Raw genomic sequence first — 144,179 nt, forward strand, 5'->3', positions numbered from 1 at the left:
GGCAGAGATTGAAAAAGAGGGGGAAGACAGACCGGGGGGAGGTTCAGAAAAGGGAGGATGGGTTGTGGTACAGGGGAGAAAAGGTTTATGTCCCAAAAAGCTTGAGAAAAGAGATGTTGCAATTCTGTCATTCCAACAAACTGGCTGGGCATTTCGGGTATGTAAAAATGCTCCATTTGATCAGCAGACAATTCTTGTAGCCATCCCTAAAAAAGGATGTGTCGGAATTCGTCTCCTCTTGCCCGATCTGCATCATGGCAAAGCAAAGGGGGGGAAACCTCCCGGACTCCTCAAACCTATAGAAACTGCCACCAGGCCTTGGTCAGTAGTCTCCATGGACTTCATAGTAGAATTACCGCCATCTCGCGGCAAAACAGTAATACTAGTGGTAGTAGACACTTTTTCAAAACAAGCCCACTTTATCCCCTGTGCACAACTCCCCACCGCCAAGAAATTAGCGTATTTATTCTTTAACCACATGGTTAAACTACACTCCTTCCTGGATAAAGTAATTAGTGACTGGGGCCCACAGTTCATTGCCAACTTTTGGCGGGAGTTTTGCAAATTACTAGAAATGGAGCAGGGGTTGAGTTCCACGTACCACCCACAGACGGACGGTCAGATGGAACGTGTGAACGGCTTATTAGACCAATATCTGAGGTGTTATATCAATCACCAACAATCAAATTGGGTTGATCTCCTTCCGTTTGCTGAGTACGGATACAATAACAGCGTACACAGCTCTACCAAAGCCTCTCCCTTCCAGACTGTGAGTGGCTATGAAGGCAAGCCGATCCCCATGTTGCCAGGGGGAGACCCTGCCAAACCACCCAGCTCATTTGAACAATGGTGGGACACTCTGAGCAGAAATTGGAAAGAGATCCAGGATAACTTAGAGGCCGCCAACGAGACCTATAAAAAACAATATGATAAGTCTCATGTCCCCGCCTGGGACTTTAAGGTGGGGGATTCTGTATTCATATCAACAAAAAACCTACCTATTAACCAACCCTCTAAGAAACTGGCATACCACTATCTGGGTCCTTTTAAGATCAAAAGGGTAATAAACCGGGTCATTGTGGAACTGGAACAGCTTAAGATGTTTAGTAAAGTGCACCCTGTCTTTCATTGCAGCCTGCTCCGTCAGGACCCCGGCCAGGCTGTTTGGCATCTCGAACGATAGCGCCACAACCTATTTAGATTGGGAATCAGAGCCATCACGAAGTTCAGGAGATCCTGGACTCTAAAATTAAACATGGGAAGTTAAATTATCTAATTAAGTGGAAACATTTCCCTGCCAGTGAAAATGAATGGGTTGCAGAAAAAGATGTATCAGCTTCTGATCTAATTAATAAATTTCACAAAAAACACCCCCTGCGACCGAGGGGTCGAGCATAGGGGGGGCAGTATATCAAGATAGTCTGATTCTGTTCAAAGACTGATGGGTCCTGCCTGTCAAGAACAGGCCTGCTTAAAATCACGATGGGCCAGATGCTGCTAGGTTATTTTCCTTTAGTGACCCCTCCTTTCCTTTATGGCTGGTAATTGCTGTGAAAGAAGTAAATTGGACCTTCCCAGACAGAGGTGCAAGGGAGTATGAGCGTACATGTAAGCAAGGCCAAACGGTGTGATAGCAGCCTGGGAATGTATCTTTTGTAGTTATGTGTGAACGCTCTTGTATTACCCTCCCTGTAGGAATTCTTTTGAAGTGTATCTTATAATGCTCGTATCAATGTATTGGTTTCATTCTACTCAAGTGTCCGGCTTGAGACACAGTAACGGTCAATCAATAAATGAAGTCTTTGTTTTATCTCTGGCTCCTTGTTAAATCCGTCTACTTGACAAAAACAATACCTCAACTCACTTATGGAATCATGTTGGGTCCAACCTTATCAAACTTCGACCCTCTTGAGAAAATTCAGTCCAAATTCTTGAGAGCCATTTTCCATTTTCCAACCTGTGTTTCCACTGCAGTACTACGCTTGGAAACCGGCTTGCTAAGGATAGAGGCTAGGGTGAGCCTACTTTCAATCACCACTTGGCTTAATCTCAGCCATTGCCTCACAGATATCACATCACTAATTTTAAAGGATAGATATTGTTCCTCTTGGGTTAGAGCCATTCATCAGAAATTGTCTCTGCTTGGCTTTTCACTTGAATCTCTCCAGATAATGGCCCTGGACCAAGCCAGGGACGTAGTCAAACAGAGATTACAAGACATTGAGAGACAAAATGATATTGCCAAGGTCTCAGATTATTTAGCTCCCCCCCAAAGGAGATATGTGCTAGCTCCAGCCTCCTATCTCTCAAATCTAACAATACCATCCCACAGAAGGGCCTTTTCCATGGCCCGTTGCAATATCTTTCCTTCAGCAGTCGTCGAGGGCCGCTTTAAAAAGGTGCCTATGGCTGAGCGGGTCTGCCTGTCAGAACTTGTGACTTTTACTTTGCGTGCATTGACCAAACTGACTCCATGCTGTAATTTAGAGTGCCTGACACCGGTCATTAACCCTGGCCCCTCTGTTATGCCAAATATTTAGGGCAGTAGGGCAGGCGGCAGATAGTCTCTGCTTAGCATCCACAGGTGCCCTTTGAAGGCAGACCGTTTGGCCTTCACAACAGGGGAGCATCCTCCCTTCTGATAATGAAAGCTGGGAAGACAAGACAACTGTTTGAGACAGTGTGAATAATTGTTTTATTGTGCTTTGCTGCTAGCATAAAATGTAACCAACTGCCAAGAATCGCCATTACTGTTATTTCGTTACTCTAGCACTGCAGTTCTTCAATAAAGATCCTAACTTGTAACAAGTATTGGACTCGACTGAAGTTCATCCAAGTTCTGACATTATAACAGTAATCCTTTATTTTGGACTTATCTGTACTGGCAACCTGGCCTGATGGCGGCAAAGGCTCCAGACAACGGAGAGCCCAACATCCCACCTGACGAGGAACCCCTCGACCCGAAGGTAACCGGAGCGAGGAGGAAGCTTAAGGTCCCCGCGCCTTTTTCCGTCGACGCCTTCCCCTCCCGGACCTGGAGCCCGAGGAAGTCTACGGCTGCTATGGAGGCCGCGGAGCAACGCTACCGAATCCTCGCTACAGGCGGCAGAGAGGACGAAGGGGACGAGCCCAGAGATGAGGGGCTCGGCACCTACGGCGGAGGGGAACCGATCCGAACACTACGCAACGAGTTGTTCGACTAGGTGAAGGAGATCCACGACGAGGTCCACGCATCTCGAACCTTGATGGCCGAAGAGATGCAGCAGAACCTGGGGGCGATTCGCGACCAGATACGAGCGCTCCAGGGAGAGATACCCGCGTGCCAGATTCCGGGCGGAGGAGGCCCCGCAGGCCCCCCAGCAGGCCCCCCGGCCGGTCCTCCGGCCAGCCCCCCAGCCGGACCTCCCGCTGGTCCTCCAGCAGGCCCCCCCGCGGGCCCTCCGGCCGGTCCTCCGGCAGGTCCGCCCGCAGGACCACCTGCCGGCCCCCCAGTGGGCCCCCAGCCCCGCCGCCAGGCGGACTGGTTGCTCCGGTGGTACCGGCCCCTGCCGCCCCGGCCAGGGGCGACGGGGGGGGGACCCGGGAACTGAAAATCACGTTCGACGGGGACGGAGACGAGGTGGAGTACTTCACGATCCAGTGCAACACGTTTTTTACGCACTGGGGAGCGGGCTACCCTACAGAGGCGAGCCGAGTCAACCACATCGCCTCCAAGCTACGAGGGCCGGCTCGGAAATGGTACGTGGGGCTCTACACGGGAAGAAAGCCCGAGCTAGCCACGGTGGCCGATTTCCTGCAGGCGATGCTCCGGCAGTATGGAGATCCCTTACGAGAAGAAAAAGCCATCGCGGCCCTGCAAAGGATAGAACAGGGCAACCGCACCACCCGCGAGTACGCTACTGAATTCATGGGCCTCTGCGCGGCAGCCAGGGGTTGGAACGAAGTGATGAAATACACCGCGTTCAAGAACGGCCTGAACGCGAACATCCTAGATCGGTGCTACCACCAGGGGAGACCGGACACCCTGGTGGGCTGGATCGAGTTGGCGGGAGAGGTGGAAACAGACCTCCAGGATGTCGGGATGCGACGCCAGCAACAAGGCAAGAAAGGGGGGAAGCCGAGCCCCTCCCCGAGCAAAGCGGAGGGGAAGCAAGGCCCCGCGACTTCGACCCCCTTGGCCGCGGCTCGGAAGTGCTTCAGGTGTGGGGACCCCAACCACTTGGCCGCCAACTGCCCGGTGAAACCAACGCCGACACCGACACCGCCCAAACCGGCATCCACCGCACAGAAGAAGAAAGGCAGCCGCTCGAAGGAGCCCAGTCGGGGCGCCATCGCCACCTCCCTGGCGATTGACGAGGATGTTACCACCGTAGAAGAGTCCAGCGAGGAGTCCTGGGAGCAGGAGTCAGCGGGAAACGACAACGACCTGCTTTAATCGGTGCCGCAAAGCAGGTCAAGAAAACGCCGGCACTACTAACGGTGAGAGTTACCGGGGGATTATTGTTTATGGCAGTCACCCTCCTGAACCCCAACCTTAAAAGATTTATGCACACCCGGGCGCTGATCGATTCCGGGTGCACCCGAGACATTATCACCCCACGCCTAGTGGAAGCGCTGGGGCTAGCCACATCCCCCCTTCCCCACCCCATCCAATTCGAACAGATGGACAGGTCGATTATGAGAGGGGAACCTTGTACCCTAGAGACCCAGGCTACCCCTATGGGGATGGAGGAACACTGGGGAATAGAAACTTTTGTTATAGCCCCATCCTCCTCGTTCGACGTAGTGGTGGGGGCAGGGTGGCTGGCTAAACACCAACCGGACATTCGATGGGCCGAACAAATTGTGCGATTCCCGGACTGGAGGTGTGAGCACCACCACTGGAGGACCGAGTGGGGCCCGAGAGCGCCTCCCCAGAACGAGAGACTCTGCCTCACCCTTGAGGAAGTAGGGTCAATCCCCAAAGAGTACAGGGACTTGAGGAAAGCCTTTAGCGAACGGGAGGCAGACGAGCTCCCCCCGCACCGCCCTACGGACTGTGCTATCGAACTGATCCCAGGGCAAACTCTACCGAAGGCAAAGCTGTACTCAATGGGGTGGGCAGAGAAAGCGGAACTGAGAAAATTCATTGACAAAAATTTGACAAAAATTTCTCGGGTTCGCAAATTTTTACCGCGGGTTCATTAAGGGGTTCGCACGGGTGATGCTTCCCCTTACGGAGCTTCTTAAGACGAAGGGAAAAGGGGAAGAAGCAAAAAAGCCCGGCGCGCGCCTAACGTGGACGCCGGAGTGCCACCAAGCTTTCCAAGAGCTCAAACGACTCTTCACCTCTGAACCAATATTGGCTCACCCCAATGAATTGAAACCCTTCGTGGTGCAATGCGACGCCTCCGATGTCGCCGTAGGAGCCATATTGATGCAGAGGAACGAAGAGGGGGAACTACGCCCCTGCGCATATATCTCTCACAAATTTTCAAACGAGCAAAGAAACTGGTCGGTGTGGGACAAGGAGGCGTTTGCAGTAATGTTTGCTCTAAAGACATGGAGATCCTGGTTGGAGGGAGCCCGAGTCCCCTTCGAGATCTGGACCGATCACAAAAATCTGGAGGCCCTCACTGGCCGCCGCAAAATGACTGCCAAGCAGATCCGATGGGCGGGGTTCTTTGCTAAATTTGACTTCGTGCTAAAATATATCCCCGGCACCAAGAACTTTTTGGCCGATGCACTATCACGCCTACCTCAGCACGAAAGTCAGAGGGAGGAGGTGGTCGATTCTCTCATTCCCCCCTCGGCCGTCGCGGGGGGGGGTCACCACCCGTTCAGGGAAACAAACCGGGGCCCCTAAGTTACCACAAAAGGAGCGCTTCGCCACAGAGGCAGAATTGGAGGGAAGCGAACGCCCTGAAGGGCTAGAGAGGGGTGAGGGGGGAATCTGGCTCCACAAGGGGAAAATCTACGTGCCTAAGTCCCTGCGGAGAGAGGTCTTGGAACAGAGCCACTCCAACCGCCTAGCGGGTCACTTCGGGTATGTGAAAACCCTCAATTTAATCATCAGACAATTCTGGTGGCCCAGACTAAAGAAGGACGTTTCTGAATTCGTGCTCGCATGCCCCACTTGCATCATGTCCAAACGGCGGGGAGGGAAGCCCCCGGGTCATCTCGTTCCCCTCCCCACAGCCAACCGCCCATGGGCAGTGGTGTCAATGGACTTTATAGTAGAACTCCCTCCCTCCCAAGGGAAGACAGTGATACTGGTAGTGGTTGACACTTTTTCCAAACAAGCCCATTTCATCCCCTGCAAAAAACTCCCCACAGCCAAAAAGTTGGCCCAATTATTCTTTAATCACGTGGTCCGGCTACACTCGTTCCCGGAGAAGGTCATTAGCGACCGCGGACCTCAGTTCGTTGCCAACTTCTGGCGGGAGTTTTGCAAACTAGCAGGCATCGAGCAGGGGCTGAGCTCCGCGTACCACCCGCAAACGGACGGACAGACTGAGAGGGTGAACGGGCTTCTCGAGCAATATTTAAGGTGCTATATCAACTACCAACAAACAAATTGGGTGGAGCTCCTCCCTTTCGCAGAATATGGGTACAATAACAGTCTCCATAGCTCCACCAAAACCTCCCCGTTCCAAATAGTCAATGGGTACGAAGGGAAACCCTTCCCCAACATCCCCCTACCATCCGGATCCCAGGAACCCACTTCGTGCCAACAATGGTGGGAGGGACTGAGGGAAGGGTGGAAAGTGATTCAAGAAAATCTGGAGGAGGCGAAGAAGGAATACAAAAGGCACTTTGACAAAAAGCATGCCCTCCAGTGGGAATTGAAAGAGGGAGAGACAGTGTTCCTGTCCACCAAAAATCTGCCTCTTCCGCAGGGGTGCCGCAAACTTGCGCTAAAATACCTGGGTCCGTTCAAAATAAAAAAGGTTATCAACAAGGTGACTGTGGAATTAGAGTTGCCCAAATCCTTAAGTAAGATCCACCCTGTTTTTCATTGCAGCCTTCTTCGCAAGGATCCTGGAGCTACGCAATTTCATCCTCGCCCCCCGGAACCGCCTCCGACCCTAGTGAAGGGTCAGAGCCACCATGAGGTGCTGGAAATCCTGGACTCTAAAGTCCAAAGGGGGGTGTTGTACTACCTTATCAGGTGGAAATACTTTCCCCCTAGCTGTGACGAATGGGTAAAAGCTAGCGATGTATCTGCCCCGCAACTGCTTAAAAAGTTTCACCTACTGTACCCACACAAGCCCAAGGCGAAGAGCTAAGGGGGAGCAGTATGTCAGAACTTGTGACTTTTACTTTGCGTGCATTGACCAAACTGACTCCATGCTGTAATTTAGAGTGCCTGACACCGGTCATTAACCCTGGCCCCTCTGCTATGCCAAATATTTAGGGCAGTAGGGCAGGCGGCAGATAGTCTCTGCTTAGCATCCACAGGTGCCCTTTGAAGGCAGACCGTTTGGCCTTCACAACAGGGGAGCATCCTCCCTTCTGATAACGAAAGCTGGGAAGACAAGACAACTGTTTGAGACCGTGTGAATAATTGTTTTATTGTGCTTTGCTGCTAGCATAAAATGTAACCAACTGCCAAGAATCGCCATTACTGTTATTTCGTTACTCTAGCACTGTAGTTCTTCAATAAAGATCCTAACTTGTAACAAGTATTGGACTCGACTGAAGTTCATCCAAGTTCTGACACTGCCCTTGTGGTGCAGATAAAGTGGAAACGATTGACCATGTGTTGCTTGGGTGTGGCCTTTACCTAGGCATACGCGCCAGGTACATCTATTCTTTGTTTGAGGGATGCCTGGAGTTCTCTGATTATAAAATCAGAAATATGCTGTTATCAGATTCTAACCCCCAATTTACATCTAATTGTGCCAAATTCTTGGTGGCAGCTAGGAGAATTCATGAGGATTATGTAACGAAGGGGTCTTGAAACTGTCTGTTTTTAAATTATTTTTTAATATTTCCAAGCTTGTATTTTACTTTACCTTAATCCCTGAGTACTCTGTATACTACCATAAATGCTATTGAAACTGAAACAAATGTTAATCAGTGTATTTTAGTTAATATTTTACTGGAGCTGTATAATCTTTTAATTTTTTATCTGTATTTTTTTTTATCATATCTTTTACCTTTTTAGGTCCCTCTAGATTTTTACAATTTTTCTGGAGGTGTTGTTGGTCTGCATTGTACTGTGTATTTGGTCATGTACTGTAATAAAGCAAATTGAATTGGACACCTCCCATCCGCCCCAAAATGCTCATCTGTTATCTGATTAAGATATTGTGTTATGTAAAGTTTCATTGGCTGCCCTCAGAAAGGCCTCACAGAGTTGCCAGAGACAACTTGTGATTCAAGGCCATTTGGTTTCCTTTTCATAATGCCCAGGCTGGCAACACACACACACACCATTAATTGGACCCAGCTCGTGTGAGGTCCTCTAGGAATGGCCCAGAAAGAGTCCAAAGGAAGGTTAATTCTTAAATCCTCTCCAATGTGAACCAGAAGTGTTTGCAGGGAGGGGGATAAGAAGTGTCTCTGCCAGAAATCTATCAAATAGCACCGATTTAAGGAGAGAGGCATCCAGGTGTGTGTGTGTGTGGAGTCACTCTACACCCACCGTAATAGCATTGCCTGGAGGAAGCTTCAAGTTCCAGGAGTCAGAAGTGCCGCCCAGAGATGCTAACTCTCATTAACTGAAAGACAACAGGTCTCGGCAAAGCTGGAAGCCATTATCTGAATAGTCCCGTGAAAGTTAATTATTAAAATTAAGCTTCTGTGGTTAGTTAAAGAATAAATTGCTCTTTCAACTACAAATAGCATTCCGTAAGTAAGGCAGTTATGATGGATGAGTCACAACCTGAACAAACCCCTGTCTAGGGAAGGATGGCTCGGCTCAGCTCAGCCTTGGGCTTCCTGGGAAGAGATTCTTCCTCCCAAGGTGGACAGATGACCATTTGATCTGCTGAATCTTCTCACAGTATGAAGTGCTATTGACCACATGGCTGCCTTCTAGGCACCAGGCCCAAATATTTCTGTTTGCCCGGGCTTTTAATTAAGGGCTTGATCTTTTAACTCAGGTTTAGCTGGAAACTTATTTATCATGGTCACTGTTTTTGTGCTGGGCTTGGTTTTTAATGCTGGATTTAATTAATTTTTTTTTGTTTTGCCTTTATTATTGTTATTTTGCAAGCTGACATGAGCAGGTTCCTAGAGAGGTGACATAAAAAGTTTCTGAACAAATAGTCTACAGAAGAGGTACAACTGCAGTGGCTATTTGCAAAACTGGAAGACAGACTTCCCATACCTGCATGCCTCCAATTACCTAAACATACCAAACAATCTATTGTATACAGCCAGCCTCTACACTGCAGCCACATTTGCACCAATCCTACAGAAAGAGATTCTCACCTGTGGGATCTCCAACAAACCTTTTTGGAACAAAAGTATCCACCTGATGAAGTCAGGAAACAGAACAATAAAGCCAGAATGATACCCAGAGAAAACCTGTTGTAAGACATGCCTCCAAAAGACAATAATAGAACACCACTGGTGGCCACCTACAACTCTCAACTCAAAACACTTCAATGCATCATCAATGACTTGCAGTTACAACCCCTACTAGATAATGAAGAGGAAGAAGAGATTGGATTTATACTCCTCTCCCCTTCACAACTCAAAGGAGTCTCAGAGCAGAATCCAATCTCCTTTCTCTTTCTATCCCCACAACAGACACCCTGGGGCTGAAAGTGCTCTTTCAAGAATTGCTCTTGAGAGAACACCTCTGAGAGAGCTATGATTGACCCAAGGTCACTCCAGCAGTTCCATGTGGAGGAGTGGGGAATCAAACCCGGTTCTCCCAGATAAGAGTCTGCACACTTAACCACTACATCAAACTGGCTCTCAATGTCAAGATCGACTAATAATGGTATAAGACTGGGGGAATCTGGCCTAAGAAATAGGCCTGGTTAAAATCATAATGGATCCACTGCTGCTAATGTTTTACCTTAGTTACTTCCCTTCCCCCCTTTTCTTATTTTGACTTGTAACTGGTGTGAAGGAACTAGTCGGCGTCTTCTCAGGGCCTGAGGTGGGAGGAAGCCTTGCATAACAATCCAAGGACACTGGACAGCTATCGCCTGAGAAAGTATCTAGTAGTGATGTGTGAATGTCTCCTCCTGTAACCCCCCCCCCCCCGTAGGAATGTTTTTGAAGTGTATCTTAAAACCCATGTATCAATGTATTGGTTTCATTCTTAGCAAGCTAGAGGCTTGTGCCAGAGTACCAGTTATCAATAAATGTAGTCTTACTATCAACTTTGACCCAGCAGGCGCCCCCCCCTCCGGCCCCTCGCGACGGAGGGAGAAGAAGGGAGCTTGATGCTACCTTCGACGGGGACCCGGACAAGGTGGAATACTTCACAATCCAGGCGAACAGCTATATACACTATTGGGGCATACCTTCCCGGTTGAGTTTAGCTGAGTGAATTAGCTGGGGTCGAAGCTGAAGGGGGCAGCCAAAAGGTGGTACATGAGCCTGTACGAAGCCATGAGCCCGGAACTCGACTATGTAGCAACGTTCCTACAGGCTCTGTTGGGCCAGTATGAGGACCCCCTCCAGGAGGCCCGGGCTTTGGCGGCTCTGTGCGACATGCAACAGGGGCAGAAATCAATCTGGGAGTATGCTGTGGACTTCCGAGCCAACGCAGCCAAGGTGCGAGGGTGGAGTGAGCTGGTGAAGATCGAGCACTTCACCAGGGGGCTGAATGTGGGCATATTGGATCGGGCCCTCACCCAAGCCCGACCTACCATGTTGGTAGGTTGGATCCAGTTAGCGGGTGAGGTTGAGACCAACATGAAACGCGTCGCCATGCAATGCCAGCAACAGAGCGGAAAAGGGGGACGGGACCCAAAAGCAACCCTGGAAGCAGAGGTGAAGAAACCGGCAGGGGGTTCCAGTGGGGGCAAGTCAGCCGGGACCCACAAGTGCTTTCAGTGTGGAGACCCAGGGCACCTAGCGAGCAGCTGCCCAAACCTGCCGCGAGCACCACCAAGTGCCCCAAAGCAGAGCACTCCAGTCCCGAAGAAGGTTCCTGGCCGCCCTAAGGAAGCGGCGAAAAGCAACGTGGCGGCTATTGAGGAGGTGGAAGAGGAACTGTTCCTGAGCGATGAGCTGAGCGAGCTGGTCTGGATGGAGGAGCCATCGGGAAACGAGAACAACCTGCTCTGAAGGGTGCCCACCAGCCGGTCGCAGAAGAGCCGGCACCAGTGAGGGTGAGAGTGACTGGATCACTATACTTTGTACCAGTGAGGCTGTTGAACCCCAAACTCAAGAGATTCATGCAAGTGAGGGCTTTAATTGACTTGGGGTGCAACTGGGAATTAATAACACCCAAAATAGTAGAGGCCTGACTAGCACCCCCCCTCCCCTGCCCCATGCAGTTCGAACATATGGATGGGTCAGTGATGCGGGGGGAACCCTGTGCTTCAGAGACTCAATTTCTGCCAATGGGGATCGAGGAACATTGGGAGCAGGAGTCTTTTGTAATCACCCCCTCCTGCTCTTACCCAGTAGTGTTGGGGGTGGGATGGCTGGCCAGGCATGAACCGGACATTCGGTGGGGGAGGCAAACCATAAGATTCATAGACCCACTGTGCAAAGATCACCTATGGAACTTAGAGTGGGGGCCTCGCTTTCCGCCCTCCACCAAGGGTGTGCCTGACACTGGAAGAAGTCCCAATAATTCCCTAGGCCTACCAGGACTTGATGGGGGTGTTCAGCGAGCAGGGCGCCAACGAGTTGCCGCCCCATAGGGACACAGACTGTGCTATCGAGTTAATACCGGGGAAATTGCTCCCCAAAGCCTGGCGGTCTTGGTTAGAGGGGGCGAAAGTGCCGTTTGCCTGTACCTGATGGGATGGGCGGAAAAGGCGGAGCTGCGCAAATTTCTGGACAAGAACTTAAAATGGGGATTTATTAGGCCAGCCACGCCCCCCCCCCCCCCGCAGCCCCGGTTCTGTTCCGGAAAAAGGACGGCTCGCTTAGACTTTGCACAGATTTTCGCGGAATAAACACGATCTCGACCTCCAACGCCTACCCCATCCCCCTCATTAAAGACTTATTGAGTACTGTGTCAGAGGGGAAAATCTTTACAAAGTTGGACTTGAGAGATGCATATTTCCGGGTGCGCATTAAGGAGGGGGATGAGTGGAAAATGGCGTTCAACACACCACGGGGACAGTTCGAATACTTGGTGATGCTGTTCGGGCTGCAGGGGCCCCCCGGGGTGTTCATGAGTTTTATAAACAATGTATTAAGAAAGTTTCTGTTTAAGGGGGGGTGGTACCTGGATGACATCATTATTTACTCGGAAGATGAATGGTCTCATGTGAAATTGGTGCGTGAGGTGCTAAGCACCCTGTTGAGTCATAAATTGTATGCTAAGCTATCCAAATGTGAATTTCACAAAACAGAGCTGGACTACTTGGGTTTCTGAGTGTCCGCTAGGGGGCTGGCAATGGACCCGGCAAAAGTGCAAGCCGTGTTAGATTGGGCTCCCCCGAGGACACGTGGACAACTCCAATCATTCCTCGGGTTCACAAAATTTTATAGGACGTTCATACCAGGGTTCGCACAAATCATGCTCCCCTTAACTGAGTTATTAAAAACAAAGGGGAAAGGCCCGGAAGCCAAGTGATCAGGAGCCCGGTTAAATTGGACATCAAACTGCCAGTCGGCGTTTGATAAATTGAAGTGGCTGTTCACAAGTGAGCCGGTCCTGAGCCACCCCAATGAGGTCAAACCCTTTGTGGTGCAATGAGATGCCTCCGATGTGGCCGTCGGGGCCATTCTCATGCAGAAGGATGAGGAAGGGAAATGGAGGCCGTGTGCTTACATCTCGAAAAAATTTGCAGCAGAGCAAAGAAATTGGTCAGTGTGGGACAAGGAGGCATTTGCAGTAATGTTTGCCTTAAAAACCTGGCGGTCTTGGTTAGAGGGGGCGAAAGTGCCGTTCGAAATATGGACCAATCACAAAATCCTCGAGGCTCTCACAGGGAAGAGGAAATTGAGTGAAAAACAAATTAGGTGGGCTGGTTTCTTCTCTAAATTCAATTTTGTGCTAAAGCACATCCCAGGCACGAAGAACTTTCTAGCGGACGCCTTGTCTAGCCTGCCCCAGCACAAAAGTCAAAGGGAGGAAATAGTAGACTCTTTAGTTCCGCCCACCCAAGTAGCCGCTGTTGTAACTACACGGTCACAAAAGAAATGCCAACTGCAGGGGTGGGGAGTGGAAAGAATGGCAGCAGAGATCAAAAAGGAGGGGGACGAGCGGCCAGGGGAAATCCAGAAACGAGAGGATGGGCTATGGTACAAGGGAGAGAAACTATACGTTCCTAAGACCCTGAGATTAGAAGTATTACAGTTCTGTCATTCCAATAAACTGGCTGGGCATTTTGGGTACATCAAGACCTTGCATCTAGTCAACAGGCAGTTTTGGTGGCCCTCCATGAAAAAGGATATATCTGAGTTTGTGTCTACATGCCCTATTTGCATAATGGCTAAAAGAAGGCAAGCCCCCTGGGCTACTCAAACCCCTGGAGACCGCCTTTAGACTCTGCTCGATAGTCTCCATGGATTTCATTGTAGAGCTGCCACCATCTCATGGCAAAACAGTGATATTGGTGGTGGTAGATACTTTTTCCAAACAAGCCCACTTTATTCCCTGTGCCCAACTCCCTACTGCAAAGAAGCTGGTGTATTTATTCTTCAACCATGTGGCCAAACTACACTCAATCCCAGACAAGGTGATTAGTGACCGCGGGCCGCAGTTCGTTGCCAACTTCTGGCGGGAGTTCTGTAAACTGATGGGTATGGAGCAGGGGTTGAGTTCCGCCTACCACCTCCAGACGGACGGACAGACTGAATGTGTGAACGGGCTTTTAGAGCAGTATTTAAGATGCTATATAAACCATCAACAATCCATTTGGGTAGACCTGCTGCCCTTTGCAGAATACTGCTATAATAATAGTGTCCACAGCTCCACCAAGGCCTCACCATTTCAAACGGTGAGTGGGTATGAGGTAAAGCCCCTCCCTTTACTACCAGGGGGGAAAGTAAAGAAAGAGCCAGGTCCTTTTGATCAGTGGTGGGGCACACTGACTAAGAGTTGGAAGGAAATACAGGAGAACCTGGAAGTAGCCAAGGAAGCTTACAAAAAGCAATATGACAACAGCCATGTACCCGCATGGGATTTCAAAGTAGGAGACTCGGTGTTTGTGTCCACAAAGAACTTCCCGCTCACTCAACCATCCAAAAAATTGGCCTACAAATTCCTGGGTCCTTTTAAGATCAAAAAGGTGATAAATAAAGTTACTGTAGAGCTGGAGTTACCAAAGATGTTTAGTAAAGTACACCCTGTCTTTCATTGCAGTCTTCTTTGGAAAGACCCTGGTGGTTCCCCTTGGCATCCTCGGCCGAAAGCACCTCAACCTATCCAGATGGGGAGCCAGAGTCACCATGAGATCCAGAAAATCATGGACTCAAAGCATGGGAAGCTGTATTACCTGATTAGATGGAAACATTTCCCTTCTAGTGAAAATGAGTGGGTAGCAGAAAAAGATGTATCAGCCCCTGACCTTATCAAGAAATTTCTATCTAAACACCCCCAAAGGCCGAGAGGGTAGGCTTAAGGGGGGCAGTATGTCAAGATCGACTAATAATGGTTTAAGACTGGGGGAATCTAGCCTAAGAAATAGGCCTGGTTAAAATCATAATGGATCCACTGCTGCTAATGTTTTACCTTAGTTACTTCCGTTCCCCCCTTTTCTTATTTTGATTTGTAACTGGTGTGAAGGAACTAGTTGGCGCCTTCTCAGGGCCTGAGGTGGGAGGAAGCCTTGCATAACAATCCAAGGACACTGGCCAGCTATCACCTGAGAAAGTATTTAGTAGTGATGTGCGAATGTCTCCTCCTGTAACCCCCCCCCCCGTAGGAATGTTTTTGAAGTGTATCTTAAAACCCATGTATCAATGTATTGGTTTCATTCTTAGCAAGCTAGAGGCTTGTGCCAGAGTACCAGTTATCAATAAATGGGAACTTAGTATCAACTTTGACTCATTCTTGAATCCGTCGACTTGACACTCAACAGCGCTCTTTCATAAGTTCTCTTTCACAAGTACTAGGGGCCAAAGCTTTTCTTACACACACATGCCCCCCCGCCCCATCTCAAACAACTCCTCACCCACAACTATGCAACATGTCCTTTGAACACAGACACTGGTGGTACCAGAGCAACCTGCCATGTGCCTCTAACACTCAGATCCCCACCCTGCTCAGCCAGACCTCCCTCACAGGGTTGGACCTTAATTGACTTCGAACTGTCATTGTAGTAAAAAGCCACCCTGTTTTTTTGCTGTGCTCAGATACTTATGGATTACAGAATAAAGCCTAACTTTGCAACAACTCAAGGTCTGGTTGATTCTGAGGTCCCATCGTCTGACAGGTGGGATGATAAAATGGAGGGCAGGAGAACAATGCAGCTCTGGGTCTCTACGGGAGACAAAGACTGGATATGGCATACATTTAATTTTAATGATATTAAAAATATTCTATCATTTATCTTGTACCAAAGTATCCTTTACAAAGGGCAGTTAGATCTTCCACCTGTCAAGTCTGTGCATAACTCTGTCTCAGGCAGAGCATTCTGGGAAAGAACCAAAGTATATTCAAGTGCTGCTAGCTTAAACTCTGACCGACCCCCTCCCTTTTGTTATGTAGTATTGCTTTCGGAAATGGGTGAGTGTGAAGCGATAATCGGTGCCTTCTCAGGGTAGAGGCAATGTAGGAGTCAGGAGTCTGCCTTGTTCAAGGCCAACGAGCCTGGGAATGAAATTGTAACATCTATGTGTGAATGTGCCCTGCATAGTGCCCCCCCTCAGGAATCCTTTTGATGTATCCCTTATAGCTTGATGTATCCCTACTGTATGGACTTCAGTCTTTCAATACTGGCATTGCCACAAGTACCAGACTAATAAACTAGTTACTTTTATCAACAAGGACTCGTTATTGAATCTGCAGACTTGACACCACCAATACAATAATATCGATAATGGCTCAGTGCTTGAACTGGGAGTTCTAGCTTCTGTTCCACACATATAGCCACTAAAACTACTGATGTTCCATTATCATGCATGCAAAGCATGCAGGAACACGGAACCATCCTTTTACTACTTGGTTAGATCATGGGCAAAATATTAACTCTTCCCCATTCATAATATTAACAAAGGTTTGCTATTGTCAGACTCCAAACAGAATAAGGATGTGGAGGACTTGAGACCAAAAACTGAAAATAGGAGGGAGGGGGGTAGACAGACACACACACACACAAATTAGGTGGATGATAAATGTGTGGAAAAGAGGGAGAGGGATTAAGGAAACAAGAGGAAAAGGTGGTCTTACCTTGCTTAGCTGCTACATTGGAAGATCTGGCTGAGCTGAGCATAAGGAAGGGAGGAGAGAAAGGCTAGGCTGTTGCAGGCTCCAGCCTGCCAATTCTTGTAACAGCCATCAGTGTGCTGCCTTGTCTTGCACCAGTGCTGGCTTGGTTGATGATCATGTTTGGAAAATTTGCTTCAGTTTTGGAGAAAGGCAAGTCTAGCAGATAGCAGGGAGCCTTTTACTGTGCTCAGAGGTTTCCTTGTGCCCCTAGTGGCTGCAGCCAGAACTACATTAAAATAAATGGAAAGACATGCGGCTGGATATAGCATGTGGTTGGCTTCAAGAGCCCTCCAGCTGATTTTGTCCCCACCCCCCTTCTGTCAGTGACCTGGGCTGGCTCTCTAAGCATGCCCCCCCCAGCCTACAAAATGCTGCAGGGTGGGGATCCACAACTGCCTTCCACTTCCCCCTTGTATCGCGGGCATTGCCTTGATGGTACAGGCCCCAACAGGTAAGACTAGCATTGTTTGCCCAAGAGGATAACCTGAGACAGGTCTGCTTGCAGTCGTCCCTGTGTCATGCAAGGGGGTTTACTCCTGGGCATGTGTACCCAGCTGTGCTCCCTGCCTGGCTAGTCTGCCTCACTCACTGGCATACTGTGAGAGGGAGGGCTTGCCCCTTCTCCCCATGGCATCCCAGAACATCTTTCCAAAGCTCAGGGTCGTACCAGACAGACAAAGCTTGTGACCCATACAACTGGCTCTCACTACTTTGTCCCTGCTGCTGTTGTGAAATGCAACTGGGTATCAAACTCACAGAGCACTATCCATTTGTGGTTGTCCATGTGGGAAGCAACAACACAGCCATGAACACCATCGGAAGCATTAAGGTTGACTATGAAGTTCTTGGGCAGAAGCTGAAAGGAATGGGGGCACAGATGGTATTCTCTTAGATCCAGGGCTTTTTTTGGTAGCAGGAGCTCCTTTGCATATTAGGCCACACACACCCTGATGTAGCCAGTCCTCCAAAAGCTTACATGGCTCTTAGTACAGGGCCTACTGTAAGCTTTTGAAGGATTGGCTACATCAGGGGTGTATGGCCTAATATGCAAAGGAGCTCCTGCTACCAAAAAAAGCCCTGCTTAGATCCTTCCTGTTGGGCAAGGGGAATACAACAGGAGCAGACAATAATGGAGCTGCATTGGTGGTGCTGGCAGGAGCTATTTGGATTCTAGGATCATGGGCTACATTTTCTGGACAATAATCTACTAGCACAAGAAGGAATTCACTTGTCAAAGTTCGGGAAGAAGGTGCTTGGCAGAAACTTGGGGAGATTCATCAAGAGGGCTTTAAATTGACACCATGCGGGAAAGGAGAAGACCAACAAAGTGATTTAAAGCAAGGAGACCAAGCAATGGATGTCTACCTGGGAGGGCCAGTCTAATGCAGCCAAAGGTGCGAGGCTTCAGGTCTCTATGTACCAATGCCCAAAGCTTGGGCAATAGAAGGAAGAGACTGAGCTTCTAATGCAGACAGAGGGATATGATTACAGAGACTTGGGATGATTCCCAAGTACGCTGATGACACCCAGCTCTATCTACTGATGGACGACCGGTTGGGCTGCATCCCAGAAAATCTGAACCTGGCATTGCAAGCTGTGGCTGGGTGGCTCTGGCTGAGTCAACTGAAGCTGAATCCGTTGAAAACAGAGGTCCTTTGCCTGGGTCGTGGTGGTCCAGGTAGGGGAATTCCATTACCAGCTTTTGATGGTGTGCCTCTTACAATGGTGCCCAGGGTCAAGAGCTTGGGAGTGCTACTGGAACCTTCTCTGACAATGGAGGCCCAGATAGCAGCCACTGCCAGATTCGCCTTTTTTCATCTTAGGCGGGTAAGGCAGTTGGTTCCCTTCCTCAAGTGTGGTGACCTGGCAATGGTGATCCACGCAACAATCACCTCAAAGCTGGACTACTGCAATAAGCTCTACATGGGGCTGCCCCTATCACAAATCCGGAAACTACAGCTGGTGCAGAACACGGCAGCCAGGCTGCTATTGGGACTCTCTATGCGGGAGCACATACAGCCGGGGCTACAGGAACTGCACTGGATGCCAATAGTGTACCGGATTCACTTTAAGATGCTGGTTATTACCTACAAAGTTCTATATGGCGAAGGATCTGCTTTCCTTAGGGACCGTCTTTCCCCACATGTTCCCCAGAGAGTACTTAGATCTGGATCACAAAACCTGTTATCGATCCCCGGGCCAAGGGAGGCAAGACTAAAATCTACCAGGGAGAGAGGGCCTTCTCGATTGCGGCCCCCTGCTGGTGGAACCAACTGCCAGAAGAGATTAAAGCCTTGTGGGACCTCGTCCAGTTCCGCAAGGTGTGTAAGACAGCCCTGTTCTGGCTAACTTCAACTAAAGGATACCTGGAACACTGAACAGAATCAGACATTAACAACATTAGCACCAAACTGTTTTAATTGTTATTTATTGAATATTGGATGTTGTATATTTAATTTTATTTTAATTGTATCCTGATTGTTTTACTATTATTTTATTCCTTGTGAGCCGCCCTGAGCCTGCTTCGGCGGAGAGGGCGGCATATAAATATAATAAATAGTAATAATAATTCCCATGATTGGAATGTAGCAGTGGATGGATATGAGTTGTTCAAGAAAAGCCAAAAGTGCTGAAGAGGTGGAGTGGTGTTGTATGTGAGGAGAGGTTTGGTTTGCCAGGACATACTGGAGGAGGAGGAGGGCGACAGTCCAGTGGAAAGTGCCTGGGTGAGGATAAAAGAAGGAAGGACAAAGCAGGCTTGTGGTTGGAGTCTGCTCCAGGGCGAGGAGGTGGATGTTGCCCTCCTTGGACAGGGCATCTATGGGTGGCTTCAGCTTCCCTGACGTGTGCTGGGAGACAAACTCTGCAAAGCGTCCACAGTCAGGCACATTCCTTTCCTGTCTGGCCAACAACTTCCTCCATCAAATGGTAAAGGAAGCTGTGAGGGGCTCAGCCATATTCGACTTAATATTGACCCACAGGCAGGAGATGGTAGATGGGGCGGAGGAGGTGGGGATCTTCGGGAGAAGTGACCATGTCCTGTGGGGCCTGTAAGACAGATCTGTTCCACCAGGCCTTCAGCTGAGGCAGTGGACATCACGGAACACCATCAGCATGGCCTCCCTACCACATGCAGGCCCATTTGTGTACTTAGAGCAGGGATGGATCCTGTCTCCTGCCATTTGTCTTTTGTCAGCCAGGTTCTAGGTTTTTGACTTGGCTGTCATCTGAAAATGTTAACTTGTAATTGATTGGTTGTTTTTAGCTAGCTGTTTTAAAGCTATGTAATTGTTTTATCAGGAGCCCCGTGGAGCAGAGTGGTCAGCTGCAGAACTGCAGTCCAAGGTCTGCTCACGACGTGAGTTCAATCCTGGTGGAAGTTGGGTTCAAGTAGCTGGCTCAAGGTTGACTCAGCCTTCCATCCTTCTGAGGTCAGTAAAATGAGTACCCAGCTTGCTGGGGGGAAAGCATAGATGACTGGGGAAGGCCATGGCAAACCACCTCGTAAGAAGTCTGCCATGAAAACATTGCGAAAGCAACATCACCCAGAGTTGGAAATGACTGATGCTTGAACAGGAGACCAGGGGTCCCCAACCACCAGTCTGTAGACCAGTACTGGCCCATGGCCAGCTAGCAACTGGGCCACAGAACAAGGCAGAGCAGCTCCACCCGGGCAAATGAAAGCAAGGCCACACCGCCTTTTTTGTCTGTGTCCTGTGGCCAGCAAAAGTGGCAGCACTGCTGTGACCTTAGCCTACTCCTTATTTATAGACCCCCGGCAATTAGCTGATTGCAGGGGTCTTTAAATGGGAAGAGGGAGGCAGATTGGCCTGGCCACCTAGCAGGGAAGTAGCAGAAACAACCCCCATTTAAGACTCCCATGGGGGGCAGGGATGGGGCATGGGTGGGGGGCAGCCTGGGGTGGCAAAAACCCCAGCATCCCCCTCCCTACTGGTCTGTTGTCTTCCACAAAACTGGTCCCTGATGCCAAAAAAGGTTGGGAGCCACTGCAGGGGACTGCCTTTACCTAGTTGTTTTACCAATGTGACCTGCCCTGAGCCCATTTCAGGAAGGGCTGGATAGAAATATGAATGAATAAATGAATGAATGAATGAATGAATTCAGTAGGACAAACACTCAGAGGCATGAGGAGAATCATTCCAAGGGCAAGACTGCTCGAAGGGAAAGGAGCAAGAGAGGGGTGAGCTTGCCTGAAACAAGAGCTCTTGCAAGCTCAGGCTATCACTATTCCAACTAGAAGGAAACATGATTATTCCTCACCCCTGGATCAAATTCATGTTGCTGTATCTTTTAGGCCTGATGGTGTGCATTTGTTGGCCAGTGGGCCTGCCATGTTTTTAGCTGATTAGCAGGGTGGTCTTTGTGATCTATTGGCACACTGTGGGTGAGTGGGGAGTTAAGCTAAGGCTGCTCCCCGCCCCCTTGTTGCAGGAAAAGCACAGGTTAAGGGAGGTTCAGTTTGGGACGCAACCCGAGATGGGGGTTTTATCAAATTCGGCACCTATTGGCTTTGCCGTCTGGGTGGCTCAGTGAGGGCCTCCTTGGGGGTGGGGGGCACACGACAAGCCTTAAGGCTGAGCAGCCATGGGCAGACACTCTCCCCCTTCATCCCCATGATTCATTCAAGTGTGGGGTGGGAAGAAAAGAGTTTGTGGGCATTGTGTGACTCTGAGTCAGGGTGATGCTGCACATTTTAGGAGGTTTGCTTTGCAAACCAGTTGCAACGTGTGTTTTAAGAGTTAATAAGTTGTAGGTTAGTTAGTTCCAATAAAGTTCTTAGTTAACGCATAAACCTGTGTCGGGTTTTCATTCAAGGGTGGGTGGTCAAGAAGTAAAAGCGGTTCATACCTTGGCTCTGTATGACCATGTAAGGCCAAATCTGCCCTCCTGCTTCTGTGTGTTTTGAATCAAATCCCATTTGATTCAATGAGACTTTCTTACAAAGCGATCCTCTGCCCACTTAGCTGGGCATGAGCCTTGTTCAACAGAGACTTCCACTTCTGAGCAGACGTGCATTCTGACAAGGGTGGAAAAGGGATGCATTAATTCCTGATGTTATTATTTCAAATTAAATTTTAAACAACCAAAGAATAAAAAGATGTGGTAGCCTCTAAAGTTCAACAAGATCTGTTTGCTGTATCTATAACTGTTATAGCTCATGAAGCTATAACCTGCAATCAAATAGTTCTTAACATTCACATAAAAAACTGAATAACTTATGTAAGTGCAATAAATATTTCAACAAAGCCACATTAATAGAAGTGTTAAGTAAATTTTTGCTTGGATAACGAACTTACGTAACAATTATAAAACAGACCAACTTGCAGTTAAAATACTTGAATTTTAGCACCAGTATATTAATTTTATTGATTTTAGAGTTTTAGTAAAATTTTAATTAAAGTGTTAATTAGTTTGTTTAAATATTTTGTAAAACTAATGTATTGATCTGTGTTGTTAGCCACCCTGAGCCTGCTTCGGCGGGGAGGGCGGGATATAAATAAAATTGATATGATATATATGAATGTAATGGCCTCCAGTCAGTCCAAAATTCATGTGACAATAAACCAATGGGTTGCCATTTGAACTTGAACTTGTGAATTTGAACTTGTGGGTTGCTGCGCTGAAAAGGCTGGGAACCAGTGCTGTGCAGAATAGCCCCCAAGGCAAGTGACCAGGCGAGTCCTCCATAGAATTGTTCCTTTCCTAAGCCATTGAAGTCAGTGGGTTTAAAAGAATATAGATCAGCTTACTGACAGCACACTGCCAGACTACTGCATTGTTGTTGTTTTGCTTACCACAACCAGGCTGCCCAGTTGCTAAAAGTATTGTTGGCATCCCTTAGGGCCTTGCCCCGGGGGAGGGGGGGGGAAATGTGCAGACTGCCTCCCTTTGCAGGACTTGCTGGGTTGTATGAAGCAAAGGATGAGAAACTATCCAACATGCCCGCAGCCCTTGGGGAGGACAGTGACTACGTTCATGCTGCCACACATCACTCATCCCAGGAAGGCAAAGAAGACAGAGGTTGTGCATCCCAAGGCCAGGTGTGATTTCAGAGGAAAAGCAAAGTTGGGAGGGGAAGGAGAAGGAGAAGAACCAGAATTAGGGCTGGTCTCGCAGGCGAGGATTCTCCTTGGTCTACCTGCAGTGTAAGGTTCACCTGGCAGCTGCAGAAATGATTTGTTACAGGTTCACCACATTTGCCTGCCAGGTAGGTAAATAAAATGCACCTGTTGTTCCATTCATGTAGACAATCAAAGGCTGTGACCTAATTTCTTTTTTTGGCAACAATATTTTGCTTGCCGTGATAGCACTCCTGGGAAGCATAGCCTTCATTTTCACACAGAGACATGCACAGTCCCAGAAATACACCCTGGACAAATTTATCTCACTGGCTTCCACTATCAGATAACACTTAGAAAGGGCTCCTTTAGAATTTCAGACTCATTGAATAGAGCCTGGCACATGTGGAAATACTTGCGACTCTCCCAGAAGTCTGGTTTCCCTGGTTTTGCAAGAGACCTATTTTAGTCTGACCACCTCCTGCAAACCTCACTTGCTCCCTCCTGGATAAGAGTGTGGGCACACTGCAAGAAGGTCCTGGACAGATGCAAGAAAGCCTGGAAGAGCACATTCATGTGATCATGACCCCATTAATAAAGACAAGCTAGCCGAGTTGCTGGTGGGGCAGGGTGGGAGGTGTGACAGAAAGAAAATTCCACCTCCCCATCATTTCTCATGCAATGGCTCTGTGCAAAAAGCAATCTTTTTGGAAAACTATATTACATCATAAAAAGGAATAGAAATTAATATACCTTGTTCTACTGTAACAACGTTATTTACTATGTGTCAGTGTTCCTTAAACATTTATAAGTAATTGCTTTTAATTTAATCCAAGTGTCAGGAGGACTTTTCAAAAAAAAAAAAAGGTGGAACAAACAGATGAACTTTGTGGGACTGGCCTGACTTAAGAGAAGTTTCCAGGTTATATGAAGTTTCACCTATCAAAGGCCAATGAAGATGTATATAGTTTGGAATGTTATGGCCGCCTGTGTCACAATGTACAAAAGCCACCTCTGCAGACAGAGGTTGACACGGAAGAGTGCCTTAAACCCTCTTGTCATGACATGCTGGTCTTCATGTTTTTATTCCTAACATTTTTTATTCTACTGTGTTCATTCTTAATGAAATGCATGACACAAATGCCTTTTGTTTGTCGAATGTTGGAGGTGGCAGGGAGAGGTCCACAGAACGCTTTGGCCTGTGTGCCCGGGGGGGGGGGTGTTTCTCAGCAGTCCCCCCACACCCATGACACTGCTTGATCACAACAAGCCTGCTTCCTTTCAGGTCTGCTATGGTTGGCAGTCTCTGCCCCTTCCTTGGAAGTGTCCTGGTGGCAGGCCTGAGATGAGAGTGGGCATGGATGTGATATCTGCTGATGGCCCAAAGAGCTGGCAGCCCCCCAAAGCAGGAGAGGGTGGGGCCACTCTGTCTGTGCAGTCCTGGAGCCAGCAAGGGAGGGGGGGCTTTGGGCTGCTGCTCTCCCCAGGAGAGAGAGCTCAGTCATGCCCACCCCCTTCTTCCCATTGCACTCTTCTTTGCCATGCTGGCTCAGGGGCTCAGGAGCAGGAGGCAGGGAGGTGGCATGGCTGATCAGCTACAGGAAACAGGGAAGGCAGTTTTAGTCCTCACAAAGGAAGAGTGGATCAGGCCCTTCAGTGCATGCACGTGACTCTTGTGTCAAAAGGAACTTACAGGCCCTGAAGAATCACAAAGTGGGAGCTAAGCCCCCCTGGACAAAGCCTGCAGGAAGTAGGCCGGGGCCAGCAAGTTCATGTTTCAGAAGTCACGGGAAGGCTTACAGATACTGCTATTGGGGATGTGCTTTCCTCAATGTAATAATCTACAGCTTTCAGGAAAGTTTCTTTTTCATTTATTTCCTTACTGGCAAAGCAGGTGCCTCCAAAGCCATTCTGGACTAATAGACAAGCCCAGAGCCCAACTTGATAATGAGACTTCCTTCAATGCTCTGATCTTCCCTCGTTTCTTCTTTGTGGTGAGTTCTGCTCTGAAGTCCTTGGGATTCTCCTATATCTTGAGGGCTGCATTATCATCTCCTTGCCAGCAATTCTCAGCACATCCTGTTCCCCCCCACTCCGCCCCACAAACTGTCTGCATAGTGAGCAGTGGGAGACCTGGCTAAGTTCATCTCTCCCTGTCCCCACAGCAGCACTGCCAGAGATCAGATGGGAGAGGGAAGAGCAAGGAGCTCTGGTCCTTCCAAGAGCACCAGTCAGGATCAGCCTGCCATGTTTTCTAACAAAGATGAACTTGGGTAACATTGCATATTCTGAACTCTGAATTCTTTAACTTTTGTTTCCTATAGTTGCTTGAAGACACATCTATCTAACCACTAACATATAGTATGTGCGGGAGGTAGGGGGAGGAAGTATGCTTTGTAGTTGATTGCATTCCAGACATTAGGAGCAGGAGGCCTTAGCCATTGACCTTGATACTCTAAATAACTCTAGGTACCACCTTTCATGGGAACAAGTGCTTAGCTGGTGGGAGAAGCTTTGCACATGCTTTTTTGACTATAATTTTGTGTAACCATATTGCTTTTGTCATTCCTGGCTTTGGCTGTCTATAGCACAAGGCAATGCTCTGTGTATGACTGCAATAAACCTTTTACTCTTTTACTATGAGAATTGGTTGTTTGGGTCAATAACTGGCAGAACCTTACAGCACCAGCTCCCCTTTTCCTTTGTCAAACCAGGGGGAGAAGGAGTCATCCCACAACAGTGGCCCTTAAAGAATCTTTTTGCTGATGCAGTATTCACCATAAGAATACTAGGATTGCCATCATCAGAGTTCCATGACCAGGTATTAAATAATAACAACAACCATCATAATTGGGGCTGTACTCTCAGTTCAGTTAGGGTTTGCACTACAGGGACAGAAGGGGAAAGCAACCCAAGAGCCTGGGTATTTCCCTCTGTGCTTCCCTCTGTAGAGTGCTCAGCCTATGTTTCCTTCTTTGTAGAGATATTCAACTTACTCTGAAGACTATAGAAAAAAACTTTTTATAGGAGCCAGTGACAGCACTGGGAAGAAACACTCCCCCCTCTAGAGAGAGCAAAGTTAGAATCCAGTAGCACCTTTAAGACCAAAAAGTACAAGCTCACACCATAAAAAAAAGTTTCTTGGTCTTAAAGGTTCCACTGGACCCTATTGCTTCAGATCGACAAGGCTACCCACCTTGATCTAAGGGCAGCATGTAGTCTTCTTTTTCTTCCTCCTGACTCAAAACCCCATATGTTGGTGAGAAGTGGCAAGATGGGTGTTCTTCACTGACCTTGACTGATGAATCAACAGATAGGCAGGAATGCAATTTGAATTGCAGAGAGAACAACCATGACATTCCTTCCAGCCTATTCCCCTGTCAGCAGTGTGTTTCTTATAGTTGATTATCTACAGCTTTGATTTGTCATTTTGCTATTTGTGCAGCATGTGTCTTTTTCTTTTTGTCTGAAAACATAAAGCCTACCATCCATATTCATTAATCATGCATTACTATGAGAGCCCACAGTGACTCCATTTCAAAAGTGAAGTAATTCATGTTGGAAATTAGAGAAATAAGGTTGGACTTTGGCTGACACAAGCAGAACATTCTGGTGCCTAAAAGAATATTTGCTTAGTATATCTCTGGACTCCAGCTACTTGTACCCAATCTGTATCCTTGTGACTGAGAGTATCATGGAAGGGGGTGAGTTGAGTTGGGCAAGTAGGTCCTAGAGTTACCAAACAGTGTAGTCTCAACCACTCTGAAAGAGATGGATTGTAAGACCCCTCCAGAATGAGGCTTCCTTGGATCCCAGTGGCCTCAATAACTACTTCCCAGAAGTCAGCAGCCTGCTCTTGGGCCAGGTGCTTGAGCATGAGGTAACTATTCCAGATTCAGGTCTGGGTTTGGAATGGGATTGTCGTAGCCACCCTGAATGATGTTCTGTACCAGCAACAAGGGGAGTATCTCCCTGTAGATTCTCCTGGACCGCCTGGTGGCTTGCAATTCTACCAACCATCATATCCTTCTAGAGAAGCTGACTGGACTGTGTATGGTGGCCCTGTTCTTACTTGATTGGTGTCATGAGTGAACCTGAGACAAGCATTGCTGAGACAAGCAATGCAGGGGACTCTTCAAGAGGAGGGGACTCCTCAGCTGCAGAGGAGCTTTATGGAGTCACCCTGAACTAACTGCAGAGGAGCTGCAGGCTAATCAAGGCTTACAACCAGCATCTGGCCCAGAGCCACCAGCAGCATGGCTTGATGCAGTAGGTGAGACCTAATTAAGTGAGATAAGTCTCTCCTCTACCATTTGAATGCTGGGCAGGGCTTTTTTTGTAGCAGGAATTCCTTTGCATATTTGGCTACACCCCCCTGATGTAGCCAATCCTCCAAGAGCTTACAGTGCTCTTCTTACAGGGCCTACTGTAAGCGCTTGGAGGATTGGCTACATCAGGGGGTGTAGCCTAATTTGCAAAGCAGTTCCTGCTACAAAAAAAGCTCTGCTGGAGACAGCGGTCAAGAAAGGAGCTGCAAGCAAGGAGGCAGAGTGCATATCTTCTGGCCTGCTGCCAGCTGCTTGCTGATGATAGCCTGGAGTAGCTGCAGTGGTACTCCCAAGCAGCTAGCACTTGTTAGTTAGTGTTTATAAAACCCAGTGCTGTGAGCTGTGGATCAGCTCTTGACTCTAGCATCTTTCTCCCTGCTTTGAATTGTCCTCTGTTGTTTGAGAATTGGCTAATTCTGGAAGATGGTGCTTGAGGGACTGCTGCTCCATGCCATGGCAAACATCTTGTCTCCTGTTATTTAACATATACATGAAGCCACTGGAAGAAATCATCCAGGAATATGGAATAAGGTGCTGCCAATAGGAAGAAGATTACTCAGGAGCCTCTGAAGAGGAATTTTGTGAAACAATGGTGATGTCAGAGGATGTGGCTTAATATGCAAATGAGTTTTAAAAAAAAGCTCTGGCTTTGCCCAGTGAGAGGTGACTTGGCTGCCTGTAGCTGTGGGCCTGCTGCCTTTCACTTCAGGGGATGGGGTGTTCCTTTTGGCCCTGAGGAAAATTTCCCATAGTTCCAAGGCCTGGGGCATTCCAGGCTCCAACATGTGATCAGGGGTGTTGGGGTCAGGCTGGCAGTATCAGCAGAAGCTGCTCTAAGACCACCAGTCCAACCCCCACCTCTCCTAGTCTGCCTTGGGGCCAAAAGAAGTTAAACTTCAGACTACCCGCGCACGGGCCTTTTTTACCATGGCCCCATACCTTTGGAATCAGCTCCCAGAGGAGGTGTGGGCCCTGCAGAACCTTGATCAGTTCCGCAGGGCCTGCAAGACCGCCCTCTTCAAACTGGCGTTTATGAACGGCTGAACAATAAGTGTACAATAAAGGAAAATGCCAGAATGGTCCGGTCCAGGGATCTGTTATCATTATACCAACTGACAGGTATAGCGTCAAACAACAATGTTACTGTCAGATTTAGTAATGTTTTAAGTATTGATTGGTTTTAATGTTAATTTAATGTTTTTATTACTGTGTTGTTTATTCTCGGATGCTGTTAGCCGCCCTGAGCCTGCTTGGCGGGGGAGGGCGGGATACAAATAAAATTTTACTTACTTACTTACAGCCAGGGCCTGCTGGAAGCAGGATGGCCAACTGCTGCTGCTGGGTTATGTCCCCGAACAGTTGGGCTTGGTGTTCAACCAGCCATTGGAGTCCATGACATCAGTGGTCTGATCTGCCTCACCCTGCTTCAATCCTTTGAACATGCTGGGTAAGGTCCCACCCATCTCTGAGTCCCCAGACATGCCTAGGAAGGTGAGCACCAGTGGTCGTAGCAATGTTGGCTTGGTGTCCACCTGGCTGGAGTGGGAAGGCAGGGTGTTGGTTCCCCTAGGGTGAGGTGAATGCCCACGTTCTCAACCACACTGTCAAGTTTGGGATGCTTCCCCGGGGGTATGCTGCCCTCTGCCATGATTAGGGTGGACCTAGAGCATTGCTGGAGGCCTCAGAATGAAACGAGTGAAGGTTTACTCCACCTCAGTCTGCCTCTCTCTCGTTGGAAAACTCTCTCTATCTGGTGCTATTCTCCTCAGCTTCTGTGTGTGATTCCATTTTTATCCTTCCCCACCCTGACTCCTCTTCCCCCATTCCCCAGAGGGATTGGCTGCCTGTTCTATTTCTCCAGGACAGGGACTTCTCCTTTGCTGCCTGAGCTTTCTCCTGGCCTCCAGACTCAGCCTCCTTTAATCTTCCCAGGTTGAGGCTGGATCATGTGGGAGAGGAACTGCCCGTCTTCCTTGCCTGAGCGCTGAGCCCTGCCCACCCTCACCCCTCGATGGCACTTCATCCAGCCATGGTCCTGTCTCTGGGCTCACCCCGGGGGTTCTGGGTGCTGCCAGGAGTCACAGAGCAGGGCTGCATGGAAGACAAGGCTGGGGAGAAGTGGAATAAAGAAACAAGAATCTGTGGCAGTCTCAGATGCTCTGAAGGGCAGGGGCTTAGGAAGCCCCCCATTCTGAGGCTTCTCAAGCCCAACAGGGTGTAGTGTATGGTGCCCACTGAAGGCAACCAGTTCATAAAGACCACGATAGCAGAATAACACCCATCCACCCCAGCCGCGGAGGCAACTGAGTAACACCCAAGTGCCTCCGCGCTGGGCGCGCCAATCCGCCAATCACAGCGTGTGGCGGGAAATTCGGACAGTCAACATTGGACCGGCCAGAAGGTTGAATAGTCCGGCAACTGTATATATGCGGGAGCCGGCCCGCGTGTTCGCTGTCTCCATCTTGTATCGTACCATAGAATAAACCCATGTTGCCCTACTCTCGTCTCCACGTGTGGTACTTTACAGTGGCGACGAAGGTGGGATTCTAGCCTCATCGGCTACGACGGAGATCTGGGCAACGAACGACCGCCGCCGCCATCATGGCCAACCAGGGCGGAATCACCGGCTACCTCGAGCCCTTCGACCCTGCCAATCCCGAGGGCTGGGAGTCCTACTCGGAACGGGTCGAGTTCTATCTCCGGGCCAACAAGATCACCGACGCCGGGGCGAAGCGGGATGTGCTCCTAAGCGTCTGCGGGCCTGCCACGTTCGAGATCGCTAAGGGTCTCTCGGCGCCCGCCCGCCTGGCGGAGAAGTCCTACGACGAGATCATCCGACTCCTCACGGGCCACTTCTCACCACAGCCCTCACGGGTGGCTCGCAGATTCCTGTTCCACAAACGGGACCAGACCGCGGGTGAGTCCGCCGCCGACTACCTGGCGGCCCTCCGAAAACTCGCCGGGAACTGCAACTTTCCCCAGCTGGAAGAAACCCTGGCCGACAGATTCACGTGGGGCCTCCGCAACGAAAGGCTCCAGCAAAAGCTCTTCGCCAAAGAAGAGCTCACCCTCCAGGGAGCCTTCAGCGAGGCAGTGGCGAGCGAAAGGACCGCCCGGACGTTTCCCCGGGCAAAGACCGAGACCGCCCACCACGAGGAGCTGGACCCCGAGCACCAGGACGAGGGAGAAGCTTTCCAGACGCGACGCGCCCCAGGATCCGTCGCCCGAGCTTCACAGCGACCCCGAGCCAACGAACGACTGAGCCAGCGCACCAACGAAAGGGCCAAGTGTGCCAGCTGCGGCGACCCCCACGATCGGCGGGACTGCCAGTACCGGACCTGGGACTGCCGGAGCTGCGGAAAGACCGGCCACATAGCACGGGCTTGCCGCACCAAGCCCAACCGCCAGCGACCGACCGCCCACCACGAGACCGCAGAGTCCCACTCCACCGCCTCCACCTCACTTCAGGTACTGAATTTGCCCCTCACCACCCCCAACAAGATAACGATGGCGGTCCTCATAGACGGGGCCCCCTGCACCATGGAAGTGGACTCAGGCTCCTCCATCTCCATAATTGCGGAGGAGACCCTGAGAAGGCTACGGCCCGGCCAGGGGTTGCCGCTGCGACCAGCAAATTTCATATTGCGGGACTTCCAGCAAAACCCGGTCCAAATAGCGGGGTGGGCACGGGTGCAGGTGGAGCGGGGGTCCTTCAGAGGCCCCCTGGACATCCTGGTGGTCAAGCGGCCACTTACCACCCTGTTGGGGCTAGCATGGTTTGGCCCCCTGGGAATCAGAGTAGAGGTGGCGCGCACAGCCACGACTGGGGGGTTCGGGGGGGTGTGCGGAGAATTCCCCGACGTTTTTGATGGGTCGCTAGGGAGCTACAAGGGCCCGGCCATCTCCCTACCGCTCGACCCGACGGTCAGACCGATCCGGCTCAAAGCAAGGCGGGTTCCCTTCGCCTTGAAGCCCAAGATCGAGGCAGAATTGGACCGCCTCGTAGCCCAAGGGGTCCTGGAGCCGGTCGACTACGCCCCGTGGGAAACCCCCATAGTGACCCCGGTCAAACCTAACGGGGACGTGCGAATATGTGCAGATTACAAGTGCACAATTAACAAAGCGCTCCAAGACAACCCATACCCGGTGCCAGTGGTCAGCCACGTGCTGGCAGCCCTTGCGGGGTCCAAGATTTTCGGGAAGCTGGACCTGGCCCAAGCCTACCAGCAGCTCCCGGTGGACGCCAAAACAGCGGAGGCACAAACGATAGTCACCCACAGGGGGGCGTTCAGGGTGAACAGGTTACAGTTCGGGGTTAGCGTGGCTCCGGGGATCTTCCAGAGTATAATGGATGCTCTCCTTAAAGGGATCCCCGGAGTCCAGCCGTTTTTCGACGATGTTTTAATCGCCGCCCCGGACCCGGAGGAATTCCGCAACCGCCTCCGGGAGGTGCTCCGCCGTTTCCAAGCCGCTGGACTGAAAGTTAAGAGGGAGAAGTGCATGTTGGGGGTGCCCCGGGTGGAGTTCCTGGGATTCGCAGTGGACGCAGAGGGAATCCACCCGACCGAAGAAAAGACCAGGGCCATTGTGCAAGCCCCTGCCCCCACGTGTAAAGCGGAACTCCAGAGTTTCCTGGGGGTCCTCAATTTTTACCACACGTTCATACCCCACAAGGCGGCCCTTGCCGAACCCCTACACCGTCTACTGGACAAAAAAGCTCCATGGGTGTGGGGGAAGAGGCAAGCCGCCGCCTTCCAGGCAGTTAAGGACGTCCTCATCTCCAACGCGGTGCTGCATCACTTCGACGAGCGCCTCCCGGTCATCCTGGCTTGCGATGCATCGCCGTACGGGGTGGGCGCTGTCCTGGGGCACCAGTTACCGGATGGCCGGGAGGTCCCGGTCGCATACTACTCGCGCACCCTGACTTCGGCGGAACGGAACTACACGCAAATCGACAAGGAGGCCCTGGCCATAGTGGCGGGGGTCCATAAATTCAACGATTATTTATATGGGCGCCGGTTCACAATAGCGACGGACCATAAGCCGCTTTTGGGTCTGCTGGCCCGAGACCGACAAACTCCCCAAATCCTGTCCCAGAGGGTGTTGAGATGGAATCAATTCCTTAACTCGTACACCTACACGCTGGTTCACAGGGCGGGCAAGGCAATGGGCCACGCGGACGCTCTCAGCCGGTTGCCGCTTCCGGACACAGGCCCCGATCCAGCCCCAGCTCACCAGGTCATGTCAATCGAGTCACTGCCGGAGCAACCCCTCCACGCGGCAGAGGTGGCTAAAACCACCAGAAAAGACAAAACCCTAGCGCGGGTGCTCGACTGGGTGGTGAGGGGGTGGCCAGAGGGGAACATGGGGGAAGAGTTCAAACCCTACAAAATGCGGAGGGAGGAACTCGCAGCACACAAAGGGTGCCTGTTATGGGGAAGCAGGGTAGTGGTCCCCCCCCCTCTGCAGAAACGGGTCCTGGAATCACTCCACGAAACACACCCAGGCATCGTGAGAATGAAAGCCCTGGCCAGAAGTTACGTATGGTGGCCGGGGATGGACAGTGAGATAGAGGACTGGGTCCGGAGATGCGGCACATGCCAAGAGTCGCGGCCGGACCCACCCAGTGCCCCAGCTACACGATGGGAGACCACCAGGAAACCGTGGTCCAGGCTACACATTGATTTTGCTGGGCCGTTCCAGGGACAGATCTTCCTAATCATCGTGGATGCATACACAAAATGGTTAGAGGTCATCCCCGTAGGGTCTACCTCATCAGCTGCAGCCATTAGGGCATTACGTAAGGTCCTGTGCACCCACGGTATTCCGGACACCATAGTCTCGGACAACGGGGCAGCATTCACCTCGGGGGACTTCCAGGGGTTCCTCCAGAGGTACCTCATTAGGCACATCCGGTCAGCGCCCTTCCACCCGGCCACCAACGGCCAGGCCGAGCGGATGGTCCGAACAACAAAAGAGGCCCTGGGCAGAATAGTGCAGGGCGATTGGGACCACCGGCTAGCCGCGTTCCTCTTTGACAACCGGGTCATTCCCAACCCAGTCACAGGGGTTAGCCCAGCCGAGCTCCTCATGGGACGCAAACTCACCACGAGGCTAGATCAGCTAAACCCCGACCGAGCCCCAGACGTGCGCGGGTCCCCAGAGGTCAGAGACGCGACTAGGGGGTTCTTCGCGGGAGACCCGGTGTTCGCCCGCAACTACGCGGCAGGCCCAGAATGGGTCGCCGGGCGGGTATTACGGGTAATGGGCTCCCGCCACTACGAGGTCTCCACCGAGGGGGGCCAGATTCTACACCGGCACATCGATCAGTTACGCCGCCGGACCCTCCCGGAGGTACCCCTGGAAATGAGGGAGGGGGCCAGGCCCGCGGAGAGCCCAACGACACCCGCACCGACGCCACGGACACACACACCGGCGGAGGCGGACCCACCATCGGACCCCGAACCACAACCCACCAACGCTCAGACCCCCGGGGAAACCCCAGAGGCGGAAGCAACCCCGGCACCACAAGCAACACCGAGGCGTTCTGCACGGGAGCGTCGACCCCCCGCCTACCTCCAGGACTATATTACTAACTAAGGGGGGAGGAGTGTAGTGTATGGCGCCCACTGAAGGCAACCAGTTCATAAAGACCACGATAGCAGAATAACACCCATCCACCCCAGCCGCGGAGGCAACTGAGTAACACCCAAGTGCCTCCGCGCTGGGCGCGCCAATCCGCCAATCACAGCGTGTGGCGGGAAATTCGGACGGTCAACATTGGACCGGCCAGAAGGTTGAATAGTCCGGCAACTGTATATATGCGGGAGCCGGCCCGCGTGTTCGCTGTCTCCATCTTGTATCGTACCATAGAATAAACCCATGTTGCCCTACTCTCGTCTCCACGTGTGGTACTTTACACAGGGCATTCAGTTGGATGCTGGTGCTGACCTGTCAGAATGGGAGTGAAATTTGAACCTCACATCTCCCTGGCAGCTAAAGATTTCTTGCGATCACTAAAAGCTGCTTGGGGAAAGTGCAACATCACCCTCCGGGTGGTCTGGCTCTTAATTGCAGGGTTAATATGATGTTACTATCAGAAGAAGTTTCTTAACCTGATTATGAGCAGGAAGCAGCTGTAGCTTGGAAAATGCAGTAATTGCAGAGTGGAGCAATCTAATTATAAGGCTCCAGTGCTTGCTCAGGGCCAGCTCGAAGCCTCTTCAGAACAGCAGTTGCAGCAGCAGGATCAGGGCAGCTCAGGTCCCAAGGGGCGGGGGAGGAGGCAAGACAGGCTGAGAGGTCACCTGCTCTTAGCTGCTTGGGTGGACCAGCCAAGGTAAGGAGGGATCCAGAAACTGCCTATTGACATTCAGTTGGGAACCTGGCAGAAAAGCAGCCAGTCTCTGGTCTCTTTAGATCTTGGGAACTAAGCAGAGGCAGCTGGATGGGAGACCACCCAGGAAGAGGCAAGCAGTGACAATTGTCTCTGGACATCTCTTGCATTGAAAACCCCCTGAGGGGTCCCCATTAGTCAGTTGCAACTTGATGGCAAAAAAAGATGGAAAAGTGGATACTGGTTTCATCTCCTGGCCCAGAAACCTCACCCCATGAACCGGAATCATCCATATGCAAACCACAAATGCTCAAGTAAATGCTTTTTAGAAAACTAATCCCTTTGGATTGCATAAAATGGCAAAATGTCAGATGGAAGGGAGGGAAAGGTGAAGAGGAGCACCCTGGGTGTCTGGTGGGGGGGCATAAGAGGGAGGAGGCTTATCATAAAATCATAGAGTTGGAAGGGACTCTAGTCCAGGGTCTTCTAGTCCACCCCCCAAACACAATGAAGGACATTCACAAGTACCTTCCCCTTAATAGATTATGTCCCTGTGCAAGTGGTGCCATCTAAACAGTATCCCACATGCTATTAGGATGCTGTCACCACATCAATGTACAGCATAGCATTTTATCACCAGTTCTTGGTAGTATTTTAGACCTACCCGACTCACACAAATTGCTCCCCCCCCCCAGTGACTCCTGCTCCAAGACCAGAAGATGGGGTGAGGGAGGTTCTGGGTTGGAACCCCCCAGGATATTTGGGGCAGAGACAGGGGCAGGCAGTGTTTGAGGAGGTATAAATTCAATGGGGGATGTGAACAATACCTCACAGTCCACCTCCAAAGTTGCCATTCTCTCCAGGGGAGCTGATCTTTGTAGTCTGGAGGTTAGTTGTAATTCCTGGGCAATTCCAGGTCCAGCATTTGGGACAGGCACTTCTAGCAAGAGGTGACCTGCTGCCTCTTCAGGCTTCAGGCTCAAACTCAAACTCTACCGTAAGCCAAGCTGTGCTTTAAAAAACAGGCGCAAAGAGTCAACCAGCTGATCCTCCATAGCAATTTCCTTTTTTGGCATTATAAAACTGTTAGTATAGAAAAGGGTAGGATAAAAGAAAATGCAGGAATAAAACAAACACATGTATAAAAAGCATATTCCATCTTTCAGTTCCATTTTTAAAAGTTATGAATTAAATTATTATAAAATAGCTTAGTTTACCATAGTACTACGTATAAGTAAAGCTGCCTGGAGGAACTTTGCCACCGTTTCAATAACATCATCAGCAGTATTGTTTAGCAAAAAAAAGCAATTTGTGTGAGTCGGGTAGGTCTAAAATACTACCAAGAACTGGTGATAAAATGCTATGCTGTACATTGATGTGGTGACAGCATCCTAATAGCATGTGGGATACTGTTTCGATGGCACCACTTGCACAGGGACATAATCTATTAAGGAAAGGTGTGCCATTTACTCTGCCTGTTAGGATCGCTGTGGGGAGGACATGAAAGGGCTCTACAGAGTGTTGAATTCTGAAGCTGGTAAAGGTAGCTGGGAAGATGACCCAAAATAGGGAATATCCTGTGGTTGAGGGGAGAGCAAGTCTTATTGGCTGTGCTGTGCAAGTCCACTAGTTCTGCCTCTAACAGTCTATCCGTTATTATTCGCAGCGCCTCTGTTTCTGAAAGAGGAAGGAGAGATTCAAGGGAAATACTCAGTGTCTCCAGTTTCTTTCCAGCTGATACTCCATTTCTGGGTCAATGGACCTTGGGGCATTTTTTTATTCCATTTGTCTTTGCAGAGTTTATGGAGCACATGTGCAACTGCTAACCTCCAGGGTTAACGCTGCTTTTTGCTGCCTGCCTGGAACTGCAAAAGCAGAGGCATATGCATGAGGAGGGCTTAAATGCCAGTCAGTGTAGGGAACCCAGTCTTGGAAAATATCTTTCACTGCAGGGGCAGCAGATGGAGGCAGAGGGCAACAAGCCCCTTCCCCACCTGCATCAGATTCCCCCATCCAAGCCCAGACTGGCTTCCCCCCAGACTTCTTGGAGTATCTCTGTCCGGAGCTTCTGGCACACAGCAAAGACTGCTTCTCAGGCTGTGAAGCTGTGCAGCCTTTTCAAGAGCCTGATCCTTAATTATGCGGCATGAATGGTTTTGTAATGCAATGAATGGAATGATTGGAACAGAGAAGCTTCAGCAGAACCTTTAACCCACTCAGGTGGGCAGGGTCTGCAATCCCTTTCCCCTCCTCCTCCCCTCCCTCATTCATGCTGGGGAGGGCAACTGTGGATTGCTCCACAGCAGCAGCAACAGAACAGCTCTAGTTGTAAAGATGCTTGTTTCCACTTTTTCATGGCCTAGTTTCAAAGACATCTACTATTCCACAGCCCTACATAGGGGGCTACCTTATCTGATGGTTTTTCCTCCTGCCTGTAGGAAATAGGGTTGTCCTCTCTAAAGCAGGCAGCTAGGCAATACTCTAAAGCAGCAAGTACAGAGCAGAAGCTGACCCCATTTGCCGGGGCTCTTGCAATACGAGACCCTACAATTTTAGGCAACAGTGGAACATCTGCAGTCAGGAAACACAGAAGATGCCATAAGAGAGGCCTTGTCTTATCCCACTATCAGTTCAGCCAAACAGGGCTGACAGGCAGGGCTGGATTAACAGTTAGGCTAAGTAGGCACTGGCTTATGGGCCCCCAACCCTTTAGGGGCCCAGGCTGGTATTTCCCATTCCTCCCAGCCTGCACACACAGCCAGCAACTGAGCTGCTCTTTGTCTGACTTGCCAGGTGCAACTGCTGTTGGCCTCATTGCCAAGTTTGCCTCTCTCTGCTTCTCCCCCGCAGCTTTGTCAAAGGGGCTTTTGAGAAGGTGCCTGCAGGCTGCAGTGGGGGCCACGGGTGGTGGAGCGGGTGCTCAGACTCTGAGATAATTTGTGAGGGGCCCAAGATTCCAACTGCCTAGGGGCCTCCACAGGATTTAATTGGCTGCATAAGTTGTTGGTGAGGGACAACATGGGCCACACATGAGGCTGCACACCACACTTGCCAGGAGTACCACCTCCCACTCACTAAAAATCTACTGAAGGAAAGAAGAAGAAGACTGCAGATTTATACCCTGCCCTTCTCTCCAAATCAGAGGCTCAGAGCGGCTTACAATCTCCTTTATCTTCTCCCCCCACAACAGACATCCTGTGAGGTGGGTGAGGCTGAGAGGGCTCTCACAACAGCTGCCCTTTCAAGGGAGAGTTTGTGGCTCAGTGGTAGAGTATCTGCTTGGCATGCAGAAGGTCCCAGATTCGATCCTCAGCAGCATCTCTAGTTGGGGAGGGACAGTGGCTCAGTGATAGAGCACCTGCTTGGGAAGCAGAAGGTCCCAGGTTCAATTCCTGGCATCTTCAACTAAAAAGGGTCCAGGCAAATAGGCGTTAAAAACCTCAGCTTGAGACCCTGGAGAGCCTCTGCCAGTCTGAGTAGACAATACTGACTTTGATGGACTGAGGGTCTGATTCAGTATAAGGCAGCTTCATAAGTTCTTAGGCGTTAAAGGAATTAGGTAGAAGGTGATGCAGAGGCAGGCATTGGCAAACCACCTCTGGATATCTCTTGCTTGCTAGGAGTTGGCTGCAACTTGACAGCATTTTTCACCACCATGTCCAGACCCCAGCCAGAAACCGGACTCGCCAATCCCCCTGGCAGCTCCAGGAAGGGTTGGCAAGGGGCCACTGCAGAGCTCCATGCAAGGGAGGGAAGGCTAGATCTTCCCTTTACTAGATCGACCCCACCTGGAAAGACTATCACAAAACTCACAGCTTAGAGGGAGTATTGATCATGTGCTCATGTTTATCTTCATTCCTGATGATGGCATTCTCAAATGACAGCCTTGGTATCTTGGCCAACTGCCAGGGAGCAACAGGAAAAGTCTGGGTCCAGTGGCACCTTTAAGACCAACACATTTTTGTTCAAGGTACAGGCTTTCATGTGTAAGCACTCCCATGTGTCAGAAATCACTCTGTTTGGATTCACCGCATGTCCTGCATTTAGAAATGGATACAACCCAGGTGAAATCTTCATCCATAAGTCTGGACAAAGGTTTACTGGAAGGCAGACTTCACAGAGATGCAGACAGCTGGCAGCTTTTGGCTGGAATTGGCAGAGCCATCTCCGTATCACAGCCCAGACTGGAAAGGGTTTAGAGTAGGTGAGTTATCCCCAAAGACCTGGAGTTGGTCTGTTATTGGTCTCTCAATTTCTTTTCAAAGGGAACTGCAGTACAATCATATGCATTTTTACTCAGAAGTCAGTCCTACTAGGTCTACTGGGGCTTACTCCAGCAATAGGAATGCAGTCTTGAACATACAAGGATGCTCACTATCAAACGCCCTGAAAGAAGAAGAAGAAGATTGCAGGTTTATACCCCGCCCCTCTCTCTGAATCAGAGTCTCAGAGTGGCTTTATCTCCTTTATCTTCTTCCCCCACCACAGACACTCTGTGAAATAGATGGGGCTGAGAGCTCTTTCAAGAACTGCTCTCTGAAAGAACTTGTGACTGACCCAAGGCCATTCCAACAGGTACAAGTGGAGAAGTGGGGAATCAAACCCGTTCTCCTAGATAAGAGTCTGCTAGATAAGAGTCTGCGCACTTAACCACTACACCAAACTGGCTCCCAAGATGCCTTGCTACCCACAGCTGTACCCTGATTCACATGAACCATCCCAGCCTTCCACCCCCATTGTTTTTTTATTGAATCCTCTTGGATAGAACTAAGACTTAGGTCTCCTGCCTCATTACCAGCGCTGGTACCTCCACACCTAATCCAATCAAATCTGCTGTTGTCATTCACCTGTTATTGCCATTTGACATCAGAAATCACCTTTACAAAGTTTATATCTCTGGTACTTCATATTATGTTTTATGACATGCATGGTCTGGCCCATCGAAATGACACATATATCAGATCCGGCCCTTGTAACAAATGAGCTCAACACTTCTGTAAGTTCTTTGTGAAAAGATTCTTCTTGGAAAATATCTGTCATCCTTTCATCTCTTTTGTATAGTTCTTCAGTGTATTGTTCCCATCTTTATTTAGTCCTGTTCAGTTAATGTATTATCATGTTGATCTTTCAGCATGCCTAACTGTGCTTTAAATTTCCCATTTATCTCTTAGATCTTGTGGAACATATCCCTTCTACTTCTTTTTTTTGTCTTCTGTTTCTTTACACTAGTTATTATAATAGTTCACTTTGTCTCTGACTGTAAGGTGCTCAAAAGATCAATCAGGTGCCAATATAGATAGTTTAAGAACTGAAACAGAGCGGAGATCCTGCCAAGTATTTTGAAATTGGAAAAGCATTATAAAAACTATTGAAAGTTAAGAAGTCTGAGGCCTAGAAAAGAGACTGGGAAAGTCTGCTCTGGGCCATAAAAACAAAAACATTCTGGATCACAATTGCAAAAAGATCATAGAATCATAGAGTTGGAAGAGACTTCCAGGGTCATCTAGTCCAACCGCCTGCACAATGCAGGAAACTCACAAACACCTCCCCCCTAAATTCACAGGATCTTCATTGCTATCAGATGGCCATCTAACCTCTGTTTAAAAACCTCCAAAGAAGGAGAGCCCACCACCTCCTGAGGAAGTCTGTTCCACTGAGGAATTGCTCTAACGGTCAGGAAGTTCTTCCTGATGTTGAGCTGGAAACTCTTTTGATTTAATTTCAATCCATTGGTGCTGGTCCTACCTTCCAGGGCCACAGAAAACAATTCCACACCATCCTCTATAGGACAGCCCTTCAAGTACTTGAAGATAATCATATTACCTCTCAGCTGTCTTCTCTCCAGGCCAAACATCCCCAGCTCCTTCAACCTTTCCTCATAGGACTTGGTCTCCAGACCCCTCACCATCTTCGTCGCCCTCCTCTAGACTTGTTCTAGCTTGTCTATATCCTTCTTAAAATGTGGTGCCCAAAACTGAACACGCAGTGACCTAGCAACAGTGATCCATGCAACGGTCACCGCGAGGTTGGGCTACTGTAATGCCCTCTACATGGGGCTGCCCCTGTACCGAACTCGGAAACTGCAGCTAGTGCAGAATGCGGCGGCCAGGCTGTTAGTGGGACTACCCTGGTGGGAACACATGCAGCCTAGGTTGCGGGAGCTGCACTGGCTGCCAATTGTGTTCCAAGTTCATTACAAGGTGCTGGTTATTACCTTTAAAGCCCTATATGACCGAGGACCTGCCTACCTTAGGGACCGCCTCTCTCCATACATCCCCCAGAGAGCACTGAGTTCTAGCTCCCAAAATCTCCTAAAAATCCCTGGACCAAGGGAGGCCAAACTGAAAACAACACGAGAGCAGGCCTTCTCAATAATGGCTCCCCATTGGTGGAATCAACTACCAGTGGAGGTTCGAGCCCTGCGGGATAATAATCAGTTCCGCAGGGCCTGTAAAACTGTCCTTTTTCAAATGGCCTACAAGATGGAATCCTGAAGTGACACCTAGCCATCTGATATATACTGTGTTGTACTATAGCACCTTTAACTGTTGTGGTTTTAATTAATTTATTTGAATGTATTTTATTGTATTTTATTGTGTAATGTATTTATCGTAATCATGGCACATGCCATGTCTGTGAGCCGCCCTGAGCCTGCCTCGGCGGGGAGGGCGGGATATAAATAAAAGTTATTATTATTATTAAAATGTGGTGCCCAAAACTGAACACGATACTCCAGATGAGGTCTTACCAGAGCAGAGTAAAGTGATACCATCACATCATGTGATCTGGACACTATACTTCTGTTGATACAGCCCAAAATTGCATTTGCCTTTTTAGCCATAGCATCACACTGTTGACTCATGTTCAGCGTATGATCCACTAAGAGCCCTAGATCCTTTTCGCACATACTACTGCTAAGAAAAGTCTCCCCCATCCTATAACCATGCATTGGATTTTTCCTACCTAAATGCAGAACTTTACATTTATCCCCGTTAAAAATCATTTTATTGATTTTAGCCCCGTTTTCCAGCCTGTCAAGGTCATCCTGTATCCTGTTTCTGTCTCCTTCTGTGTTTGCAATCCCTCCCAATTTAGTATCATCTGCAAATTTAATAAGCATTCCCTCTATTCCTTCATCCAAATCATTGATAAAGATGTTGAACAAAACAGGTCCCAGGATAGATCCCTGAGGAACTCCACTTGACACTCCTCTCCAAGAGGATGAGGAAACATTCACAAGCACTCTTTGGGTGCGATCTGTCAACCAGTTACAGATCCACCTAATGGTAACAGGATCCAAACCACATTTTACCGACTTGTCAACAAGGATAGTATGGGGAACCTTATCAAAAGCCTTACTGAAATCAAGATAAACAATGTCTACAGCATTCCCCCGATCCAGCAAGGTAGTCACTTTCTCAAAAAAAGAGATCAGGTTAGTCTGACATGACTTGTTCTTGAGAAAACCATGCTGGCTCTTAGTAATCACATCCATTCTTTCTAAATGTTCCAGGACTGACTGTTTGATGATTTGTTCTAAAACTTTTCCAGGTATAGACGTCAAGCTGATGGGTCGGTAGTTACCTGGATCGTCTTTTTTCCCCTTCTTGAAGATGGGAACAACATTCGCCCACCTCCAATCTTCTGGAACCTCTCCTATTCTCCAAGCATTTTAAAAAATAATAGCCAGAGGCTCAGAAATTACATCCACAATCTCTTTTAGAACCCTTGGATGCAATTCATCTGGCCCTGAGGACTTAGTTTCATTTAAAGAAACTAGGTGTTTATGTACTACCCATACGCTGATTCTAGGTTGGAACTTCATACCCTCCTTATACGTTCTGTTTTTGCCATGTTGAGCACCGTTCCCCTCAGAAGAGAAGACTGAGGAAAAGTAGGAATTGAGCAGTTCCGCCCTCTCTTCATTACCTGTTACAATTTCACTTTCTTGCCCCCACAATGGGCCTACCATGTCCTTGATCTTTTTCTTACTCTGAACATAAGAAAAAAACCCTTTTTTGTTGTTTTTAGCATCTTTGGCCAGCCTAAGCTCATACTGAGCTTTAGCCTTCCTAACTTTTTCTCTAAAAGCACTTGTGATTTGTTTATATTCATCCTTGGTTATAAGGCCCTCCTTCCAATTCCTAAATGAGTCTTTTTTTATTTCTCAAGTCTTTAGAGAGCTGTTTATGGAGCAACTTCGGCTTCTTTAGGCTTTTTCCATTTTTTCTTCTCATAGGAATCGTCTGAGATTGCGCTTTCAGTATTTCGCTTTTAAGAAACTTAACCCCCTTCCACCTAACTATTTCTGACCATGGGATTTTACCCAGCATAGTTCTAAGTTTATCAAAGTTTGCCTTTCTGAAGTCCAACCTATAAGTCTGGCTACGTATAGCTTTTCCCTTCCCTAAGACTGTAAATTCCAAAATAACATGGTTACTATTGCCCAGGGTGCCCACTGTTTCCACTTCTTCAATCAATTCTTCCTTGTTGGTGAGAATCAAATCCAAGATAGCAGATCCCTTTGTTTCCTTCTTCACTTTCTGGAAAAGGAAGTTGTCAGCAAGACAAGTCAGGAATCTAAAAGGAAGTTGTCAGCAAGACAAGTCAGGATATGATCACCATCTTCAAGTACTTGAAGGACTGTCATATAGAGGAGAGTGTGGAATTGTTTTCTGTGGCCCCAGAAGGTAGGACCGGAACCAATGGTTTGAAATTAAATCAAAAGAGTTTCCAGCTCAACATGAGGGAGAACTTCCTGACCGTTAGAGCAATTTCTCAGTGGAACAGGCTTTCTTGGGAGGTGGTGGGCTCTCCTTCCTGGGAGGTTTTTAAACAGAGGCTAGATGGCCATCTGACAGGGATGAAGATCCTGTGAATTTGGGGTAGGTATTTGTGGGTTTCCTGCATTGTGCAGGGGGTTGGACTAGATGACCCTGGAGGTCCCTTCCAACTCTATGATTCTAAGTAAGCTCAAGAGTCCTGGGGTAAAATTTCAAGTCTTCTCATGGATCAAAAACTGGCTAAGTAACAGGAAACAGAGTGTGAGCATAAATGGGCAATCTTCACAATGGAGGGTGGTAAGCAGTGGGGTACTGCAGGGCTCAGTACTGTGTCCGATGCTTTTAAAAGTGTTCATTAATGATTTGGAGTTAGAAGTAAGCAGTGAAGTGGCTAAGTTTGCAGATGACACTAAATTATTCAGGGTGGTGAGAACCAGGAAGGATTATGAGGCACTCCAAAGGGATCTGTCAAGGCTGGGTGAGTGGGCATCAACATGGCAAATGAGGTTCAGCATGATCAAGTGCAAAGTAGATGCAGAGGCTAGATGGCCATCTGACAGCAATGAAAATCCTGTGAATTTAGGGGGAAGTGTTTGTGAGTTTCCTGCATTGTGCAGGGGGTTGGACTAGATGACCCTAGAGGTCCCTTCCAACTCTATGAAAGTAATGCAAAACTATACATACAAGTTGATGGGGTGTGAACTGGCAGAGACTGACCAAGAAAGAGATCTCAGGGCCATGGTAGATAACTCACTGAAAAGGTTGAGACAGTGTGCCAACGCTATGCTGGGAATTATTAGGAAGGGAACTAAAAACAAATCATCCAGTATCATAATCCCCCTTATATAGATTGATAGTGCGGCCTCATTTGGAACATTGCATACAATTCTGGTCACCACACCACAAAAAAAGATATTATAGCACTGGAAAAAGTGCAGAAAGAGAAAATTAGAATGATTAAAGGTTTGGAACACTTTCTCCATGAAAAAGCGTTAAAACACTTGGGAGTCTTTAGCTTGGAGAAATGACAACTGAGGGGTGACATGATAGAGGTTTACAAGATTATGCATGGGATAGAGAAAGTAGAGAAAAATGTACTTTTCTCACTTTCTCACAATACAAGAACTTGTGGGCACTCAATGAAATTGCTGAGCAGTCAGGTTAGAATGGATAAAAGGAAGTACTTCTTCACCCAAAGGGTGATTAAAACATGGAATTCACTGCCACAGGAGATGGTTGCGGCTACAAGCATAGAAAGGTTCAAGAGGGGATTGGATAAAAATATGGAGCAGAGGTCCATCAGTGGCAGAGGTTCCCAAACTTATTTGGCCTAACGCCCCCTTTTCAGAAAAAAAGTTACGCAGCACCCTCCTGGAAATCTACCTTCAAGAAGTGGACTAAAAGATGCAATGACATATTTGCACACAGATTAAACAAAGATGTTGTAAAGAAGACACTTTGAAGCTTGAAATTCTAAAATTATTTTATAAAATCAACCATAGTAACATTCCCAAACACAGAGAATTTTTGATACTTCTTTATAATTATTATCCACCCTCCCCTTGTCAGCTTCAACTAATGCAATGGAAAGGTGCCACCGCCCAGCTGCTTTCAACCTGAAAGCAGCAGGCAGTGGTAAAATGGGGCACTCTTTGGAGGTTTCCTTGGAAGCCTCCGACAAGTGCAGGCAATATTTGCCCTGCGAAGAAAAGCGGCAGTGTGGAAGCACCACCTGGGGCTATTGGCTTGCCTGCTGGCTGGTGCAATCGTGCCACAAGGGAAGGGGGAGTAAGGGGGTGCCCAGCAGCACCCCCTGGCAAGGTGGCACCTTAAGTGGTCACTTACTCACCTGCTCTCATGTGCTGGCCCTGCAGAAGCAGGGTTGCCACTTTTGGGAAAGTCAGGGAAATAGAAACTGGTCAGGGAAAGTCAGGGAAACTGTGATTAAAATATTCAAGCAGTGGGTTTTTGACCTGCTGCTGCAAGAGCATGATCTGTTCTTGTAGCAACTGGAATAGAGAAGTAGCAGAATACAAGTAAAACTTAATGATGCCCTTTCCCAGTTCCACCTTTTTTCTCAGCTCCACTCCCAGCAACCAGCCTAATGTGTTTGTTGAGCTCTGTCCCTGCATGATTTCCAAGGTCTGCCTGTAGCATTGGCAAAGCAAGGCTAGTTTAAACATTTAGCAATATACAAACTTTAAACATCTCTTTTCATCCCTACCTGCTAGTATTGCATTTAACTTACATATAAAAATAAGCATGTTTTTGGGTCATGCTTGTGTATAGAATGGACGTTTTATCTCCTGCTAAACCCAGCACAGAGTCACAAATGAGTTTTGCTGCTGTTAGATTTCACAGACTAGCACTTTCTACTCTGCACCATGCAAAGTAAATTTTGTGAATGTGATTGTTTGTTTCTGCTGGAGTTTACAGAGTACCAGCTCTCTCACCCTCTTTCCTGACTTCTCCCATGCATAAAGGTTGCAAATGAGGGTTGTCTGCTTCTCTAGATTGGTTTAGGTTTAATTTGATTTATACCCCACCCTTCCCGCCAAGGCAGGCTCAGGGTGGCTTACATCAGATCATAGAACAATGATGGCAATCATAAAATCAATAAAATCATTAAGCAATATAAATTAAAAACAGTATACAGTTGGTGCTAGATTAGATGTTACTCATTCTCAAGATGACAGTTGTTCCATTCTTCCAGGATTCTCCTACAGTCAGCTAAAGGCTTGCTGGAAGAGGATGGTCTTACAGGCCTTGCGGAACTGAACAATGTCCTGCAAGGTCCTAATCTCTTCTGGCAATTGGTTCCACCAGGAGGGAGCTGCCACTGAAAAGGCCCAATCCCAGTCTTGCCTCCTTCAGCTCGGGAATCACTAGGAGATGTTGGAATCCAGATCTCAGTACTCTCTGGGGAAAGTGTGGGGACAGATGGTCCCTCAGTTAACTGAGTCCTCGGCCATATAGGGCTTTAAAGGTAATAACCAGCACTCTGTAATGAATCTAGTACACTATTGGTAGCCAGTGCAATTCCTGTAGCGCTGGCTGTATGTGCTCCCACTTGGGCCGCCCCAGTAGGAGCCTAGCAGCCATGTTCTGTGCTAGCTGAAGTTTCCGGGTTTGCGCCAAAGGCAACCCCAAGTAGAGGGCATTACAGTAGTTCAGTCTCGAGGTGACCGTTGCATGAATCACAGTTGCCAGGTCGCCACGGTCAAGGAAAGGAACCAACTGTTTCGCCCGCCTAAGGTGAAAGAAGGTGGATTTCGCAGTTGCTGCTATCTGGGCCTCCATTGTCAGGGAGGCCTCCAATAGCACCCCCAAACTTTTGACCTTGGACGCCATTATCAATGGCGCCCCGTCAAAAGTTGGCAGGGGGATTTCCCTGCCCAGACTGCCACGACTCAGGCAAAGGACCTGCGGTTTGTCAAAGGACCTTGTCTTTGTTGGGTTCAGCTTCAGTTGGCTCAGCTTAAGCCAACCAGCCACAGCTTTCAGCACCTGATCTAGGTTTTCTGGGACATCGCCAGGTTGGCTGTCCATCAGTAGATAGAGCTGGGTGTCATCAGCATATTGATGGCAACCCAGCCCATACCTCCAGAAATCTGTGCAAGGGGTCGCATGTAGATGTTAAACAACATTGGGGATAGAAGCGCCCCCTGAGGCACACCACAATTAAGCGAGTGTCTCCGGGATGACTCCCCCAATTGACACCCTTTGTCCCCGACCCCTGAATCCCTGCATTGGTGAGGCGGTGGGCTAGTAACTGATGGTCGACTGTGTCGAACACAGCCAACAGGTCTAACAGCATCGGTACTGCCGAGCCACCTCGATACAGATATCCCTGGAGGTTATCTGCTAGGGTGACCAAAACTATCTCTGCCCCATGGCCTGGGCGGAAGCTGGATTGGTGGGAATCTAGGACGGAAGCGTCCTCCAGAAAACTCTGTGACTGTAGCACTACTTCCCTCTCAATAATTTTCCCCAAAAAGGTAAATTCGAGACCGGTCGGTAGTGTGCCAATTCAGCCGGGCCTAAGGTGGACTTTTTCAGGAGAGGGCGGACCACTGCCTCTTTAAGAGACGTTGGAAAAAGTCCTTCCAGGAGAGATCTGGAGAGCCACTGCCAGTCTGAGTAGACAATACTGACTTTGATGGACCAAGGGTCTGATTGTATAAGGCAGCTTCATATGTTCATCTATTTATGGACACGGTGTCAAGCTTGACTGATTCTGACCAAAGACTGTTGGGTTCTGGCCTGTCAAAACCAGGCCTGGGTAAAATCATGATGAACCAAATACTGCTAGTTTATTACCCTTTAGTTGCCCCCCTTTCCTTTATGACTGCTAACTGTTGAGAACAAAGTAATCTGTGCCTTCCCAGAGGGCCTCTCAAGGGAGGAAGATTCGCATAAGAATACAAGGCCTCTCTCTCTCTCTCTCTCTCGGCTTGACTTCGCGAACGGAGATTTAAGAAAGGTGCAGTAGTCCACGTCTGCTGCAGGCTCACTGGTGGCTGACAAGACCAATGCGGGACAGGCAGGTCTGGCCACAGTGGCTGCAGGGAAAAGTCTGATTTGGGGTTGGTGCTGTAGCAGTACGTTTCTTCCTCGATCTCCTTTTGTCCTCAAGACCAGCTATGCGTGCGTTTTCAAAGGAAGAGACAGCCTGGTAGATGGTGTGCCTCCATGCTTTGTGATCTGAGGCTAGGTCAGACCACTGGTGATGGTTAATGCAACAGGTACCAAGGGATTTCTTCAAGGAGTCCTTGTACCTCTTCTTTGGTGCCCCTCTATTTCGATGGTCGGTGGAAAGTTCGCCACACAGGGCAATCTTGGGAAGGCGGTGGTTTTCCATCCTGGAGCTATGCCCTGCCCAGCGCAGCTGCGTCTTCAACAGCAATGCCTCGATGCTTGTAACCTCCGCCCGCTTGAGGACTTCAGTGTTGGTCACAAAGTCACTCCAATGGATGTTGAGGATGGTGCGAAGGCAGCGCTGATGAAAGCGCTCAAGGAGTCGCAGGTGATGACGGTATAAAACCCACGATTCGGAGCCATAGATAAGGGTTGTCATCACAACTGCTTTGTAAACATTGATCTTTGTGCTCCACACCCTTTTATGCAGTCGGCCAAATGCATGGTTTGCCTTGCCAGTCTATTGTCAATCTCCTTGTCGATCTTGGCGTCTGAGGAGATGATGCACCCCAGGTAGCTGAACTGCTGGACTGTCTTCAAAACTGATTCACCCACAGTGATGCAAGGAGGGTGATAATCTTCCTGGGGTGCAGGCTGGTGGAGAACTTCTGTCTTCTTCAGACTAACTTCTAGGCCGAATAGCTTGGCAGCCTCTGCAAAGCAGGACGTCATATGCTGCAGAGATGATACCGAGTGGGAGACAAGTGCAGCATCATCAGCAAACAGTAGCTCTCGGATAAGTTTTTCCATTGTCTTGGAGTCGGCCTTTAGTCGCCTCAGGTTGAACAGGCTGCCATCAGTGCGATAGCGGATGTAGACACCATCGTCATCATCTAAATCTACTGCGGCTCTTTGAAGCATCATGCTAAAGAAGATCGTAAAGAGAGTTGGTGTGAGAACGCAGCCTTGCTTTACACCTGTGCCTATTGGGAAGGGCTCCGAGAGATCGTTGCAGTGTCTAACTTGGCCTCGCTGGTCTTCATGTAGCTGGATGACCATACTGAGGAACCTTGGGGGACATCCTAAACGTTCCAAGATTTGCCACAGGCTGTTCGTGCTAATGGTAACAAAAGCTTTGGTAAGGTCGACAAAAGTCACATATAGACCCTTGTTCTGTTCCCTGCATTTCTCTTGGAGCTGCCTGAGAACAAATACCATGTCAGTGGTGCTCCTGTTAGCTCTGAAGGCACACTGGCTCTCTGGGAGGAGTTCTTCTGCAATGGTGCGCACCAGTCTGTTCAGGAGTATTCTAGCAAGGATTTTGCCTGCGATGGAGAGCAGGGTTATCCCCCGGTAGTTGGAGCAGTCTGACTTTTCCTTTTTGTTCTTATGTAGAGTAATGATGATTGCATCGCAAAAGTCCTGTGGTAGTTTGCCTTGTTCCCAGCAGGTGACAAGTACTTTGTGAAGTGTGCTATGTAGTACTATGCCCCCATGCTTCCAGATCTCTGGTGGGATTCCATCAATTCCCGCTGCCTTGCCACTTTTCAGTTGCTTGATGGCTTTAACAGTCTCTTCTAGGGTGGGGATCTCATCCAACTCTGTTTTCACTGGTTGAAGTGGGGTGAGGTGGATTGCTGAATCTTGAACTATGCGATTGGCACTGAAGAGAACCTGAAAATACTCCGACCACCGGTTCAGTATGGATGCCTTGTCTGTGAGGAGCACTTGGCCGTCTGCACTATGCAAGGGACTCTGAGTCTGATATGATGGACCATATACTGCCTTCAGGGCTTCGTAGAACCCTCTTAAACCACCAGTGTCTGCTCACAGCTGGGTTCTCTCTGCAAGCTTGGTCCACCACTCGTTCTGAATGTCTCGAAGCTTGCGCTGGAGGTTGCTACATACAGCGCGAAAGGTTGCTTTTTTCCCGGGACAGGAGGGCTGAGCAAGATGTGCTTGGTAGGCAGATCTCTTTTTCGCCAGTAATTCCTGGATCTCTTGATTGTTCTCGTCAAACCAGTCCTTGTTCTTCCTTGTGGAGAACCCAAGGACTTCTTCAGAGGTCAACAGGATGGTAGTTTTTAGGTGTTCCCAGAGTGCTTCTGGAGAAGGATCTGTGAGGCAACTGGGGTCCTCAATTCTTGTCTGGAGTTTTGCCTGGAAGGCAGCTTTAACTTCAGCTGACTGAAGGCTGCCAATCTGAAACTTCCTCTGGGGGATACCGCCTCTCCTGGATGTAGATTTAAAGTGAAGACGGAGATTGCAGCGTACAAGACGATGATCCGTATGACATTCTGCACTGGGCATTACTCGGGTGTGTAAGACATCTCGAAGGTCTCTCTGGCGCACCAGAATGTAGTCAATAAAGTGCCAATGCTTGGACGGTGGGTGCATCCAGGTTGTCTTCAGACTGTTCTTCTGCTGGAAGATAGTGTTGGTAAAGGTGAGCTGATGCTCCGTGCAGAATTCTAGCAGGAGGCGCCCGTTATCATTGCAGTTGCCAATGCCGTGTTTGCCAAGTACTCCTTTCCAGGCTTCCGAGTCTTTACCTACTCTGGCATTGAAGTCGCCAAGGATGATCACCTTGTCCTCTGTAGGGGTCTTCCGTACGAGGTAGCGTAGATCAGCATAGAACTTGTTCTTTTCTGCAGGATCTGCTTGAAGGGTTGGGGCATACACACTGAAGAGTGTTGCATGCTGCTTGTTTTGAAGTGGGAGGCGCATAGACATGATGCGATCTGAGTGACCTGTTGGCAGGTTTTCGAGTTTAGAGGCAATGGAATTCCTGACCATGAAGCCAACGCCAGAAAGGTGGCTCTTAGCCTTTGACTTACCCGACCAGTAGAGGGTATAGCCAGCACCGTGTTCTCGAAGACTACCTTCCTCAGGGAAACGGACCTCACTGAGAGCTGCTATGTCGATATTCAACCTGAGAAGTTCGTGGGCAACTAGAGCAGAGTGTCGTTCAGGGCGACCACTGTCTACTGTGTCAAGCATGGTTCTGATGTTCCAACACGCAAGCTTTAGTCTTTGCACACTTTGTGAGGCAGGTGCATGCCTTTTCTTTGTTGTTATTTTTCAACAGCAAGTAAGGATGCCCGTTGACCGCGGCTAGCCAACTGGGGGGGGGGGGAGACGGGCTTTGTTTAGGCCACCTTTTCTAGGCCTCTCTCCATACGGAGCAAGCAGTGCTGTCCCTAAATAAGGCTGCTTGGTCGTTTCAGGGTGCTGCTGAAAAATGCTTTCGTCTCCGGGTCAGCATCAGACGACCAATACCCTGAACCGCCTACATGCAGGATCGGGACTGTGGCTTCCAGTGGCATCTTCAACCTGCCGTTTCGCCCCTTGGCCATCGCTGCAGGACTTGGTATGTTGTGGGTTATGGATGTGGATACATTTCAGGCCTGCGCAGAGGAATTTTTAGGTGAAGTGCAGTGTGCGCAGTATTGGCTCCACCCTTTCACCATAGGGTCATCTGCCATGGCCCAGTAAGCCGGGATGCCGGCAGTGAGTCCTCCAGGTGGTAGATGTTACATTAACGAGCTCTGTCTGCCCGGGCTTGATGTTAGACTTTTCCTTCTCTTGACTGGCGAGGTTGGTGAGCCCAGCCTGCCCATCCGGTTATACCGCTGGACATTCGGTTGCACCATGACGTGGCATACTCTGTGAAAACGGGGGGGACCAGTGAGAAGGTGTTGCCATGGATGCAGTAATGTAGGAGAGGCCATTGCAGTGACCATCTGCCAGGCATAGCCAGACAGTGACCACGCAGCGTTCACTACACCGGGAAAGGAGAGGTGATGTGTTGCGCGTGCACTTTCCCGGGGGGGGGCAGGACCAAATACAAGGCCAACAGGCTTGATAACTGCCCTGGGAAAGTATCTTTGTAGTTATGTGTGAATGTTATGTGTAGTTATGTGTGAATGTCTGTAGTTATGTGTGAATAGGGGAGGGACGGTGGCTCAGTGGTAGAGCATCTGCTTGGGCAGCAGAAGGTCCCAGGTTCAATCCCTGGCATCTCCAAAAAAGGGTCCAGGCAAATAGGTGTGAAAAACCTCCGCTTGAGACCCTGGAGAGCCGCTGCCAGTCTGAGAAGACAATACTGACTTTGATGGACCGAGGGGTCTGATTCAGTATAAGGCAGCTTCATATGTTCATATGTTCCTCTGCTCCCCCCTCAACGTAGGAATCTCTTTGAAGTGTATCTTAAAACTCTTGTATCAATGTATTGGTTTCATTCCTCTCAAGCCAAGGGCTTGAGCCAAAGTAACGGCCTATCAATAAATGTAGTCTTAGTATCAATTTTGACTCATCATTGAATCCGTCTACTTGACACATGGGTCCAGATTACATGTTGTTGGGCAAACAGTAGAGAGTATTCTATCAACTTCCTCCAGACTGAGCATTTTAAAGCAATCTAAAGCTGGTCCGGTAGATAGGCATGGAGCGTTGATTTCACATACTGTTTCAACTGTAATGGGAAGGTCATGACAGAAGGTCGTGATGGAGCGACAAGGTCTTGTCTGTGAAAAAATTCACGAAAGCCTCACAGCCGATATCCAGTTCTTTACAATTTTGTCTGCCTTGTGGCAGTGTTGTAAGCAACCGAATTACCCTAAATAATTGTGCCGGGCGCAATGTCGCAGACACCATCTTGGCCGCAAAGAAGGCTTTCTTTGTGGCTTTGACTGCCATCTCATAGGACTTCATAAACTCTCTATAAGATGTTCTGGTTGCTTTGTCTTGAGTCCGCTGCCACTGCCTTTCTAGCCATCTGAGCCCCCGTTTCATCAACTGCAACTCGGGGGTATATCATGGTGCGAACTTAGAACGGGGATGCAGAGGGTGCCGTGATGCGATCTCGTCGATGGTCCTGGAAGGCCAGGATCTTGGCACAACTCTAGCAAGTCATCTAGAGAATCACCAGGGGGCCAGGTGCCCCCACAGAGCCATTTGGAACCGCTCAGTGTCCATCAGACTCTGTAGGCGAGCTAAAATGCGCTTGCTGCCTAAACGGGATTGAGGTGGGACCTCCACACGGGCCTTTAGGGCGTAGTGGTCCGGCCATGGCACTGCTTCTGCAGCAACCCAATCCACTACAATCCCCGTTGCAAAGATCAGATCCAGCATGTGCCCCGTCTTGTGAGTGGGTGTTGTGACAACTTGGGTGTTGTGACAACTTGCCATGGATGACACTTGGTCTGTCGCCTGAACAGAGGCCGGGTCATTGGCATGGACATTAAATCACCCAGGATCAAGAGCCTTGGGTGTTCCAATGCCCAGCCTGCCACCGCCTCCATCAAGGACTCCTGATTGCAGAAACTCCACCTCCTTTCTTGGTGCTGATCTGTTCATTACACTTTCTGGAACCAGAAAGTGAAAGTGAAACTTACCCAGCTTTGGAGTTTACTTGAGTTGAAGTTTGCATCTTGATGTAATTTTTGGTGCAGTTGCAAAACAGATGTTGCTGCAGTTAATGTTGAAATGTTGAAAGAAGCTGATATTAAATCTCTTACTTTGACAAATATTTTTGCAGTTGAGACTTGTGCAGTTGTAGAGTAGAACATTTCATTAAGCCTTGCATTAATGCAACACAACCTATTCATTTTGTAACTTTTAGTTATATTTGAATGGTGGCAGGGAAATTGACAAATGTAGGTCAGGGAAATGAAAAATAAAATTTTAGTGGCAACCCTGAGAAGACACTCTGACTGATTTCCCAAGCTCCTCTTCTCAGTGGGGCTTCCCTCTGATTTCACATTGTCTACCCTGGGGCTGCAGCTAGCTTTAGCTTTTTCGCGCTACAAACAGAAACCTCTAAAACCCAGTTTCTGTTTGTGGCATGAAAAAGCGGACACTAGCTGCAGCCCCGGGGCAAATAGTGTGAAATTGGAGGGAAGCCCCACTGAGAAGAGGAACTTGAGAGTGGTTTAAAGCAAGTGGGAAATTGGTCTCTGTGTCTGGGGCATTGCGGTTGGCTGAAATCAACAGAAGCAACCACCTGGTAACCAGAGGACTGTAAGAAGCTTGACGCTCTGCAGAAAACCTTGTGAGGAGCAAGCTATAGGTTGAAACTCTTCAGAGAAGTTTGTGAAATTGCCTCAGTGTTTCCACTGTCCTGATTTGAACTGTATTGCTGAGAGAGAAACTGCAAGCAACCTTGAGAAGCTGCTAGCTATAGCAAGTATTGGCTAGAATAGACTAGTAAGTTTTTTTGTTTCTGTCTTTCTTGTTTGTCTGTATATCTCTATTTTTTATTCTGTCTTGTAAATAAACTGGATCCTTCTTATATTTTAATTTGAAGGAGTTCTGGTCCTCATTACTAGTCTAATTGGGTGAAATCGCACTAAGTAGCAGACAAAAAGGAACCCTCTATTTTTGTTAATTGGAATTTTTCTCTAAATTAAAAATTCCGAACCCCTTCCAGAAACGTGATGTTTTGACACCTCCCACCCTCTTCTCTTCTTCCGTTATGCTTCCACCACCCACTTATTTTTATTCACTGCCCCCCAATTGTACCCAAGGCTACTACCGCCCCCCTGGATCGTTCCAGCACCCCCCAGGGAGCAATATCGCCCACTTTGGGAAAGACTGATCAGTGGCTATTAGCCACAGGGTATAGATGGAATTCTCTGTCTGGGGGAGTGATGCTCTGTATTATTGGTGCTTGGGGGGAGGGCAACAGTAGGAGGGCTTCTAGTGTCCTGGCCCTCCTGATGGCCCCTGCTGCTGTTGTTTTTTGGCCACTGTGCGACAAAATGTTGGACTTCTTACTCAAATTCATCAGGGAAAGATCCTTTTGGTGAACAGTGTGCTCCCTAGAAATTTCATCCATTGGGTGAAGAAAAGAAGTGCTAAACTTTTTCCCACTGAAATCAATGGGAAGAGAGAAGAAATTAAACACATATACCCCTTGCCTAGAAACAGGAGAACTGTGCTGTGCTGCTGCTGGGTCTTGCCAGGAAAGGTCCCTCTCTCTGTCAAGTCTGCTTTAACTCTGGTCAGGCCTGCACTCAATCTTTGGTTCAAGAGAGAAGCATCCTGGGTAAAGCCATACTGTATGCCAATGCTGCTAGCTTGAACTCTCCTCACCCCCCTCCTTTCCTTTGTTATGTAGTTGTGCTTTGAAATGGGAATATGTGAAAGAGATTATTGGGTCTTCTCAGGCTGGGCATCAGGGGAGATTGGAGCCGAAGAGACGCTCAAGGCCAAAGCAGGCCTGAGAATGAAATTGTAACATCAATGTGTGAATGTGCCCTGCATAGTACCCCTCCCTCAAGAATCCCTTTGAAGTGTACCTTATATGATTGCATTCTACTGTATGATCTTTAGTCTTTCAATCTCCTTGTAGTCGAGAACCATGATATCAATAAACTAGCTACTTCGTTATCAACAAGGACTCGTTATTGAATCTGCCGACTTGACATTTTGAAAGACTCCCCTTCGAAGCTCAACCTTTCCGGCAACTTTAAAACCTGATGGCCGAAAAGATTCCAGACAATGGAGAGCTTCCCAATGAAGAGGGCGAGACCGAGATGCCATGGCACATCCTTGACTCCAGGAGAACCGCAGTGTCCCCTCCCCAGTTCCAGTTGGTGATTACACCCCGGCAGTACCAACCGCGGACCTCAACCACCACCATGGACGAGGCCCCGATCTGCCGGGAAGCCATCATGACCTGCCACACCCGGAGGATCCGAATGGCCGAAGCAGAGGCCACCAACCCGAGCACCATCGAGCCGGGGGAAGTGGACAGCATCGTCGTCGTCCAAGTACCAGAGGACGAGAGTGAGGGTGCCGAGTGCATGGAAGGCAGTGGAGGGGATCTGAGGTCGAAAGACATGCATGACGAGGACTACCAGATGTTCCGTTCGATGGTGCGCCGGGAGGTCGACGGAGCGATGCGGGGCCTGGACGAGATGCATACCCTAACGGCCCAACTAGGGAGAGCGCTGGGGGTGACTGGGTCCCGGAGACCACCTCTGGTCCAACCAATGACCCGAGGCCACCCGAGCCCACCGGTACAGGCAGCAGCCCTCGTGAGAGGCGTGGCTCCCACGATTCCCCCAGCCCCGCGCGACGCAGGAAGAGGGCGAGAGCTGGATGCCACCTTCGACAGGGACCCCGAGGAGGTGAAATACTTTGCCATCCAAGCAAACAGCTACATGTATTACTGGGGGAACTCCTTCCCCAACGAGTTCAGCAGGGTGGACTACCTGGGATCGAAACTAAGAGGGGCGGCCAAGCGATGGTACGTGAGCCTGTGTGAGGCGATGAGCCCCAATCTGGACTATGTGCGCACATTCCTGCAGGCCTTGCTGACCCAGTATGAAGACCCCCTTCAGGAGGCCCGCACACTGGCAGCCCTCCGTGACATGCAACAGGGGTCCCGATCCATCCACGAGTACGCGGCCGAGTTCCGGGCGAATGCGGCCAAGGTCTGGGGCTGGAGCGAGTTGATGAAGATTGAGCACTTCACCCGGGGGCTTAACGCTAGCATCCTGGACTGGGCGCTCACCCAGGCCCGTCCAGACACCCTGGTGGGCTGGATCCAGCTGGCAGGGGAGGTAGAGACCAACCTGAAGCGGGTGGCGATGCCGCGCCAACATCAGTCAGGCAAGAGCCAGCCGAAAGCCGCCCCGGGGAAAGCCGAGACCCAGAAGCCCAAGAGGCCAGTGGTGGGGGTGCCGGTAAGACCCCGCTGATGCTTCAGGTGCGGGGACCTGGGCCACCTCACCTCCAATTGCCCCCAACCCCCGGCCGTGCGAGTGCCCCAGGCGGCCCCCAAACCTGGCACCCCGGGACCCAAGAAGACAACCAGCTGCCCTAAGGATGCGGCGAAGAGCAGCACGGGGGTAAACGAGGAACCGCTGGATGAGGAGGTGCTGCTGTCAGCAGAACTAGTCGACCTCGCCTGGGCGGACGAGCCGGCGGGAAACGAGACCGGCCTGCTCTGAACGGTGCCAACCAGCAGGTCGAGCGGGAAGAGGCACCACTGATGGTGAGAGTAACGAAACATTTATATTTTGTTACTGTGAAGTTGCTGAACCCCAAACTGAAAAGGTTCCTGCAAATCCGGGCCCTAGTGGACTCGGGGTGCAACCGAGAATTAATTTCCCCCAAGGTAGTGGAGGCACTGGGGCTCGAGAGCTCACAGCTACCGCATCCGATGCTGTTTGAGCAAATGGACGGGTCCGTGATGTGCGGGGAACTGTGCACGTTAGCAACTCAGCTCTGCCCCGTGGGGATCGAGGAACATTGGGACCATGAAATTTTTGTCATTGCCCCCTCTTTCTCCTACCCTGTAGTACTGGGGGTGGGCTGGTTGGAAAAACACGAGCCCAGCATCCGATGGAGGGCCCAAACCATCTGGTTCTTGGACCCCCTGTGCAAAAGCCACCTATGGGACGTGGCGTGGGGTGGGCAAAGAAAAAGGAGTTGCGCAAGTTTTTAGACCAGAATCTGGAATGGGGGTTCATTAGACCAGCTACGGCCCCCCACGCTGCCCCAGTACTTTTCCGAAAGAAGAAGGATGGCTCGCTTAGACTTTGCACAGATTTTCGCGGAATAAACGCGATTTCCATGTCCAACGCCTACCCCATCCCCCTCATCCAGGACCTGCTGAACACAGTGCTGGGGGGGGGGGGAGATTTTCACTAGCTGGACTTGAGAGACATGTACTTCCAAGTGCGCATCAAGGAGGGGGATGAGTGGAAAACGGCGTTCAACACCCCTATGGGACAATTCGAATACTTGGTCATGCCGTTTGGGTTACAAGGGGCGCCGGGAGTGTTCATGAACTTTATAAATGATGTGCTTAGAAAGTTTTTGTACAAAGGGGTGGTGGTATACCTGGATGACATCATTATTTATTCTCAGGACGAGCAGTCCCATGTCAAGTTGGTGAGAGAGGTGCTCAGCACTCTGCTGGAACACCAACTGTATGCCAAACTGTCTAAATGCGAGTTTCACCAAACCGAGTTAGATTACCTGGGGTTCCGGGTATTGGGGCGGGGGTTGGCCATGGACCCAGCCAAAGTACAGGCGGTGTTAGAGTGGGCCCCCCTGAGGACACGTAGACAGCTACAATCCTTCCTCGGGTTCGCAAATTTTTACAGGGCGTTCATCGAGGGGTTCGCCCAAATCGCCCTGCCCCTGACCGAGCTCCTTAAGACCAAGGGAAAGGGGCTGGAAGCCAAGCGGCCGGCCGCTAATTCCAGCTACTTTGTTATCAACAAGGACTCATTATTGAATCTGCCGACTTGACACTCTCACCCAGTGTCCTCTTCCCTGCCTCACCCCAGAACTGGCTTTCAGAGGCACCCCGTCAATTGACATGAAGGCTCCATCTGGCCACCATGTTGGATAGCCATTGATGGATCTATTTCAGCTAGCGATCAAATTTCCCTCTTGAAATCAAGACTCTGATGAGGTATAACTACTATATTAAAGAAAAATGAAGATATTGGAGAATAAAATAAACTAAAATGGTACAGATAACGTTTTTGTGCAAATCCCTACTATAAAAAGTAAAGGTAGTCCTCTGTGCAAGCACCAGTCATTTCTGACTCCGGGGTGACGTTGCGATGTGATGTTTTCATGGAAGACTTTATATTTTTTATTTATTTTTTTTAAATAAATCCTTTATTTTACAAATTCCATGTACAAAAAAGAAAAAATATACACATATACCAACCACCACCCATCCATCCAAACTATGGAGCTTAAGGGGCTTTACCATAACACAGTTCCAAATTTCTCATAATAATTCCCATACTTCTTATCCATACATATACATATTCCCAAGTCTTTCTACATTCTTGTAAATTTCCACCTCTTAATCTTATAGTTAATGTGTCCATCTCAGCAGCTTCCAACACTTTTTGTATAAATTCATCCCTGTCCGGTATCTTAGAAACTTTCCAATATTTTGCGTACAAAATTCTCGCAACAGTTAATATATGCAGCAAAAGTTTTTTTTCAGGCCTGGAAACACTTCCTTTACATATATTCAACAAATATAATTCCGGTGTATGTTGTAACCTTATTCTTAATATTTTTTGGATCCAAATGTTAACCTGCATCCAGTACTTTTTGGCATACTCACACTGCCACCAAATATGTATTTTTAAATGTTTTAAACTGAAGTTGTTTCAATTATTATGTTGTAAGCCGCCCTGAGACACTTAGGTGAGAAGGGCGGGGTATAGATCTTAATATAAATAAATAAATAAATAAATATGATAGAGGGACCTTTTTATTTTCCTACATTTCCAACATTTATTGGAATAATTAGTATATATTTTACTCAATCTTTCGGGTGTTAGATACCATCAATACACCATTTTGTATAGATTTTCTTTAAACACTGACGATTTAGTTATTTTTAAATTTTGATTCCAAATTTTTTCCCACTCCTCCAAGTCGATACTGTATCCAAAATCCTTCAGCCATTTTATCCAACTTTCTTTAACAATTTCGTTTTGCATTTTAATTTGTAATAGCCAATTATAAATCTTTGAGATAAGTTTCTGATTGTCTTGAATTATCATATCAAATTCATTTGGGTTTTTTTAAATAAAACCTATTTCCTTGTCTAATTGGTATTTGGATTTAACTTGGTTCTTCAGCCACCAATCCAATCTCACACTGTCTTCTAAATTCAAGTTATTCTCTTTGTCCAGTAAGAATCCATAATTGTAATTATTTTCCCAACAGTATAAATTGGGTTGGATGGATGCTTCTACCGGCGATAGCCAGGCTGGTACATACATATAGATCAAATTTTTAATTTCAATCCACACTCTGTATAGCGACTTTCTTATTTCGTGTCTAAAAAAGATATTCTTTCTTGCTGGGGGTTGATACCAAATATAGGAATGCCAGCCTCTTACTAGACCTGTACCTTCCAATACCAATAGCCTTTTTTCATCCAACATAACCAGTCTTTCAACCAAGCTAAACAACATGCCTTATGACAGATTCTCCATTCAGGCAAAGCAAGACCCTCTCTTGATTTACTATCTTGCAGAACCTTTAATTTAATTCTCGGCTTTTTGTTTTGCCATATAAATATTGCAATAATCTTATTTAGTTGCTGAAAAAAAGTTTGCGACAAAATAATTGGCACCATCTGAAACAAAAACAAGACATTCATCTTAATTGAGGCAATTCTCCCCAATAAAGAGATTTGTAAATCTCTCCATCTAAGTAAGTCTGTTTGAATTTCTTTTAGAATCTTATCATAATTGTCCCTTTGTAATGTTTTTAAATCATTTGTAAAATAGATACCTAGATACTTAATTTTCTTTTCTTGGTTAAAGCCAGATTTCATTTCTAATTGAGCAATTTGATCTTTAGTCATATTTTGAGTCAAAAATTTAGTTTTTTGGACATTTACTTTGAAGCCAGATATTCCTCCGTATTGTTCCAGTCTCTTTAACAAATACTCCGTTGAAGAGATGGGATCTTCTAATATAATTAGCAAGTCATCCGCAAAGGCTCATATTTTATATTTTTCCCCTTTGATTTTAGTGCCTTGAATTTCATCATCATCACTTATTTTAGTAATTAAAAATTCCAATGTTAAGATAAAAAGCAAGGGAGACAACGGGCATCCTTGTCTAGTACCCCATTCTATATTTATCGACTCTGTAAACTGGCCATTAATATTTATTTTTGCATTTTGCTTAGTGTAAATGGCTTTCACTAATTTAATAAAGGCTTCACCACATCCAATCACCGTTGTCAGGCTCTGTAACTCTCATATCTAATAAATGTAGAATACTAACCATATGGACTCTTTGTACTAACCCAAAGCTCTTTGCTATGATGTAGTTAATGTGCATATCAAAAGCAACAACGAGTGATGTGTAAAAGTTGTTGATGTTACCAAAGAACAAAAGAATGCAGCCGTTGGTAGATAACATGGCCGCAAGGCATCTTCTCAGGGCAAGGAGATAAGCTGAAGCCCTTGTGTTAAAGTTTGCACCTTCAACCCCTTGATGTTATGGGAATGAGAGCTTTGTTTAGAAAGTCTTTGATGTAGAATCTTTAAGAGTAGTAACCGCCTGATTCCAGGCATTAGTCGCAATCTTTGTATCCAGCTATGAGTTTCCAATAAAGTATTACATTGTTTCAAATGAATACTGTCTTGAGATTCCATCGCCTGACATTTTGAGACTAATCCCTGAAAAACGGGGTTTATCTGAACTGGCCGCTTTGAAGTCGAATGACTGAAAAAATTCCAGGGAACGGAGAACTTCCAGGGGAACCGAAAACTCCCCAGTGGCACATCCTTGGACCAAGGTGCACTAGGGGACTCGATTCCCCCTCCTACATTCATACACTATTCATCAGCCCCAAGCAGTGGAAGCTGAGAACCTCCACAGCCGTGATGGATGCTGCCCTGGCCCGCCACGAGAATCTCCTCACCCGGCCGGCAACGGGGGCTACTGGGAAGAGGTCGACGCCTCTCAAGTAAGCCTGCCCGACTCGGAGGAGGAGGAGGTTGACAAAGGCCCCGGGAAAGAGGGTGAGAATGCCCGACTGGAAGAGAGAATCCTGGGGAAGGTGAAAACCCAGATGAAAGGGTTGGCTAAAGATCTCTGCGGGGAGATCAAAAGCAACACCGACGCAATAGCCAGGGAAGTGGGACGACAGATTGACCGTCTACAGACCCTGTGGGAGATAGAATGACGGCAGCCCCAGGGACCGGACCTGCCCGTTCATCAACCTCCAGCAGGTCCAGCACTGCCTGTACCTGCGCCGCCCTCTCCTTGGTGGGGTCCGGTGCCCCGGGAAGTGGGGAAGACCATAGAACTGGATCTCAAGTATGATGGAGACCCAGAGGAAGTTGAATACTTCACCATCCAAGCCACCAGCTACATGAACAACTGGGGGAACACTTTCCCCAACGAGGCAAGCCGGGTGGACTACCTGGGGTCGAAGCTGACAGGAGCGGCCAGGAGATGGTACGTGAGCCTGTACAAGGCCCGGGGTCCAGAGTTGGGAAGCGTGCATGGGTTCCTGCAAGCAATGCTGCGCCAATACAAGGACCCCCTTCGAGAGACCCGGGCCCTCACCACGCTGAAAGGATTGAAGCAAGGGAATAGGTCGGTGAGGGAGTATACGGCAGAGTTCCAGACCCACAGCGTGAGGGTGAGAGGCTGGAATGAGATGATGAAGATTGAAGCCTATCAGAGCAGCCTCCGGTCTAACCTCCTAGACAGGGCGCTCCACCAGGCCCATCCAACCACCTTGGTGGGATGGATGCAGCTGGCGGGAGAAGTCGAAATCAACATGGAGCGAGTGGCCCTATAGCGGCAGCAAGAGAGGGGAAAAGGGGTGTGTGAGGCTTGGTCGGGGGCGAAGACTGAGTCCAAAAAATCAACACCACCCAGTGGTAATATCAAGGGGCCCCTCACCCACAAGTGTTTCCGATGCGGGGACCCTGGGCACTTGGTAGGGGAATGCCCTGGGAAACCTCGAGCCCCCCCTTTGCCCCGAAGACAGCGGCACCCAAGTCGAAGAAAACACCGGGAAAATCGAAGGAGCCCAGTCGGGGCAACACTGCACTATCGGCGGTGCTTGACAAGGATTTTACCAGGGGGAACGAGTTGGAGGAAGAGGCGGAGCCAGCGGGAAATGGGAGCGACCTGCCCTGAGCGGTGCTGGAAAGCAGGTGTCAAGTCTGCCCTGAGCGGTGCTGGAAAGCAGGTGTCAACTCTGGCTCAAACACAGAGCATGCTGGGTAGAACCAAAGTATAACCAAATGCTGCTAGCTTACCCTCTCTTCCTTTCCCCCCTCCTTTAGAGATCTGGTATTGCTTTGAAATGGTAATGTGTGAAAAGTCTTATCTGTGCCTTCTCAGCCCAGGCTTGGGGGAGAGGAAGGAGCCTGGGAGCATCAAGGCCATGCAGGCCTCTAATCCACATGAGAATGTATTTGTAACATCTATGTGTGAATGTCCTCTGCACAATTCCCCCCCCCCCGTAGGAATCCTTTTGAAGTATACCTTATATGCAATGTATCTACTGTATGGACTTTTCAAGACCTGGCTTAGGCCACAAGTAACAGTATCAATAAAATAGAGTCTTTGTATCCACACCGACTCTCATTGAATCTGGAGACTTGACATTTTGAAAACACTCCCCTTTGGAGCTCAACCGACCTGGCAACTTTGTAACCTGATGGCCGAAAAGATTTCAGGAGACGCGGAGCTTCCCAACACGGAGGAAGAGCCCGCGACACCTTGGCACGTCCTAGACGCCAGGCGAGCCGCGGTTTCCCCTCCTCAGTTCCAGCTCGTGGTCACCCCCCGGCAGTGGCAACCGAGGACCTCAACCACTACCATGGACGAGGTGCCTGTATGCAGGGACGCGATCCTGACCCGCCACATGAGGAGGGTGCGGATGACCGAGGCAGAGCCCACCAACATGGGCACCTTGGAGCTGGGCGAGGTCGACTCTATCCTTGTGGTCCAGGTACTGGAGGATGCCCCTGGGTGTGAGGAGAAGGGGGCCGAGGAGCCGTTACCCAAGGACATGCACGAGAAAGACGCTCGCCTCTTTCGGGCCATTGTCCGAAAGGAAGTCGATGGGGCAGTCAAGGATCTGAAAGATGAGATGTAGGCGATGACCGCCCAGATATCTTAGGCTCTGGGGATAGCCAGGCCACAGAGATCCCACCAACCTCCGCTGGTCTGCCTACCCCCACCCCCAGCTCCACTGCAAGACCCAGCAATGCCCCAGCAAGCAGGACAGGCACCGCCACCGGTGGTGCCGCATGCCCCCCGGGACAAAGGGAGAGGACGTGAGCTGGAGGCCACCTTTGACGGGGACCCAGACGAGGTGGAGTATTTTGCCATCCAGGTGAATAGCTACATGCATTATTGGGAGAACACCTTCCCGGACGAGTTCAGCCGGGTTGACTACTTGGGGTCGAAGCTGAAGGGGGACGTGAAGAGGTGGTACGTAAGCCTGTACAAAGCCATGAGCCCAGAACTGGACTATATGCAAACATTCATCCAGGCTCTGATGGCCCAGTATGAAGACCCCCTCCAGGAGACTCGAGCCCTGGCCGCCATGAGAGACATGCAGCAGGGCCCCAGAACCATCTGAGAGTACGCCTCGAAGTTCCGGACCAATACTGCTAAGGTGCGGGGTTGGAGTGAGCTGATGAAAATCGAGCACTTCACCCGGGGGCTGAATGCGGGCATCCTAGATCGGGCTCTCACTCAAGCCAGACCCACCACGCTGGTAGGCTGGATACAACTGGCGGGAGAGGTCGAGACCAACATGGAGCGGGTGGCCATGCAGCGTCAACACCAGTCCGAAAAGGGGCCGCAAATAACTAACCCCAAAATGGAGCCCAAGAAACCCACCGGGGGAAACCTCGCCGGGTCCCACAAATGCTTCCGTTGCGGCGACCCGCACCACCTTGCCTCCAGTTGCCCAGCCCCCCCCCCCCAAGAACCCATCGGGGGGGGGCTGAAGACAGGCACCCCAGCCCCTAAGAAGCAGCCGCCCAGCTGCCCTAAGGAAGTGGTGAAGAGCAGCCTCGCCACGGTGGAGGAGCTGGAAGAGGACGTGTTCCTGTCGGCGGAGCTGAGCGGCCTGACCTGGGCGTCCAAGCTGTCGGAAAATGAGAATGACCTGCTCTGAAGGGCGCCAACCAGCAGGTCGAGGAGGAGCCAGCACCACTGAGGGTGAGAGTGACGGGATGCTTGTACTTTGTGGTAGTGAAAATGCTGAACACTAGACTGAAAAGGTTCATGCAGGTCCGGGCCTTAGTAGACTCGGGGTGCAATCGAAAACTGATTACGCCCAACCTGGTGGAGGCTCTGGCACTAGAGACCACACCTCTACCATACCTGATGTAATTCGAGCAAATGGATGTGTCAGTAATGCGAGGGGATGTCAAGTCGACAGTCAATAACCAGTCGTTTGTTGATACAAAGAAGCTAGTTTATTGCTACAGTTACTTGAGGCAAAGCCAGCATTGAAAGACTAAAGAATATACCTTGATAGATTGCATTTAAGGGGGTACTTCTGAGGAATTCCTAAGGGGGGGGATTATGCAGGGTACATTCACACATTGATGTTACCAATTCGTTCCCGGGCTGAAGGCCTTGATCGTCCCGAGCTCTTGTCTCCCTCCTGAAAGCCAAGCCTGAGAAGGCACAGATAAGGCTTTCACATCTTTCCATTTCAAAGCAAAACTATCCACTACAGGAAGGAGGGGGTGGGAAAGGTTTGAGCTAGCAGCATTTGGTTATACTTTGGTTCTACCCAGAATGCTCTCTGACTGAGCCAGAGTTTGCAGACAGTCTTGACAGGAGAGCCATGCAGGCTGGAGACTCAATTCTTATCAATGGGAATTGAGGAACACTGGGATCAGGAATCCTTTGTAATCGCCCCCTCATGCTCCTACCCGGTAGTGCTGGGGGTGGGATGGCTAACGAAACATGAGCCCCGCATATGGTGGGGAGCACAGACCATTAGATTCATAGACCCCCTCTGCCGAACCCATTTCTGGAACCCTGCCTGGGGCCCGTGGGCTCCCGTGGCCAAGGAAAGAGCATGCATGTCAGTGGAGGAGGTCCACGTGGTCCCAAAAGCTTACCGGGACCTGATGGGGGTGTTTAGTGAACAAGGAGTGTGGAGAAACGCCATTTTAGTCAGTGGTGGTGCTTCATTTGGCAGGGGTCAGTAAATCCCTCAGCAGGCTTTGTAGCCTTCCCCTCACTCCCCCCCTCCCTTCCAGAGCCAAACCAACAACGCTAGGGGGAAAATCTCCTAGAGAGGCAGGAAGTGCTTTTGTTCTTGGCATGTGTGTTAGCAGGAAGAGAAGGGCAGTTGGAAGCCAGCGCTCGAGCGAGCATGTGGTGAGCAATGGAGGCTCCTGCCTGGGAGGCCCCCAGGCAGGCAGACTAAGTAAGTAATTCACAAGACAGGGCAAATTTAGATCAGGGCCAGCAGGACGCGTTTATAACACATTTTGTTTGTCAGGCTGTTTGCTGTGCGTGTGCTGTGCTGTGCTAATTTTGTAAATGCAACTGTTTTTGTTTTGTTTTTCTTTTCCTATCTGTTTCTCTTTTTAAATAAATATATTTTTACTGTTTAAATGCTGGCAGTCAATCTCTGTACCACATAGATCCCCAGACTGCTTTAGACCACGCTGTTTTTAGGAAGGGGGCCCCAGGGAAGGGGGAAGGCATGCAGTTGGATAAGGTGCCAATCCTCCAGGGGTGCCCCAAAGAAGTGCTGAGGTCTCTGTGAAACCCAAGTACAGGGTGGCAGAGGACCTGGAGGCCTAGCCTCACAGCTGGAGAGGGGGATTGGGAGTCCTGTTCCTCTCAATCTGAACCCCGGGACTGAGCAGGTGGTGGCAGCGAGCCCAAGGGGCAGGAGGAGAAATAGCTCCCTCCAGGAGTTGGCGACTCAATAGGGAACTGACGGGACCGGGTCTGAAGGCAGGATCGGGCTGGTTCCGCCACAAGGAGCGAACCAACTGCCCCCGCACTGGGATACGAACTGCGCCATACAGCTGATCCCAGGGCAGACCTTACCCAGAGCTAAAATGTACCCCATGGGGTGGGCAGAAAAAAAGGAACTCCGCAAGTTTTTAGACCAGAACTTGAAAAGGGGGTTCATTAGGCCGGCGACGGCCCCCCACGCCACCCCGGTGCTGTTTAGGAAAAAGAAGGATGGCTCGCTTAGACTTTGCGCAGATTTTCGGGATTAACGTGATCTCAACGACCAACGCCTACCCCATCCCCCTCATCCGGGACTTACTGAGCACAGTGTCGGAGGGAAAGATTTTCACTAAACTGGATTTGAGGGATGCATACTTCCGAGTGCGCATCAAGGAGGGGGATGACTGGAAAACCGCATTCAATACATCAGTGGGGCAATTCGAATATTTGGTCATGCCTTTCGGGTTACAAGGGGCCCCTGGGGTATTCATGAACTTTATAAATGATGTGCTCAGGAAATATCTTTTCAAGGGGGTGGTCATCATTATTTATTCACAAGATGTGCAGTCCCATGTGAAATTAGTAAGGGAGGTGCTTAGCACATTGATGAAGCACCAACTATACGCCAAGTTGTCAAAATGTGAATTCTACAAAGCCGAATTGGACTATCTTGGATTTCGGGTGTCGGGGAAGGGGTTGGCGATGGACCCGGCCAAACTGCAGGCGGTGGTAGATTGCCCCCCCCGAGGACACGTAGACAGCTCCAATCCTTCCTCGGGTTCGCAAATTTTTATAGGACCTTCATAGAGGGGTTTGCCCAGATCGCCCTCCCCCTGACAGAGTTGTTAAAGACCAAGGGGAAGGGGCTGGAGGCCAAATGGCTGGGAGCCCGTCTCAATTGGAGCTCAAAATGCCAAGCGGCTTTTGACAAATTGAAACGCCTGTTCACTAGTGAGCCTGTCCTAAGCCACCCAGATGAGCGACAGCCCTTCATTGTGCAATGCAATGCGTCTGATGTGGCCGTCGGAGCCATACTCATGCAGAAGGATGGGGGTGGCCAACTGAAGCCCTGTGCCTATATCTCCAGGAAATTCTCAGGTGAGCAAAGAAACTGGCCAGTTTGGGACAAAGAGGCTTTTGCCGTGACTTTCGCCCTAAAAACATGGTGATCATGGCTGGAGGGGGCGAAAGTACCGTTTGAAATCTGGACTGATCACAAAAACCTCAAGGCCCTCACCGGCAAGAGGTAGCTGAGTGAGAAGCAAATCATGTGGGCGGGATTCTTTTCTAAATTCGACTTTAGGCTGAGGCACATCCCGGGGGCAAAGAATTTCTTGGCAGACGCTCTTTCTCGCCTCCCTCAGCATGAAAGTCAGAAGGAGGAAGTAGTAGACTCTCTAATTTCCCCCTCACAAGTGGCTGCCGTAGTAACCACCAGATATCAAAAGAAACGGAGCCTTGAGGGTTGGGGAACCGAGAAGCTTGCCTCTGAGACAGAAAAGGAAGGGGACGACCATCCGGGAGAAATCCAAAAGAGGGGAGATGGGCTATGGTATAAAGGAGAGAAACTATATGTCCCTAAGAGCTTACGGGCAGAGGTGCTGCAGTTTTGCCACTCCAACAAACTAGCAGGACACTTCGGCTACATAAAGACGCTCCACTTAGTCAGCAGGCAATTTTGGTGGTCATCTTTGAAAAAGGACATATCAGAATTTGTAGCTTCCTGCCCGATTTGCATCATGGCTAAGAGGCAGGGAGGGAAACCACCCGGGCTACTCAAACCTCTAGAGACGGCCAAAAGACCATGGTCGATAGTGTCCATAGACTTTATTGTGGAACTGCTGCCCTCTCATGGCAAGACTGTGATAATGGTAGTGGTGGACACCTTTTCCAAACAAGCCCACTTCATTCCCTGCGCCCAACTCCCCAACGCAAAGAAACTAGCCCAGCTGTTTTTCAATCACGTGGTCAAACTCCACTCATTCCCGGACAAGGTTATTAGCGACCACGGGCCACAGTTCATTGCCAACTACTGGCAGGAGTTCTGTAAATTAACAGGACTGAGTTCTGCCTACCACCCGCAGATGGACAGACAGATGGAACGGATAAACGGGGTTCTAGAGCAGTATTTACGCTGCTTTATCAACTACCGACAGTCTGATTGGGTAGATCTACTCCCCTTCACAGAGTATGGGTACAATAACAGCATGCACAGCTCCACCAAGGTCTCGCCCTTCCAGACAGTATATGGGTATGAGGGGAGACCCATTCCGTCACTTCCAGGAGGGGCCCCCTCCCTTGAACCAACTTCTTTTGAACAGTGGTGGCGCAAACTGAGCGAGAGCTGGGCAACGATACAGGAGAACTTAGAGGCAGCTAAAGAGACTTACAAGAAACAATATGACAAGTCTCATGTCCCTGCTTGGGATTTTAAAGTGGGGGACTCTGTATTTGTATCTACCAAGAACTTACCACTTCACCAGCCTTCTAAGAAACTAGCCTATAAATTTCTGGGACCTTTTAAAATCAAGAGAGTCATTAATCAGGTCACAGTAGAACTGGAGCTGCCAAAGATGTTTAGTAAAGTGCACCCTGTATTTCATTGCAGCTTACTCCGTCAGGACCCTGGAGCTTTGGCTTGGCATCCTCAAACGCCCGCCCCCCAACCTATTCTGATTGGGAACCAGAGCCACCACGAAGTACAAGAAATTCTGGACTCTAAAGTTAAACGGGGAATCCTGTATTACTTAATCAAGTGGAAACACTTCCCCTCTTCTGAGAATGAGTGGGTGGCTGAAAAAGATATTGCAGCCCCCAATCTAATCCGAAAGTTCAATCAGAAATGCTCTCACAGGGCGGTGGAGGCGGCTTAGGGGGGGCAGTATGTCAAGTCTGTCTATAACTCTGGCTCAAACACAGAGCATGTTGGGTAGAACCAAAGTATAACCAAATGCTGCTAGCTTACCCTCTCTTCCTTTCCCCCCTCCTTTAGAGATCTGGTATTGCTTTGAAATGGTAATGTGTGAAAAGTCTTATCTGTGCCTTTTCAGCCCAGGCTTGGGGGAGAGGAAGGAGCCTGGGAGCATCAAGGCCATGCAGGCCTCTAATCAACATGAGAATGTATTTGTAACATCTATGTGTGAATGTCCTCTGCACAATCCCGCCCCCCCCCCGTAGGAATCCTTTTGAAGTATACCTTATATGCAATGTATCTACTGTATGGACTTTAGTCTTTTCAAGACCTGGCTTAGGCCACAAGTAACAGTATCAATAAAATAGAGTCTTTGTATCCACACCAACTCATCATTGAATCTGCAGACTTGACAGCAGGTCGACGACGCCACATCGGCACCACTGCAGGTGAGAATATCTGGAGAGCTGTTTTTGGTCCCCTTGACTTTATTAAACCCTAATTCCAAGAGGTTCATGCACACCCGGGCACTAATTGACTCAGGGTGCACTAGGGAAATTATCACCCCGAGATTAGTTGAAGCGTTTGGATTAGCACGAACCCCTCTACCCCACCCGCTCCAGTTCGAGCAAATGGAAGGGATAGTAATGAAAGGGAGCCATGCGTGGAAGAGACCCAGTTTTTCCCCATGGGGATTAAGGAGCGCTGGGACATGGAAGTGTTTGTAATCGCACCCTCCTCTTCGTTCGATGTGGTGGTGGGGGTGGGTTGGCTTGCAAAACACCAACCGAACATTCAGTGGGCAGAGCAAACCATAGACTTTTACAGCAAGAAATGCACCTACCACCACTGGTCATTAGAATGGGGCCCCTCGCCTCCCCCCAAGAACGAGAAGCTGTGTTTAACCATAGAAGAAGTGCGGTCCATCCCCAAAGAATACCGGGATTTACGTAGAGCTTTTAGTGAGGAGGAAGCGAATGAACTCCCCCCCCCCATAGAAACACAGACTGTGCCATAGAACTTATACCAGGTCAAGAATTACCCAAAGCAAAGCTCTACTCAATGGGATGGGCGGAAAAAGAGGAATTGAGGAAGTTCCTGGACAAAAACTTAAAGTGGGGGTTCATTAGACCAGCCACCGCACCCCACGTGGCCCCAGTACTGTTCAGAAAGAAGGACGGGAGGCTTAGACTTTGTACAGATTTTCGTGGGATAAACGCTATCTCCATGTCGAATGCATACCCCATCCCCCTTATCAAGGACTTATTAAGCACGGTGTCGGAGGGGTCCATCTTTACCAAGCTAGACTTGAGAGATTCATACTTCCGAGTCAGGATTAAAGAGGGAGACGAATGGAAAACGGCGTTTAACACACCACTGGGACAATTCGAATATTTAGTGATGCCGTTTGGGTTGCAAGGCGCCCCTGGGGTGTTTATGAACTTTATCAACGAAGTACTGAGGGATTACCTGTACAAAGGGGTGGTGGTGTACCTGGATGACATCATTATCTATTCAAAAGATCTACCTTCCCACATAAAGTTATTGAGGAAAGTGCTCAACACGCTGCTAGAGCACAAACTCTATGCAAAGCTGTCTAAGTGCGAGTTTCACCAGGAGGAGCTTGATTACTTGGGATTTAGAGTCTCGAGGAAGGGACTAGCCATGGACCCGGTCAAGATGCAAGCAGTGCTAGACTGGGAACCCCCAAGGACACATAAACAACTCCAATCATTTTTCGGGTTTGCAAATTTCTACAGGGGGTTCATAGAAGGTTTTGCTAAAGTAATGCTACCCTTAACTGATCTATTGAAAACGAAGGGAAAGGGCCCCGACGCGGGTAAACCAGGGACTAAACTGGCATGGTTTCCCAAGTGCCAGCAAGTGTTCGACAAACTAAAACAATTGTTCACTAGTGAACCCATCCTGGCGCACCCAAACGAACTGAAACCCTAGTGGTGCAATGTGACGCCTCCGATGTAGCTGTCGGAGCAATATTGATGCAGAAAGATGAGGAAGGCAGATTAAAACCATGCGCATACATATCCAAAAAGTTTTCTAATGAACAGCGCAATTGGTCAATTTGGGACAAGGAAGCGTTTGCTGTAACGTTCGCATTGAAAACATGGCGCGTTTGGCTAGAGTGAGTGCGAGTGTCATTTGAAATTTGGACGGACCACAAAAACTTAGAGGCGCTAACTGGACGCCGAAAATTAACCACCAAACAAATTCGGTGAGCGGGATTCTTTGCCAAGTTTGATTTTACTCTAAAACACATACCAGGCTCTAAGAACTTTCTAGCGGACGCACTCTCCCGGCTGCCATAGCACGAGAGTCAGAGAGAGGAAACTATAGACTCCCTCATTCCCCCGTCGGCAGTAGCAGGGGGAGTAACCACCCGGTCGGGAAAAAAGACTGGGAGCCCAGAACCATGGGGGGGCAGTAAACTGATCACCGAAATGGAACAAGAAGGAGAGGACCGCCCTGAGGGACTTTTGAAGGGGGAAGGAGGGTTTTGGTATCACGAAGCGAAACTATATGTCCTGAAAACCCTCCGCCAGGAAGTACTGCAGCATTGCCACAACAGCAAACTGGCAGGACATTTTGGCTACGTAAAAACGCTGCACTTAGTAAACAGGCAATTCTGGTGGCCTCAAATGAAAAAAGATGTCTCTGAATTTGTAGTTTCATGCCCAGTGTGTATCATGGCAAAAAAGAGAGGAGGAAAACCTCCTGGTCTACTCCGCCCCACTCCCACCGCGGAGAGATCGTGGTCAGTAGTATCGATGGACTTTATAGTCAAATTACCAGTCTCTCAGGGGTGCACAGTGATTCTGGTGGTGGTGGACACTTTTTCCAAACAGGCACACTTCATTCCTTGCAAGCAAATACCCACTGCCAAGAAACTGGCCCTCTTGTTTTTCCAGCCAGTTTGGTGTAGAGAGCCAGTTTGGTGTAGTGGTTAAGTGTGCGGACTCTTATCTGGGAGAACCGGGTTTGATTCCCCACTCCTCCACTTGCACCTGCTGGAATGGCCTTGGGTCAGCCATAGCTCTGACAGAGGTTGTCCTTGAAAGGGCAGCTGCTGTGAGAGCCCTCTCAGCCCCACCCACCTCACAGGGTGTCTGTTGTGGGGGGAGAAGATATGGGAGATTGTAAGCCGCTCTGAGTCTCTAATTCAGGGAGAAGGGCGGGGTATAAATCTGCAATTCTTCTTCTTCTTCTTCTTCTTCAGCATGTTGTTAAACTACACTCATTCCCTGATAAGGTGATTAGTGACCGCGGCCCGCAGTTCGTTGCCAACTTCTGGTGGGAGTTTTGTAAAATGGCAGGTATAGAACAAGGACTAAGTCCCGCCTACCATCCCCAAACAGACGGACAGACGGAACGGGTGAACGGGCTTCTTGAGCAATATCTACGGTGTTATGTGAACTACCAACAATCTAATTGGGTGGAGCTGCTCTCCTTTGCAGAATATGGGTACAATAACAGTGTGCACAGCTCCACCAAAACTCGCCATTTCAAATTGTGAATGGCTACGAAGGAAAGCCTTTCCCATTGCTACCGGCTTCCGAGGGAACAGCGCCACCTACCTTTAGTCAGCAATGGTGGGAAACTTTAGCCAGGAAAACCTGGAAGCGGCCAAACAGGACTATAAAACGCACTTTGATAAAAAACACTCACCTGAGTGGGATTTCAAAGTGGGAGACACAGTATTGCTATCAACCAAGAACTTGCCATTGCCACAGCCCTCCAGAAAATTAGCATACAAATACTTGGGTCCATTTAAGATCAAACGAATAATAAATTCAGTGACTGTAGAACTGGACCTACCAAAGATGTTTAGTAAAATTCACCCTGTTTTCCATTGCAGCCTCTTGAAAAAAGACCCCGGAACTTCGTTTTGGCATCCACGCCCCACGACACCCACACCTATTCAAGTGAAAGGTCAGAGTCATCATGAGGTGCAGGAGATATTAGATGCCAAGATAAAACGAAGGATATTATACTACTTGATCCGTTGGAAGTACTTTCCTCCCAGCTGTAACGAATGGGTCAAATCACCACACATATGAGCGCCCTCACTTCTGAAAAAGTTTTACCTACTGCACCCAGACAAACCCCTAGCAGGAGCTTGGGGGGGGGGGGCAGTATGTCAGGCTCTGTAACTCTCATATCTAATAAATGTAGAATACTAACCATATGGACTCTTTGTACTAACCCAAAGCTCTTTGCTATGATGTAGTTAATGTGCATATCAAAAGCAACAACGAGTGATGTGTGAAAGTTGTTGATGTTACCAAAGAACAAAAGAATGCAGCCGTTGGTAGATAACACGGCTGCAAGGCATCTTCTCGGGGCAAGGAGATAAGCTGAAGCCCTTGTGTGAAAGTTTGCACCTTCAACCCCTTGATGTTATGGGAATGAGAGCTTTCTTTAGAAAGTCTTTGCTGTAGAATCTTTAAGAGTAGTAACCGCCTGATTCCAGACATTAGTCTTAATCTTTGTATCCAACTATGAGTTTCCAATAAAGTATTACATTGTTTCAAATGAATACTGCCTTGAGATTCCATTGCCTGACAGCCGTTAGGGATTTTATAATAAAGTTCTAGTTAACGTTATCAAACGCTTTTTCTGCATCGAGCGCAATGCCCGCAAACTGTTTCTCAGGATGCCCTCGATAATACTCTAATATATTCATAAAAAAACTTATATTCTGTCTCATCATTCTCCCGGGAATGAACCCCGTTTGGTCTTCATGGATTATCGTAGATATAACTTTTTTAAGCCTATTAGACAGAATTGCTGCACATATTTTATAGTTGGCATTTAAAAGCGAAATTGGTCTATAATTGTGAATCTCTGATGGGTCTGTCCCTTTCTTATGGAACAGCGATATTAAGGCCTCACTCCAGGATGATAGCATTATAGCTGTTTCTTGTATTTCCTCTACTATACTTTTATAAGGAATCAACAGAAACTCTTCAAAATTAATTAATTAATCAATTTTAAACTTATTAGAATTTTAACATTAAATGCAACTTTGTTGTTTTGTTGTTTTTGTATAATTGAATGATGTTGTCAGCCGCCCTGAGCCTGCTTCGGCGGGGAGGGCGGGATATAAATAAAATTACCTACCTACCTACCTACCAAAAGTTTTGAAGAATTCGATTGGTCGTCCATCAGGACTGGTCATTTTATTACTTTTCTGTCTTTTCAGTGCCTCTATTATTTCATGCATCGTGATAGGGTTCTCTAGTCCGTCCCGTTGCTCCTTTGTTAGTTCTTTAATCTCAACATTTCCAATATACTCCTCCTGAGATTGTTGTGAAATCTCTTGCTTTTTATAAAGATTCCGGTAAAAGTTTTGAACTATTATATCAATTTGTGATTTTTCTGAAACTTCTTCCTTATCTTCATTCTTGAGTGATCATATAACTTTTTTCTCCCTTTCTTTTCTTAATTTATATGCCAACCACCTACTGGTCTTATTAGCACTTTCAAAATAATTTTGTTTCATCCACTTCATCTTCTTCTCTAGTTCTTCAACAAGTATTAAAATTATTTCGTGCTGTATTGCATAAATCTTTAACGTTATTTCTTTTGTATTTTTGGCTTTTTGTTGTTTTTCTAAGTCTCTTAATTCCGTTATTAATTCATTATAAGCTTTCATCTGTTCTTTCTTTCTTTTTGTAGCATAGCTAATTGCTATTCCTCTAAAGAAGGCTTTAAAGGCGTCCCAAATTATTTGCATCGACGAATCCTTTTTCAAATTACATTCAAAAAACATCCTTATATCATTTTTGGCCTTCTCAATAAATGCTTCTTCCTTTAAAATTTGTAAATTCAGAGTCCAACACAATTTACATGGGGAATCTTTCAGAATAATTTGTATTGGGTTATGGTCAGCATACGTCTTTGGGTAAATATTTGCTTGAATGACCAACCAACCCAAGGAAGCTGTCATCCAACACATATCTATCCGAGACCAACAGTTGTTTACTTGTGAAAAATAGGTGAAATCTTTAGTTAATGGGTTTTTCATTCTCCAAACATCTACTAGATTAAACTCATCAGCCATTTTAAAGAAAGTTTTGGTAGCAAGCTACAGGATTTTTTAGATTTATCTTTTTCATATTTTTTATCCTTCCCCATATCAAATATCGCATTATAATCACCCACAATACACAAATTTTCAAGACCATATTCCAGTAACTTTTCGTGCAACACAGTATAGAATTTCTCTTGATTGTTGTTTGGAGCATATATGTTACCAAAAATTACTTTCTCCCCATTAATCTCTATTTCTATTAATACAATTCTGCCTATTTCATCATTATATAACAATTTAGATTTTATGTGCCCCTTCACATAAATAGTGACACCTCTTTTTCCCCCCGAATCACATGAGTAATAAAGCTGTCCTAATTTTTTATTTTGCAAATATTTGGTATTACCTTTTTTATATGGGTTTCTTGTAAACATATTACTTGAGAACTCATCTTCTGAAGTTGAAGGAAGGTCTTTTTTCTTTTTCTAGGTTCATTTAATCCATTTATGTTAACCAAAAAGATCTGTAATCCTGCTTTGGTTGTCATCTTAAATTACTATCCAGTATCTTCCTTTGTTCTTTTTGCGATTGTGATCTCGTCTTAATTCTTTCTCTTTTTTTCCCCCTATGGCTCATCTTTCCCCATACTATTGGATTCAGGCTCCTCTTCTCGATCTTCTCCAGACTCCGACTCCTGATTATGAAGCTCCACATATTTCTCCCAAAAATCTTCCATCATTTCTATTGATGTTAAATTATATCTTCTAGTTTGATAAGTGAAAAAGATTCCTTCTGGTACCAGCCATCTAAATTGTATGGAATGTTTCATTAACCAGCTTGTCAACTTTTTGTATTCAAACTGCTTCTTTCTTATGGACCAGGGTATGTCCTTTAGAACCTCAATATTGTTACCTTCCCATTTCAAACCCTTTTTATCTTGCTACACTCAGAATCTTCTCACATATTGCAGTTCGTATAAATCTGACTTGAATCTCTCTTGGTATATTGAATCTTTTGGTATGAGCCGAAGCCACTCTTCTAGTCCATTCAATCTCAATCTTCCCGTTTTCCAACAATTCTTCTCCATCTATATTCAGCAATTCAACAATCTTATTTTCTATATCCTCCCCCTTTTCCTCAGGGATGTTTTGAAATCTTAAATTGTACGCCGATTTGTCCATCTCCAGTCTTGCAATTCTGTCTTCTAATTCTAACAGATTGGCTCTGTTTTCTCATATACTTGCTGACGTTGCTTCCCCTTGGTCCTCTAATCTCCCTACCTTTGCTGACAATTTATGTACTTGCTGGGTATTGGCTAGCAACTGTTTTTGGAATTCTATCACTTGTTCATTTATTTTCTTAATTTCTCCCATTAGTTCAGTCTTAATTTCTTCTAAGGCTTCCTGATTCTGTTTGAACCCAGCTATCATTATATTTTGTAGTTTTTCCAGAGCATCCTGATTAACCGCAGAAGACCCCGATTTACCTCCCGGGTACCCTGCCCAAATTTCTTAATTTTAGACTCCATTTCTAAGAATTCTACCAGTTATTTACTGCTTTCAGCAAACTTAACTACCTTACTCCCTCTACAAACTAAATTAATCTGTTACAATACCAATCAATTATCTAAACTATTTAATTATTCCAATTAATTCCCACTTAAATTACAATTTAAACAATAATTAGCATATTAAATACGATTCATTACTCTATAAAATTCATAATCCCCAATTAATTTCAATCAATCAATTTCACAATAACCTTTCCTAATATAATTTATGTATCAATATGTTACAGAATGGCACTCCCAAAAAATGTCATCAGCAGTATGTCGTTTAAATACAGTCCCCTTTTTCTTCTTCCTTCTTTCTTCCTCTTCTTTCTTCGTTCTTCCTTCTTACTATATATCCTATATCACCTGTTCAAATATTACTTCTCATTCAAGTCCCGGTATTTTCCGTTCCCTTCTACCACAACATTCTACCACTCTTCAAGGAAGAGGTAGCCGCTATACGTTAAAAACCACCTCTTCCTCTTTTAAACTGCTCTGTACCTTCTACACTGTTCTAGACCTTTAAACTTCCAAAATATCTTCTACACACTGTCTTCTTTTATATTCACTGCCTTTAGTCCCGTTCCAATCCTTCTTTCACAAACCCTATGCTACTTACTATTACCAATGAAAACTTTCTTCTACTCACAGTTCCTTCCCGCAGCCATCGCCATTTTCCTGATTCCGTTCTCAGTAATCACCATTCACGCTGCCCTCGCCGTCATTTCTACCGCTCCTCTCTCCTCATTCAATTCCTCTATGTTGTCTTCTCAATGCAGTCTTGTTCTTCCTCTTTTTCCACTCCCTTTATTCAACTACAGTCATCCTCTCCTTCCCTCCTCATGCTGTCCTAGACTCACACTTTTTCCATTCTCCGCTTCTCCTCTCCACTCTGTCTTTCCACTTTTCGGCTTCTCAGCTTTTCATCTCACTTTACCACCGCTGTCTCTCTCCCCGCTTCTGCCACTTCTACCATGCATGTATTTCCTCTGCTTCTCTCTTCTACTCAGTCAAAGTTGTCAAGAATATTGGCCAGGTCTCAGTTGTAAAGAATCTATTGCCCTGCCAGCTCCTTTTCTCAGTGGCCCAGTTTAACGCCAAAGCATTAGCAAGTTCCAGACAAAGGAAGGGCTGGGATCGAAAGGTAAGCCTCCACTCCCCCTCCGAATCCCCTGCCAGCTCCCCAGACACTTCTTTAAGAGGTATCCTCCAAAAGAAGACCCTCTCTAGAGCTTGCTAAAATGAAGCATTCACCAGAGCTCTGTGAAAATGCTCTGTTTCACCACGCCATCATACCGGAAGTCCCCATGGAAGACTTTTTAATGGAGGGTTTGCCATCGCCTTCCCTAATCATCTACACTTTCCTCCCAGCAAGGTGGATACTCATTTTACCAGCCTTGGAAGGATGGAAGGCTGAGTCAACCTTGAGCCAACTACCTGAACCCAGCTTCCACCAGGATCGAACTCAGGTTTCTACTATTAGTTTTAGTGCTGGAAGCATTATCTTTTAATGGGTGCAAATGGTATCTCTTTTAGAACTCTGAGATGTGTTTGATGGGGAGTTCACCGGTCAACTGACCTCCATACCCACACCAAGCCCTCTTTAGTCACACTGGTCAAGTGCAGACAGGGGGCTGGGGCTGTGGGCCGCCCCTTCCTTCCCATGATGCACTAGTGTGTGTTTCTGTTAGCTAGTGTGAGCAAAGCAGGAGACACAAAACCAAAGGTGGGGGCCTTGGAGCAGTTGACTGGCAAAGAGTGCTAGCAGGGGATACTCTTTAAGGTTAGCTGGGAGGGGTGGGGGGTGGGATGCTATGGAAGCTCACTCAAAAAGAAACCCGATACCCTGGGTGGGGAAAGGGCCTCAGCAGGTGGTGCTGATCTGAGCTGGCCCCTGTGGGTCTTCTGAGCCCCCTCCTGGGCAGGTAAAGGGAGCCTGGCCTGGGCCACATCTGCCCTCAACCACCAAGTCCACCGGGGAGGGCTTCCCCAGACCCATCTGCACAGCACCGAGATGGCCTTTGGGGCAAGCCCTTATGATACCACCCTTTCCCTCAAACACACCAGAGAAGTAGTTACAGGAAGCAGCGAGAAGAAAGACCAATCTGCAAGGAGGATACTTCTGAATTCAATAAACCATTTACAACTAACAATGCTATCTTATTTTATTATTACATTCTTGGGCCTATATGTCAAGCATTGTTTATTCCTTTCTGATGGTAGCTATTAAAATATAGAAATGTTACTAACCATGAATAAAACCTAGGCACATCAAAGTAGAGAACTAACAATGCAGGAATGCACTCTTTGAAGATAAAACCTCCTGGGACCAATTCCCAAGCCAGCCAGGTTTTATTTGATAAACAAAGTGACAGTGGAGCTGGAACTACCAAAACTGTTTAGTAAAATCCACCCTGTTTTCCATTGCAGCCTTCGGTGAGATCCAGGGGCCACGAGTTGGCACCCCCGCCCACCAGAGCCCAAACCTATTCAGGTGAAGGGTCAGAGTCACTATGAGGTGCAGGAGATACTGGATGCTAAAGAAAAAAGGGGGTGCTGTATTATCTAGTTCGTTGGAAGTACTTTTCCCCCAGTTGTGATGAATGGGTAAAGTCCTCTGACCTCATAGCCCCCTTCTCCTGAAAAGATTTTACCTACTGCACCCAGACAAACCCCGAGCAAGAGCTTGGGGGGGGGGCAGTATGTCAAGCATTGTTTATTCCTTTCTGATGGTAGCTATTAAAATATAGAAATGTTACTAACTATGAATAAAACCTAGGCACACCGAAGTAGAGAACTCTTTCACTTTTACTAACAAATGCAGGAATGCACTCTTTGAAGATAAAACCTCCTGGGACCAATTCCCAGGCCAGCCAGGCTTGGACCCAGGAAGCGCCAGCCATAATAGAGATAAGGAAGTTACAGTGTGAAGTTTCACATGTGAATGTAGAATGGTTTAGAGAATGTAGAATTGTTTATAGAATCCTTTGATGTGCCATCTTTAAGTATGTATCTCACTGTTATACTGTATCAGTTCCAATACCTAGCTCGGCTGAGCCACATGGATTATCAATAAATCAAACTTTGTATCAAAAACCAAGAACTGGTTGTTTTGAAATCTAGTGCTTGACACTATAGCTATATTGATTTGTAGAATGTGGTGCCCAATGGAAACCGCCACCTATGGTATATATACTGCTTTGTTTTTATTATATTGTTATTGTTTTAGTTGTAAGTTTGACATTGTTTTAACCTATGCTGTTCTCCTTCCTGAGACCGTTAGTGGGAAAGGATGAAATATAAGTTAATAAAAATAAAATAACATAAATTTAAAATAAATGCATAATTATTATTATTGCATATAATTAAATATCCAAGGATCAGATAAAAGTTCAAAGGAAAAAAACCTGTCAAAAAATGCTGCCCACTGCCTCTAATCCCAGCTACTCTGCGTAAACCAAGCCTTTTGTTCGATTCACACATTCTATGCCCAAAGCAGCATCCAAACTCAGAGACACCCAAGGCTAAGCTCTCCTGGCCCTTAGAAGTCAGTGGCTTCTGGAAGTAAAGAAGTACGTAGAAGGAGAGAGAGAGAGAGAAAGACCATACAAATGCCCATTCTTTCCAAAATCATCTGAGCATTATGTAGCTACTGTATTTTCTGTGTTAATAATGGTCTTTAAGTACATTTGCAAGCTGCTTTGGGTTGGATATCCATGTGTTAAGTAAAGCCTCTGCTACTTCCTACCTCAGCTGCCTGAACCAGCATCTTTCCCACCTGTTGCTCCTTTCTGGTGTTTCCCGACACCCTCTCATCCAAAGAAGCTCCTCCTTCAGGCTTGAATTGCCCCTCCCCCTGTAAGGCACACCTGACCCCTGACAGCTGTGATGTATTAGCAACAAACTCCCATCATGTCCCACCCGCTGTACAACAGGAGAGGCTCATGTCTGTTTACACAAGTTTGGATTTGTCCATAGAAATTCTGTGTGGAAGAAACACTTGGCTGCATAGTGTACACTGACAGCTGAAAGATTAAGGGAGGCTGTTATCTCCACCAGCTGCCTGGAATCCTGATATCCAGCACCCACCTGAAAGACAGAGTGGCTTTCCTGGCTGGCCACTTTATCTCCGGGATGCCAACTGCCTGGAGAAGAAATGTCCTGTTAAATAGCGGTCTAATGGGATGCTATTTGCAAGGTGATGTGATTTACCTCTCTTCCACAAAAGCTTCTGCTGCTATTAAAGGGACAGGACATGTTTTCACCAGGCCTTTTGGCAATTCTGTTTCTCTCTTTAGTTGGGCTTGGTCCTTCTCAATTTAATAATAATTGAATAACAGTGGAAGCCATGAATAAATATTAAAGGATCCCTGGAAAAGAAGTTAGGGTCTTTGATCCAACACTGTCTTTGGCAGATCACACAGAATATGGGGGGGAGTGTGTAACTTCTTGCTAGACTGGTGCTGTGGATGACCAAAGACTAGTCCTTTTGCCATGGAGATGCAGCCATTGGCCTGGCTGGTGATCCCTCCCTCCCACTGCAGAACCTGAAGGAATGCAATTCTCTGCCAAGCGCCATGTGGTCTGTGGATGGTGTTCTTTGCCATCCCAGCGGGCTTCAAAATGCAGCCCTGTTTCATGAAGTGTACTGGAGATGAGAGACTGGGATGAGGAGGTCACCTGACCAAAAGATTACAAAGGAAAACACCCCTTTGATCTAATACTTTAAGACTTTGGGAGAAGGAATTGTCCTTTTGGGTGCTGGAAAAGGTCCAACTTCTGCTACATCTGAGAGTGAGAGACCTTTTGGATTTACACTCTTAACATCATATATCTACATGGCCTGAGTGAGGAGGTGGACTGATTATGTGTTTGATATTTTGTTGCCCTTTCTGTATGCATTTTCTGTGGGGGACCTTTGATGTTCTTTAACACATTGGGATTTTGTCCCTTCTCTCTTTTGTCCCTGCAAATTATTGAGTGGCCCATTCACAGTGCCTGGTTTCCCCCTCCCTTCCCCCCTAGTCTGATTGTATCATCCAACCTGATGACCGCATCATTCCCCCACGGGACTTATAAGCAATATGTTACTCCATCCTTTGCACTATACATTCCTTCACCATATTGGTTCCATACTGCACTTTGGATTGATTTCCTTGGACCAAAACCAGGAGGGTAATCTTATCACTAATTAATATAACTCTTGGTTTTTTTGTTTTTGTTTTAAAAATAATAGTTTCTATGGAAATGCTGTTACCATAACACTTTTGTATAAAATATTTTCAGGTACACATTTGAACTTCAGGAAACCTGCACCTGACTTGGACAGAAGGTGGATACAACTGAGGCCTCCCTAACAGATCTGTGTCTTAAGCCTCCGATATTGATTAATAGGAAGTCTTTCCAAATAGGTTTTTTAAAAACATATTTAAAAACATATTTCTATGTAATAATTCAAATACTCTACTAAATTCAATAATGGATCTTTCCCTCCCCCCCCCCCCCTTCTTACAGTATAATCCCAACTTGGTCCTGTATAGATTTATTATTGTAAATCTTTTTGCAGTGTCTGAAGCCATTGTGTAATTGTTATGCTTGACCACTGAAGAAGGCCATATGACTGAAACACACCTGGTCAGGGTTCCAGAAGGTCTTTGTTTGAGTCTACTGCATGTTTTTAATCCAAGTTGAGGCTCTATTAGGGCCTTTAAATTGTTTTTTTTAAATCTTGTAAATAAATACTGGTTTTGTATAACTGTTCTATATTTATATCTCATTCATTTCCTTTAACATTTGGATTCATTTGACCTTTTAGGTTCTTAACCCATGGCTAAAAGGGTGGGTGGGCGGGGGGGTGTCCTCCAGCAACCCTCTATGTGCCCCTGGGGGAAGGAGTGTGAGAGAAGGAGCAGCATCTGGGCTGCTTTTGCTTGAAGTGCAACCCCAGAGACTGGCAAGCAGGTCTTCAGGCACCTGCAGGTCCAGCAGGTTTTTTTGAGACACTGGTATTCCAGCTCAGCATCTGGCCCAGCTCTTTCATTTAAGCAGCTTCTTGTCAAGCATGTTATTTCTAAATGTTGGTTTATCCTTACTTTCTTCTTCTCCCCTTCCCCCTTCTCTTCCTTTTCTCTTTCTTTCAATAGATGCATAATAAATCTCCCTGCCTCAGGAGATGTAAGTAACCTTGTATTAGTAATGTAAAATACCTCTCCCACAGATTCTCACCAAGAGGTCTTATCAGTCAGTAGAGAATGTGTGAGAAACAGAGATGTTCCCATTCCTTAGTAAACAAAGAGATAGTTGATAGCAGCCTTTGAACCTTCAATGTAATTTACATCTTTATGTTATTCTTTTGAAGTTATCTGTAACCCTGCCTTTGAGGTAACCTTTAAGACACTATGCAATGTGGAGATCTGTAATACTTCCAAGGTTTCAGTTCTTGGAACAAGTCATGGAGTTTCAATAAAACAAGTCTTTGATTTTAAAACAAAAGCTTGATTATTTCAAAATATCGATGCTTGACATTTTGGAAGTAATCCTTTTTGGGAATTTAACCGAACTGGCAACTTTCTAACCGTATGACAGAAAGATTTCCATATAGTGGCAGATTCCCTACATCTCCAGACAGGATACGAGGCGAACCTAGAGAGGAAGGTGCCGGGGTCTGGCACCTCCATGGCATATTATTGACACCTGTCGGGTCACGGGGAGAGGGTCCCCCCTACATATCCAACAACTCTCCATCACTCCCAAAGTGTGGGTCCCCAGAACCTCCACCACCCTGATGGATGAGGCACCAGCTCAGAGAGAAGCAATCCTGCACGGCCATCCTGACGGGGGAAAGCAGGGGACGAGAGTGGCCAGGAGGAGAGAACCGGAAGAAATGGTCGAGATGAACTGAAACCAGAGGAGGAGGGGGAGGATGGTGACCCAGACCCTCTATGCCTGGACGAGGAGGAAAAGGAACCTGATCCTGATGACAGAGGGCTCTTCCAAAAGGTGAGGGACGAAATGGCTGAGTTGGCCAAATGCCTGAGAGATGAGATGCAAGCCAATGCTACATTCATGGCACAAGAGATGAAAAGGCAATTGGAGACAGTACTGCCACCAGCAGACCCAAGAGAGGGACCGATACCCCCTCTGGGGAGGCAGCCGGCCACACAGCCGCCTTTGTTACCCCTCATCCCTCGAGATTATGGGAGAGGGAGAGAATTGGATGCCACCTTCGATGGGGATCCTGAAGAGGTGGAATACTTCTCCATTCAAGCCAATAGCTTAATGCATTACTGGGGAATGTCAAGTCTGCAGATTCAATATCGAGTCGATATAGACTCAAAGAAACTAGTTTATTGATACTGGATACTTGTGAACACATCAGACATCCAGCTACCACTGACATCCATATGGGGGGGGGGGGGGGAGAAAAAAGACATCTCTCCCACACTGTAAACTCAAAAAGAGCAACAGCAACAATAAAAACAAACAAACAAAAAAAACTGTTCATGTTGAGCTATTCCGGTCCTTCTATCTTCTTTCCTTCTTCCTTAATCCATCTTCCCTTAATCATTTCTTAGTCTTAGTCCTTTCCCTGAAGTCCCAAGTCTTTTTTTCCTCCTTCTTTTTTCCCCCCTTCTTCTGTTTCTGAGTGTTCCCCATTTCTTCTTCCAAACTATTTTCCCCTTCTGAGTCCCAGTCAGGGAAATGCTTGTAATCCTTAGGCAGCTGCAGTCCCACACGTTTAAATAGCTCCTCCATCTGCTTCTGATCTTCTGCAAACAGCTCTACTCCTTCATGCACCATTTTCAGAGCAAACCAGGCTCCTAGGACTCCCCCGGGCCTGAGCTGAGAAGGTTCAGATAAGACTTTTCACACATCACCATTTCAAAGCAGGGAGAGTTTCTAAGAAAGGGAGGGGGGACAGTAGATAGCCACTAGCAGCATTTGGTTCTACTTTGGTTCTACCCAGCATGCTCTTTGGTTGAGCCAGAGTTATATTCAGACTTGACAGGGAAACACCTTCCCTGATGAATTCAGCAGAGTGGATTACCTGGGGTCGAAGTTAAAGGCCGCTTTCCTTCAAGCGCTGTTAACCCTATATGAAGACCCCCTCCAAGAAACTAGAGCTGGGTCCATGGCCAGCCCTTTCCCCAAGACCCGAAACCCCAGGTAGTCGAGTTCTGTTTGGTGGAATTCGCACTTAGACAGTTGCACATACAGTTTATGTTCATATAGGGTGGTGAGCACCTTCCGCACCAGTTGGATGTGGGAGGGTAGATCTTTTGAATAGATAATGATGTCATCCAGGTACACCACCACCCCCTTGTATAGATACTCTCTTAGCACTTCATTGATAAAGTTCATGAATACTCCCTGCAGCCCGAATGGCATCACCAGATATTCAAACTGTCCCATCGGTGTGTTAAACGCTGTCTTCCATTCGTCTCCCTCCTTGATCCTCACTCTGAAGTAGGCGTCCCTTAGGTCCAGTTCAGCGAATATGGACCCCTCCGACACCGTACTTAATAAGTCTTTGATCAAGGGGATTGGGTAGGCGTTGGACATAGAAATCGCATTTATCCTGCGAAAGTCTGCGCAAAGTCTAAGGCTTCCGTCCTTCTTTTTCCAGAAGAGGACGGGGGCGACGTGAGGTGCGGTGGCCGGTCTAATGAAGCCCCTTTTTAAGTTTTTATCGATGAATTTCTGCAGCTCTGCTTTTTCAGCCCATTCCATTGAATACAGTTTAGCTTTGGGTAGCTCTTGGCCCAGGATGAGCTTGATGGCACAATCAGTGCTTCAGTAGGGGGGCAGCTCGTTGGCTTCCTCCTCACTAAACACCCTACACAAGTCCTGGTATTCTTTGGGGATTGTTGGCACCTCCTCCACGGACACACACATCTTCTCATTTTTAGGGGGTGGGTTGAGCTCCACTTTTCTAGCCAATGGTGGTGCGTACACCGTTTATCGGTAAAGTCTATGGTTTGCGCCCCCCACTGTATGTCCAGTTGGTGCCTGGCTAGCCAGCCGACTCCTAACACCACATCAAAGGATGAAGAGGGAGCAATGACAAAGACCTCTACCTCCCAATGTTCATCTATCCCTACTGGCAGGCCCTGAGTCTCTTCTACGCAGGGCTCCCCTTGCATTACGGACCTGTCCATCTGTTCGAATTGGATCGGGTGGGGCAGGGGGGACTGAGACAGTCCAAGGGCGTCCACCAGCCTAGGGGTGATGATCTCTGAGGGTGCACCTGGAGTCAATCAGGGCTCGGGCGTGCATGAAGCGTTTGAGCTTCGAGTTTAACAAAGTCAATGGAACAAAAAATAAGGCTCCAGTTATTCTCACCCTCAATGGTGCCGATAGATCCACGACCTGCCTCCCGGCACCCCTTAGTGCAGGTCGCTCTCGTTTTCCGCCGGTTCGGTTTCCCACGATTCCTTGCTCAGGTCATCCAGTATTATAGTATCCTCGTCAAGCGCCATCGAAGTGGCGGTGCTGCCCCAACTGGGCTCTTTGAACTTCCCCGGGGTCTTCTTTGGTCCCACGGCCGTTGGCTTCGGGTTAAGGGGAGGTGCTCGGGGTTTCTCAGGGCAATTCGCCGCCAGGTGCCCCGGGTCGCCGCATCGGAAGCACTTTTGAATGGAGGGGCCTTTGGGAGGTCCCTCCTTAAGCCGGTGCCTTCTTCGTTTCGGCTTTTGTGCCTGATTGAGCTTCGCGTCCCCCTTTTCCTCCTTGCTGCTATTGCCGTTGCAGGGCTATGCACTTCATGTTCATCTCAACTTTCCCCGCCAACTGCATCCACCCCACTAGCATCGTGGGGCGGGCTTGGTGGAAGGCCCGATCCAGGAGGCTGGCATTGAGGCCATACTGGTACGCCTCAATCTTCATCATCTCGCTCCAACCCCAGACGTTAGCGTATTGAGCCCTGAACTCCGTTGTGCATTCTCTCACCGATTTCGACCCTTGCTGCATTTTGCACAGTGCGGTGAGGGCCTGAGTCTCCTGGAGGGGGTCTTCGTACTGGAGCAGCATGGCTTGCAGAAAGCCCGCAACGCTGTCCAGCTCCAGGCCTCGGGCTTTGTACAGGCTCACGTACCACCTCCTGGCTGCCCCCTTCACCTTCGAGCCTAGGTAGTCTACCCGACTAGGCTGGTCGGGGAAGGTGTTCCTCCAGTAGTGCATATAGCTGTTGGCTTGTATGGTGAAGTATTCCACCTCTTCTGGATCGCCGTCAAAGGTGATGTCCAGTTCTCGGCTCCGTCCGAACTCTCATGGTCCAGGGGCTGGGGGACCATGATGTGCATAGAATTCTCTAGAGTTAGTAACATTGGCTTAACATGGCTTCTAGGTTTCAATAAGCATCAATAAGCATCTTAAATTCAGGTGAATTGACAATTGCCTGACACTTAGTAAGCTCAAGAGTCATGGAGTAAAAGGACAGGTCCTCTTGTGGATCAAAAACTGGCTAATTAATAGGAAGCAGAGAGTGAGTATAAATGGGCAGTCTTTGCAGTGGAGGATGATAAGCAGTGGGGTGCTGCAGGGCTCAGTACTAGGTCTCATGCTCTTTAACTTGTTCATAAATGATTTGGAGTTGGGAGTAAGCAGTGAAGTGGCCAAGTTTGCAGATGACACTAAATTTTCAGGGTGGTTGCGTGTCGATACAACTCATGCTCTTTAACTTGTTCATTAACGATCTGGAGTCGGGAGTAAGCAGCAAAGTGGCCAAGTTTGCGGATGACACTAAATTGTTCAGGGTGGTGAGAACCAGAGAGGATTGTGAGGCACTCCAAAGGGATCTGTTGAGGCTGGGTGAGTGGGCGTCAACGTGACAGATGAAGTTCAATGTGGCCAGGTGCAAAGTAATGCACATTGGGGCCAAAAATCCCAGCTACAAATACCAGTTGATGGGTTGTGAACTGGCAGAAACTGACCAAGAGAGAGATCTTGGGGTCATGGTAGATAACTTACTGAAAATGTCAAGACTGTGTGCGATTGCAATAAAAAAGGCCAACGCTATACTGAGAATTATTAGGAAGGGAACTGAAAACAAATCAGCCAGTATCATAATGCCCCTGTATAAATTGATGGTGCGGTCTCATTTGGAATACTGTGTACAGTTCTAGTCACCGCACCTCAAAAAGGATATTATAGAATTGGAAAAAGTTCAGAAAAGGGCAACTAGAATGATTACAGGTTTGGAACACTTTCCCTATGAAGAAAGGTTAAAATGCTTGGGGCTCTTTAGCTTGGAGAAACGTCGATTGCGGGGTGACATGATAGAGGTTTACAAGATTATGCATGGGACGGAGAAAGAAAAAGAAGCACTTTTCTCCCTTTCTCACAATACAAGAACTCATGGGCATTCAATGAAATTGTTGAGCAGTCAGGTTAAAACTGATAGTAGGAAGTCCTTCTTCACCCAAAGGGTGATTAACATGTGGAATTCACTGCCACAGGAGGTGGTGGCAGCTACAAGCGTAGCCAGCTTCAAGAGGGGGTTAGATAAAAATATGGAGCAGAGGTCCATCAGTGGCTATTAGCCACAGTGTGTGTGTGTGTGTGTATTTTGGCCACTGTGTGAACAAATCAGCCAGTATCATAATGCCCCTGTATAAATCGATAGTGCGGTCTCATTTGGAATACTGTGTACAGTTCTGGTCACCGCACCTCAAAAAGGAAATTATAGCATTGGAAAAAGTCCAGAAAAAGGCAACTAGAATGATTAAAGGTTTGGAACACTTTCCCTATGAAGAAAGGTTAAAACGCTTGGGGCTCTTTAGCTTGGAGAAACGTCAACTGTGGGATGACATGATAGAGGTTTACAAGATTATGCATGGGATGGAGAAAGTAGAGAACGAAGTACCAAGAAATGTACCAAGAAAAGAATTACCAAGAAAAGTACCAAAAAGTACTTGGACTGGATGGGCCATTGGCCTGATCTGTCAGGCGATGGAATCTCAAGGCAATGTTCATTTGAAACAAAGTGACATTTTATTGGAAACTCATAGCTGGATACAAAGATTGAGACTAATACCGATGCCTAGGCATGGGTCACTCTTAAGAGATTCTACATCAAAGCAATTCTATACAAAGCTCCCTTTCCCAAGACATCAAGGAGTTGGAGGTGCAAATTTTCACACAGGCTTCAGCTTATCTCTTTCCCCTGAAAAGTTGCCTTGCGGCCAAGCTATCTTTCAACAGCCACATTCTTTTGTGTCCTGGGAGCATCAACAATGTTTACACATTAATGGCTGTCTCTTTGATATGCATAGAGACTACATAGCAGTAAAAGATATATGGGTTAGTATAAGAAGTCCATATGGTTAGTATGTTGCAGTTAATATTCTTTAAACCTTACAGAGCCTGACATGATCCAACATGGCTTCTCTTATGTTCTTATGTTCTGTATTACTTCCAAGGTTTCAGTCCTTGGAACAAGTCATGGAGTTTCAATAAAACAAGTCTTTGCTTTTAAAACAAAAACTTGATCATTTACTTGGCCAAACTTGATCAAAAACTTGGCCAAATATCGATGCTTGACACCTCTTACTTGAGAGACTGTGTCGTTTGAGGACTGTGTAGTCTATGTGGTGCTGCAGGGGCTCAGATCCAAACTTAATGACAGACACCATCCCCAGCCAAAGGAGATGCAACACTTGTCACTGGCAGACACCTCCTACCTGCCAACTTGCAGGGGCAGCTGCCTACAGATCAGAGAATTAGATTTGCTTCTGGAAATGCTCTGCGTCAAAACAGCAGGCTCAAAAGGAAGCTTCGCTCTGAGAGTTTATCGCCCACCAGATCAAAAGATAGAGGATGATTATAAAATGATGAAAGAATTGATATTGATAAAGCTATTTATGGAGCCAACTTGGCTTCTTTTGGCTCCTCCCATTTTTTTTTTTCTCATAGATCCCAATAGGCAGCCATGTTGGTCTGAAGCAATAGAACAAAGTGTCAAGTCTGCTATGAGTTACTCAATATCTGTATTAAGTTTGGTTCTGAAGTAAAGGAGTCTGGGTACTTTACAGTGTACACCGGGGGCTGCTAGCCCACTTTCCTGCCCCCTCACTAGAAAGGCCTTTGTTGTGTAACCTGCTTTGAAATGCTAACATGTGAACAAGATAGTGGCGCCTTCCCAGCCTTGTTCTCTGTGGGGAGTATGGGGTGTCAAGGCTTCGGCCTGGGAACGAAAGAAGTAGCATCCTAGTGTGAAGATGTGTTGCATAGATTGCCCCCCCCCCCCGTAGGAATCCTTTAGATTCATACCTTAAATACTGGATTAGTGCATATGTATTTCAGTCCTTCAATCTCTGCCATGGTCCCTAGTTCTGATTACAATAAACTTGTTACTCTATCAAGAGACTCGTTATTGAATTCAGCCGACTTGACATTTTGAAGGACTCCTCTATCTTGGAGTTCAACCTTTCCGGCAACTGAAAAGGCGATGTCCGAACAGTCTCCGGAGAATGGAGGATTCCCAACCAGAGTGGAGGGGGCCGAGACACCCTGGCACATCCATACTGCCAGAAGGACCGCGGCCTCCCCTCCACAGTTTCAGCTGGTGGTGACCCCACGGCAATACCAGCCAAGGACCTCCACTACGCTGATGGATCAAGCCCCGGTCCGACGGGAGGCGATCATGACCCGCCACACCAAGCGGGTCCAACTGGCTGAGGCCGCCGCCGCCCACCCGGGCGAGGCGAGCGAAGGCGCCGGAGCCGCGGGGGCGCAAGCCCCCGGGAGTGGAAGCGAAGGGGCCGAGTGCGGAGCGGATGACGGAGGGGCGAGCCCCAAGGACCAGACCGATGAGGAGTATGAGGCGTTTCGCGCGATGGTCCGCAGGGAGATCGACGGGGCGGTGAGAGACCTCAAGGACCAGATGCAGACCCTGACCGCGCAGCTGGGCAGAGCGCTGGGGGTGACCGGGGCTCGCCAGCAACAGCCAGCCCCGACGGGTCCGCGGGGACCCCCGGTTCAACAGGGCCCCGCCGCCCCTCCACCCGGAGCGGCCCCGCAAGCCCCAGCGGCGCCCCCTCCTGCCCCGGTCAGACAAAGAGACCTGGGGGGAGGCCGGGAGCTGGACGCCACGTTCGACGGGGACCCGGAGGAAGTGAACTACTTCGCGATCCAGGCGAACAGCTACATGCACTACTGGGGGGACTCATTCCCCGATGAGATGAGCCGCGTGGACTACCTCGGGTCGAAGCTACGGGGCGCAGTGAAGAAGTGGTATGTGAGCCTATGCGAAACCAACAGCCCGGTCCTCCACTTCCTAAACACTTTCGTGCAAGCCCTGCTGACCCAGTACGAGGACCCCCTGCAAGAAACCCGAGCGCTGGCGGCGCTGCGGAACATGAAGCAAGGGGCCCGATCCATCCGAGAGTACGCGGCCGACTTCCAGGCCAACGCCGCCCGGGCTCGGAACTGGAACGAGGTGATGAAGATCGAGCACTTCACCAATGGGCTGAACCCGAGCATCCTGGATAGAGCGCTCACGCAAGCCCGCCCCGATACCCTGGTGGGGTGGATTCAGCTGACGGGGGAGGTGGAGACCAACCTGAAACGAGTGGCGATGCTGCGCCAAGCACTGGCCGCCGGCAGGGGAACGCCGAAAGCAAGCCCCGGGAAGGCTGAGCCACCTAAAGTCAAGGAGCAGGCGGTGGCTGCCCCGGGGGGCCCCCGACGTTGTTTCCGGTGTGGGGACCCCAACCATCTGGCCTCCGGCTGCCCCCAATCAGCCACCGGGGCCGCCCCACCGCAGGGAGCCACCCGCCCGGGCACCCCCGGCCCCAAGAAAACCACCGGCCGCCCTAAGGACACGGCGAAGAGCAGCGCGCTCCTGGTGCAAGACGACCTACAAGAGGAGGAGGTGCGTCTGTCAGAGGAGCTGGCCGAGCTGGCGTGGGAAGAGGAGCCGGCGGGAAACGACGCCGACCTGCTTTGAACGGTGCCAACCAGCAGGTCGACCGAGAGGAGGCACCGCTAACGGTGAGACCCACGGGAAGGTTGTACTTTATAGTGGTCAAATTGTTGAACCCAAAGCTAAAAAGGTTCCTTCAGATCCGGGCCCTCATAGACTCGGGCTGTAATAGAGAGCTGATTTCCCCCAAGGTGGTGGAGGCTCTGGGGTTGAAACGCTTACAACTGCCCCACCCCATGCACTTTGAACAGATGGATGAGTCAGTAATGGGGGGGGAACCCTGCACGCAAGAGACTGAGCCGTGCCCCCTGGGGATTGAGGACCACTGGGACTCAGAGACGTTTGTGATCGCGCCCGCCTGTGGCTACCCCGTGGTCCTGGGAGTGGGGTGGTTGGAGAAGCACGAGCCCCTCATCCGCTGGAGAGCCCAGACCATCAGATTTCCCGACCCAAGTTGCAACCAGCACCTTTGGCAGGCAGCATGGGGGCCACGAGCGCCAGCCGCTCGGGAGAGGGCGTGCGTCCTGGTGGAAGAGGTGCACCATGTCCCGGATGCCTACCGCGACCTGATGGAAGTATTTAGTGAGCGGGAGGCCAACCAGCTACCCCCCCACAGGAGCACAGACTGCGCGATAGAACTAATCCCCGGGGAAAGCCTTCCCAGGGCCAAGCTCTACCAAATGGGGTGGGCTGAGAAGAAGGAGCTGCGAAAATTCCTAGACTTGAACTTGAAAAGGGGGTTCATCAGACCCGCGACGGCCCCCCACGCGGCCCCCGTGTTGTTTAGAAAGAAAAAGGACCACAGTCTTAGGCTTTGCACTGATTTTCGTGGGATTAACGCGATTTCCATGTCAAACGCCTACCCCATCCCCCTCATCAAAGATTTGCTAAGCACGGTGGCGGGGGGGAAGATTTTCACAAAGCTTGACCTGCGGGACGCGTACTTCCGAGTGCGCATCAAGGAGGGGGATGAGTGGAAAACGGCGTTCAACACCCCGATGGGGCAATTTGAATATTTAGTCATGCCGTTTGGATTGCAAGGGGCACCTGGGGTGTTCATGAATTTCATAAATGATGTATTGCGGAAATTTCTGTACAAGGGGGTGGTGGTGTACCTTGATGACATCATTATTTATTCGCAAGACGAACAATCCCATGTGAAACTAGTGAGGGAAGTGTTGGCCACCCTGCTGAAGCACCAGCTCTACGCCAAGCTGTCTAAATGCGAGTTCCACCGCATGGAACTAGACTATTTGGGCTTCCGGGTGTCTGGGGACGGGCTGGCCATGGATCCAGCTAAAGTTCAGGCAGTTCTAGAGTGGGCCCCCCCGAGGACACGTAGACAGCTCCAAAGTTTCATCGGATTCTCCAATTTCTATAGGACATTCATTGAAGGGTTCGCCCAGATCGCTCTGCCCCTAACAGACCTCCTGAAGACGAAGGGGAGGGGGGAGGAGGCAAAGCGACCAGGGGCCAGGCTGAATTGGACACCGACTTGTCAGGCGGCTTTCGACCGGCTTAAACAACTGTTCACAAGCGAGCCGGTCTTAAGCCACCCAGATGAGCGGAAGGGGTTTGTGGTCCAATGCGACGCCTCCGATGTCGCCGTAGGAGCCATTCTCATGCAGAGGGATGAGGAGGGGAAGTTGAGACCCTGCGCTTACATTTCGCGAAAGTTCTCAGAGGAGCAGAGGAACTGGTCAGTGTGGGACAAAGAGGCTTTCGCTGTCATGTTTGCACTGAAAACTTGGAGGTCCTGGTTGGAGGGAGCCAGGGTGCCCTTTGAGATATGGACGGACCACAAAAATCTAGAGGCACTAACAGGGAAAAGAAAATTGAGTGAAAAGCAAATCAGGTGGGCGGGCTTCTTCTCCAGATTCGACTTCACCCTGAAGCACATCCCGGGGACCCGCAATTTTCTAGCAGACGCCCTGTCCAGGCTCCCACAGCATGAGAGCCAGAGAGAGGAAGTGGTAGATTCCCTGATCCCCCCCACACAAGTGGCGGCTATGGTCACTACCCGCTCGCAGAGGAAAAAGGAATTGAGTGGGCTAAGCAAAGAACGAATCACCCTAGAGGCCGAACGGGAGGGAGGTGGGCGGCCGGAGGGGTTGCAGAAAAGAAAAGACGCTCTTTGGTACAAGGGGGAGAAACTGTACATCCCGGAAACATTAAGGAAAGAAATTCTCCAACTATGTCACTGCTCCAAATTAGCTGGGCACTTCGGCTATGTAAAAACCTTGCACTTAGTGCACCGGCAGTTCTGGTGGCCGTCCCTAAAGAAGGATGTGTCGGACTTTGTAGCTGGTTGCCCGGTGTGTGTGATGGCAAAAAAGAGGGGGGGGGGAAACCCCCGGGACTCCTACAGCCTCTGGAAACAGCAAAACGGCCATGGGCCATAGTGTCCATGGACTTCATAGTCGAGCTACCATCCTCCCGGGGGAAAACAGTCATACTGGTGGTAGTGGACACGTTTTCAAAACAAGCCCACTTCATCCCCTGCAGCCAATTACCCACGGCCAAGAAGCTAGCGACTTTATTTTTCGACCACGTGGCCAAGCATCACTCCATCCCTGACAAGGTCATAAGTGACAGGGGGCCTCAGTTCGTTGCCACCTTCTGGCGGGAGTTTTGTAAATTATTAGGGATGGAACAGGGGCTAAGCTCTGCCTATCACCCCCAGACGGACGGACAGACTGAGAGAGTGAACGGGGTGCTAGAGCAGTACCTACGGTGCTTTGTGAGCCTACGCCAGTCAGACTGGGTGGACCTCCTCCCCTTCGCTGAATACGCTTACAACAACAGCGCTCACAGTTCCACAAAAGCATCTCCCTTTGCAACAGTGTTTGGGTATGAGGGAAAGCCGATCCCCATGCTGCCAGGGGGGGAGGGATTGACGGGCTCAAGTTTCGAGCAATGGTGGCAAGGTCCCAGCCAATGTTGGCCAGCCATTCAAGAAAACCTGAAGCTGGCTAAGGAGGCGTATAAAAAACAGTACGATAAAAGCCATGTGCCAGTCTGGGACTTGAAGGTGGGGGATTCCGTATTTCTGTCAACAAAAAACCTGCCTCTGGCACAACCGTCTAGGAAATTGGCTTTTAAGTTCTTAGGGCCATTCAAAATCAAGCGGGTGATCAACCCGGTGACAGTAGAGTTAGACCTCCCCCCTGCCCTTGGTAAAGTCCACCCTGTTTTTCATTGCAGCCTACTGCGCAGATCTCCGGGGCCGTCCAAATGGCATTTGCAAGATTCACCAACCCTCCCCTCGAAGGGGGAGTGCCGGAGCCTCTCGGGGCCCGAGTTCCGGAGCCATAAATGTGAATCGCCCTCCTTGCAAGGCCGCCCGGCAGGGGGGGGGGCCCCTAGGGGGGGCAGTATGTCAAGTCTGCTATGAGTTACTCAATATCTGTATTAAGTTTGGTTCTGAAGTAAAGGAGTCTGGGTACTTTACAGTGTACACCGGGGGCTGCTAGCCCACTTTCCTGCCCCCTCACTAGAAAGGCCTTTGTTGTGTAACCTGCTTTGAAATGCTAACATGTGAACAAGATAGTGGCGCCTTCCCAGCCTTGTTCTCTGTGGGGAGTATGGGGTGTCAAGGCTTCGGCCTGGGAACGAAAGAAGTAGCATCCTAGTGTGAAGACGTGTTGCATAGATTGCCCCCCCCCCCCCGTAGGAATCCTTTAGATTCATACCTTAAATACTGGATTAGTGCATATGTATTTCAGTCCTTCAATCTCTGCCATGGTCTCTAGTTCTGATTACAATAAACTTGTTACTCTATCAAGAGACTCGTTATTGAATTCAGCCGACTTGACACAAAGCAGTAGAGAAGTGCACCTTTAAGACCAACTAAGTTTTATTCAGAATGTCAGCTTTCGTAAACAGCTCTTAAGCAGACTTCATCAGACATATGGGAATGGATGCAGCAATTCTTAATATAGGTTTGCAGTATGGAATTGTGGGAATGTTTTTAGCAGATAAAAAGAATCACAAATAGGATCTGAGTTTGTTAGTGTAGGACAAAAAGGCTGAAAACACACTAGGTGATAAAAAGCAGACTGCTGTCGTAGAAGTGCCATAAATCTGGCTTTGTTAGTTTAAATAGAGAGCATGTTTACTCAAGAGATTATAACATCCATATAGTTTGCCATAGGATGGGATGGTATATGCAATAAGACAAACAGCCAATATCCCCCATTTGAGTATGTCAATACAAAAAAACAAAAACAAAAATTCTGATACACTGTTCTAAGAGAGAAATAATATAAGTTAGCCCTTAGAAAAACAGGGTACATTGAAGTATAGTGGAAGGTGGGTTAGTATATGTAATGAGACAAACAGCCCACATCCCTCATTTGAGCATGTCAACACAAAAAACCATTATTCTGATACACTGTTCTAAAAGAGTCACCTCTGAGTCATTGGCAGCAGAAGGTGGTACCCAGCTTGCTTTGGCACCTCTGGGGGAACAAGGGAAAGGGGGTGGGGTGGTACCAAATGGAGACCTGGGCCAGCCATAGGTTTTATTTTCAATCTCCTGTGTGTGGCCAACTAGAAGGACTGGGGGCGGGGCTTAAGGAACAGGGGTGGGGCTTGCAAGTCTGTTCCTTCCTTGACAGCTTTTCTTTGGAGGCCATCCTGGGGCTCTGCAGATGTCCCTCGATCCATTGGGAGTTTGAACCCTTCTGCTGTTGTGTCTCAGGTGATTTGTGGGTGCTCAGACCCTTCATGGGCAGCAGAGTACAAGTGTTATGATTTTTAAAAGACCACCACATGGAGCTCCAGTACTGACTTGAGGGTTTTGTGCTGCCATGACCCCCCCTCCCCACACACTGCATTTGTCCATTAGTTGGCTCCACAGTAATTTCCTTTAGTCTGTATTTTTGTGCTGAGACCAACATGGCTGCCAAAATAGGCTGACTGCAGCAGATGTGTTCAGAGAAGAAAACATTCAGACAACCACCCAGTAAGCTGATCTTGGACTGCACCACTTAACAACATGACTGAACCTTTTTCTATGTTAACTAATTCCCTGTCTGTGGAAAATTAACATAAGAGTGAGAAGGATTCCAATCTAGCTTTCTGCCTTTGAAGTGGTATATTCCCAAGAGGTCTGTACCACATGCTTTTCCTGAGTGTGTCTGTCTAGGACTGGAGACCTTCCATCATGGCTGTTTCTGAAGGGGCCAATTTCCCTCCTTGGCCAAAGGAACGGCCAGGTTGTTGGCATGGTGCCAGCCTGCCCTTGTTTCCAGTGGGTGACCCTACAGCTGCCAGATGCCAACGATCTGACAAATTACTGACACAACCTGGACTTGAACAGACAACCACCAGGCAGAATGACTTTATATTGTCAGTGCTTCCCATCCTGGTCTTAAAAAGGCAATTTAATCCCTGCTATAATAAATAGATATGATAGCAGAGCAGAGTGTCCAATTATTCTGCTGAGGACAGATCTGCAAAACATCATTGCCAGTTATAGTCATTAGCAGGATAAATTAGGGGGCACCGCAGGTAGCGGATGTTTTCGGTCTGATCACCAGACCTGAATCTGGCATCTTCCTATGAAAATTCCTGCTCAGCTCTCCACCTAAAAAACAAGTTCATCTCAGTAAAACATTCATGAGGAGCTTAAAATAATAAAAAATTAAAGAGACTTTCCCTATAAAGTATGAAATATTTACTCCACTGCTGTTAGCTAATTGCATATGGAGACTACAAAGTGCTTTGTGTTATTGGCTAAGTGGCAAGATCAGAGGCTGGGGTGGGAGTGTGTGTGTGGGGGGGTCCAGCTACTGTCTGAACTGCCTGGGCTCACCAGCTTTGCCATATCTTTTCAGCCCAAACTCTTTTAGCTGCAGGTGATTCTGAAATATTCTCTGTCACATGATTAGAAGCCTGGCTAGTAAAATGTTTCTAGAATTGACATCCAAATCCACCTTCCATTTCTTGATCTACAAGAAGAGTTTGAATTGGTTGTCTGCACCCAAATTAAGAATCTGAACAAGGGTTTGGGGCTTTAGTCATGCAGCCTGCACACTCTCCTCCTGAGGTCGCTGGAATATGTGCTCCCTTCTGCTGATCTTCCCTATTTTCCCAAACAGTTGGAACATCAGCTGGGAACAGACAAGGTCCCTCTGCTTGTATCTGCCCCTTGGATAGGGCTGCACATCCTCAGGAGATGGAGAAGGACCTCCCCCACCCCCGCTTTCTTCAAGGCCTGTTTGATGGTCACGCTCACTTGAAGAGAAATAATACCAACATATTTTTATTTATGGTATACATAGTAGCAAATATTTAAATTAAAAATAAACAGTCTGAAGATCAGACTTCAAAGAACATCAATGAGCTTGAAATAAGCTTTAGTCATTTTACATACAGAGTACATGATTTCACATACACAGTTGGTGAATGAATATATCAAATGACGAACTGGACCATACATGTTTCGGCCTCTAGGACCTTCCTTGTGGGTCACTCTCGGCTTGGCTTCACGAACGAAGATTTAAGAAGGGTGCAATAGTCCACGTCTGCTGCAGGCTCGCTGGTGGCTGACAAGACCAATGCGGGATAGGCAGGTCCGGCCACAGTGGCTGCAGGGAAAAGTCTGATTTAGGGTTGGTGCTGTAGCAGTGCGATTCTTCCTCAATCTCCTTTTGTCCTCAAGACCAGCTATGCGTGCGTTCTCAAAAGAAGAGACAGCCTGGTAGATGGTGTGCCTCCATGCTTTGCGATCTGAGGCTAGGTCAGACCACTGGTGATGGTTGATGCGACAGGTGCCAAGGGATTTCTTCAAGGAGTCCTTGTACCTCTTCTTTGGTGCCCCTCTATTTCGATGGCCAGTGGAGAGTTCGCCATACAGGGCAATCTTGGGAAGGCGGTGGTTTTCCATCCTAGAAATATGCCCTGCCCAGCGCAGCTGCGTCTTCAACAGCAGTGCCTCGATGCTGGTAACCTCCACCCGCTTGAGAACTTCAGTGTTGGTCACAAAGTCACTCCAGTGGATGTTGAGGATGGTGCGAAGGCAGTGCTGATGAAAGCGCTCAAGGAGTCGCAGGTGATGACGGTATAAAACCCACAATTCGGAGCCGTAGATGAGGGTTGTCATCACAACCGCTTTGTAAACATTGATCTTTGTGCCTTTTTTCAGATGCTTGTTGCTCCACACTCTTTTGTGCAGTCGGCCAAAGGCACGGCTTGCCTTTGCCAGCCTGTTGTCGATCTCCTTGTCGATCTTAGCATCTGAGGAGATGATGCACCCCAGGTAGCTGAACTGCTGGACTGTCTTCAGAACTGATTCACCCACAGTGATGCAGGGAGGGTGATAATCTTCCTGGGGTGCAGGCTGGTGGAGAACTTCTGTCTTCTTCAGACGAACTTCTAGGCCGAACAGCTTGGCAGCCTCTGCAAAGCAGGACATCATATGCTGCAGAGCTGATACCGAGTGGGAGAGGAGTGCAGCATCATCAGCAAACAGTAGCTCTCGGATGAGTTTTTCCATTGTCTTGGAGTGGGCCTTTAGTCGCCTCAGGTTGAACAGGCTGCCATCGGTGCGATAGCGGATGTATACACCATCGTCATCATCTAGATCTACTGCGGCTCTTTGAAGCATCATGCTAAAGAAGATCGTAAAGAGAGTTGGCGCAAGAATGCAGGCTTGCTTTACACCTGTGCCTATTGGGAAGGTCTCCGAGAGGTCGTTGCAGTGTCTGACTTGGCCTCGTTGGTCTTCGTGTAGCTGGATGATCATGCTGAGGAACCTTGGGGGACATCCTAAACGTTCCAAGATTTGCCACAGGCCTTTCCTGCTAACGGTATCGAAAGCTTTGGTAAGGTCGACAAAAGTCACATACAGAGCCTTGTTTTGTTCCCTGCATTTCTCTTGGAGCTGCCTGAGAACAAATACCATGTCGGTGGTGTTCTTGTTAGCTCTGAAGCCACACTGGCTCTCTGGGAGGAGTTCTTCTGCAATGGCGGGCACCAGTCTGTTCAGGAGTATTCTGGCAAGGATTTTGCCTGCGATGGAGAGCAGGGTTATCCCCCGGTAGTTGGAGCAGTCTGACTTTTCCCCTTTGTTCTTGTATAGGGTGATGATGATTGCATCGCGAAAGTCCTGTGGTAATTTGCCTTGTTCCCAGCAGGTGACAAGTACTTTGTGAAGTGAGCTATGTAGTACTGTGCCCCCATGCTTCCAGATCTCTGGTGGAATTCCATCAACTCCTGCTGCCTTGCCACTTTTCAGTTGCTTGATGGCTTTAACAGTCTCTTCTAGAGTGGGGATCTCATCCAACTCTGTTTTCACTGGTTGAAGTGGGGTGAGGTGAATTGCTGAATCTTGAACTACGCGGTTGGCACTGAAGAGAACTTGAAAATACTCCGACCACCGGTTCAATATGGATGCCTTGTCTGTGAGGAGCACTTGGCCGTCTGCACTACGCAAGGGACTCTGAGTCTGATATGATGGACCATATACTGCCTTCAGGGCTTCGTAGAACCCTCTTAAATCACCAGTGTCTGCACACAGCTGGGTTCTCTCAGCAAGCTTGGTCCACCACTCGTTCTGAATGTCTCGAAGCTTGCACTGGAGGTTGCTACATACAGCGCGAAAGGTTGCTTTTTTCCTAGGACAGGAGGGCTGAGCAAGATGTGTTTGGTAGGCAGATCTCTTTTTCGCCAGTAAATCTTGGATCTCTTGATTGTTCTCATCAAACCAGTCCTTGTTCTTCCTTGTGGAGAACCCGAGGACTTCTTCAGAGATCTGCAGGACGGTAGTTTTTAGGTGTTCCCAGAGTGCTTCTGGAGAAGGATCTGTGGGGCAACTGGGGTCCTCAATTCTTGACTGGAGTTTTGCCTGGAAGGCAGCTTTAACTTCGGCTGACTGGAGACTGCCAACCTGAAACTTCCTCCGAGGGATACCTCCTCTCCTGGGTGTGGGTTTAAAGTGAAGACGGAGATTGCAGCGTACAAGACGATGATCCGTATGACATTCTGCACTGGGCATTACTCGGGTGTGTAAGACATCTCGAAGGTCTCTCTGGCGCACAAGAATGTAGTCGATAAGGTGCCAGTGCTTGGACCGTGGGTGCATCCAGGTTGTCTTCAGACTGTTCTTCTGCTGGAAGATAGTGTTGGTGATGGTGAGCTGGTGCTCCATGCAGAATTCTAGCAGGAGGCGCCCGTTGTCATTGCTGTTGCCAATGCCGTGTTTGCCAAGTACTCCTTTCCAGGCTTCCGAGTCTTTACCTACTCTGGCATTGAAGTCGCCAAGGATGATCACCTTGTCCTCTGTAGGGGTCTTCCGTACGAGGTTGTGTAGATCAGCATAGAACTTGTTCTTTTCTGCAGGATCTGCTTGAAGGGTTGGGGCACTGAAGAGTGTTGCATGCTGCTTGTTTTGAAGTGGGAGGCGCATGGACATGATGCGATCTGAGTAACCTGTTGGCAGGTTTTCGAGTTTGGAGGCAATGGAGTTCCTGACCATGAAGCCAACGCCAGAAAGGCGGCTCTCAGCCTTTGACTTACCTGACCAGTAGAGGGTATAGCCAGCACCGTGTTCTTGAAGACTACCTTCCTCAGGGAAACGGACCTCACTGAGAGCTGCTATGTCGATATTCAACCTGAGAAGTTCGTGGGCAACTAGAGCAGAGCGTCGTTCAGGGCGACCACTGTCTACTGTGTCAAGCATGGTTCTGATGTTCCAACATGCAAGCTTTAGTCTTTGCACATTTTGTGAGGCAGGTGCATGCCTTTTCTTTGTTGTTATTTTTTGACCGCAAGTAAGGATGCCCGTTGACCGCGGCTAGCCAACTGGGGTGGAGGAGACAAGCTTTGTTTAGGCCACCTTTTCTAGGCCCCTCTCCGTGTGGAGCAAGCAGTGCTGTCCCTAGATAAGGTTGCTTGGTCGTTCAGGATGCTGCCGAAAAATGCTTTCGTCTTCGTGTTAGCATCAGGCGACCAATACCCTGAACCGCCTACATGCAGGATCGGGACTGCGGCTTCCAGTGGCACCTTCCACCTGCCGTTTCGCCCCTTGCCCATCGCTGCAGGACTTGATGCGTTGTGGGTTGTGTATGTGGATATGCCCTTCAGGCCTGCGCAGAGGAATTTTTTAGGTGAAGCCCAGTGTGCGCGGTACTGGCTCCACCCTTTCACCTGGGGGTCATCTGTAAGTAAGTAAGTAAGTAAAATTTTATTTATATCCCGCCCTCCCCCGCCAAGCAGGCTCAGGGTGGCTAACAACAGCAAAATAACAATACATTTAACAAAACATTAAATTAACCCCAAACCGATTAATACATTAGTTAAAACAGTTACTAAGTCTAAAAACATTAAGTTAGATCTGACAGTACCGTTATTAATCGACGCTATGCCTGTCAGTTTGTGTAATGATGGCGGATCTCCAGACTGGACCATTTTGATGTTTCTTTGTGGACTTGGTCAGCCGTTCATGAATGCCTGTTTGAAAAGGGTGGTCTTGCAGGCCCTGCGGAACTGATCAAGGTTCCGCAGGGCCCGCACCTCCTCTGGGAGTTGATTCCACAAGGAAGGGGCCGCGGTAGAGAAGGCCCATGCATAGGTAGTCCGAAGTTTAACTTCTTTTGGCCCAGGGGTGGTCAATCTGTTTTTACCTACTGACCTCAGTGCTCTCTGGGGCTCATACGGGGAGAGACGGTCCCTCAGGTAGGTCGGTCCTCAGCCATATAGGGCTTTAAAGGTAATCACCAGCACTTTGTACTGGACCCGGTATACAATCGGCAGCCAGTGCAGTTCGCGTAGCCCCGGCCGTATATGCTCCCATCTTGGGAGGCCAAGCAGCAGCCTGGCCGCCGTGTTCTGCACTAGCTGCAATCTCCGGGTCCGGCACAGAGGCAGCCCCATGTAGAGGGCGTTACAGTAGTCCAATCTTGAGGTGACCATCTGCCATGGCCCAGTAAGCCGGGTCGCCGGCAGCGAGTCCTCCAGGTGGTAGGTGTTACATTAACGAGCTCTATCTGCCCGGGTTTGATGTTAGAGTTTTCCTTCTCTTAGGCTGGCAAGGTTGGTGGGCCCAGCCTGCCCATCCGGTTATACCGCCGGACAATTCGGTCACACCATGACGTAGCAAACTCTGTGAAAAACGGGGGGGACCAGCGAGAAGGTGTTGCTATGGATGCAGTAATGCAGGAGAGGCCATTGCAGTGACCATCTGCCAGGCATAGCCAGACAGTGACCACGCGGCATTCACTACACCGGGAGAGGAGAGGCTATGTATTGCGCATACACTTTCCCTGGGGGGGTAGGATACCCAGAGGGTTTTTTGTAGAAAAAGCTCAGCAGAAACTCATTTGCATATTAGGTCATGCCCCTTGACATCACCATTGTTTTGCACAGGGCTTTTGGGTTAAAAAAAGACCAGCAGGGACTCATTTGCATATTAGGTCACACCCCCTTGCACCAAGCCAGGCGGAGCTGCCTTCCTGTGTGTTCCTGCTCAAAGAAAGCCCTGCCTTCACTCAAAGGAGATGTAGTGTATGGCGTTCGCAGAACGCAACCAGTTCATAAGGGCCACAACAGCAGAATGACATCAGCCGCGGAGGCAACTGAGAAACATCCAGGTGCCTCCGCGCTGGGCGCAACGATCCGCCAATCACAGCTCGTGGCGGGAAATACGGCTGGCCGGCATTGGACCGGCCAGCAGGGAGAATAGTCCGGCAACTGTATATATGCGGGATCCGGCCCGCGTGCTCTCTCTCTCCATCTTGTATAGTACCATGGAATAAACTATGTTGCCCTACGCTCGTCTCCAAGTCTGGTACTTTACAGTGGCGACGAGGATGGGATCCTAGCCTCATCGGCTACGAAGGAGATCTTGGGCAACGAACGACCGGACACGACTGCCACCGCCACCATGGCCAACCAGGGCGGGATCACCGGCTACCTCGAGCCCTTCGACCCCGCAAATCCAGAGGGGTGGGAGTCCTACTCGGAACGGGTCGAGTTCTACCTCCGGGCCAACAAGATCACCGACGCCGGAGCAAAGAGGGATGTTCTCCTGAGCGTTTGCGGGCCAGCCACGTTCGAGATCGCGAAGGGTCTCTCGGCGCCCGCCCGCCTGGCGGAGAAATCCTACGAGGAGATCATCCGGCTCCTCACGGGCCATTTCTTGCCGCAGCCCTCATGGGTGGCTCGCAGATTCCTGTTCCACAGAAGGGACCAGACCGCAGGAGAGTCAGCAGCGGACTACTTGGCAGCCCTCCGCAAACTCGCCGGGAACTGCAACTTTCCCCAGCTGGAGGAAACCCTGGCCGACCGATTCACGTGGGGCCTCTGCGATGAAAGGCTCCAGCAGAAGCTCTTCGCCAAAGAAGAGCTCACCCTCCAGGGCGCCTTCAGCGAGGCGGTAGCGTGGGAGAGGACCGCCAGGACGTTTCCCCGGGCCAAGACCGCGACCGCTCACCACGAGGAGCTGGACCCCGAGCACCAGGACGAGGGAGAAGCCTTCCAGACGCGACGCGCCGCAGGACCCGCCGCCCGAGCTCCACAGCGCCCCCGAGCCCACGAACGGCAGAGTCAGCGCACCAGCGAAAGGGCTAAATGCGCCAGCTGCGGTGACCCCCACGATCGGCGGGACTGCCAGTACCGGACCTGGGACTGCAGGAGCTGCGGGAAGACCGGCCATATCGCGCGAGCTTGCCGAGCCAAGCCCAACCGCCCGCGGCCGACCGCGCACCACGAGGCCGCCGAGTCCCACTCCACAGCCTCCACCTCACTTCAGGTACTGAATTTACCCCTGACCACCCCCAACAAGATAACGATGGCGGTCCTCATAGACGGGGCCCCCTGCACCATGGAAGTGGACTCAGGCTCCTCCATCTCCATAATTGCGGAGGAGACCCTGAGAAGGCTACGCCCCGGCCAGGGGCTGCAGCTGCGACCGGCAAATTTCATATTGCGGGACTTCCAGCAAAACCCGGTCCAAATAGCGGGGTGGGCACGGGTGCTGGTGGAGCGGGGGTCCTTCAGAGGGCCCCTAGACATCCTGGTAGTCAAGCGGCCGCTTACCACCCTGTTGGGTCTTGCATGGTTTGGCCCCTTGGGAATCCGAGTAGAGGTGGCGCGCACAGCCACAGCAGGAGGGTTCGGGGAGGTGTGCGGAGAGTTCCCCGACGTATTCGATGGGTCGCTGGGTAGTTACAAGGGCCCGGCCATCTCCCTACCGCTCGACCCGACGGTCAGACCGATCCGGCTCAAGGCAAGGAGGGTCCCCTTCGCCTTGAAGCCCAAGATCGAGGCAGAGTTGGACCGCCTAGTAGCCCAAGGGGTCCTGGAGCCAGTTGATTACGCCATGTGGGAGACCCCCATAGTGACCCCGGTCAAACCAAATGGGGACGTGCGGATATGTGCCGATTACAAGTGCACAATTAACAAAGCGCTCCAAGACAACCCATATCCGGTGCCAGTAGTCAGCCACGTCCTGGCAGCCCTGGCGGGGTCAAAGATTTTTGGGAAGCTGGACCTGGCACAAGCCTACCAGCAGCTCCCAGTGGACGCTAAAACGGCCGAGGCGCAGACGATAGTTACCCACAGGGGGGCGTTCAGGGTTAACCGGTTGCAGTTTGGGGTCAGCGTGGCTCCGGGGATCTTCCAGAGTATAATGGATGCCCTCCTTAAAGGGATCCCCGGAGTCCAGCCGTTTTTCGACGATGTTTTAATCGCCGCCCCGGACCCTGAGGAATTCCGCAACCGCCTGCGAGAGGTGCTCCGCCGTTTCCAAGCCGCTGGACTAAAAGTTAAGAGGGAGAAGTGTATGCTGGGGGTGCCACGGGTGGAGTTCCTGGGTTTCGCAGTGGACGCGGAGGGAATCCACCCAACCGAGGAAAAGACCAGGGCCATTGTTCAAGCCCCAGCCCCCACGTGTAAAGCGGAGCTACAGAGCTTCCTGGGGGTCCTCAATTTCTACCACACGTTCATACCCCACAAGGCGGCTCTCGCCGAACCCCTACACCGATTACTGGACAAAAAAGCTCCATGGGTGTGGGGGAAGAAGCAAGCCGCCGCCTTCCAGGCAGTTAAAGACGTTCTGGTTTCCAACGGGGTGCTGCACCACTTCGACGAGCGCCTTCCGGTCATCTTGGCTTGCGATGCATCGCCGTACGGGGTGGGCGCAGTCCTGGGGCATCAGTTACCGGATGGCCGGGAGGTTCCGGTCGCATACTACTCACGCACCCTGACCTCGGCAGAATGGAACTACGCACAAATCGACAAGGAGGCCCTGGCCATAGTAGCGGGGGTCCATAAATTCAACGATTATCTGTATGGGCGCCGGTTCACGATAGCGACGGACCATAAGCCGCTTTTGGGTCTGTTGGCCCGAGACCGACAAACTCCCCAAATCCTGTCCCAGAGGGTGTTGAGGTGGAATCAATTCCTCAACTCGTACACCTACACGCTGGTACACAGGGCGGGCAAGGCAATGGGTCACGCGGACGCTCTCAGCCGGTTGCCGCTCCCTGACACAGGCCCCGATCCAGCCCCAGCACACCAGGTCATGTCGATCGAGTCGCTTCCGGAGCAGCCCCTCCACGCGGCGGAGGTGGCTAGAGCCACCGGGAAAAACAAAACCCTAGCACGGGTGCTCGACTGGGTGGTGAGGGGGTGGCCAGAGGGGAACATGGGGGAAGAGTTCAAACCCTACAAAATGCGAAGGGAGGAACTCACAGCCCACAAAGGGTGCCTACTATGGGGGAGCAGGGTAGTGGTCCCCCCCCCTCTACAGAAACGGGTCTTAGAATCACTCCACGAAACACACCCAGGCATAGTGAGAATGAAGGCCCTGGCCAGGAGCTACGTATGGTGGCCGGGGATGGACGGGGAGATAGAGAACTGGGTCCGGAGATGCAGCACATGCCAGGAGTCGCGGCCGGACCCACCCAGCGCCCCGGCTACACGGTGGGAGACCACAAGGAAACCGTGGTCCCGGCTCCACATTGATTTTGCCGGGCCGTTCCAGGGACAGATCTTCCTAATCATTGTGGATGCATACACAAAATGGTTAGAGGTCGTTCCCGTAGGGTCTACCTCGTCAGCAGCAGCCATTAGAGCATTACGCAGGGTCCTGTGCACCCACGGTATTCCGGACACCATAGTCTCGGACAACGGGGCAGCGTTCACCTCGGGGGACTTCCAGGCGTTCCTCCAGAGGTACCTCATTAGACACATCCGGTCAGCGCCCTTCCACCCGGCCACCAACGGCCAGGCCGAGCGGATGGTCCGAACAACAAAAGAGGCCCTGGGAAGGATAGTGCAAGGCAATTGGGACCACCGGCTAGCCGCGTTCCTCTTCGACAACCGGGTCATCCCAAACCCAGTCACCGGGGTCAGCCCAGCCGAGCTCCTCATGGGGCGCAAGCTCACCACAAGGCTAGATCGGCTAAACCCCGACAGAGCCCCCGACGTGCGAGGGTCACCGGAGGTCAGAGAAGCGGCTAGGGGGTTCTTCGCAGGGGACCCAGTGTACGCCCGCAACTACGCTTCAGGCCCCAAGTGGGTAGCCGGGCGGGTACTACGGGTCGTGGGTTCCCGCCACTATGAGGTATCCACCGAGGGGGGCCAGATCCTACACCGGCACATCGACCAGTTACGCCGCCGGACTCTCCCAGAGGTACCCACGGAAACGAGGGAGGGGACAGGGTCCGAGGGGCACCCAATGACACCTGCACCGACACCACGGCCACACACACCAGCAGAGGCGGACCAACCCTCGGACCCCGACCCACAACCCAACAACGCTCAACCCCCCGGGGAAACCCCAGAGGCGGAAGTAGCCCCGGCACCACAAGCCACTCCCAGGCGTTCAACACGGGAGCGCCGACCTCCCGCCTACCTCCAGGACTATGTCACTAACTAAGGGGGGAGGAGTGTAGTGTATGGCGTTCGCAGAACGCAACCAGTTCATAAGGGCCACAACAGCAGAATGACATCAGCCGCGGAGGCAACTGAGAAACATCCAGGTGCCTCCGCGCTGGGCGCAACGATCCGCCAATCACAGAACCCATCCAGACAGGGACTGCTAGCTATGCCCCTTTGTGAAAGAATCGTGGAGATAAATGGCTGCAAAGGTTGACAGTATCTGTCAGAGACTATTTATTGATCCATGCCAATATGAATTATTTAAAATCAATGAAGCTACAAATAAGGTTTATACAAGCACTTTCTTCTGGCTCATCAGAGCGGATGAGAAGATTATTGCACTTTAAGAGACTGTTAGGAGACTGTGGGATTTGCTTTTTGTGTCCTGTGTGCACTTTAAGAGATTGTTGAATTCACTTACCTCTTGCTATAAAAACTAATGACCAGAATTTATGAATGTGGTGGGAGTTAATTCATTCCTGGTTGTTTATTTTTGATCCCACCTGGTGGCTGGTAGCCCTTCTGCAGAGTAGTGGGTGGCACACAGGAGCTTCCCTGCCTTCACTCCTTTATTTCCTTGGGGTGGTCTGATGGCTGGGCAACTTGGCTTGCTTTATCTTTCCAGCGCAAAAGGGAGAGGAGAGGAGAGGAGAAGGTGTCCCTTTCTCTGCAGCCCAAACTGATGCTGCAAAGTGGGGAGAGAAGCAAAAGGGCTTCTGATTCCCTCCCTCTCATATGCTGCAAATTGGGGGGGGGAGGGGCAGGAATGTTTTCAGGATGGAAGACCAGAAGAACCTGACATCCAGCATATCAGCTGGGCATTGGCTCCTGATTCCTCCCCCCTCAAGACAGTTTTGCTTGGTACACAAGAACATCTCCTTGGCAGGAGCTCAACCACCACCAACCCACAGTGGGTCAGCTGGAAGTCAGCCCCCGATGGCAGCAAGCAACAGAGAGGTGTGAAGAGCCACAAAGCCTATTGGCCAAGGGACTGCCTGCTGGAGTGAGTCTCATTGGCTGGTGTTTGAACACCCCAAATTTGCAGATGGAGGAAGAGAAGAAGAAGAAGAAGAGGAGGAGGGGGGGTGGATCCTGGGATTGCTTGGCCCGGGAGAAGGCAGCCCTTTCTTTTCCCATCTCTGAGTCCGGTCTGGCAACCCAGGGCTGCCTGGCCACCAAACTTCTGAAGCTGGTGCAAAAGCACAATGAAAGAAATCAAGATGTTGCTGCTGGATTCCAGGGCTCTATTGCAGCTCTTGTGGGCAGAAGTGACTGAGTGCCAGCGTCTCCTTTCCTTGGCTGACTTGGAAGAATCACTAGTCCTGCACTCTTGGCCTGGGTCGTCAGTCCCAGACCTGACTGGGCCAAAGATCTGAACAGATCCCCCCCACATACACACTCACACACAAGGCACCCCCCTCCTCCCACCAGAGAAACCAAACCCTTTCCCTGCCTTACACCCATCCTCCCTCTGGCAGATGGCCCCCAGCCAGACCCCTCTGTGCCCAAGCACAACATGACCCCTTGGCTCTCCTCCGCTCCAGGCCGGATTTTTATCATAGCTTCACATTGACTTGGTCGGGGGAAGACAACTTTGAAATGAGAGCCTGGCCAGGCATTCCGGCGGGGGCTGCTGCTGAGACGCTTCCTCACATTCCCACAGTTGGAGCTGCTTCTTCAAAGCCCCAACTGCCTTTTGCCACCCCCCACCCCCACCCCCTGTGGAGCCGCCTGGCAAAGCCAGCCTGACCCGAAGGGGAGAGAGGAGGAGCCAGGGCTTCCAGAAAGAGGACCCTGCCTTCCCCTCTCCCCACAAACATTTTCTGTTCTTTCCTGCAGAACAATCCTTCCTTTGGGAGCTAATCACAGACTATTTCTCAAGCAAACATTTCATTCACCAGGAGAGCGGAGGGGACAGTTGATCTATCCAGTGTGCTGTTTAGTCAAAAATCAATAGAATTCAGATAGAGAGGCCAGAAGCCCTGCAGTAATCGAATCTCACCCCTTCTACTGAAGGAGAGGGGGAGTACGGTGACAGAGCCCCATCTCTGACCCATCATCTAATTGTACATTCCTGCAGCCAGCAACGTGCAGTCAGTCCGCCAAGAGGCAGGAAGCTCACCAGAGGCAGACAGGGCTGGTTCACTGGTGCTTAATGTATCGGTTGCTACCTTCCCAGTAATTAGCTGTTCAAAGTGTTTGAAAGGGAAAGGCTACAGTGGAGAAGAGTAGCCAGGAGGAGGCTCGTCAAAACAAATAGAGCAAATTGGATGGCAGTGGGAAAGAGATGCTGTTTACACCAACTGTTTACAATGTGCACTTTTCCAGCCACAGAGTCCCATCTCAATCTCCACCCACTTCTGAAAACTTTGAACTGGATGTTGGTTTTTCCTGTTTGCCTCAGCACATACTTTGTCCATGTCTGGATAAAACTACACCATCTCTCTCTGCCTACAAACTCACAGTGAGGCAGGAAGTCAGGTTGCCAAGTGGCTTGCAGAAAGATGGAAGTGCAGCCAGCTGCTGGGGAATGATGAAATGAAGACTGTATTCAGGGGAACGGCACGGCTGTATTTTTATTTGTTTGTTTTAGGGAATGGGAAAGTCTCCTGGCTCCACCCCCAAAGTCCGCAGGTATTTTCTGAGTTGGACCTGGCAACCCTAGCTCTGCTCTTTACAGGGCTGTTTTGGCCTTTGAGGCAGGACACACCAGAGTCAGGCCTGGCATCAACCAGAAGGCAACCTGCTATGACATGACTTGCACGGCTCACCCCATTGTGGAGAAAGGTGAGGTACAGATGCAGTTATACATGCAGTTGGGCCCAGCAGCCAGCAACACACAACTGAGTTCAATGTGAGGCAGCTGGCTCTGTCCCAAGGAGAGGGCGTGGAAGGAGGGGAAGCTGGAGGGAGGCAGAGATAAGAGTGAGTTGGCTGGTGGGTGGGGAAAAGAGAAGGAAGCAGGAAAAGGGGAGAGGCTATGAGGGCTTTTAGGTAAGGGAGACAGACGGAGGGAGGGAGAAAAGGGGAAGTAAAATGCCCCCCTAACAAGTCTTTGCAGCTTCTCCAGCTGTATTTTTAAAATCTGATTCTTATTTGCCTGCAGGCCTAACAGACTGAAGTGCCTTTTGCCCGAATTAAGATGCAAAGTGGCCCACATCTTTCTCACCCTTCCATTTTGTCCTTACAACAACCTTGTGAGGTGAGCTGGGATGAGAGGGGATCACTGGCCCGAAGTCACCCAGCAAGCTTTTATAGAGGGAAATTCAAACCCAGGCCTCCAAGATCCTAGTATGACAGTTTGGTGTAGTGGTTAAGTGTGCTGACTCTTATCTGGGAAGGGAGGCGTCCAGTATCACTCCCAGACTCCTTACCTTCTGAACTGGCACAAGAGGTGCCCCACCAGGGTGGGGAGTTGGAGGCCCCATGCAGTGGAGGGTAGTGGTTAAGAATGTAAAGTGATGCTAGCTTTCGTATGCATGCAGTCTTCATCAAACATCATCTTAAAGGTGCTACTGGACTCCTACTTTGTTCTGCTGCTTCAGACCAGCACAGCTGCCTGCCTGGCTCGATCTGCTTCAAAGGGACAGAGACAGGAGAGTAAACAGGAAGAAAACCCACGGTCTGCCTGTCCATCTCACTGACTAGTTTGCAACCCCCTCCCCACCCCTGCCCTTGGCGGCACCAACAAAAAACTTCTGGGGGGGCAGGGAGACACCTGGTGGTCAGGCTGTGGAAGACCAGGGTGCCAGCACTGTCAGCAAGCCAATCCAGCTTGACAAATGCTTTGTGCGGGTGGCCTTTTGCACCTCCAAAGGGAAGGCAGTGCCTGCAAGTTGCAGCAGCACAAGTCCTCTCTTCACCTTGGTTCCTGTGATCAGCTTTGGGCTTTAGGAGTTCCACAGGGAGCTAAATAAAATCTCCCATCATTTGCACGCAGTTTTGTGCAGTAGAGAGGATTACTGTCTCATCTGGTACTGCAGCAATTGTCTTTCCCTCAGTTGATTCCTTGGCCTCTGGCAAGTGTCTGCCAAGGGAGAAGATGGGTGGTGGGTGCCAACAGGCTGGTCACTGCACTCATCCTCGTCTTTCTGTCATGCCTGCCTTTGAAGGCTCCAGAGGCAGCAGCAGCAGCAGCAGGTGAAACCAATACCCTTCATTGTCCTTCCAGTCCTTTTCTCATGCAAATATCCCTTGTGATTAAGAATAAAGAGAGAGCAGAGCTGAAACAACAGCAGGATTGTCTCCCAAGCAGAGTGGAGATTCAGGTTTTCCAGACACTGTCAGTGAGGAAGAATCCCTAATGAGTACTACACAGCAAATTAATTGCACCATTAGTGGAGGAATGCAGATGTAATCCCAGTTTGTGATTTTTGTTCTTCTTCTTCTTCTTTTTTTTAGCAAGTGGAAAGGCATACAATTTGGCTTTTTAAAAGATTGCTCTCATTGTTGCCTGAAATGCAGAACCTGACTTTAAACTCAGTTCTTCATAAATATTCAAGCCCAGCTACTTTAAGGGCTGCTTTCCCCCCACTGATCCTCTGTTAATCGGCACAGTGAGGAGAGGGTGCAGATCAGAGAGAACGAGACAGCCTAGCCTAGTCAAGGAGCCTCTCAGAGACTCATCTGAGATGCCCCCCTCCCCCCAGTGAAACAAACAGCTCTGTTGTAAAATTGTAAAATTTTGAACTTTCATTCTATAGTGTGAGACAGCTAATATTTTGTGCTGTTTACTGTTTCATATCCTTAAGCCACTGTCTGAAACATCTGGACTCATTCTACTGAAAATGGTGCCAAACCTCCCAAGTTTGGACTTCTTGAGAGTGTGTGACTGGCCCAGGGTCACCAAGCAAGCTTCTATGGCAGAGTGGGGATTGGAACCTGGGACTCCTGGATCCTAGTCCAACAGCTGACCATTACACCACATTGGCTCTCAGCTTCCCCTCCATCCTTCTTGCTGGCAGCCTCTCTCTAGGAAAAGTCCATCCCATTTGCAAAGGTTCTGTCTTGCTGACCAACTGCAAAAGAGCAAGCTGCCGTTTTCTTCAGCCCTCATACCAAGGCAATGGAGCCACCTAGTAGCAGAGTCAGAAAAGAACAGCAAGTCAACACAACACCCAACCAATTTCAATTGGATTTGAATCCTAATGACCTCCCTTGGCACCAGCCCTCTCGGCTGCAAGACAGGCCCACCCAAACTGTATTTTTGCATAGGGAGGGGGGAGTATGGTGAATAATGTACCCATTACTGTTACTCATCGATCCACTTTGGACCCATTTCTAATTGATCCACAGCTTTTTTTTTGTAATGGTAAGTTTTGATCAGACTTGCCCCCTTCATCTGTGCCATTGTACTTTCACCTCATCCTTGATTGATCAGACTCAGCAGCCAGGGAGCAGGGCAGTGAGCTCCCCCCCTTCTCTTCTGAGCATGCCCACAAGCGCTTATGGGAAGCAGTGCTTCAAACTCTTGGCAGAAGGGAGGGATGGTGGCTTAGCAGTAAAGCATCTGCATGGTAAGCAGAAGGTCCCAGGTTCAATCCCCGGCATCTCCAACTAAAAAGGGTCCAGGCAAGTAGGCATGAAAAACCTCAGCTTGAAACTCTGGAAGCCGCTTTGATGGACTGAGAGTGTTAAGCATGCTATTTCTGACCCTTGAACCATACCGCTATTAAAGTTAGTTTCCTTTCTTCTTAATGTAAACCGTTCTCCTCTCCCTTAGTTACATTTCAAAGAGCACTGTTCTCTCATGCCCCCCCCCCCCCGTCTTTTCACGCCTGGCTATATTTTCCCACCTTAGGGTAGAATTATAGGACTTGCAAGTAACTCTGATGATAGAAGAAAGGAGGTGCCTCCCCCCCCCCCCAACTAGTTCCCCTTCATCCTACTTATCAAGGAAGGTCTGGGAACCAGGGAAGACTTAATCGCACATAGTATTCTTTGTACATATGTAGTCATTCACAAGTACATGTTATGACCTATAGCTATCTCAACTATTACCTTTGAAGTATCCTTTAAAACACTATGCTTTCTGACTCTTTGTATCACTCTCAAGATATCGTATCTTGAGACAGTGCTGGATTATCAATAAAATGAGCGGTTGTATCAACTTTGAATTGTTTGATTGAAATACCAATGCTTGACAGAGAGGGGTCTGATTCAGTAGAAGGCAACTTCACATATATATATATATATATATATATATATATATATATATATATATATATATATATATATATATATATATATATATATATATATATATATATATATATATATATATATATATATATATATATATATTCATATTCATGGTGGCAGCTGGTGGCCAATGGGATTACTGGAGGAGTCTTCTGAGATATGTAGTCCATTCTGTGTGAGGAAAGTGCTAGTCAACTGCATTTGAAAATGTCAACGTTTTAAACATTTAAAAGTCAAGGGGAGAAAACAGAAAAGCTTCATCCTGGTCCTGTGGGCTGGTGACATTTTCATTTAAAAGCTTGGAGCAAAGCTGGAGTCACAGGAATCATCCTCACACTGCCCTGTTCCTCCCTCCCTCCCTCTCTGAGTAAGAAAAACAACACATCTCTTTTCAAGCAACCTCTTTCCCACCTCTTGTACTTCAAAACACACACACACAAAGTTGCAGTACACAGGCATCTTTTTGGGAATTTTTTTTAAAAAAACAAAACAAGTTCCTGTGTGTGTGAGAGAGAGAGAGCGAGCGGAGGGAGAGAGAGGGATGCACACATATGCAGTTCTGTGCACATCGCTAACTAGTAAAAAAAATGGCAGCTGGGAACAGGATGTCTGAAGCTTTTGCACCAGGACAGTATTCTGAAATCTGGAAATGGCTTGACATCGGGCCAGGACCATTCAGACGGCAAAAACTATGGGGTGAAGCTGGACAACTAGGAAAACACCACAAGGGAACAGGTACCAAAACAATTCAGCTTGAAGAAGGATTCAGGCGAGACCACAACAATTCACTAACAGGAGACAGGTGTTGCTCTCTGAACATGCACTTTAAATCCTATGGGAAACAGCAACAAAACCAATGAAACTGTACATCTGAACAGGGCCATTTTGGATCTTGACTGAGTTGGGAGAAATGCGGGGGATATAAATACAATGACTAAATGGTCCTCCCTCAGTTCCCATTCCTCCCTGCCTCTCCCTTGGAGATGTCTCTCCACATGATGTTGGAGAACACAGGCTGCAATCTTAAGAATAAGACCATTTCCTGAAAATAAGACCCATTGAGGAAAATGGGCTTGCTTAGGATTACTTCTATAGTGTAGTTGAGTTCATATTTACTCATCCTTTATTTTAAGCTGAAATGAAATTCTTAAAATATGTTGTTGTTGGTGGTGGTGATAAATTGTCAAAGTAAGATATTTCTAGATACGGATGGGCACAAACTGGATAAATGGTGATTTGTGGAAAAACCCTGGTTTTCACAAACCCCAAAGCACAAACTTCCATGAACTTTGGTAATGTATGAACCAATTAGTGCTTTGGGGAGTTCATGGGGGCCACTCAGCTGGAAGTGAGCTCTGAAGGCATTTAATTACTGCCAAAGCCCGCCACCCTCACCCAAGGGAGCTTTGATTGCATTTAAATACACTCAGAGCCCAATTCCAACTTGGGCCACCAGACCAGAAGTGAGCCTCAAAGGCATTTAAATGCCTTTGGAGCTCATTTGGGTGAGGGTGGTGGGCTCTGGCAGCATTTAAATGCCTTCAGAGCACACCTCTGGGTTGGGCCAGCCCAATTGTGCTCCAAGAGCAAGCTCCAAAGGCCACGCCCACCTGTAAGTAGGCTCTGAAGGCCTATAAATGCCTTCAGAGCTCACTCTTGAAGCTCAGTCAAGTTGGGTGGCCGATGTCAGTGTTTGTGAAGTCTTTGTGAACGAATAGAAAAGTTTTTGTTTTTAAAACAATTTTATTGGTAACATATGGTAATAAATCTATATCTTACATCTTTCAAAAAAAATTCTTTTATGTACCCCATATATTACTTTCTACCCACCCCTCCCCCCATTACTTGACCCCCACCGGTGTTATTTACTTAAAATGCAAATATTTAAAGGTACCCTTAAATATTAAAACAAAAAATTATATTCTTCTTTTAAAAACTTAATCATTATCAAAGATTGTCCAACGTCCTTTTATTTTCCACTCTCTTTCTACATATCTTCTAAACTTTTTCCATTCCGTCTTAAAAACTTCTAAAGCATAGTCTCTTAATATTTTTGTTAATTTGTTCATTTCACTCCATGTCATAACTTTTATAATCCTATCCCATTTTTTTGGTATTTTTTCTTGCTTCCACAACTGCACATACAATGTCCTAGCGGCTGAGAGCAAGTACCAGATTAAAGTTCTATCTTCTTTTGGAAATTTTTCCATTTGTAATCCCAACAGAAAAGTCTCTGCAACTTTGTTAAACTCATATCCCAAGATCTTAGAAATCTCTTGCTGAATCATCTGCCAAAACATTTTAGCTCTTTCACAAGTCCACCACTTATGGTAGAAAGAACCTACATGCTTTTTGCATTTCCAACGTCTATCTGGCATCTTGTTATTCATCTTTGCCAATTTTTTAGGAGTCATATTACATCTATACATCATCTTAAAACAGTTTTCTTTAATACTTTGACATGTTGAAAGTTTCATAGAGTTCTTCCACAAATATTCCCAAGTTTCCATCTGTATTTATTTATTTACATTAATTGCCCATTTAATCATTTGCGATTTCACCACTTCATCTTCTGTAGACCATTATAGAAGTAATTTATATACTTTTGAAATTAATTTATCATTGTCTCCAAGCAGAACTTTTTCCAATTCTGTTTGCTCTTTCCTTATTCCTTCAGTTTTTATATCATTCTCCACCAAGCTCTTTATTTGTTGCATTTGAAACCAATCATATTTATGATTCAACTCTTCAGCAGTTTTCAATTCTATTTTGCTACTTTGTATTTTTAATAATTGATTATATGACAACCACTTTTCTTCGCCTATCTCAGCCATTATTTTTATTACTTCAGCTGGCACTATCCGTAACGGTCTTTTCTCATCTCCATATTTCTTGTATTTAATCCATGTATTTAGCAAATTATTTCTTATATAATGGTGAGAGAAAAAACCGTCCATCTTTTTTCCATAATACAAATACGCGTGCCAGCCAAATTTATTTCCATGACCTTCCAACACTAAAAGTTTTTTGTTTAACGTTATCCATTCTTTCATCCACACTAAACAAACTGTTTCCTGATATAATTTTATATTCGGTAGTTGAAACCCACCTCTCTCTTTTGCATCTGTCAAAATTTTCATTTTAATTCTTGGTTTCTTCCTGGCCCACACAAATTCTGGAATTTTTCTTCGCCATTTATCAAATTGTTTGCCATCCTTCACAATAGGAATAGTTTGAAACAAATACATTATTCTTGGTAAGATATTCATTTTAATTGCAGCTATTCTACCCAACAATGACAAGTTAAGCCTATTCCATTTTAACATGTCTTCATCCATTTCACGCCATAACTTCTCATAATTATTTTTAAACAGATCAATATTCTTCATTGTTATCTCCACCCCTAGGTATTTTACCTTAGAGGTGACTTCACAACCTGTTAGTCTCTGTAATTCTTGTTGCTTGTTCATCTGCATATTTTTACACAGAATTTTTGATTTTTCTCTGTTAATACAAAGTCCCGCCAACTCCCCATACTCTTGTATTTTAGCTAGCAACAAAGGTGTAACTTGTATGGGGTTTTCATTTATAAACATTATATCATCAGCAAAAGCTCTGTATTTGTAAGTAAATCCTCTTATTCTTAATCCTTCTATTTCTTTTTCTTTTTGGATCTGCATCAGTAATATTTCAAGAGTCATTATAAACAACAATGGTGAAAGCGGACAGCCTTGTCTAGTACCTTTGCTAATTTTCATATCTTCTGTAAGATCTGTGTTTATACACAACTTTGCACTTTGTTCATAATATATTGATTTTATCATTCTTATAAAGTTTTCTCCCAGCTCCATTTTTTCCATTACTGCAAACATAAAGTCCCAATTTAAATCATCAAATGCTTTCTCTGCATCTGCAAAGAATAATGCTACTTCTTTTTCTGGATGTCTTTCATAATATTCTACAATATTTACAACAGTTCTAATATTGTCTCTTATTTGTCTTTTGGGAAGAAACCCTGCTTGATCTTCCTTTATAAAGTTTATCAAATGTTGTTTAAGCCGTTCTGCCAAGATTCTTGTAAATATTTTATAGTCATTATTTAATAGCAAAATTGGTCTATAATTTTTTATGTTCGTGACATCTCTATCTTCCTTAGGTATCAACAAAATAGCAGCTTCTTTCCATGTGTTTGGTACTTTCTCTTTTATTCTTATCATATTCATCAACTTCTGCAGTTTTGGTATTAACTCATCTTTAAAAGTTTTAAAATATTTAGCTGTATATCCATCTGGCCCAGGTGCTTTTCCATTCTTCATTGCGTTAATTGCTGCTTCAATTTCTATTTTTTCAATTGGATCATTCAAAACTTTTCACATATTTTCAGTTAAGGGCTCTATTTTTATCTTTTGTAAATACTCATCCATCTCCTCTTTCTTTATTTTAACACCTTTAAACAATTTGGCATAGTACTTAAAAAATTCTCTTTTTATTCCCTCTTGAGTAACCACTTCTCTTCCATCTAACCACAATTCTGTTGATAATTCTATTTTCTCTCTTTTTCTTCAGTTGCCAAGCCAGATACTTTCCCGGTTTATTTGCTCCCTCAAAGGATTTCTGCTGAAGTCTTTTCAAACTCCATTTCACTTCTTTATTTAACAAATGTCTCAATTGAGTTTGTAATATTATAATTTCCCTTAAAATTTTCTTTTTCCCTGGCCTTTTTCTCAACTCCCCTTCCTTTTTCTTTATTTCATTTTGAATGTCCAACAACTGTTTTTCTTTTACTTTCTTATCTTTATTATTCAAAGTAATCAACATTCCTCTCATTACTGCTTTATAGGCATCCCAGACCATCTGAAAGTCAATATCCTCTTTGTCATTCACTTGGAAAAAAACTTTAGTTTCATTTTCTAGGTATGTCACTGTTTCTTTATTCTGTAGCAAATCTTCATTCAATCTCCATTTTCTCACCTTCTTGGACAATTTTGTAATCCACATTATTGGGTTATGATCAGCAACAATTTTAGGTAAAATCTCTATTTTCCTTGTTATAAGACCTAAACCTTTAGTTCCCCACAAAATGTCAATTCTAGAAAAAGTTTTGTGTCTTGCAGAAAAAAAAGTATAGTCCCGAACTTCAGGGTTAAATTTCCTCCATATATCTTCCAGATTTTCTTGTTTAACCAGTTCAATTTTCCTTCTTTACTATTACTTTTTTTCCCCCTCCTGACCTGTCCAATGAGTTCTTAACTGTTCCATCAAAATCTCCCATTATCAAAACTTGGTCATAGGTCAATTCATCAAGCTGTTGTATAATGTCTTTTAAAAAAGCATCCTTTGCACCAATAGGCACATACAATCCCAATAACAACGTTTTTTTCCATCTAATATTGTCTCTACTGCTACTAATCTTCCATCTTTATCTTTAAATACTAATTTTGGATCCAATTCTTGTTTAATATAAAAAACCACTCCCCTTTCCTTCTGTTCAGCCAATGAAAAAAATTCCACTCCCAATTGTTTGTTCCATAAAAATTTATAATCCTTTTGTTTGATATGCCCTTCTTGCAAACAAATTATATTACAGTTTTGTTTCTTAACCCAATGAAATGTTGCTCTTCTTTTTTGTGGTGAATTTAGTCCATTAACATTCCAAGACAATAATTGGTAATCCATCATGGTGCAAATTCTTTATTTTCTTCAAAAAATCTATGCATATTCTGTGCATTTAAAATTGTGATTCTTTTCCCCTGGAGTTCAAAGCTCAAACCTTCAGGTATTATCCATCTAAACCTCATTCCATTGTCTTTCATTTTTTCTGTCAACTTTTTATATGTTCTTCTATCATTTATCACTTGCCTTGGCAGCTCCTTCATGATTCTCACTCTACTGCCTCCCACTATCAATGTCTTTTCAAAGTTTTTATTCATGATCCTTCCCACCATTTCCTTTGTTGTATATCTTATGACAACATCTCTTGGTAAGTTATTTTTCTTGGCATTAAGTGAGTTCACTCTATACATATAGTCATACATGTTTTTACTCTCTTCAGGGTCTTCCTCTAAAAATTCTGCAATTATTTTTATTATATATTCTTTTAAATCACTATCCTCCTTCTCAGGTACTCCTCTCAGATGTATCTGAGTCTCCATCAATTTGCAGTCATGGATTGTCACTTTTTCTTGCATTTTCAACAAGGTGGAATCATATACTTTCATTCTGCCTTCTACCTCCTGCACTTTCTTAGATGTTTCCTCAGTTTCCTTTCTGAGATCTTCCATGTCTTTTTTAATTTCTTCAATAATTTCTTTTTTCAATTCATTTATCATCTCTCTCACCTCTTTCATCATTCTGGCCTCCATTGCCTCCAGATGGTCCTGCATTTTTTCCAATGAGGTAGCCCTTGTACGGGGCTGCTTGTGTTCAGACATTTAAAAAACAGCGAAAATTTGGACCTCACCAATTTCCAATTCACTTATCAGATTCAAAAGAGTAGGACTTGCCCTTTATAACAAGATCAATTTCGCCATCCTCGGAGCTCCCAAAGTCAAGATATTTATTTTTAAAGTTTTTAAATCTTCCAAAATGGGGGTCGCAACTTTTCACTGCTCCTTACAATTTTTTCCCCTTTTAAAAACATCCGAGGTCCACACAAATAATATGACCAATAGTATTTAACTTCTTACCCTCTTCTCAGTTAACTCCAATAATTTTTAATGTCCCGAATTCTTTAAAAACATTGTTTTTATTTTGACCTCCCAGCAATGGCTGCCGATGTTTCTCAACGGTAGTAAATTCCTAGAGTAGGTTTTCCTTCTGCTCCTTCCTGCTTTTGTTGCCACAAAGTCTCATTCACACTGATAAGGAGATCTCACGATACTTGACGTACTTCCTGTCTTGCTTGAATGTGCTGCAGGTCTGTGACGATGGTGCTCTTTTTTCAAAACCACAAGTAGACTAAACAATAAATTCCTTTCCACTTTTTAGCACTTTTTAACACTGTATTTTATATTTATAAAGTCCAAATTTCACCTCTTCCTCCCTTCTTCTTCCATACTTTCTAGATTTTCCTTTCCCACCTTTTAAATTTATTCCGTTAAGCTGTAAATAGTTCTGGAATGAAAGATAGTAATTTGTACCTTCTCTTCCAATTATCCAAGTTCCCACCAGTCTTGCAAAGCTTTAGATGTTTAGCAATGTCCAAGAAGGTTAGGATCCTATCGAGCATATGTCAAATAAATGACTCTGAAAGCTTCTGCAGATGACAAAAATGCAACTCTTCCCAGAGACTCCTCAAAGGAGCCCCCCCCCGGACTCCCTTTTAGCCAAGGTAAATCTCCTCAAAGTTTTCTGTGCATATCTTGGACTAATCTCTGACTGAGAAAAGTAGGCAGTAGGCATTAAATTGCCTTCCACTACCCCGAACAGAAGTTACAGTCTGCTCCTGTTATGAGAAGCAGCTCAGCTCGACATTTTCCTCCCCCGGAAGTCCCCCATGAATAGAAAAGTTTTAAGGTTGCAACTGATTCATGACACTGACAACATATGTTTTTGCTGAATTTATTTTTTATATATGCTCATAATTCTTGATACTGAATATAGCTTATAACTGCAGCCCACTCATAGTATGCATTATATAATTTTTGGCTATACCACACTATGAGCCTTTTGTACTCCAGCCTTACCCAGCAATGCATTAGAAATGCTAATGGCCTCCTTGGCTGGAGACAATGAAGTGGTCAGCTCATACCTCCAGTGAGAAGCTGACACCTTGAAGGGACGGAGACTTGGGTGGTTTAAGATGCTAAAAGGAGTCTTTCTGGAAATTCCAGGGAATTTGACCCACAGTGGGTGAAGCAAATGGAGATAATAAAACCCCTTGGCACAGACAGGAAAGCTGTGTTTGGTGGATTTCATCTAGGGAGAAGGAGCTCAGACATCTGGGATGCTGCTGAAGGCTGCCATGGTCATGTGGTAGGCTGCAAGCCTTAAGAAAGACACCATACTGTAACTTCTGTGTTAAAAAGTCTGGCTTAGAATAAGAGCAGCTAGGGCATCTAAAGACAGAGGGACAGTGAAACTGCAGCTTTACACCTTTCTTTTGGATTCCTTAATCAATCTGCTGCTGTGCTGAAAGTATGTGTAGGAACATCTTTTTAATAAGTCTTACATTCTAACCGTAAAGTTGGCATATCTTTGGATACTTAAATTCAGTGACTGAAGCAATGAACAGACAAGACAGGTTTGCAGAAAAATGTGAAATCTAAAACCCCCCACAGAGGATGGGTTGAAACATGAACATGATAAAAGGAGTTCCCATAGCTTTAAGCAGCAGTTTCCCTCAGTGGCTGTTGCTGGGCCACCATAGCATTCCAGGCTTAGTTATGCTAATAAAAGGCAATCGGAGGGGCCAGGGCCCTTTCCAGGACTGTTTTGACCTTTGAGAGAGACTCATGGGGGAGCAGGCCTGTGGCTGTGTGTTACAGGTGGGGAAATTCCTGGATATTTTCTAGTGGAGTCTTGGCAGGGCAGGGTTTGGGAGGGGAGGGGCCAGATATAACCCCACCCTCTAAAACAGGGAGCCCACCCTCTAAAGCAGCCATTTTCTCCAGTGGGATAGATCTCTGTTGGCTGGAGTTCAGTTGTAATTCTGGGAGATCGCCAGATCCCACCTGGAGGTTGGCAATCTTAGGCCTGGCAGCAGTCTCTGAGTGACTTTATATCACCCAACTTGGATACCTCACCTAGGCTCGGCTGCTTGCTCATCTTCAACAGCAAGCACCTTTCAACTTTCATGGAGGCTTAAAGAAGACATGCAGTGAGAAGGAGACATATTAAGGAATTTGACTCAATTTGAAAAGATAATATTGAATAAAAAAGACCATCGAAAAAGTTATTTTACAATATGATAAACAGAACACGTCAAGACAAGTATGGCAAAACTTTGGGAAGGAGATTTTATTCCAGGAATGGGAAAATGGATGAAAGAAATAAAATCCACAGTGATTCAAACACTTAGAGAAAATTGCTATAAAATATTTTATCACTGGTACATTACCCCAAAAGACATTCATAAGATGGATAAAAACAATAAAGGATTGTATTGGAAATCTAATCAGATAGATGGTACATGTGGTGGTCAGTGCCGGTTCTAGGGTGCGTGTTTTATTTTCAGGGGAATTTAAAGCCCCCAATGTACTTTTTAAAGTTCTCAGATTCAAACATACACACACACACACATATTTCTTATGTGTTTTTCCCCATTCCCTTTTTTATTCCGTAATTCTTTAAAAGTTCAAAATAAAATGTATATATTAAAAAAACTGCAGCCACTCTATGAAAGGCAGTGTGGTGTAGTGGTTACAGCTTCAAGTAGGGTGAGAAGGTGAAAGTGTTGCCAACTCCAGTTTGGAATATTCTTGGAGATTAAAGGGGTGGATCCTGGGGAGGGTGGGTTTTGAGGAGGGGAGGGACCTCAGAAGGCTATATTTCCATAGACTGCACCCTCCAAAGCAGCCATTTCTTCCAGTGGAAAGAGCCTTGCCAACCTCCTGGTGAGGGCTGGAGATGGCCTGGAATTACAACCGCTCTCCAGATGACAAGGATCAGTTCCACTGGAGAAAATCTCTGTGTTGGAGGGCGGGTCTATGGCATTAGACCCTACTGAGGTCACTTCCCTCCTCCAACCTCACCCTCTGAAATCTACAGGTTCTACTCTGAAATCCCCAGGAATTTCCCAACCTGGAGCTGGCAATCCTGAGATGGCAACTTTAAGGGAAACTGATCTCTGTAGTTGGGAGGGGGGAGAGCAGGGGAGGGGGGAGAGCAGGTGGGAAGCTGGGGGGCAGGAAGAGGGGGGAGAAAGAGAGAGAAAGAGTGATGAGGTGGGGGGTAGAAAAAAAGACAGTGATGGGGGCAGGAGAGGGTTCACCCTCAGGAGAAGGGCTCTGCTGCTGATCAGGACAGCTGGAGGAGAAGGTTGTTTTCCAAGGAGACCTTCCCACATCCCCCTTCCCAGTCTCTGCTGGTGCTGCACCGGGAACCCCACCCAACAGAGCTGCACCCATCTCACATGCTTTGAAATGCCTTGAAATTTTAAGCCAAAAAAAAATCAACAAAGTGAAACATTTAATTTGGCAGAGAAATGGTTTACACTGTTTTTCTAATCATTTGATGCTAAGCACTCTTGTTAGGAAGGTTGCTTTCTCTTACTTCTGGGAAAGCAGCAGGTTGAGGACAATCAGACAGTGAAACTGGCATCTCCAAAATCTTCCACAGTTAAGAACAATACTATGAACAATATTATGTCCATTTTACATTATAAACCACTGCCTACCAGATAATTTTACTTCACTGTCATTGGTTCTTAAATCTGTACCATGTTGCATTCTGGGCCACTGCCTACCAGCTATGTATGGCTCTGTTCAGTTATGTATGATTTTGTTCACTGTGCTGGATTCCTCGTCTGATGAAGTGTGCTTAAGAGCACATGAAAGCATATGTTCTAAAGAAAAATTAGCTGGTCTTAAAGGTGGAAATTGACTCCTGCTTTGTTCAACTGCTTTAGACCAACACGGCTGCCCGCTTGGATCAAACTCAGGTTTGGGGAAGATACATTTTGATTTTTTGCTAACATTTTTTGCTGTACAAGATTTCAAACTCCCCAACTGCCATGTTAATTTCAGCATGAACAACAGCTTCTACTCTCCCTCTCCCCATAATCACCTCTCACTCCCTTTCTGAGGGCTATGTTTTTACACAGATCCTGGCAGGGGTCTTCCAGAGGGCTTGGGGGATTCTGGTGGTCTGCTTTGTACCTGGCATCATGGAACTGCTGTTTGCCTGGCCATAAATATGTTTTTAATGTTACATTTGCATCTCACTTGCATATAATCATTGTTTTGGGAAATCTAAAGTGCATCTTAAAAACTGAGTTACAATAATTATTGTATATTAGATACCATCACTGGTATATTAAAAACATATTTCTGCGCAGAAATGGTTGGAAGACACAGTCTGTGGGTTTGCCATGCTCGTATTGTGGGGAGAAGAAATGCTTCATGACTAATGATCCAGCTCAAATGATGTGGCAAATATTTACGGTAGGTAGGAAGATAGATTATATATCCAAAGCCCAAATCTTGTATCAAGAAAAGACAAAAACACTTTCAGTTTTGGATTGTGTTTGTTTTGCAAATATGACTTTTCTCCATGCTGCTCCCATAATGCTCAGCGTAGCCTTTGGGGTAATCAAAAGGGATCCCCTCCTTTCTTTTCCAGAAGCAGAAAAGCTGGCTGGATCTAGCCCCAGATGTCTCCCTTATTAAGGCAGCCTCCTGGGCATCAACCAGAGTTCATGTTTTCCCTATTATAGCCCCCACCCAAAGGAACAGGCTTCCTTAAGGAGCTGGGAGTGCCTTGGTCAGCATTTAGGTGGGGATGCCTGTGGGGCCATCTTGTTTGCTAACGGAGCATCTGCTTCAGGCCTTTCGAGAGAGGTGGGGGCTGGCATTTGATGATACTTGGTATATTTCCGATTTGGGGTTCTAAGCTGCTTTGAGCAATAAGGAAAGGCAGAGTATAAATATTTTAATAAACAAACAAGGATTTTGGCTGTAGAAACACTCGCTTCAAGTGACAGCTCTTGGCTCATCACGTTTATGAACAGAGAGTGATTAAAATGTGGAATTTGCTGCCATAGGAATAAGCAGCTTTAAAGGGGGATTAAATAGATTCATGGAGGCTAAGGCTTCCTTCCATCCATGGTGGCTGAGGGGAACCTCCACTGTCAAGCATGGCTAATTCTGATCAATAACTAATGGCTTTAGGGCCTGACTAAAAGCAGACCTGGGTAAGATCCCAGAGAACCAAATGTTGTTAGTTTAATATTCTTTCCTGGCTCTTCTCTTGCTTTATGACTGTTAAGTAGAGGGAACAAAGCAATCAGCACCTTCCCATGAATTCTCCTCTGGGAGGATGAGCCATCTGGGCATTGCAAGGCTGAATGCCTGATACCACCCTGGGAATGTATGTAGTTTTGATATTCTATGTGTGAACGCTCCCCTGCTTCCCCTCCCCGTAGGAATCCCATTGAAGTGTGTCTTAAAAGTTGTGTATCAATGTATCGGTTTCATTCTTCTCAAGCAACGGCTTGAGCCAAAGTATCGGTCTATCAATAAACGTAGTCTTTGTATCAACTTCGACTCGTCATTGAACCCGCATGCGTGACATTTTGAGAAGAATCCTTTTTGAGGCTTAACCACCCTGGCCACTTTATACCCGAATGGCTGAAAAGATTCCAGGCGGCAGTGAGTTTCACGAACCTGAAGATGGGGTGCCCGTACCGTGGCATGTGCTGGATGCCCGGAGAGGACCAGGCTTGCCTCTCCAGATCCAACAACTCCTGGTCACACCCCGGCACGCTCCGGCTTTGTACGGACTTTCGCGAGATTAACGGGATTTCGACCTCAAATGCCTATCCCATCCCCCTCATCAAAGACTTGTTAAGCACGGTGTCTGAAGGAAAGATTTTTACCAAACTGGACTTGAGGGATGCGTACTTTAGAGTATGCATAAAGGAGGAGGATGAATGGAAGATGGCTTTTAATACCCCTATGGGACAATTTGAGTATTTGGTGATGCCGTTTGGACTACAGGGAGTGCCGGGGGTGTTCATGAATTTTATCAATGATGTATTGCGGAAGTTTTTGTTCAAGGAGGTGGTGGTGTACCTGGATGACATCATTATTTATTCACAGGATGAAAGGTCTCATGTAAAATTGGTGAGGGAGGTATTGAGCACCTTGTTGGAGCATAAATTATATGCCAAACTGTCCAAGTGTGAGTTCCACAAGACCGAATTAGATTACCTAGGGATTTGGGTGTCTGCACAGGGGTTGGCTATGGATCAGGCAAAGGTACAAGTTGTATTGGATTGTGCTCCCCCGAGGACATGTAGACAGCTACAATCTTTCCTCGGCTTCGCAAATTTCTACAGAAACTTTATTGCGGGGTTCGCCCAAATCATGCTCCCCCTCATAGAGTTGTTAAAAACGAGGGGGAAGGGACCTGAGGCAAAGCAGCCGGGGGCCCACCTAAATTGGACACCAAAATGCCAAGAGGCGTTCGACAAGCTCAAACCGGCTATTTACTAGTGAACCCTAACGAGTTGCGGCCCTTCATTATGCAATGTGACGCCTCCGACTTGGCCGTAGGAGCCATTCTCATGCAGAAAGATGAAGAGGGGAGGCTGAGACCCTGCACATATATTTCCAAAAAGTTCTCGGCCGAACAGAGGAATTGGTTGGTATGGGATAAAGAGGCGTTTGCTGTAACTTATGCTTGGAAAACCTGGTGGTTGTGGTTTGAAGGGTCAAAATCCCTTTCGAGATCTGGATGGACCATAAGAATCTCGAGGCCCTCACTGGCCGGAGAAAACCGAGTGAAAAGCAGATTAGGTGAGTTTGACTTTGTGCTGAAGCATATTCCAGGAACCAAGAATTTCTTGGCTGATGCCCTTTCTCGCTTGCCGCAGCACAACAACCAAAAGGAGGAGGTGGTAGACTCCTTAGTTTCCCCCCTCCCAAGTAGCGGCAGTAGTGACGACACGGTCTCAAACTAAGCACAAACAAGAGGGGTGGGGAAAAGAACGGATGGCTTTAGAGACCAAAAAGGAAGGTGACGACCGACCGGGGGAATTTCAGAAGAAAGAGGATGGGTTGTGGTATCGGGAGGAGAACTGTATGTCCCCAAAACCATGAGAGCAGAGCTCTTACAATTTTGTCATTCAAACAAACTGGCCGGTCATTTTGGGTACGTGAAGACACTCCATCTGATTAGTAGGCAGTTCTGGTGGCCCTCCCTAAAGAAAGATGTATCCGAATTTGTGGCCTCCTGTCCCATTTGCGTAATGGCGAAAAGGGGGAAGGAAGCCACCTGGACTACTAAAACCCCTAGAGACAGCTACACGACCCAGGTCAGTAGTCTCATTGGACTTTATTGTCGAACTGCTGCCGTCACAAGGCAAGACCGTAATTCTGGTGGTAGTAGACACTTTCTCCAAACAAGCACACTTCATTCCTTGTGTGCAATTACCAACAGCTAAAAAGCTGGACTATCTATTTTTCCATCACATTGTTAAACTTCACTCATTTCCGGACAAGGTAATTAGCGACAGGGGGCCGCAATTCGTTGCCAACTTCTGGTGGGAGTTTTGCAAATTGTTGGGGATGGAACAAGGATTGAGTTCCGCCTATCACCCGCAAACCAACGGGCAGACAGAACGCGCAAACGCCTTGCTGGAACAATAGTTACGATGCTATATAAATCATCATCAGTCAAATTGGGTGGACTTGCTCCCCTTCGCTGAATATGGTTACATAGCAGTGTGCACAGTTCCACCAAAACCTCCCCATTTCAAATCGTAAATGGGTACAAAGGGAGGCCCGTCCCAACACTACCAGGGGGGGAACAAATAAAGGAGCCCAGTTCATTCGAGCAGTGGTGGGGGAAACTGAGTGAGGGTTGGAAAGGGATTCAAGAGAACTTGGAGTCCGCTAAAGAGGCGTACAAAAAAACAGTACAAAAAGTCACATGTGCCCGCTTGGGACTTCAAGGTGGGGGATTCAGTGCTCGTGTCAACAAAAAACCTACCATTGACTCAACCCTCCAAAAAATTGGCCCCTTTAAAATCAAAAGGGTGATTAACAAGGTGACTGTAGAATTGGAACTACCAAAAATGTTTAGTAAAGTACACCCTGTCTTTCATTGCAGTCTGCTGCGAAGAGACCCCGGTGCTTCTCTTTGGCACCCTCGACCGACAGCTCTGCATCCTATCCAGACTGGGAATCAGAGTCACCATGAGGTCCAGGAGTTCCTAGACTCCAAAATGAAACAGGGGACATTATATTACTTGATCAAATGGAAACCACTTCCCTCCTAGTGAAAATGAATGGGTGGCACAAAAGGATGTATTAGCCCCAGATCTGGTTAATAAGTTTCACAGAAAATTCCCTAAAAGACCGAGGGGTTGAATTTGGTGGAGGCAATATGTCAAGCATGGCTAATTTTGATTAATAACTAATGCTTTTAGGGCCTGACTAAAAGCAGACCTGGGTAAGATCCCAGAGAACCAAATGTTGTTAGTTTAATATTCTTTCCTGGTCCTTCTCTTGCTTTATGATATTCTATGTGTGCATGCTCCCCTGCTTCCCCTCCCCATAGGAATCCCTTTGAAGTGTGTCTTAAAAGTTGTGTATCAATGTATTGGTTTCATTCTTCTCAAGCAACGGCTTGAACCAAAGTATCGGTCTATCAATAAACATAGTCTTTGTATCAACTTCAACTTGTCATTGAAGCCACATGCTTGACACTCCACATTCGGAGGCCCTAAAGCACTGAATCCAAGAGTGAGGTGGCCATGGCTATGCCCTGTTGCTGGCCCTCCAGAGGAACTGGTTGGCTTATGGTTGCCAAGTTCAATTCAAGAAATATCTGGGGACTTTGGGGGTGAAGCCAGGAGACTTTGGTGGTGGAGCCAGGAGACTTCAGGGGTGGAGCCAAGATCAAGGTTGTGACAAGCATAATTGAACTCCAAAGGGAGTTCTGGCCATCACATTTAAAGGGACAGCACACCTTTTAAATTCCTTCCTTCTATAGGAAATATTGAAGGATAGGGGCACCTTCTGAAAATTTGGTGCCTCTACCCCCAAGAAACAGGCCCCCCCAGAGCCCCAGATACCCGCAGATCAATTCTCCATGATTTTTAATGCGAATAAATCTCCATAGGGAATAATAGAGTTCCCAGCAGACATTTCCCTCCCCTCCCCCCACTTTCTGACATGGGAGGAGGGTCTCCAAACCGGGGGATCCCCTGCCCCCCACTAGGTTGGCTGCTGTGTGAGAAGTTAGGAGGCTGGACTAGATGGACCATCCCTGGTCTGATCCAGCAGGGCTCTTCTGATGTTCTTCTCAGGGGGAGGCCTTGGCCTCTCTGCCCAAGGCTTGCCAATCCCCAGGTCCCAGAAGGGGCTCTTCCACTTTCCCACTCCTTCCTGCTTCCTGTCAGCTGGCTGGCGGGGGAAAGCCCTGCCCCCCAAACTACTATGTGATTTTTTTTTCCTCTCCGGAGGCTCTAGTCTTTGATTGGAAAAGGCTTCCTCTTGGGATGGGGTGTCTGTGTTACTTGGAAGAAGTTGGCTACAACTTCTGGGATCAGAAAATGGTGAGCTGAGCTGCTTTCCTTAACGGGGGCAAGCTGACACTTCTGTTCGGGGTAGTAAAAGGGAAACTAATGCCTTCTGCCTACTTTTTTCAGCTAGAGAATTGTCCAAGATATGCACAGATACTTTGAGGAGACTTATCTTGGCTGAAAAGTGTCCCAGAGGGGGCTCCTTTGAGGCTTTGAGGGATCTCCAGAGAGAAGTTGCATATTTATCATCTACAGAAGTTTCCAGAGTCATTTATTTGACTTAAGCTCAACAGGATCTGAGTCTTCTTTTACAACTTTAAACATCTAATCTACAAAAGACTGGTGTTGATTTGGATAAACTACAAAAAAAAGGTATTGATTGCTATCTTTTCACTCCGGGACTAACTAAAGCTAAACAAAATGAAATTAAAAGGTGGGAGTTGGATATAATGGAAGCCTGAAAGGAGGAGAAGAAAAGGGGCTGAATTTGAACTTTGTAAATCTAAGACAGTGCTAAAAGGAGAAAGGAATTTATTGTTTAGTCTATCTGTGGTTGAGGAAGTAGCCCCATCGTCATAGATCTGCAGCACTCACAGTCAACACAGGAAGTACGTCAGACATCGCGAGATTTCTCTACCAGTGAAATGAGACTTGGTGGCAGGAAAAGCAAAAAGTATCAGAGTAAGAAGAATGAAGAAAGAGAAGTAAACAGCCTACTCTAGGATTATAATATTAGAGAGAAACATCGGCGGCCATTGCTGGGAGGACAAAGTTTTAACAACATTTTTAAAGTGACTGGGACAATAAAAATTGGTGGAGTTAATTGAGTTGGTAATTTTAAAATAAGGACTATTGGACAGTGGTGAAGAAGATCTGAATTGGATAAAGGGAAAAGAAGGAAAAATTTTTAAAGTGAAGCAAAAGTCACGACCACCATTTTGGAGAAAATAAAAACTTTAAACATTGATATCTGCGCCTGGGAGGCCCAGAGGATGGCGAAATTGGGTTTATTGGAAACGGCAATCTTCACTCTATTAAACTTGATGGTCCAAATTTAATTCGGTGAGATAAAAATTTCCGATCTTTTTTATATGTCAGACCTGAAGCAAATTCGTACTAGGTCTGCTTCAATGGAGAAAATGCAAGCCCAATTAGATGCAATGGAAGCCAGGATAATGAAGGGGGTGAAAGAAATGATAACTGCCTCTAAAAAAGAAATAAGAAAGGATATTGAGGACTCAAAAAAAGAATTAAAAAAGAGATAGAGAATCTCAGAAATGAAACTGTAGTAATAACAAAAAAAGTACAAGAGGTGGAAGAGAGAGTGTTAAAATTACAAGAAAAGGTGATAATACATGACTGCAAGTTGATGGAGACACAGATTCATCTGAGAGGTGTACCAGAAGATGAAGAATCTGATTTGAAAGAATACATAATAAAAATAATTGCAGAATTTTTGGAGGAAGATCCCGAAGGGAATATAAATATGTATGATTATATGTATAGAGTGAACTCACTCTATGCAAAAAAAGAACAATCTGCCAAGAGATGTGGTCATAAGATTTATAACAAAAGAAATGGTGGGAAAAATCATAAATAAAAATTTTGAAAAGACATTGACAGTGGGAGGTAGTAGAATAAGCATTATGAAAGAGTTGCCAAGACAAGTGTTAACTGACAGGAATGCGTATAAAAAATTGACAGAAAAACTACATGACAATGGAATGAGATACAGATGGATAATACCTGAAGGTTTGAGCTTTGAACTTCAAGGGAAAAGGATTACAATTACAAACACACAGGAACGGCATAGTTTTTATGGAGAAAATAAAGAATTTGCACCATGATGCAAATTGATATCTTGGAATGTAAATGGACTAAATTCACCACAAAAAAGAAGGGCAACATTTCATTGGATAAAAAAACAAAATTGTAATATAGTTTGTTTACAAGAAGTGCATATTAAACAAAAGGATTATAAATTTTTATGGAATAAGCAATTGGGACTAGAATTTTATACATTGGCTGAACAGAAGAAGAGAGGAGTAATTGTTATATTAAAAAAGAATTAGACCCGAAATTGGTTTTTAAAGATAAAGATGGAAAATACATAGCAGTGGAAATTTTATTGAATGCTAAAAAAACTTTATTGTTGGGACTTTATGCTCCAAATGGTGCAAAGGACATTTTCTTTAAAAATATTATGCAACATCTTGATGAAGTGACTTATGAGCAAATTTTGTTAATGGAACAATTCAGAACACAATAGATAGATTTGGGAAGAAAAAAACTGATAAAGTAGGGAAATTGCCAAAATCTTTTTTTGAGTTGGTTAAACAAGAGAATGTGGAGGGTATATGGAAGAAGTTCAATCCTGAAATACGGGACTATACCTTTTTCTCAGCCAGACATAATTCCTTTTCTAGAATTGACATGTTGTGGGGTACTAAAGATTTGGGACTTATAACAAAGACGATAGAGATTTTACCCAAAATAGGAGCTGACCACAATCCAATAATGTGGATTACAAAATTGTCTAAAAAGTCAAGTAGATGGAGAATAAATGAAGATTTACTACAAAATAAAGAAATAGTGACATCTTTAGAAAATGAAACTAAAGCTTATTTCCAAGTTAATGAAAGAGAAGATATAGAATTTCAGACGGTATGGGATGCCTATAAGGCAGTAATGAGAGGAATACTAATAACACTGAATAATAAAGATAAGAGAGCAAAAAATAAACAGATCTTGGACATTCAAAATGGAATTAAGAAAAAAGAAGGTGAATTAAGAAAAAGGCCAGGGAAAAAGAAAATTATAAGGGAGATTACAATATTGCAAACACAAATGAGACATTTGTTAAATAAGGAAATGGAATGGAATTTGAAAAAATTACAACATAAATCTTTTGAGGGAGCAAACAAACCTGGAAAGAACTTGGCCTGGCAATTGAAGAAAAAGAGAGAAAGGAAAATTATTAACAAAATTGTGGTTGATGGAAAAGAGATGGTGGACCAAGTAGGAATAAAGAGAGAATTTTTAAGTATTATGCTAATTTATTTAAGGGTAATAAAGAAAGATAGGATCGAAACGTATTTGCAAAAGATCAAAATAGCACCCTTAACTGAATATATGGAAAATTTTTTGAATGATCCAATTGAAAAAATACAAAATTGAAGCAGCAATTAATGTAATGAAAGTTGGAAAGGCACCTGGACCAGATGGATATACGGCAAAAAATTTTAAAATGCTTAAACAGCAATTAGTACTGAAACTTCAAAAATTGATGAATGCGATAAGATTAAATGGGAAAACACCCAATACATGGAAAGAAGCTGCAATTTCATTGATTCCAAAGGAAGATAGAGATGTCATGAATATAAAGAATTATAGACCAATTTCATTATTAAATAATGATTATAAGATATACACAAGAATCCTGGCAGAACGGCTTAAACAATATTTAATAAATTTTATAAAGGAAGATCAAACGGGCTTTCTCCCCAAAAGGTAAATAAGAGACAATATTAGAACTGTTGTAAATATTGTAGAATATTATGAAAGACATCCAGAGAAGGAAGTTGCATTATTTTTTGTGGATGCAGAGAAAGCTTTTGATAATCTGAACTGGGACTTTATGTTTGCAGTTATGGAAAAAATAAAGTTGGGGGAAAACTTTGTTAGAATGATAAAGGAAATATATACTGAACAACGTGCAAGGTTATGTATAAATGCAGATCTCACAGATGGAATGAAAATTAGCAAAGGCACAAGACAAGGTTGTCCGCTTTCACCATTGTTGTTTATAATGACTCTTGAAATCTTATTGATGCAAATACAAGATGATGAAGAAATAGAAGGAATGAGAATTAAAGGATTTACCTATAAATATAGAGCATTTGCAGATGACATAATGTTTATAAATGAAAATCCTATACAAGTAACATCTTTGTTGTTAGCTAAAATACAAAATGTTGGAGAATTGGTGGGACTTTATGTTAAAAAAGAAAAATCAAAACTTTTATGTAAAAATATGCAAGTAAATAAACAAAAGGAACTGCAGAGGCTAACGGGATGTGAGGTTACCTCTAAGTGGTAAGATAAAGTGGAACAAGCTTAATTTGTCATTGCTTTGAGACCATAGCTGCAATTAAGATGAACATTTTGCCGAGAATAATGTATTTATTCTAAACTATCCCGATTGTGAAAGACAGCAAATAATTTAATAAATGGCAAAGGAAGATTTCAGAATTTATATGGGTTGGAAAGAAACCAAGGATTAAAATGAAAGTTTTAACAGACACTAAAGAAAGAGGAGGATTTCAATTACCAAATTTAAGACTATATCATGAAGCAGTTTGTTTGGTGTGGATAAAAGATTGGGTGATGTTATTGAATAAAAAACTTTTAACATTGGAAGGTCATGGGAATAAATTCGGCTGGCATGCTTATATGTACTATGGGAAGAAAAAGATGGATGTTTTTTTCTCTCACCATCACATAAGAAATAACTTGCTAAATATCTGGATGAAGTATAAGAAATATGGCAATGAGAGAAAACCACTGTGGATAGTGCCTGCAGAAGTAATAAAAATAACAGCTGAATTAGGAGAGGGAAAATGGATGTCATACAATCAACTATTAAAAATACAAAGCGGTAAAATAGAGTTGAAAACTGCTAAGGAGCTGAATTATAAGTATGATTGGTTTCAAATGCAAAAAATAAAGAGTTTGGTGGAAAGTGATCTTAAAACTGAAGGAATAAGACAAGAACAAACGGAAATGAAAAAAGTTCTGCTTGGAGATAATGAAAAATTAATTTTGAAAATGTATAAGTTACTTTTAAAATGGTCTACGGAAGATGAAATAGTGAAATCTCAAATGATTAAGTGGGCAATTAATGTAAATAAAGAAATACAGTTGGATACATGGGAATATTTGTGGAAGAACTCTATGAAACTCTCAACATGTCAGAGTATCAAAGAAAATTGTTTTAAGATGATGTATAGATGATACATGACTCCTAAAAAGTTGGCAAAGATGAATAATAAGATGTCAGACAGATGTTGGAAATGTAAAAAACATGAAGGTTCTTTCTACCATATGTGGTGGACTTGTGAAAGAGCAAAAAAGTATTGGCAGATGATTCAACAAGAGATTTCTAAGATCTTGGGATACAAATTTAACAAAGTTGTAGAGACTTTTCTGTTGGGATTACAAATGGAAAAATTTCCAAAAGAAGATAGGACTTTAATCTGGTACTTGCTCTCACTGTATGCACAGTTGTGGAAGCAAGAAAAAATTCCAGAAAAATGGGTTGGATTGTAAAAGTTATGACATGGAGTGAAATGGACAAGAACCTTAAGAGACTATGATTTAGAAGTATTTAAGATGGAGTGGAAAAAGTTCAGAAGATACGTAGAAAAGGAGTGGAAAATAAAAGGACACTGGACAATTTTTGATAATGACTAAGTATAAGAGGGAGGAGGATATGAATTTTGGTGCTTATTAATTAAGGGTACCTTTAATACTAATATTTTAAGCATAGTACACCAGCGGGGGTCAAGTAACGGGGGGAGGGTTGGTTAGAAAGTAATATATGGGATAGAGGGAAAAAGTAGTTATTAATGATGTAAGAAATTTTATATACTATCATATGTTACTAATAAAATTGTTTGAAACGAAGAAGTTGGCTACAACTCATGAGTAGAGAGGCCAATCCCTCACTTCAGAGTCACCAGAAAATGGGGGGGGGAGGGGAGGAACGTCTGCTAAGCACTTCATTATTCCCTATGTCGAGATCAATTCTCATAGGGTGTAATGGAGAATTGATCTGGAGGTTTTGGGGGCTCCGGGGGAGCTGTATTTTGAGGTAGAGTATCTAGTGCCTCTCTCCAAAGTACCCCCCAAGTTTCAAAATGATTGGACCAGGAGGTCCAATTCTATGAGCCCCAAAAGAATGTGCCCCTATCCTTCATTATTTCCTATGGAAGGAAGACATTTTAAAAGGTGTGCTGTCCCTTTAAATGTGATGGCCAGAACTCCCTTGGAGTTCAATTATGCTTGTCACACCCTTGTTCCTGGCCCCTCCCCCAAAGTCCCCAGATATTTCTTGAATTGGACTTGGCAACCCAACTCTGCCCTGTTGTTGGCCCTTCAGAGGAACTGGCTGGCCACTGTGGGACACAGGAGGCAGGACTAGGTGGACCCTCATTGGTCTGATCCAGCAGGGCTCTTCTGATGTTCTTCTCAGGGGAAGGCCTCGGCCTCTCTGCCCTGTTGTTGGCCCTCCAGAGGAACTGGTTGGCCCCTGTGTGAGACAGAAGGCAGGACTAGGTGGACCCTCACTGGTCTGATCCAGCAGGGCTCCTCTGATGTTCTTATTTTCTTAACTTCCAGCAGGGCTCTTCTAATGTTCTTCTCAGGGGAAGGCCTCAGCCTCTTTGTCCTGTTTTTGGCCGTCCAGAGGAATTGGTTGGCCCCCGTGTGAGACAGGAGGCTGGACTGGATGGACCCTCACTGGTCTGACCCAGCTGGATTCTCCTGATGTTCTTCTCAGGGGAAGGCCTCAGCCTCTCTGCCCTTTTGTTGGCCCTCCAGAGGAACTGGTTGGCCCCTGTGTGAAACAGGAGGCTGAACTAGATGGACCCTCCCTGGTCTGATCCAGCAGGGCTCCTCTGATGTTCTTATTTTCTTAACTTCCCAATTTCACACCAGGCCTATTGTCCAAGAGCTGGTGAGCTGTGGTGAGCTCTGTGCCTGTTATGCGTGGCAGAGCCCCATCATCATGTCTGGGAAGTCTCTGTGCCAAGCAGGGGGTCTTTGGGCTTAGCATGCAGAAGTGTGTATCTTCTGCCCCACCTGCTGCCATGGGGTTCTGTCATCACAGAGGCAACAACATAACTGAATGGAATTGAACACCAGCCTGTCAGAGTCAATGGGCAGAAGTGTCAGGGAGACAGAATTTCACAAGACAGCAGGCACAGATTGCCAATATGTTGCTCACACACATCACTGAACATCTGGGGATGCGTGCACCTCGAAAGTCTTCACTTTTTCATGTTTGATTTGTCAGAGAAATTTATTTACCAACCCATATAATTCCTGTCTCCTGAATTTTAAAACGAGTGCAGTTTATTCTTTTACAAAAATGCTTCCTCCCATGAACATGTGGATCCGGAAAGAGGGGGGCGGGGAGAGGGGAGTCAATGAATCACAAGTGGGGGGGGGAGTTTAACCCTATAAGGCCAAATTGTTTAACGGGGATTTCTTGTGAGTGAACAAGCAGCCCTTCAACAAATATATATATATATATGATAATATTTATTTTGAGGTTACATGGGTAACGGTAGTCCTCTGTGCATTGCATCAATTTGAGCAGATGAACAGGACTGCTATGAAAGGGGAGCCCTGCACCAAGGAGACCCAAGGGCTACCAGTAGGAATAAAAGAACACTGGGAGGTGGAGGTTTTTGTCATAGCCCCCTCATCATCTTTCGATGTAGTACTGGGGGTGGGTTGGTTGGCCCGACACCAGCCGGGCATGCAGTGGGGGGTGCAAACGATAGACTTCACTGATTGGCAGTGCACCCACCACCTTTGGCAGGGGCGATGGGGGCCAACACCCCCCCCCCTAAGAATGAGAAAATGTGTTTATCGGTGGAAGAGGTCTGATCAATCCCAAAGGAACACCGGGACCTCCGCAAAGTGTTTAGTGAGGAGGAGGCTAACGAGCTGCCGCCCCACAGGGACACTGACTGTGCTATCGAGTTGATCCCGGGGCAGGAGCTACCGAGAGCAAAGCTGTATTCAATGGGGTGGGAAGAGAAAGCGGAGTTGTGGAAGTTTATCGACAAGAACTTAAAGCGGGGATTCATTAGGCCAGTGACTGCCCCGCACGCCGCCCCGGTCCTCTTCGGGAAGAAGAAGGACGGGAGTCTGAGACTTTGCACAGACTTTCGCGGGATAAACGGGATTTCAATGTCCAACGCCTACCCTATCCCGCTAATCAAAGACTTACTGAGCACAGTGTCAGAGGGGTCCGTGTTCACAACGCTAGACCTGAGGGACGCTTACTTTCGAGTCAGGATCAAGAAGGGGGATGAGTGGAAAACAGCGTTCAATATGCCCATAGGACAGTTTGAGTACCTTGTAATGCCATTCGGTCTGCAAGGGGCACCCGGGGTCTTTATGAACTTTATAAATGAAGTGCTCAGGGAACACACTCTCCCCCACCTTAAAGTCCCATTCTGGGGAGTGTTTCTTGTCAAAGTAAGCTTTATAGTCCTTTTTGGCAATCTCTAAATTTTCTTGGATGGCTGTCCAGCCTTTTCTTATGCCTTCCCACCACTGCTGACAGGAGGTAGGTGGCGCTGTTCCCTCGGGACTAGGTAGCAAGGGAAAAGGCTTTCCTTCATAGCCATTCACAATTTGAAACGGCAAGGCTTTGGTGGAGCTGTGCAAGCTGTTATTGTACCCGTATTCTGCAAACGGGAGCAGCTCCACCCAGTTAGACTGTTGGTAGTTCACATAGCACCTTAAATACTGTTTGAGAAGACTGTTTACACGTTCCGTCTGTCCGTCCGTCTGGGGGTGGTAGGCAGAACTTAGTCCCTGTTCTATGCCCACTATTTTGCAAAACTCCCGCCAGAAGTTGGCAACGAACTGTGGCCCGCGGTCACTAATAACCTTGTCAGGGAATGAGTGTAGTCTAACCACATGCTGGAAAAACAAGTAAGCCAGCTTCTTAGCAGTGGGAAGCTGTTTGGAAGCAATGAAGTGTGCTTGTTTTGAAAAAGTGTCCACCACCACCAAGATCACCGTTTTCCCTTGTGAAGCTGGGAGCTCCACTATAAAGTCCATTGAGACCACTGACCATGGCCTGGCGGCTCTGGGAGTGGCTTGAAGTAGTCCCGGCAGTTTTCCCCTCCTCCGCTTAGCCATGACACAAATGGGGCATGATCCCACAAATTCAGAAATATCTTTTTTCATTTGTGGCCACCAGAACTGGCGATTTACTAGGTGCAGTGTTTTTACATAGCCAAAGTGGCCCGCCAGTTTGCTACAGTGGCAGTGCTGCAGTACTTCAGATCAGAGGGTTTTGGGCACATATAGCTTCCCCTCATAGTACCAGAAGCCCCCTTCTCCTTTGACAATTCCCTCCGGTCTACCCTCTCCTTCTTTTTCAGTCTCTTCAATCAGCTGGCTGCCCCCCAAAGGTTCCAACTGCACCGTCCTTTTCCCGGAGCGAGTGGTCACCCCACCAGTGACTGCAGAGGGAGGGATGATAGAGTCTATGACCTCCTCTCTTTGGCTCTCATGCTGTGGCAAGCGTGAGAGGGCGTCTGCTAAGAAATTCTTTGAGCCAGGAATGTGCCAGAGGACAAAGTCAAATTTTGCAAAAAAAATCCTGCCCACCGGATTTGTTTAGTTGTCAATTTCCTCCGGCCCGTGAGTGCTTCCAGATTTTTATGGTTGGTCCATATTTTGAATGGCACTCTCGCTCCCTCTAGCCAGGACCTCCAAGTCTTTAAGGCGTATGTTACTGCAAACGCTGTCAGAACTTGTAACTTTTGCTTTATGTTCCTTGACCAAACTGACTCCATGCTGTAACTTAGTAATAACATAGAGTGCTTGGCCACAGCCATTAACCCTGGCCCCTGTGCTATGCCAAATATTTAGGGCAATAGGGCAGGCGGCAGATAGTCTCTGCTTAACATCCACAGGTGCCCTTTGAAGACAGGCCGTTTGGCCTTCACAACGGGGGAACATCCTCTCCCCTGATAACGAAGGCTGGGAAGAAGAGACTCTTGTCTGAAACCGTGTGAATGATTGTTTTATTATGCTTTGCTGATGGCATAAAATGTAACCAACTGCCAGGAATTGGCATTACTGTTACCATACCATACCAAACCTTTAATGGCATAATAGATTCAGATAAAAATACACAGAATATAAAAATTTAAACATTGGAGATAAAATCAAAATAAAACCGAGCTTACAGATACATTCAAACAAGGTCAGAATTAAATTTAAGGATGTCAGCCAGAAATTTTGCCACAGCCTCACTAACCACCCCCTCAGTATCACTCAACAAATAATAACAGGGTGGCAGAATAGACAAATCTGGAGAAAAAGAAAGCTTGCCAAATAAATCTTTACGGAGGTTATGGTAAAAAGAACAATCAAGCAATATGTGCTGGATTGAGTCAGGGGTATTCGCTCCACAGGAGCAAAGTCTGTCAGCTAAAGGGACTCGCTGATATCTCCCTTGTAAAACTTTGGAGGGAAACGCGTTTAGTCTGGCCAACATAAATGCCCTGCGATGACTTGGAGTGGTTAGGTCTGATAGATAATTGGGCATTTTGCCACAAAAAGCATAAAGACCTAAGGAAGCTGGAGAGCAAGTATAAGGGAGAGTTGGCCGTAATTTTGTTTCCTCCAATTCCCACAGTCTCAGTTTAATACATCTGAAGATATATGACTCTTCAGAGGTAGAAAAATCATCTACCTCTAACCCCAATTGATTGAGTTTAGACAGAAGCACTGCTGTCCAGGACGAAATATATGGGTCTCTTTTCATACAATCAAGAAGGCTGTTGGGATCTGTTCTAAAATGAATTTTGAGCCAGAATTTAAACACTGCAATCCAGGCTTTTGTCTCCACCAAAGAGGCATTACTGTTATTTCGTTAACCTAGCACTGTAGTTCTTCAATAAAGATCCTAACGTGTAACAAGTATTGGACTCGTCTGAAGTTCATCCAAGTTCTGACATTATAACATGGGGTGGGCAGAGAAAGCCGAACTGAGAAAATTCATCGACAAAAATTTGAAGCAGGGTTTCATTCGACCAGCCACGGCCCCCCACGCAGCCCCGGTCCTATTCCGCAAGAAAAAGGACGGGGGGCTTAGACTTTGCACAGATTTTCGCGGTATAAACGGAATTTCCATGTCCAATGCTTATCCGATCCCGCTGATAAGAGACTTATTGAACACTGTGGCCGAGGGAAAAATCTTCACCAAGCTCGATCTCCGGGACGCGTACTTCCGTGTGCGGATTAAAGAGGGAGACGAGTGGAAAACGGCATTCAATACACCCATGGGACAATTTGAATATTTGGTGATGCCCTTCGGGCTTCAGGGGGCGCCGGTGGTTTTCATGAATTTCATAAATGAAGTGTTGAGAGAATTTTTGTATAAGGGGGTGGTGGTGTACCTTGATGACATCATTATCTATTCTAAAGATCTTGAATCGCACGTACCTCTGGTGAGAATAGTGTTGACTACTCTGTGCAAGAACAAACTGTATGCCAAATTGTCAAAATGTGAGTTCCACAAGACGGAACTAGACTACCTAGGATTCCGAGTGTCAGGGGAGGGGCTAGCAATGGATCCCGCTAAGATTCAAGCGGTTCTAGATTGGGAACCACCTCGAACCCGACGGCAGCTACAATCATTTCTCGGGTTCGCAAATTTTTACTGCGGGTTCATCAAGGGGTTCGCCCGTGTAATGCTCCCCCTCACCGAACTCCTCAAAACAAAGGGGAAAGGAGATGAGGCGAAAAAACCCGGCGCGCGCCTAACGTGGACGCCGGAATGCCACCAAGCTTTTAAAGAGCTCAAACAACTCTTTACCTCTGAACCAATATTGGCTCACCCTAACGAATTAAAACCCTTCGTGGTGCAATGCGACGCCTGCGACGTCGCCGTAGGAGCCATATTGATGCAGAGGAACGAAGAGGGGGAACTCCGTCCCTGCGCCTACATCTCACACAAATTTTCAAACGAACAAAGGAACTGGTCGGTCTGGGACAAGGAGGCTTTTGCAGTAATGTTTGCCCTCAAAACATGGAGATCCTGGTTGGAGGGAGCTCGCGTCCCTTTCAAAATTTGGACCAGTCACAAAAACCTGGAGGCCCTCACCGGCCGCCGCAAACTGACTGCAAAACAAATCCGATGGGCGGGGTTCTTTGCTAAATTCAACTTCGTGCTAAAACATATCCCCGGCACTAAGAACTTCTTGGCCGACGCACTATCGCGCATGCCTCAGCACGAGAGTCAAAGGGAGAAGGTAATCGATTCCCTCATTCCCCCCTCCACAGTCGCGGGGGGAGTCACTACCCGCTCAGGAAAACAAACCGGGGCCCCATACCTACCGCAAAAGGGACGCTTCGCAGCAGAGGCAGAATTGGAGGGAGCGAAACGACTGGAGGGGCTAGAAAAGGGGGAGGAAGGGCTGTGGTTTTACAAAGGAAAAATTTACGTGCCCAAATCATTGAGAAAAGAAGTCTTGGAGCAAAGCCACTCTAGCCGCCTGGCGGGTCACTTTGGCTATGTAAAAACCCTAAATTTAATCACCCGACAATTCTGGTGGCCCAAACTAAAGAAGGACGTCTCTGAGTTCGTGCTCGCCTGCCCCACTTGCATCATGTCCAAACGGAGGGGGGGAAGCCACCGGGCCATCTAGTTCCCCTCCCCACCGCCAGCTGCCCATGGGCAGTGGTGTCAATGGACTTTATTGTAGAACTCCCTCCTTCCCAGGGGAAAACAGTGATATTGGTGGTGGTAGACACATTCTCCAAACAAGCCCATTTCATCCCCTGTAAGAAACTCCCCACTGCCAAAAAGTTGGCCCAATTATTCTTTAACCACGTGGTCCGCCTACACTCATTCCCAGAGAAGGTCATTAGCGACCGCGGGCCACAGTTCGTTGCCAACTTCTGGCGGGAGTTTTGCAAACTGGCGGGCATTGAGCAGGGACTTAGCTCCGCGTACCATCCGCAAACGGACGGACAGACGGAGAGAGTGAACGGGCTTCTCGAGCAGTACTTGCGATGCTATATCAACTACCAACAAACGAATTGGGTGGAACTCCTCCCCTTCGCAGAATATGGGTACAACAACAGCCTCCATAGTTCCACCAAAACTTCCCCTTTCCAAATAGTCAATGGCTACGAGGGAAAGCCTTTCCCCAATCTCCCTCTGCCTTCCGGATCCCCGGAGCCCACTTCGTGTCAACAGTGGTTGGAAGGAATAAGGGATACGGGAGGGGTGGAGAGTGATTCAGGAAAACCTGGAGGAAGCGAAAAAAGAGTACAAAAAGCACTTTGACAATAAACACGCCCCTCAATGGGAACTGAAAGAGGGAGAGACAGTGTTTCTGTCCACAAAGAACCTGCCCCTCCCACAAGGGTGTCGCAAACTCACTCTGAAATATCTGGGTCCTTTCAAAATAAAAAAGGTCATCAACAAAGTAACTGTGGAATTAGAGCTACCCAAATCCTTGAGTAAGATCCACCCTGTTTTTCATTGCAGCCTTCTTCGCAAAGATCCTGGAGCTACGTCATTCCATCCTCGCCCCCCGGAGCCGCCTCCGACCCTAGTGAAGGGTCAGAGTCACCATGAGGTGCAGGAAATCCTGGACTCCAAAGTCCAACGGGGTGTGCTGTACTACCTTATCAGGTGGAAATACTTCCCCCCAAGTTGTGACGAATGGGTAAAGGCTAGCGATGTGTCTGCTCCGCAACTGCTCAAAAGGTTTCACCTACTGTACCCACACAAGCCCAAGGCGAAGAGCTTAGGGGGGGCAGTATGTCAGAACTTGTAACTTTTGCTTTATGTTCCTTGACCAAACTGACTCCATGCTGTAACTTAGTAATAACATAGAGTGCTTGGCCACAGCCATTAACCCTGGCCCCTGTGCTATGCCAAATATTTAGGGCAATAGGGCAGGCGGCAGATAGTCTCTGCTTAACATCCACAGGTGCCCTTTGAAGACAGGCCGTTTGGCCTTCACAACGGGGGAGCATCCTCTCCCCTGATAACGAAGGCTGGGAAGAAGAGACTCTTGTCTGAAACCGTGTGAATGATTGTTTTATTATGCTTTGCTGATGGCATAAAATGTAACCAACTGCCAGGAATTGGCATTACTGTTATTTCGTTAACCTAGCACTGTAGTTCTTCAATAAAGATCCTAACTTGTAACAAGTATTGGACTCGTCTGAAGTTCATCCAAGTTCTGACAAACGCCTCTTTGTCCCAGACCGACCAGTTGCGCTGCGCACGCGAGAACTTGTGGGAGATATAGGTGCAAGGTCTCAACTTCCCTTCCTCATCTTTCTGCATCAATATGGCTCCGACGGCTACATTGGAGGCGTCATATTGGACCATGAAGGGCTTTAACTCATTGGGGTGGGCAAGCACCGGTTCACTAGTGAACAGTCTTTGGAGTTCATCGAAAGCCGCTTGGCACCTAGGCGTCCACGGCAGCTTGGCCCTTGGTTTCTGGGCTTCCGGCCCTTTCCCCTTA

Source organism: Heteronotia binoei, chromosome 11, assembly GCF_032191835.1.
Source record: "Heteronotia binoei isolate CCM8104 ecotype False Entrance Well chromosome 11, APGP_CSIRO_Hbin_v1, whole genome shotgun sequence".
NCBI lineage: Eukaryota > Metazoa > Chordata > Lepidosauria > Squamata > Gekkonidae > Heteronotia > Heteronotia binoei.